Below are 144179 nucleotides of genomic sequence, written 5' to 3' on the forward strand. Positions count from 1 at the left end.
CTCTCGTTCTTCATATTTGTCTTGATTATTCACCTTTGGTAATGGAACATATAACAGGAGAGGGAAGGTGTGAGTTCACTGCCAGGGAGTGCCTCCCCAGGCAAAATGAAATACAGGTACAAAAATCAAAATCCATGATGGAAGAGAAAACTATCTTTTAATTTTTTTCTTAACTTAAAAACTCAAGGCAAAATAGTTGCCCAGTCCTCTACAGGAGCTCTCCACAGATTAAGCGTTGTGAAGCCCTCATCTTGGGAGTAGCGGGAGGAGGCATCAGAGCTGAATTTCCATGCTACATAGACATGCACACATTTAATCTGGTTGTGGTTTTCTTAATATGCAAAGATCCTAAAGTCAGCTCTGATTCGACTCATCAGTTCCAGCTAATTTTCAAGCTAAGGGCTCTAATAAGCAGACTCAAGAGCATCTGGGCAAATTTAGCTCCAACCAATTTGCCTCTAGAACATCCTTTGAATATATTTGCATAGTCTGTGTTCACAAAGCTACATAAAACACGCCTTGCCAGCTGCTGGCTGGGCCTCTCAGCCTGGCATGCTGCTGTCGCTGCTGAATATCCACTAAAGCCTTGACAAAGTGCTTACAGTCATTCACCTTTTCTTTAGTTGATATTAAGTGTACTCCTGTATAATGGTGTGCGACAAGTATCTGGAATAACGATGATTTAACCACTGGACAGGCAGCGAGCAGGCAGGGGGCTCATTGCCCCACGTCACTGTGCCGCAGCCTTGACCTAATGATAGGATATCTGAGAGTAGGAATGTAGAGCAATCGCTACCACCTGGACTTGGCTTTCCCACCGCAGCCCAGTGCCAAATTTGATAGTCTCTTTGGTGATCCAGGCACATGCCCATTAAGACAAGTTTATTTTAAAGAGGTCAGGTAGCAGCTGATGGGCGGTGGGAATCTTTTAGCATTCCCAAAACAGGCCACATCTGAATGAACAATCTACAAATGCAAACGTCAACAGATGTATTGGCAACACCCTGTGCTAGAGTCTTTGTGAACTTTGAGTACTTGCTGTTTGGTGCCTAATTATAGTCCCTATAGCAGCTCATTACTTACAGCACGTTGGGATCCAGGGATCCTGGTCAGATTCGGAGTCCCTTTGTGCCAGGTGCGGCACAAACACAAATGCCAGCTCTGGTAGATCGTGCAAGCCAAGGCCCTGCAAACTCTTACCCGTGTGCTGAACTTTCTGTACAGCTGTGACTTCACTCGGTTCAGTCTGATCTGTGCAGATATGCAGTTCTATTGTGTTCTCGTTCATTATCTATCTAACACCTATTGAACTCTCTGCAACTGCTTAAAAGCATAAAGTAAATCATGCGCATAAATGTTTGTAGAATGTGGGGCTTAATAAGGACCAGCAGCAATATAGGCAGAGGAAAGTTTGAGAGAGAGCGAAGATAAAAGTAACCATAAAGGGAACTTGTGATTACATAGACTAGCTACATACATAATTTGTGGGCTTCGCGGTTTGGGAATTCTGTTTGTTTGCTTAATGTAAATGAGCAAGACAAATTAAAGAATCTCTGCCACCTACTGAAGCCAAGAACTGAAATGTTGTAGGCCTCACCCAGTGCATTTATAAGTCCTTCCTTGTTCAGCAAAACACTTGGCCACGTTTTGCACTCTAAGAGGAGAATACCAAATAGCGTTTTTTCTGCAAGAACTGGGGGCCGCTTGCCTGCAGAGTGCAAACCCAAATAAACACGCTGTCCCCCAAATACTCCTGCACAACGAACATAAGGAGGGAGGACTCCTGTGAGGTTTGGGGATGTTTTTTCTTTCAATATTTGTGAACTCTTTTCTGCGTTACTTGACTAGCTCTAACCAAAAGCCACCTTTGGGAATGTTCTGTATTCAGAGTCTAATTTAGATGTACCCAATTTAGATGCAAGTTCTCACCATGCATCACTTTCAGAACAAGTTTCTTTGTAAGCTGTTGACAGAAAATGTTTATAGTCCTATTATACTCGAGTAAAAAATGCGAACTGAGTAATGGATGTAATATCTTTTCCTTCGGTTTACTGGAGTTTATTTCCCTGTTGTGCAAAGTTTTGTCCAGATTTTTTAAACAAATTCACTTTGTCTTGACTCATGCTTTTTATTCTCTATGAACAGTTTAACAAGCTGAAGTTTGGAGAGTTTGCAGAGTGCATCTGTTTTGGAGTGACAATATTTCCAGGGAACCAGGATTCCTAAAACCAATTACGTTAATCAGTAATATGTTGTAACTCCTCTGCTTTGGGAACACTGAGATAACAGGTCACCTTTAACTTACTGACACACTTTGAATTTTGACTACTGAATACTTGCAACAATCTACACATTGAGCATCAGCTATTTGTAGCACTCGGCAAACAGAATAAAAAAGGTGAAACTCTGAATGATTTTTATCAGCTCTCTGCAGGTCTAAAAGTCTTATTTAACAAAGAGTTTCTATACTTGCTGAAGTTAAGCATACACTGAAGATAAGCATAAGCCTGAAAGCTTTGCTGAATTCATACTCCGTTAGGTATGTTTTTACAGTTTTTGCTTAATCTGGGTCACAGCTAACAGCTGAGTAGTGATACCGAGTGTAACAACCAGGACTCCAGGGAGGGTGTGGATGCTATTTTTGACCCACTTAAATTGATTGCTATTCAAGTTTTGTGTCAGTTACAACATGTTACAAAGATACTGAGACTCTACAAACAGGCCCAAATTATCTTCTTGATTTAATGACACCTCGCTTTCTTATAGGCCTCCAGAGCCCTTTAGCTTTTTACCTTGCCTGGTGGCTTTCTTTTCACCCCAGCATGCCAAGTCGGCTGATCTCATTGAATATTGATATGTGAAAGGAACAAGCCTTCCCTTTATTTAACGTGGGTCTTGTTTGCTCTTCCTGGCATTGGATCATTATTACGTCTGCAGGGAGGGTTAGCTTTTAATCTACGTGTTATTGTAACATGTCTCCATCAAGATAGAGGCATGCCCCAGCAGGACAAGGTGCTGTGAAAGTTCAGGTTGTTGCTGTTAGCTTCCAGCAAAGGAAATTATTTTTCAGCCACCCATGTTGAATTGCCAGTGGCCAACACGGAAACCTTTTGTCGAACAAAAGCTACTGGACCATTGATATTTACAACGCCTAAGATGCCGCCCAGCCAGACCAGCAAATCAAAGGCCGAATCTTGAATTTGCTACTGAAGGCTTGATTTTGTTAAGCTTGACTTGCCTAAGAAATCTTCTGTCGTTATATTAATCCTATTGATTTGAACATGAACCCAATCCTTTTCCTACTGAAATTCCCCCTGAATAGAGTGAGGAGAAGCCAAAACTTGTGGATTACTCCAGTGAAAGAATATGCTATGAGCGGGCATTACGGGCTTTGAGAAGAACAGAACAGAACACTGTACACGATTATAAATCACGGGATCATGCTCTTAAACCAAACACAGGATCCTTACAAGCTTTCCTCTGAAATGAGTGGGAGGGAGGCTGTCAAGGCTAAGTCAATGCAACGCACCTTCGCCATAACTTTGGTTGACGGTTCTCCCAGCATACCTGCCTGTGGACAAACCACACTTTCCGAAGGCTTTTATGACCTTCACATACTGACCTTGCTCTTTCCAACAAAAGCAAATGAAGCTCCCAGCTCACGAGGAAAGACACTTAGAATATGACAACCTGCTGACACACATGATAAAAGTGTTTTTTTCAACTCAAAATAGCCAGAATACCCCTATGAAATATTCTTTCTCACACAACATGCTGTTTTCTCATTATGCGTGTTGACATTTTTCAGACTGACCTCAGCTAGATATTTTGTTCCGGAGTCCCCATTTAGTGGAACATTTAAACAATAACACTTTGAAGCATGCTCAGTCTCTCTTTTGAAGTCCATTCAGGCTCTGCCCTAGGGTCAGCAGGCGCATTCCAGCAATGATGCACGGACCATCTGCTGTACAAGTTTAAATCCCACTGGTCCTATACCTAGAGGTACTAACATGTTGCATAACTCGCACTGAAAAACAGCCTGTCAGTTCAAACAGGGTTTGGATTTATTCCTATAGTTCTCTTATCCTCCCACTGGAGGGCCTGTGCACAGTAACCTTTGAGTGTGGTTTCTGGGGACTACAAATTAATGAGATAAATTATAAGAAATGACATTAAGTTCTTGCATTCAAAACCTTTATTTTGCTTTGCCCACCTACACCCTGGTTCTGTGATTCCCAGAGCTCACTGTCTGGCATCTCACTTAGGTGCCTTCTTATTCCAGACTTTTCACTTAGGTGGGCTCTGGCTAAGTTACCCTAAATAGAGGTCCATGACTTAGTGTCAATTGCTGAACAAAGGAAAACCAGGACGGTATGATATGAAGGGTGAGTTTTCCAAGACAATGTCAATGATTCAGACGACCAGTGACCGTTTACTTGGGTAGGAATCTAGCATCAAAAACGTGACAAAAATCTCTGCCAAAATATGTCTTTGTCTATATATTTTATCCATTGTGCTTTAATGTTGACTAGTCATTATTAAACTTAACAATGCATTGGCTAAGGTTAATGTATTTCAGACCCAAGCACTGTTGGTCTTATTGCTGCTATGTAAACATAGAGGAAGGAGTGGTCCCTGCCCTTGGGAGTTTAAAATCTAAACTTGGACAATACACTTCAAACATATGGTATATCCTGCAGGCTGAATTACCAAACTTCAATCAGCATTAGCCTTAACAATTAATTTATGTTGCACATATGTTCTCTATTTGGGGGCATTAGCCCTGATGGGCCCCTTGAAGGAAATGTGAGTGTATGTACAAGCTGACCTTTTAATGATGGCAGAAGGACACAGCAACAAGCAGGAGGCAGCCAGTTGAGACCTGTGGGTTGGAGCATGGCACGAGGGTAAGCATGGCAGAGGGACATAAACAGGGTACAAAAGAGGGAGATTTGGAAGTCTTGTAGCATAAGCAATGGAGAACAGCCGTAGCGGAGCAAGTTTTTCAAAGCCGCTCTAGCACTAGTTGAGCACCAAAATAAGTGGGCACGTTTCCACTTTAGAGTATCTGTCACTTATTTAGATGCCTCCTTGGAAACTGAGCTCTCCGGAAAATCTGTCCTCAACGGTGGGTGCTGAGCACTAGACAATCTGGCCTGTTCGTTTTCTCAGTATGTGGTTCATCTGTTCTAAGGAACAAGTCCTTCTGGAAACGTAAAAAAAAAAGGCAGAAAGAAGTGTTGGATACAGAAAAGCACGCAAGCTGCCTCGTGGGCTAATGATCAAGAAAGGCAGAACAAGCAAAATTTCATAAACCAGATGAAGTCAAATGTCTAGCCGCCAGGACCCCTTACAAACATTGCAGTAGTCCAGGAAAGATGGTGGACATGGGTTAAAGCACTGAGAAGGAGTCAGAAGATATGAATTGGCTGATTTGCTTCCTCTCCCTGCTCAAAATGTTCTTATCTGTCCAAAAAAAGCAGTGAAACAGGAATATATGCCCCACTACCCTACAGGAGAAAATGGTAAACATTCGTTAGGATCAAAATATGGCCTCAGATGGAAGAAGCAGCCCATGGGGTTGAAGCGAGATCCTCTGAGGTTTTCTGCCTCCACAAAACAGAGTTGAAAACAGCACAACAGAGCATGAAGGGACACAAAGCTGAAAAGCATAATGGACATGCTCCCATGTACGCAGAAATCCAGTCCCCAGCTGTGGAGGGACATAAATCCCCCGTTCGTTAGCCATGCCTCACGATGGAATGTGATGCAGCACTAGTGGTGGCCAGTCAACCTTTTAGTTAGACCTCCTTAGACCTTGCTGTCACCTCTGATCCCTGTGAACCAAAGCCGTTGCCTTTTGCATAATGCACCTCTCTCTCTGCGTCACCTCCAAACTTGTCCTTGAGTGTCCCTGGTGGGATCCTGTAAGAGGATTGGGTGGGCCAGGAGGGAGCAACTCCATTGTTTGAGCACAAAAAGCTGCGTTCATTAGTAGGCAGGCATCTTAGAACCAGTCATGGAAAAAAAAGAGTGGATTTGCCATTAAATCGGATATTCTTGGGGGTTTTCCTCAGCACAACTCCCTCTTTTAAGCTAACAGAAGCAATTGAGAGACCTGCCCAGTAATTCTTGAGTTCCAGTCCCAGCTCTGACATTAACTCTGAAGCCAATATAATCCTCTTGTTCCCTACAATAAGGCCTCAATCCTCCACTGCCATAAATCTTCCTAACTCCTTTCACATAACCCCATTTGAAGATTTGGTTCAGAAATTAGGGCACCACGGGGTGCAGTCCTGCAGAAATACCCAGGAAAATCTGGTCCCCAGAGAAGCCTACACTCCAAAAGAGCAAGACGTGTACTTGTGAGCTGTTCTCATGACATTTTAGGCCCACAGAGCCGTTACCTCCTGACAGGACATGTTCCTCTGAGATCCAGGCTTACGAGTGATGGATATCTCTCAGGATAATTAACTGTCTTCAGTTGCTGCTGCCAGAGAAGGGAGGGAGCTTTGCAGTGCCCACTGCACAGCCATAGATTAACTCTACGGAGGAGCTGCCAGAGACTTGCTTGGTTCTTGATCCAGTCCAAAGGGGCCAGGTCAGGAGTTGGTAATTACCCAAAATTTAAACAAGGTTCCTAGTTCACAACCATTGCCATTTTCTAGTTACATTTGCCCTCCTCTTGGTAAACAGCAAACATTTTCTTGGAAGCAGTCTCATTTCTTATGCCAGTGGCAAAATAAACCCCAGTTCATCATGGATGTGTCCTTTCCAAAGAATTACCACAAAAATGTCTGAAACCCTATAAAGGCTGTTAATGACTCTAAATCTCCATAGGGCTTTTTTCCCCCTTCCTCTTCCCTCTTTTTTTCCTTGCTCTGACGAGCTGGTGAGTTGGGAATGGTTTAAAATACCACAATAGCCATGGCAGCACATCAAGAAAGAAAAAGGAACAGGGTTTTGAAATACTTTGTGTAAGGCTCCAAGCACTTGAGTTGGTGCTTAACTGACTGGACTTTACCACACAGCAGTCAGATGATCTCTGCAGCTTTGGGAAATAGGAGAAACTCTGGAGAAGGGTGGGGGGGAAACGGTCTCTGCCACATTGGTCTTTATTGTCTTATGGATTTTATCACAGTATTGTTCTTTATTTCCTGCTATTTATAGGCTCTCATGTTTTGTGCTGCTTTCATGTTTGTGTTATCTGCCTTCCCACGACATGTTTCACCCCAGTCCTTGCCTACAGCTGGATCCATAAAGACGAGACCAATGGTTTTGAATGGCACATCAGGGCTCATCTTATTTCTCTGGGCGATGCATGCAAACTGCCCTTTTCTGAAGCACTAAGCAACCCAAGATGGGCGATTTAAACGATGGTGGTTGCTCTGCACACTCTTGCATAAAGGCACCGAGGAGTTTGCCACTGGGCTTTTGGGTATCAAGTGATGACATTCTTTAAGAGCCCCAGTCAGTGATGCTGGGGCTGCTTCCTCTGAAGTCCATGCTTTACGACGGATTTAAACCATCAGCCCATCAGTGCATGACTTGATGATAACCACTTTGGAAACTTCACCTGAATTATTTTATAACTCTCGTCTTTGTGCAAAGTCCTGCAGAAAGGATGTGCTACAGGGGCTATTCTTGTCCTAATTCCCCATGATTCAGGGATGTAACTCCACTTACCTGAACTAGCAAAAGTGAAGTTAGTTCTGGTATGAAACAAATGATGAGGTTTGTAAAAGTCAGGTACCTGCCCTGGTAAACTTACTGCCTAAAAGGTGGCTCCAATAGGCCGTGGGGCTAGAAATAAAAATGGGAGAGGTGCAAAATAACACTGAAATCACTGAAGTCAGTGATTTAATCCTATCAGCATTCTTGTACCTCACCCCACAGCAGTTTCCAGGCAGCCAAAACACCAACTCCAGGCACAAAGCAGAAACCAGGCTGCTGGTTAGGTGGGCTGGAACTGCGGGATTTACCCCCAACAACGGTCCCTTTGCTGCACTTAGCGAGTGACAGCCAGCCTCTCACACTGTCCACAGCTTGCATCACTTCTCCTGGTGTACAGAGCAGCCTGCCTTGGAAGCGACCACACAGCTCAATGCCAGTAACAACAGGGAAAAACCCTTCACCTAAACAGAGGAACAGCAAGCCCTGCTTTGGGACCCTTTCACAATACCTATCCAGCAGCAGCGCCTGCTATGGGCTGCTGGAGAATTACAAAGAAAATGAAACACTTGCTTAGAGATGAAGCCAGGCTTGGCCAGCTTTTGCTTATGGGATTTTTGGGCAAGTTACTCTCACTGTTTTACCTGTGAGTGCGTGCGAAAGGGCCGCAGAACATCCTTCTTCAGTGCTGCAGAGCAGCATAAAGGCACCTGTTTGTCAATGAGAGTCATTCTGTTTTGCCTCAAATTGTGCCTATTCTGGGAACATCCCTTGAAAAAAGAAGCAGAATTTTTCTGTAAACAGTGTGAAGTGCAGCTTTCTTATTCAGACAGTTTGACTCTTATTCAGACAGTTTGACACAGGTTTCTGTAGTTATCCTTCACTCCCTATAGCAGCCAGACTGAAAGAGGAGACATGATGGAAATAGAAAGCATCTATGATGCACCAGACTAAGCAAAAATAAAGCGCAGTGCAAGGAGAATTAAGAGGTGGCAAAACGCATGCTCACGTTGGTGAGTCCCGGGATTCTTTCTAAGATGATGCTAAGAAGCAAATTAATGTCAAGCCATGAACATCGCTAAAGCAAATGCCTTGTCTCCCAGGCACCAGTGAGTCCCAAAAGCTGCCATTTAAAATTTTTAGTGGCCATTACAGTGAAATCATCCATTTTATCATATGCAAACAATGTGGGGAAAGCTATGTGGCAATCCTTTTTCAGGGTGGGAGAAAAAAATTCGCCACTAGGAACTCCACCACACTGGAAAGCAAAGACTGGACCAACTCTCATCCCATCCGAGATACAATTAAAAGTGTGAAACCAAAGATTTCCAGCAGAGACTGCTGCAGAGGCTTAAAAGATAGTGGCTCTGGAGCAACCCCTCTAAAAACATAGCCCCAGCCCTTCCAAAAAGTGCCGAGTGCCTTGGTGTCCATGGGGATCAGCATGGACGGGGGGTGTCACCTCTCCCAAGCCCAGCAGTTACATTCTCCTTCTGTCCTTTGTTTCAGCTGGTGAAAATCCGACTGTTTTCAGCTCGGTGTCTGGTACGAGCCAACTCCTGTTTATCTCCTGAGACGCGCTTTTCAGTGTGTCATCAGATGCCCTCTCGGCCACCATCTCAGGCACATTGACAGGTTGCGGTAGTTTTCCAGTCAGATTCTGAAATGGTTATTCACACTTTTACCACGGCAAGATTAGATTATTGTGATTCTTTACTGGCTGGCTTCCCAAAGCGGGCTCTGCACAAACTCCAGATGGTGTGAAATGTGGCTGGCAGGATTCGAGTTAAGAAGGGACAGTATCATCCATTCTGTTAAAACCTCTACCTTGGCAACTGGTTAGACAGCAAATTGATTTCAAAACTGTCCTTTTTCCCTCTGTGCACAGCTGAGGTCAGGTCTCTGTCAGCAATCTTATGATTCGTTATGGTTCGGAGTACGTTACCCGGGCTCACACTACCTGGTAAATAATTCTCTGAGGAGTGATTTCAAGGAGGTGAGGGTAGTTTAAACCTGATTTCCATCTGCTTGTTCTCCTCTAAAGCCTGTGCAAAAGCTGGGCGGGATACCGCAATTACACCCTTTGCAAACATTAGACGAGGGTGTCAGGGAGCGACAGGCTCTCCTGCTCTTACTGCACCAAAACTGCACCTGAAGAACGCCCCCTCCACCAGCAACTGCCTCCAGGCATAGGGCAGCAAACACGGCCCTCCCCGGGCACAGCTGGGGAGCAATGGAGATGCCAGCCTGATCCCCCAGAGACAGCCATCGAAATGCAGCACATCCCTGAAGCTCTTCTAAATTGCAGATGGCTAACCTCATCCCTTCTAACCCCAGTGCGAGCCACCAAGGGGACACCCGGACAGCGTCCAGGCTCCCCGCTCCTGCTTTTAGCACTGCGGGGCCTGATCAGAAAACACAGACCGCTGGTACGTGTTCTTATGTGCCATCTTTCACTTGTGTAAACAGTAGCTACAAAAACAATTGATAGGATAATAACTGGCTTCATACAGACCAGTACAAATAAAACCTTCCGGTGTTTTGGGCTTTTGTCTTCCTAGAACTTTCTTTTTCTGGAAGAGCACAATACGAAAAGTGTATTCCTTCGTATTTGATTTGTTTTTATGTTGAGCCGAAGAGTTAAGACCTTCCCTGATTTAGCTCATGGTGGCTAAATTCCTACAGTCTTTTCGTGCAAGTGAAAAGTCTTGGGCAGGCTGTAATGAGAGTCTAGTAAAGAGCGATCATTTAGCTTGTTTTTATTAACTGCTATTTGTAAAGCAATATGTGATTTGCTGTGTAAGAGGGAGAAAGGCTGGGGACAGCTTTTGCTGTGCAGTGGAATGGCATGGCAAACACGGCGTGCTCTGAGCTGTTTACCTTCCCCGTCACTTCTGCAGGGACCCTGTGACCTGCCACTCATGGACGTGGATATAAAAGCTCACGCTGTTTTGGTTGGGTTTTTTTTTTTTTGTTAGTGTGAGACAGCTGACACAGACTGTTTGCTTTGGAAAAACAACCAAACCCTTTTGTTTTGCATGAAGGGGGTGAAAAAACCCTGTATATAAAGAATTGCACTGACTCTGCAAACAGCTACTGCATAAGGAAGAGAGAGTGGCGGTCAGCTCTGGGGTCACGCTGACTGTCATTTTAAACCGACAGTGCCACTGTCATTTTAGAAATTCAGAAGCCTGGGGAAGCTGTTGAAGACACAAAGTATTTTCCCATATGGATAAAAATACGTTATTAAGAAAAAATAGCAGTGTGAGAGAACAGGCAAAGGCAGGATGGTTTACCTGAAATCATGAGAATTTGGAGTTCAGATAAAATGAGATACAGGTTGGTCTCTGATCCTTGAGTTTAGCTGATCTGCATTTGCCCTGGGAGCGGGAAGTATACAGAGACTTTTTGTATCACTTTTATACATCCACCATGTCATGCTGGACCAGTTGTCTGGCCATCTCAACACAGGAGAGCCAGCAGGAATGGCTTCAGGATTACCACAGCTTGTACCACCCTGAGAACAGCATCCAGGGCAGGAGTTACTGCAGTCTAAAACCAGCACTTTAATACCCACCTGCCTCAGTGCTACCTTGGGCATGATGCCACCAGTGAGAGGTGCTGACACACACCCATCAGTCACAGGTATCCATCCATCCCATTCACAAGTTTCCCCAAACCAGGAGGCCACTCAGCTGCTGAGTGAAGGTGCCAGCCCATCTCCCACCAGTACTGAGAGTACAGCCTTAGCATTAATCTGGAATGAAAACGCTACTAATTTTACAAAGGATGTTTTGATTTCTCACCACCTCATTTTAAAGACAAATTTTATCAGTATTTGTTCAGCTGAATCACTTCACCAGTGGGTAAGCTTGAGGTGTCTCTATATAGGCATCTAGAGCTACTTTAAAAGCTTGCGATCACCTAAGACGCCTGCATGGGGCTGGCAGGTAAAATGCAGGACCTACAGGAGACCCATATCCTCTTTTAGGGACAGATGGAGCTCATGTGGGACACATGGAGGCACTGTAGTATATCACAGTATCTTATATAGTACCAGATGCATATGGGTAGGCAACTCGACTGCCTCCTGTGTGAATCAACCAGATGTTTGCAGAGAATCTGCTCCCAGCTTCTTTTGCTGCTGAAAACTGAGCCACGAATGCATTTTGTGCATTTCAGAAAACTGTCCAACAGGAGTGCTGGGAAAGGTAATGCCTGCTTATTTTATGTAGAAAATCACAGACAGCCTATTTGTATCTCTGCACATGGGCCTTATTGTAGTGGGAGGTCACTAGAAAGGCCTCCATGACTCCAGCTACCATGACCTTGAGCAGCTGAGCAACCTGAGCCATGATCTGCTCAAGTTTCCAGGCACCCAAACATCAATCCATTCAGCACATGCATGTGATGGTGATAACCATCTGATGGGCCACATGATAGAGAGGAGAATCAGACAGCAAACCTCACCCCACAGTGTGTCACATAGCCCACCAGCCCAAACACGTGCCATTTCAAGCCAAGTTCTTTACCAGATGAAAGGAAGGCTCTCTTGATCAGATAAACAGCATAATGAGTGCTGTGGCCCTCAGCTGTGAGCATTAATGCTCAATATGCCAGGCTTAAGCTGCAAGCATGTAATCTCCTGTCGCTGTGTAGCTTTCAGGCATCCTTCCATGTTCTTAATTCTCCTGATAAATTTGGAGAGATTTGTTTCCAAAGAACACATTTTCCAGCAATTCATAACATAAAACATCACACATTATGAACTCTATCTACCCAACAACAACCAAGAGTGAAAGAGCTCAGATATCCCTATAAAGCCGCTTTTGAATAGCTGGGGAAAAGCACATTAAAAAGTTGCATGCTATATTCTCTATATACCACCACTGTGACCGTAAGTGTAAATGACTACTCCAACCTCAGGTTATTTGCAAACCTAGCTGAAGAGCAAGTAGAAAAATAAATAGATCATGAGCATTCATACAGAGCCTTTAATTAGAGAGAAGAACGTGGCTGTCTGCGTAGGAAGGCCATATCTTCACATGGTGCAAATCAATGCAGCTCCATTACGGAATTACATCAGTTTGTGCCAATGAGGATTCGGTCCAGGTATGCATATGAGGATGTCTGCCTTTACCATGGAAACACAACACCTAAGCGAGGGACCACACGAGCAGCTTAACAGCAACTGTATTAATACTTGACAGGGCAGGAAAGAAAAATGAAAACAATTGATTTAATTGAAACTACGGGGGGTGTGTAAGTAGGGCAGAATGCACAGTAATTACCTGAGTTGGAGTTGAGCCAGAACACCAACACCAACGCTCCTGCTCTATGGGACTGCAAAGGAGCCTAAGTAAACAGGATTTTGGTTTTCCATCTTTGGCTAAAATGGTTGTTTTCACAGAAACAGAGAACTGTGTAAAAAGACATGGTGCATGCTCAAGTCTGGGGAATGAAGCGGGGCTGCAAGCTGAGGAGCTGAATTTCTACCCACACTTGCAACGAATTGCAAAGAGAGGTGGCATTCCCTGGGAGAAATGCTTCCTGCCTGGATGGCGGATCTGTGCACGGGCACAGCTTTGTCCAGCTACGGAAGGGAAACGCCAGGTTACTGCAAATGAAATCAAGGGTCTGTTTACCGGAGTGTTAACATGAACCTTCTGGATATCCTCAGGCTAGAGGTGCTACCAACTCCCAGCTCCCTCTCCCGCAGCTCTGCAGGACCCCTGTCCCCAACCACATCTGCCTCGCTCACCTCCCTGCAGTCCACTTGCCACGTGCCCACCCCTACACCTTCCTCACAGCCATCACCAGCAGCCCCCGGGCCCTGCTCCTCGCTCCCCACCGCATGCCTCTCCACTGCAAAGAGAGGCAAACCTGCATGGAAGGCTGTCCAGAGACCAGTTCCTAGAAAGGTCACTTCCCACATTGCGGTGGATTCCCAGCCATGGGGCGCATGAGAAGCATGAAGACAATAGTTAAAAGCAAAATGAGGCTCCACTGGTAGCACGGGTGGGGATAACCTGGCCTGGTGTGACCTAGGAGTCAACCTGAAGTATCAGTTGAGAAGCAGCTATAGCGTCTACAGGAAAGACTAGATGAAGTCCTGGAGGAACAAAGGTCCTTTTCTGAGGAAAAGCCGATGGGCGATGGCTTACCCAGCGATCCCCATTTGTGGTCCAACAAGCATGTCTTGGTCATACCACAGAGGAACAACTTCAAGCATCTGCCCCATCATCAGTCACTGCTTCATGACTGTACCAGCTCTGCCACCAAGTAGGAGCTGCAGCCAGCTGCCAAGCCGGCATTACAGAGCTACAAGTCCTGCACGCTACCAACACACACGTCTGAACCTGTGACCCATAGGTTCTGCAGACCATCACAAATCCCCTGAGACATACAGTTCCCCACAGCCTTGCAGGTTGTTTTTAGTTAGACAAATTCAAATGGCTGCCACAAAAGCTTAATCTCTTTCCAGCCACACTCACGCTGAGTGTCAATAGGAAAAAGTCCCATGAATACGCTTGATAATTACAGAGCCGTGGCTGTAGCAAAGAACAAAGTATAATGCAGGCTTGAATACTCAGGAAATTGACTGCTGATATGTTTCCATTCATTGTTTTGTTCTCTGTTCTCAGTGTTATATTAAAATCTCCTACTAAGAATGAGCTTTCTTGTTTAATGGAACTTGTCAGTTAAAGGAAATCTGCTCAAGCTGTTTGATCTATTCTTTAAAATAATATTAATTGCAAATTCAGCACACGTCCCTATCTTAGTTAGCAAATCGTTTGAAAACTAAAGCTGATATTTTTCAAACTTTATTTGTTACCCACAAAAACTCATGGCCCATCACTTTCTAACTCTAAGGCATTCACCATCACTTTGCTCTGCCTATTCAGTCCTGGGTATTCATTAGATATGTTGATCGATCGCACCAGTCACCTGACGTTGTTTTCCTGACTCTATTAATGAAAAGCGGTAGTAGTGAATAGCTAATAGTAAACACGGCGTGAATCTCTGGTCATGAGAAAATTCATGAAACTTTGCCGTTTGTGAGCATTTTCATAACATCCTGACAACCATATCGACTTATTCAAGTGTGACCTCACATCTATAGGAAATCACTCTCAGTGCTTCTGTCTGCCTCTCCATTAATGGAACTAGCTGTCTATTTTGATTCCATGCGACTCGTAATTAAATACTGAATTTGCATGTTTGCTATTCATTCTGATTCCCAGCATGTGCGCTCACAATAACAAATCTTAACTTCAGGCTCTGAAGCTGATGTACAGCTGAATCTGGATTTCTGAAGTCCTACAGTTTCACTTGGTTCCTTGCAGACATAAAAGAACCATTTAGAAAAATCAGAGGCAGTGGCCAGTTTAGACTCTGTGTAAGTCTGTTGGATTATTTCAATTTGCTGGTTCTGAACCTTCAGCAAAAATCTGCAAAAATGGGTTGCATTGGGTGGCTCAGAGAAACAATATTTCTTTTGTGAATGTCTTCCTGCTTCCAATTATATCAGAATGACGGAAGAAAGGGGAAATAGCTGATTCCAGGGTTCGTATAATTAGATATAATACACACTATCATCATCAGTACTCGATGTTTTTCTTTAGGCAATCTCAAAGACTTTTGGAAATGCTCAGAAACCACTGTTCATGTCAGCATGATCACAAGCGCCGTCACTTTTAGGAATCTGACTTTACAGACAGAAGCAGTGGTGTGAGCCCCCTCCCCAAGAGGCAGCAACAGGTCCGCACGCAGACCCTGAGCATCCTCCTTTCCCCTCCATCTCAACAACTCTGGCAGGCACCGGGAGATGCCTCTCTTCCCTGGTGACAGCAGGTTTGATGATACTTGTGCTCATTCATGTAATTTGCTTTACCTTGGCCTTGCTAAAAACATTGCCCCAGTGCTGCACACCTCCACCAGTCCTGCAACACTGTTTGCTGACACAGAACAGCTGACTGTGAATTAGGGGCAGCGAGACACCCCTACAAAGGTACCTTAATGACGGGACGTGTCTCAGCCACGACTGTTCGTGCTGTCGGGGGAGCCTGAGCTCCCTGCCTACGTACCATTTCCGGACAGGTACTGTCCTCTGCTCCATCTCCCCCGCCTCTGACTAATTCAGGCGGCTCAAGTCGCAGGGAATTCCTCTAAAATAAAACCATTCCTCCCCCGCCCTGATCCTTTCTTAAAACAAGGGCAGAATTGTTCAAAACAACCCAAGGAAAGAAATCCAAATAGGAGGTGACCTCCTTCCAACCCTCGGCACTGGGGGCCGAGGTGTGGCCCCCCGCAAGCTCCCAGGGTCATTCCAGCACCTTTGTCTCATTCCCTCCTGGAGCAACGCCCTCCCGCGCCGCCTCCCACGCAGCCCGTGTTTTCCTGCGGCCCATGAAGAGCCCTCTGTTCCCCCGCGTGAGTCATGCCCGCGGGCTGCGGGCCGGTGACATCAGCTCCTCTGCAGCCCTCGGCGGGGCCGAGCACGCCGGCTGCCCCTCGGCATTTGTTTGGAGCTTTGTGCCAAGTATAACGGCCGGGACTGTTCGTCGGGGAGAGCGAGGAGCCGAGAGCGCGGCTCGGCACAGGCCGACGGCTGCAGCAAGCGACCTGTTGTGGGGGATGCCATCTGGCGAGTCGGCGGAGGAGCAGCCACAGCACCCCTGTTTTTCACACCTACTAGCCGGCAACCCCTCTCCCCGCATCCCTGGAGTGGTGCTGCACGCTAAAGCCTTGCCGGCTGTGCTACCTGCGCCAGCCACCCTGGGACACTGGCACACGCTGCAAACACCTCTTTCTTTGGCGGTGTTGGCACTTCATCTGAGACGAGGACAGAGAGGGTGCGGCTGGTTTTCAAGACTGCTTTAAGGCTACAATAAGAGCTCTTTATGGGTGTAAAATTACCATTCTGCAATACTGGCAAACCATTCTCTTTTCCAGGAAAGCTGCTTTGTAGTACCGCAGGAAAGTCATCCCTCCGGTGTTGCAAGCTACACCAGCAGCAGAGCAGTCCTGTAGCTCTGACTAGAGGCTACTACAGGTGTTTCGGTCAAGGGACTGAATGACTTTATGACCCTGATGGATGCAGAAGTCAGCTCAAGAGTGCTCAGCTGTGCAAACAAAATGTTGCCACCTCAGTGATAAGAGGGGAGGGTGCCCATGCCAGGGCAGAGGAGGGGAGAGGGAAGGATGCAGCAGATAATGACGACTCAGGGAGACCGCACCAGCTCTGGGCTTGCCGTTTTGAAGAGATAGGCACCCCACGTGCTTCAAGCCAATCCCCTTTCCTCCGTGGCAGGAGCAGCCAGCCTGGTTTGCCAGGGCTTTGCTATAAGCAAAATGTGTAATGAAGCATTTTTGTATCCGTTTGCTTCTGCTAGTGTTGCTGGAGATTAGAGCCATCCCAGAGTGGTTTGCTCACCTATGGACTTGGTTTAAGCTACACCAGCAAAGCCCTCTCCACGTCTAGTGGGGAAGGGTGCTGGGTGAGCTCCCCCAGTCTAACATTGCTTTAAAACATCAGTAAGGCAATTACACAGAGAGGCACAAACCAAACTTCTCCATTCCAGTGCGAGGCGAGTTCTGCTTTTGCTCTGAATCATTGATCTGAGCTCACTATTTCGGTCCTGTTTGAGGGTTAGACTACAACCCTGACCTGCAGTTCTGCTTTAGATTTGACTGAACCTCCATGATAAGGTCAAATACATTTATGAGATTCCAGCACAAGAGGTAGGAAACACCTGATGGCTGCTATTGCTTTCTGAGGCCTTTTTTGTCCATGAGACTTCAGTACCCTGCACCCAAGTCCTTCCCCCAGTTTGTCCTCCAACCCTGGCGAAGACACGCTCTGTACCCAAACAACATCCCTTTTTTTTTTCCTTCTGGAGGCACAGCAGCTGTTCTGTTTTGCTGCTGAATGCAGCAATGTTTTACTGGCTACGGTTTACTGATTTGCAGATTTTGGTGGCAACACTGTCACAGAGTTCCCACCATCAGCCCCTGCCAGCATTTCCCTTCTGCCACACAACACTTGGGCCTTTCAGCTGGGCCAACGCAGTTGTTCCGGGGGGCCATGCTGATCGGAGGACTGATGTAGTCGAAATAATTGCAAAAACAAAACAAAAAAAAGGAAGAAACCAAAATCCTTCCTATTTTACAGGGCATTTTGTTCACGATTTTGAACCCCCATTAGTTCCCGATGCAGCTTGTTGCAGAGTCACACAAGGAGTTATTTGGGCACAACTGGGAGAGGGCTGTGCTGGAGGAAAACGGTGGGAAAAAAGTCTGGGATGGGAATACCTCAAGGTAGTATTTCCACTAAAGCTTTCTTGTCCTCTAACCATGGCCAGGGTTTCTTATCTCGGGCTGACATTATCCACGAGATCACCATAACTTTCAGTAAACAGCCAATTCATTTCACAATTTATACATCGTTACACATCCCCCACATACCAGAGAATTAGCTCTACAGACTGCTTTAGGACCTTAAAAGGATCCTTAGGCTTCAGTTTTCATTTTTAAATGAATACAAGCATTCAACCAAACTGTGGACTATTAAAGCAAGACACCACTTTGGTGATAAACAAAATATTTTCCTAATAATCCACCTAATTGTCCCATTCATGGACCTGTGCCTTTGGAATGGGACATGCTCTGGGATTCCAAATAACACAAATAACAACAACAATAACAACAGCACATTCCATTTTACTGAACAAAACAGTGATATACCAAAAGGCTCATGATACATTATCACCGTCTGTGCAGGAGTGTGGGTGGGAAGCAGGAGGCTGCAAGAAGAGACAGATAGAACGTCTCCTACATGCGACTTTTTCCTCTGTGCTGCTACTTGACTTTTGCTCAAGAATTGCAGCAAATATATTAACACATGCATGAAAAATGAGCTGAGGTAATTCCATCTATGAGCATGTGATTGGTCCCACTGCCACAAATGTTTTCCCTCTAGGTCCGTATCTGAATCTCACATAGACTGACTCACGCTGCAGCCGCGTACGTCACTACTACCCGGCAGCGTCAGACTGTCATTTGTTTCCTTTTGGAACGGGATGTTCTATAATAGCTCCAACTCCCACTCAACAGTTTATGAAATTGCAGTTCTTTCACATACCTCCTTTGTTCCTGAGAAGCAAGGAGTTTGCAATTTGTTTCTAAGGTGCTAAAACAGGAGCAGAGAGTGTCCTGAGCTCAGGGATGCCTCACCTGAAACTCTAATGGGATGCGTCTTTCAATAGGATGGAGATGTGATGGTTCTCAGTGTGCTGTAGAGTTCGTTCTTCAGGGAGACAAAATGAGGCACAGTGCAGCACTGTTGCTTCCAGGGTTACTGCTTGAAGTACAGCCCCACATCTCATTCACAAGGCTCCTTCTCCCGCAGCCAGGGAGAGACTGCCACGTAAATGGAAGCTGAAGCTCTGGACATGCTGATGGAGCCATCAAAGCAGAACCAGCTGTGCTTCAGAGTGCCTCACCATGATGGTCAAATATGCAACGCTTGCTTTTCAGGACTGGTTAGCTTGATCCTCTGCTCCTAAAACGCTAATCTACATCTGTGTCTTAGTCTGGATCAGGAGTGCGCTTCCGAAGTGAATCCCTGACTTACTGGGCTTCGGTTCATACTGTGGCACAGTGTCAGAGCTCAGTCTATAGGACTAAGCTAGTGCTGGTCTCAGGTTAAAAACCCCAAGCGTCAACAGTATAGACATGGAGTCCTCAGCACCAACCGGTTTGTTCTGCTGGTTTGGTGCTCCTGTTACACCAAACTACCAGCTACTACTGCTTGCCACTTGCCTTTTGGAGCCAAAAGTCCCGGAGTTGTTGGATCCCAGCACACAATTGCAAAAGGAGGAATGTGACGTGGTTCCAGGGGTGCAGCAGAAGGGAGGAGGCTACAGTCCCCCAGGGATCCCTGCCCATGGAAAGACCAAGTTCATCAGGATACACTCGTAATGCTGCCAAGTTTCCTGCTGGGAACTGACAGGCAGCTGATACAAAAGGACAGAACCAAGGGAGCGGAGAGCCAAAGAACGAAAGGGTGCAAAAGATGATGGCATTTCTCCTGCTTACTTCTGGGATGCTGCTATGATTCAAGGCAGGCTAAAATGGATTTGTCTTCACGCTGGGTGCACAGTAAAATGGCTGCATTGCTATGCAGAATCCAGTGTCCCCTGCTCCAACTGCTGCTCCCCTATTTATCGAAGAGCTTTAACCGAGTGCAGATCTTAAATTACTTCCTACAGATGCAGCCATTCCTAACAAGGAGGTCAATGCCAGCTTCAAGTGTGGTAAAACCAGTATTCCTAGCATTCTTCAGAAAAAAATTATCACTTATTATCTGCTACTTGGAATAAAATGGGAAGCTTAAAGATGATCTGGAGAGAATTTGGAAAAGCAAGGCTTCTATTTGCAAACTGCGCATAGCCTTTCTCTGAGAAACAGAAAAGTTCCTGAGGCTAGTCTCTGCAAGAGGATGCTCTAAGAGTCTCGGAAGACGTTTATTCTGACCTCCTGGACCTTCGTCCAATATACATTCATTGGGGTTAAATAAATAAGCATTAACAAACCCAAAGCTCCAGACCTTCCGCTGTCCTGCATTGAGCCAAGACCTTAAGTAAAGAGGCTTAAGTCACATTTATATTTCCTTTGACCTAAAGACCAAGCACAGCTCAGTCCATCCGAATTATTGAGTGAAAAGACCTTTATGGCTGCACTACCTTGCATTCAGCTGCCCAAGAAATCTTTAGAAACCACTGCAAAGGCAGATCATCACAGCCTGGCGTTCCCTGCTCGCTGCAGACACCTTCACATGCAGCACAGGCTGGGGAGAGCAATCAGCACCCCAGCCCCGACTTATTTTCATGACAGCCCTCAGGAATCCTCCTGGCACTGTCCGGCCAGCTATAGGTAATGCTGCACTGCAGGAATAACATTGCTCAGGCTCTCAGTGCCGGCCCTCAAGCTTTGGCAGCCGTCAGGACAAAAGACAATCTATAAATGCAAGTCATTATAATCTTACAGACATCACCTATACCTTTACCTGGACTTACCTGGATTGATGTGGAGGGCAGTGTTTCTCCTGACATTCAAAACGAACGTGCGCACTAAAGAATACGAGGCTTCTTGTACACAGGGTATTGTTCTGGATTTCGTATTTCTTCGGGGTTGTCTTGGCAACGAAGAGGGTTTGCCGCTAGAGGTGTGTGAAACACTGGGCAACAAAAAGCAAAACGACTCCCACTTGTTTCATTCCATCACCCAGTTAAACCAGACTCTTTATCAACCTGCTGGGATGTTATTAGTGTGCTGTGTGTCAGGAAGGGCAGCGCTAATCAGCACCGACTCCTCTGCCCCCCCGAAACACTGTGATTTTGAAAATAGCAAAAAATGGTATCTTTCACTGGGAAATGATGTCTATCCAGACACGCTGACCCGCTCCGTTCACTTTCTCCCTTCAACTACCTCTTTCAGGAGTAGTTCCCTGGAAGGCAATGGAACCGATTATGGATGGTTTTAAGTAAAACTAGTTTGTTGTTTTTTTTTTTAGTTTCAATTATGGAAATTTTAAGTGACTTCAGTGAAGTCAATGGGATTATTGTGGACTGATTCCAATATAACCGAGTTTGCCAATTTGCCTCGATGTGAGTGAGTCTTTCCTACGTGAAGAGAAGAGATGCTGGAGAGCTAAGGCTACACCTGGTCAGCAAGTGAGTGGAAATGCCCCACTTGCCCTTCTGGCTCAGCTCCTTCCACGGGCAACAGACCTTTATTTGCTGGGGATGAGGTCCAGGGATTATTCTGGAAAGTTTTTAAAGCATCTTTGGAGGCAGTGTCACATCGCTTATTCATGTCATTTGCCTTTATTTTAGTTACTGAAGGCATTAAAAAAATTAACCCAAACAGCTGTTCAGATTCCTCTATTTTTTATGTAGCAAAAGGAAAAAAAATCTGAACAGCTGTGTCAGTAAAACACAAGCCAGGTGGCCTCCCTAAGGCAAAGTTTGTATGAAATCTATAAGATAATGTTTTTATTATATGAGTTATTGTATTTCTTTCTTATTACTTTGCTCTTGTGGATTCTTAAAGAGGTATTGGCCACTTATTTCTTATCTTCATCCCCTTCCCTCAGTGTTTGAGCTGTACCATAACTCAACACAGATGTTACAGTGATTCAGCCATCAAGGGTGAAAATCGCCCTTTCAGCACAATCCTCCTGAATCTATTTTGAGGACTTGAATGGGATTTAAGGCTGGGTAAGAAAAAATTTTAAGTTCTGGCCTTTCTACATGGAGAAACTCAGGCTGTGGCACCAAATGTCTCCCTAGGGATGTACAAGGGACTGCCCACGAAATGCTGGCAGAGGGAATTTCTTTTCCGTGTTGTGTAACTAAGTCACCTGAGATGCACAGTTTTGTTCCAGTTCCTTGACAAGGTAGCTGGATCGTCCTCAGGCAGAGGCTAATGACTCATGATTACACAATAGCCTGAAAGAACAGTTGTTTTGTACTCCAATGTGTGAAACATTGGGGATTTCTAAGCTGCTAGGCAAATTCTCAGCCGGGTGGCGCTGAAATCTATATAGCCAGATGGATTTACACCACAGTTGCCCCACTGCTGTCATCTCGGAGCATATCCCTGCTGACAAAGGCTCATGAAGAACTCCCCCTACTGAGGTTTTGAATTCCTCAACCAGCCTCCCATTATGCATGGAGCAAATTTTAGCCTTCAAAGCTCTGGTGCTCCTTCCGTGCACTCGTTATCACGGTCTCGCCATGAGAGGCTTCCAGCCGCCTGCTCCGAGCCCCATCTTTCATGGCACCACACTCCATCTGTGCTCCAGGCCATCACACCACGGCCCAAACCCTAAGCCCTGTCCAGCCACTCAGTGCTCACCTGCTACGTCCCTTCCATATAAACCCTCCTAAGAGCGTGCTTCTATTGCTGTGAGGGAGGTTGCTGATTTATGGATATATTTTCCATAAATTGCTTATTGATATTCTCCCTTGGATTATGAATTCTGTAGAACAAAGTGAAAGCACTGAAGTATCTGAAAATCGCCAGCCACATCACAGGTGTTACAGGAAATCATTTTCACAACAAGAACAGCAATGATAATTGTAGTAATAATTAAATCATTTGTTGCTGTTATTATTCCTTCTCCAATTCCTACAATATTTGACAAATTCCAAACAATTCCTGAGCCTGAATAAAACTTTTCAGGTGACACAGAGTGCAAAGAAAAAGAAAACAGTTTTATGTTACTACGAACACATATATAGCTAGTATTGTTACATATTATTATATAGTGATTTTATATCAAATTATTTTGCTGAACTTTCTAATTTTTAAAGTTGCTTTTCAGCTTAGAGCATAATGATAGTATGTAGCTAAATACCTGAAATTTGTTTATATATCAGTAGGATTTTTTTCTTTTTTTTTTTTTTTTTGGCTCGGGAAAGAAAATATCTAAAAATGTCGTACATAAGAAGGACCATCTTCCAGGGGAAAACGCAGCAGAATCATCACTGAGTCTAAAGGAGAATTTCATTCTCCTCTAAATCATTCCCTTTTGGTACGTTTTCTTCATATTTAGTAGCTGGATGCAATTCCCTCTATATGTACTAAGCCTCTGTTATTACAATTCCAGCATGATATATGTTTATTTGGAGTCTAACAAGATCATGAATCAGGAAATAGCACTGCACTTCATATTATGTATTTATTTATTGTGTTAGGATGAAATTTACCTGGGTCCAGAGAACAAAATTAGGCTGTTACAGCCCTTGGTTTCATATAAGTTATTTTCCTCTTGATGCCTATGCCCTGTGGACAGAAATTTATTTCACCGGTACTGAACGAGAATTCTCCTGTTCTCTCACTGCCTCTAGGTATGATTTCTATACTTTTCCTCCTGCTTCCAATTTTGTATCCATTACTCGAATGCTTGAAAACATGAAATATAATACCAACAATCACAGGGCGAGAAAGTCTGCAGTGTGTAGGGAATATTTTTTGTTCCTATTCAATCCTTTTGTAATTAAAGAAATCCTACTCAGTAATTTGATGTCTTCAGTGACATTATCATACCTCTGATCTTAACTTTTTAGCTGAATTTTAGGGGCTGGTTGGCCATTAGAAAAAAGGACTATTTTGCAGACATTTTATGGGATGCAGATTTGGAAGGTCTCAGTTCGTCTCTGAAGTATGTCACACACTGAGCAATGAAAGACGACTTTAAATGGAATGTGTACTAATAAATGTAAATATGAAAGTGGAAAATTACATCACAGAATATAAGAGAGCTCAATGTATTTAATAATACAACAGTAATTATCTTTAATAATACTAAAAATATCAGTGAAAAACATTACGAGAACTTTGTTAAGTGTCCGAACGTGTTCTGATTGCTGTATTTGATAACTTTGCAAGAACTTAGGCCTCAAAGACTTGGAGTCTCCATGAGATTAGATAGTATTTGTACACCAAATGTAGGAGAGAAGTTAAATGAACAAATGGCAAATTTATCTCACATAGAAGAGTTATAAAATCATTAAGCAAGTAAAAGTTTATTCAGTTAATTGGCTAAGGCCCAGCAAGGATTTCACAACACTATCAGCAGGGTGTTGAAATATTAAAAAAAAAAAAAACAACCCAGCAACCAAATGCTCAGTTTCAGAGAAGCACTCTCATTTCAGAAACACTCTCTTAAGTATTTCTTAGATAAGGAGCTGTTTATCAGCATGTGTGTATGTTCTTCCTGGAATCAAGGTCCATGCAAGTTTTTTCATGTACACCAACGTTCTCTTGGTGTTTTGTGATTTCTCATCACTCAAGCACCAGGAACACAGGAAAAGTGGAAGTAACAAGCATATACAATTACGAAGAGGTATGACATATAAATATTATTTATATTTACTTAGTAATTTGAGCTAAGATAGAGAGAATCAGAGTGTAATGAGTTAACCAACAATAACTTCTGTCGTTTTTTCATGTGCACAGAGAAAAAAATCTCTTAAGAACATGGATGGATAGGAGTATGTCAAAGTAGGAGCACAAGGAAAGGGAGCTCATGCAACTGCTGATACAATAGAAAATTGGAAATCTCTGAAATAAAACATAAACAAAATTGAAGTGTAACCTATGTAAAGACAATGAAAGATGTGCTCTGCACGTCCAGTAAAAGCCCGGTGTAATTGTATTGATCATGTAGCATCCTTTGAAACAGAATGTTTCTGAATTTCTGCTCCGTGATATATCTTTTCTTAGGAATAGTCTGTTCATCTAGGAAATATTTCACCCTACCTTCCAGCACACACAGAAGTTTAAAAACAACGTAAATGTAAATACTTGCTGATGCCAAACACTTTATTTGCCAAGAAGAAATGATGCATTTTGTATCAGGATTACCAAGATTAATTTTTGTATTGTCTCTGGCAATTCTTTAACAAAAACACCTCCTGATGAAACGCAACGTGTAACTCTCAGGTTTTGTATGTTCAGGGAAACTTCTCTCAACAGCTGGCTTACAAATGTTCATACAAAACAAGCTGCACTGTAACCTGCTTTTAATCTAACTGCCAGATACTACAGAGGTAATGCCTTGGGAGATGGCACCAGGTTTTTGAAGAAGGAGCTACCCAGTGATAAAGATCTTATGGAAAACCAGAACTATTTAACAAAACCAATCAATGATTATACCCCAAATTCTCTTAGAAGAAGGGAAACATCTCGCCATCGTAACGTAAGGCAACCATCACCCAGTAAGAACTCAGGCCAAGCCTCAAGTGGTGCATCACAGCATGAATTATATTATGAGGTCGCTTGGTGCAACTGCGCAGATTGACTGATCACAAACATGCCTGCAACTTCTGTATCCATGTCTGCTCTCTTGCTTAGTAAAAGAAATCAACCCCCATAAAAAAGCAACCACTTATATATCTATATTTGTATACGTAGATACATCAATATTCAAAACCGTCTACTATAAGTTCAAAGATTAGTTCTGGGAACAAACCAGACATCATCACAACACAAAACCAAGAAGAAATAAAGGGGAATAGATGAAAAGAAGGGATAGCTGACAAATAGTAAAGAAATAATGAGAAAATATTTGTGAATATGTTGGATCATTACCAGATGGATCTTCCCTTGCATCCAATTTTAGTCACTTTTGAGAATAGCCATGTGACTAAAAATTTGCTCATGGCTGTCATTCTCAAAAAAAACCACTCTATGTGCAAGATTCAGCCCTGGAAATCAAATGAGCAGAAGTATTATGCACCGTTTGAACCTTGTTGAATCCTGCCGTAACAAAACTTTTTGATTAGAAGTAACTTTCACTGACTTTGAGTAATGCGGCAGACTCTCCTTCCAACAACCAAATGATACTTTTCTGAGTCAAATGTAGTTCATAAGGCTTAAGTCATTAAGCACGACTGAGCTGACCAATCATGCCACGCAAACACGGACTCATCACCACTAAGTGATGTCAAAAAATAACCACATCAAGACAACCAAAAGCTTAAAATTTGCAACAGCACAGAGACTGAAAAAATTCAGTTTCTACACAAGCAATTTGTCAAAAGAAAAAATACTAAACTTGACAAAGAAATTCTTTTGCTGAAAATTACATGCTCGGTTATACGATTACATTGCTGGTGTTTCCCTGCTCTTCTTCTTCTTCCTCCTGAGTTTCTATCTAGGAAATATTTCCAGAACTTGCTGGTTCAGTTACCTCTTTCAAAGTCTTGGCATTCAGAGGTTCCAGCAACAAAGCCTTATTATTATAAATACTTCAGCTATAACATTTCTAAGGAAATTAGACTGAGTATCATCTTCTCCTGCTGACTCTCAGCTAGCAATTTTAAATCCGCTACTATGGGAGAAGGCTCTGAGGTCAAAAAGCTAATTTTTTATTTCATTAAAAGCAAAAGAGAAAAATTAGGATAAAAATTCCAAAGCCTGGGAAGGGAAGTCAGGGAAACAACAAGACAAGAAATGATGAAAACCAGCACTACATCGATGACTCTGGAAAATCCCAAGTCAAAGTACATCATAAATTTTGTTTTGGTACAACAAGATGATAAACAGTATACTTAGGTTGCATAGACTTTTTAAAAGTTTTTTTTTAATCTTTCTCATTCATCCTCGCACTTGAATAACAGCCTATTCCTGAGCTTACAGTCATGCAAATCCTCCTCGCTCACGCATAAACTTACATTGGCTTCCAGAAGATTACTTTTTGAGCACAGACATCACCCCTGAACATTACCTTCTGGCCTTCAAACTTGTCACATAATATCTAGTATTTAGATATGAGCTGCTATCTAGACACGAGCACAGTTTTGACGTGACCGAGGTATTTCATCACCTCACAGAAGCACATGCAATGAGTCAGCGGTAGCACATGTGAGAGATGCTCTGTCACTCTCTCTTGCACTCAGCGTTGCTTTACAGAATGACACAGTATCAAAGATAACATCCAGCCTCTGGAACAAGCAAATCACAGGCTAACTAATACAGAACATATTAAAGCCAAACGTAATTTTCCCTGCACCCCCAGAGAATTGTAACCAACACTAAAGAAAATGCGGAATGAAATCTTGCCGAGTCCTGTGTGGAGCCCCGTTGCAAACCAGCAGTGGTGTAAGATTTGTCTGGAGTTTGAATTCAGCCCTCTGCATTGTTCTGAGAGCTCACCATTAAAAGAAGAATAAATGTTAGCAGTAAAAAGTCCAAGAGGATGAAATCTGAAAGCCTAGTCTAAAGATCTGCAAGGGGTCTCATAAATATATAGTAAACACCCTCACTGATGGATTCCCCAGAGAAGAAAAATTCTACATTACCCACAAAGCACATTTTTTACAAACCGCTTCTTTCTGTCTGGATACAAAAAAGTGAAGCAGAGCATTTAACATATAAATTGTAAAATTCAACGATTAAACCAAGGAAAACAACCAATATTAGAGCTGATCAGCAAAATCATATCTCCTTTCATATAGTTTCTTTTTATTCTTATAATTTGTTGATGAACCAGCAAATGAGACTCCAACTGTCAGTCCTGTTAGATATCATGGATTTGGGTGCACAAAGATAAATTAAACAGTATGGGCTCGAAGCATGTCAACACTACAGGGAACTGCTGTGGGTTTTGCCACCCAATGTGTTGGTAAGGGATTAGGGTGTTTGCTGGCGATGTGTACCGTGGTGCCCTAAGCTTTGAAGAATGCAGTAAGTCCTGGCAATTTTTGTTAGCTCAAGTCCCTCATACATGGGCCGTATGTGACCAAGAGTAGCTTCTCATGAAGAACACAGCAGAAAGTCGAGCGTGCTCTGCCAAAAAGCCCCCGGGAAGCAGGGTTTGTTGGCACATCCCTACCTTCAAGCAAGCAGCCAGCGGGGGTGCATCTTAGAGTTATTCAGCTCCAGGCAAAAATGGCATAGGGCTCTTCTAAGGCAGACTCTGAAAGCAAAATTACAGAGGATATGATTGGTAAATACAAAAAAGGAAGACAGGAGAAACACATACCAAAGAATATACACAGACAGAACGGGAATTTCACTCTGTTACCAACAGCATTCACACATATAGAGATACACACATATAGATTCCGTTTCTCCTCCTGGCATTCAGCCTGGGTGGTGAAGCAGCCGATGCTCAAGGCTACAGTGGTCCATCCTTCTTCCAGCTGGTCAGATACCAGCTGAGGGACCCCGTAAGCAGCGCATAGCTCTGGCAACAGGGACTTGCAAGTCGAGATGCCTGCCTGCACAGAGGTGCTGAAGGAGGCCTTTAGCTGCTGAAATTCCTACTGCCCTCACATCTACTCCTTGTCCTCCCCTAGGCCACAGCAGAAAAGGACATGGGTGAAATACAGCTAGCCTGGTCATGGACTACCTCTTGGGGTCCATCATGTTAAGACTCTATATTCTGGAGCTGAAGTGAGATAATATTTCAGAAAAGAAAACATGCAGTTAAGAGAAAAAAATCTGGCATCAAACACGTAGAACAGCTAAAGAAAAAGAAGTGACAACAAACAAGCTCTGCAGTCAGGGAAAGGGTAAAATCTTGGCCCTACTGAAGTCAATGGGATGTTTGCCAGAAAGCTGTAGGCAGCTTGTTTTATCCAGGATTTTTAATTAGTGATTAAACGATTCAATGACAAGTTGGCTGTTTTAAGAAGGAAAAAATCGTAGAATAGCTCCAGCATGCCTCTCCCTGCCCTGCCTACCCCTTGGGAGGTACAGATCATACACAGCTTTTTATGGGAGACTTGACAGGTATTTCATTGGACCTTAGTTGAAAATCTGTAGTTTCCCAGGCCCTGCCTCCTTCCCCAGTTTGGGGATGAAGATAGGAAACACCTGCTAATGACACCAGAGACATAGCAAACAGCAAAAGTCAAGCATCAGCAGAAAGCACACTGGAAGCCTGGCCTCTCTAGTGCAGACACAGTCTATCTGATGGCGGATAGCATATATGAAGAAATAGGATGTTGCATTCATTTAATTGACATACATTTGAATGGATTTGAATTATTCTGGAGTGACATACCCACAAATAAATATCTCGCCACCTTAAGGCGTAAGTCACTTTGTTAAAAGCCCCACGACCCAAATGATCTATTCACACCGCACACTTCTCTTATTCTGCCTGATTTTTCTGCTTTTCTCAGTCTCCTTCTGCTTTCCCTCTCCAAAGTACATTGGTTTCTATAGAAACAAAACGCGTCATCGGAATGGACAGAACTTGGTGACATCCCCAAGTGCAGAGAGAAAATGCAATTTAAATAAGCATTTTGCAATTTCTAACATGAGCTGAGGAAGGCGACGGGCGATTATGCTGCGCACGTGTGTGTACATGTGTTTGCGTGGGCGGCCGCCCATGTGCGCACGCACTCCCTCTCGCCACGCGATTTACACGCATGCAACACCACCGCCTTCCCGGGACAGCACTCAGCAGAATCTGTCCCATCCTATTCTGTTTTAATATAGCTGAAAATTGCTTTGACAGCTGAATAGCTGCTTTGTTTATAACTCGTTCTTAGCTGACTCTGCTGCATTATGTAGCTTTATAAAGAGATTACTTTGTCAAGAACTGAACATATATGGTCTGAGCATTAACAATTCAGCACGACGAACTGCATTCATTTTATATGACGTACGGGGCTGCAATCTTGCTGCCTTTAATGCGTCTGCTTTTTTTTGTGGGTTTCGTTTTCTGATCCTAAGTGTTTTTTAAATTTTCTTGGGGTCTTTGGGATTATTTTCTTTACCCTTTCCTAGGCAGATCCAGAGAATTTTCAATATGTCAAATCTCAATATGTTGTATCCTGCCCTAAATGCTGTACTGAACCAAGTTTTTGGCTGTGTATAACAGGAGATCATCATTATCCAGTTAGCTAATTATCCACCTGCAAATATCCTATTCCTGCCCTAAGTTGCTGCAGTTTTGTTAGTATTTGAATTAGTATTTCAACACGGTGGTGTCCCAGCAGAGGCTTAGAAAATGGACCCCACTATAGGGAACACCATATGGAACATATACAGCTTCTTACCTTGTCCCTTCATGCCCAGCCCTAAAAGCAGTCCTAAGTAGGCAGATCTCCGTCTGCATGACTTCAGTTCAGCTGCACGCGAGCCAGTCCCTTGTCTTTACAAAGCCTTATCAAAAATTTTAAAGCAAAACCAGCCTGCACAGCATTACTGGCTCTGTCAGGGCCTTGCACCGAACGCGCTTTGCAGGCGCTGCTGGCTATCGCCTTTAATGGTGCTTGAGTTGACTGTACTGAGGTGTCTCTTATCACTGTTGCAGTTTCTACTTCTAGCTCTGGCTTCTTTAGAAATTACATTATTTCAGATTCACTTTATGCCCTGCCCAGAGGCACAACATAAACTCGGGGCATTTTTCTCTGGTTTCTCCTGGCTTTTTGCTCTCTCCCTCCCTCAATTTTTTAAATAAACACCATTAATTCTGGTTGGTAGATGATATGGTCCAGCATAAAGATGACTAAGAACATTAACTGTCCTAATGGCAAAATTGTTATTGACTTTGTAGTAGGCATTACATTGATCTTTTGTGGACTAGAGACCGAGAGCTTTCCTTAGAGACATCACTGGCGGCTTTTCTTGTGTGGGACACAGAGCTGGGCCTTGAAGCATCTTGCAGTTCAACAGTTTTTGCTCAGCCCATGAACTGGCAGAACTCCAATTTACGCTACGCCCTGCATTTTGCACTCAGTGGTATTTTCCCACTTCTGAAAATACCAACCTTCTCTAAAAACAAAGGGGAAGTTTGTCAGACAGACAAATCCCTCCTTATCTCTTAGTCGTAACCATGCACTTCAGATGATTTAAAGAGCTTTGTACATATTTACCTTAAAAAAAAAAAAAAAAGAGACAATAAAAAGACTTCTTTGCAAATCACTGAAAACAGAAGGCACAGAAAGATTCCTCACAACCTTATTTGCTCCCACTCATACTCCTAATGTGCACATATTTCACAAGAGTTGGCACGCTATGTGCTAATTTGTTGAATATATATATTTTTTAAATTCACCATCTGTGTGGAAGTTCTTTGTACTAGAAACTAGTATCTTGACTAATGAATTCCTCATCTTCCATCCCTTCGGCAAACGGACTGTTGTCTATCACTGACAAAAAAAATGCCACTGACCATGCAACATTCAGGTAAATGATGAAAGGCCGCAGAGGCGGTTTAGAAACAATTATTCTTGTTGTACTGGGAATTTTCAGATTTAGCAAGAAGTCATGAGATCTTGAGAGAGTCAGTAAATTTCCATAGACGGTTTCTGTTCTTCACCCCCCCTTGTGGCAAACCTGGCTGAACCACCAAACATGTCTCAATCGGTCTGCAACCTGCTCCGCCGCAGGAGCCCGCGGAAAATCCCAGGCCAGCAGACAACAGCTGTATCGGGTTATGGTTGGTGCCAATAAAGGCAGCAGTGATTTGCACTGTCACTGGTTGCGTGCATTGGTGGGAGAGGGTTAAAGTCAACAGGATGAAATGCACCAAAAGCATTATGCAAAAAAGAGCATGAGAGAGAGAAAAGGATTGTCATGGTTTGCAGAGGAGATGTAAATAATTTCCAAGATCGGAGGGCCTCGATACAGAGAGAAAATGAGAAGTAGAGAGGGGAAGGAAGGTGCGTCATCAACTCGCAGCATAATCTTTCTGGATCAAATAATACAGCTTTGCGTATGCTAAGTGTGCTTCGCACTTTCCTTCAGGGAGAGCTCCATATTGTTAATATCTTAGATGCTGGATTTCCATGTTCATATATCTTCTCATTTCAATGCTGCTGGCACCTAGAAATCTGAATTTAAGTCTCCAAAACCATCTAAAATCCCTGGCTCCCACTCTAGTCTTAGTTGTTCCCTGCCAGTGTATGAACGTGACTATCCTTCTAGAAGGTAATAGTCAATAACGAGCTAAATACGTCCCACCTAGAGGGGCATCCATTGGTCACTGAGTCTCAGACCACAATCATATAAGAAAACACGAGAGCTTATTAAAGGCCACTTTTCCAAAAAGCACCTTAAATTTTGGGCTCTGACAATGGGTCAGTGCATAACTCCTTTTTGACTAAAGGTATGTAACTCAGATTAGGTGCATCAATTTGGAGAAACACAAACGTTTTGAGCACAATATCAGTCAAGAAATGATGAATAAAATTCAGAGGAACGTTCTGCAATTTAAGGAGGCAAGTAACAATACAGCAGAATCAGGCAAATCCAGCCATCAGTGAAATGATGAATTAACTCCATGGGGCGTTACGGTCTTTTTGTGTTTTCTCTTCGGGACTGTGTCAGGGAATACATTAGACAGTGGACTCCAGGCTCGTGCCCATTCTGACTCCCCACTGGCTCACCAAGGCTCAGATGGTTGACGTGCATCAAGCTCCTCACGGACATGAGAATACATTTACCCAGAAAGGACATCTTGTACATTCTAGTTTCCAGAAAGGTGACTAAAAATGCAAGGGCTCATGCTATTAGCAGATGGATACGTTGCTTGTTCAGAGTGCTTTCAGCCTTTCATACTTCTTGGAAAAGTAGGCGTGGTGGAAGCAGAACCACAGGCCCAGTTCTCAGTGCCCATACACTGATAAAGATAACTGGGTGAGCATATAATTGGGATTAGCAGGTCAGACCACTATGGATCAAAGTGTTTAAGACTGCACCTGCAGAGCTGAATAACTCAAGGAAGTCCAGGGCTATTTCAAATGGATCTTTACTGTCAATGACAAATTTTTCATAAGGATTGGCAAACTTTGTCTATGGATCTCAGCCAAACAGTTTCTAAAAGAAACTTTGGAAATTCTGGAAAACAGAAAGAATCACCCCAAAGGAGCTCTGATGTGGTTTCCTTTGATGAGAAGGGAAAGGAGTAAGTGCAAGAATTTCCTCATTCTCTCGTCTCGGAGGCAGCGTGATTTTGCGCAACTGCAACAGCCTGCCTCAGCCATCCACGGGGCGTTTCAACCTCTCCCTCAGCAGGGCAAAAGTCCACCTGAAAAAGAAGTGATGGAGAAGGAATCCCTGCCAGCCGCTGCCCTAGCCTGAACGCTGCGAGGCTTTTCCAGTCCTGCTCCGTAAACAGGAATTGCCTTTGGACCCGTAAAAAACATGTGCTATATCATTCTGGAATGGCGTTAATCTCTCTGTCGTTGAGGTCAAAACAAACTTTCTATTATAAGCTCTGTAAAACACACCTTCTTCCCAGCCACTCACTTGCAAGGAACAAAATCCAGTTGGCCAAAATGGTCTGTGTGTAACAGGACACTGGAGCAGGCGCTTGAGGCAACGTGGGTGAGGCATTTTGGAGCTGTGAGACCTCCGAGCGGGAGGGCGAGCCCTCGGTGAGGCAATACTGGCTCAGTGCCCCAGTCAAGGAACCAAAAGAGACAGTTTTCTCTTTGCTTCCTTGCAAAGGACAACAGTCTATTCATGGATGATACCAGCTGGACAAGACCACTGCCTCACCTCCCACCCAAGATCCAGCAGGGCCTTGCCACAGTGCTCCCCAGCAGCAACCATGCTCCTTGCCTGCCCCTGCCATGCTTTCATCTCCCCTAGCACCTTTGCAACAGTCCTTTTTCATCCATCTCGATAGCACTTACGACAGCTAGAGCCTTGGTAAGATTGGGCCTTGTGGTTGCAGATGACAACATCCCAATCTTGGAGTCATGTTGGCTGAGCAATGATTGACATGTCCCAAAGCATGAACACTGATACCCAGGGCGTGGTAAACTGGGGGTTAGTTGAGGACCCTCCGCTCCTCTTTCTTGAACACATTTTCTGTGTTTTTTTCTAGGGGTCCAGAGTGCACATTGGCTTTGCTGATAAACTTATCAGTAGCAGAGCGAAACATCCGTTTCATTTGTACTGTTTACACAGAGCCTGTTTCTCCAGTTGGTAAGTTGGGATTGAGCGAACACGGTGACCCTGTGTTTTCTTCCTTCCGCCATGAACATTGCTCCTAGCGATGTGCGTTACACATCAGAAGATGGGGGAGTGATGCTGCGTCAGGAGCCAGCCCTTCCCCACTCCTATCCAGGAGGTCTTCACTGCCCTGCTGGAGGTCTTCTACCCCTATGCATCATTCCCAGCCCCAACCCAACCCCTAGAGATGAGGAAAGGCTGTGGCACAGTATGTGGACGCCGATTACATCTCCAAACAGGAGGAACACACAATCGGTGGGATCCGCCTGCTTTCTAGCCCTTTTGTGCTCAGGGGCAGAAATACAAATAAGCCTCAATGTCTTTTTCCTGCTTATATGAACTGAGATCCGTTTTTCAATAGCAGGCCCTCGCAGATAAGTATTCTCTTTGCTTGCTATTTATTTTTTGGGAGGGAAGGCCTTTCACTGGCTCCCATGACACTCCCCTCCCACACTCAGGAGGTGCAATGGGGTGGCAGGTAGAGCTGTGATTCAGGGATGCTCCTACACCCGCGGGAAGCTGGTGTTGCCATGCCAACCCCGCGTAGCCTGTGCACAGGCAGCCCAAGGCACAACAGGCTGCTACAGGGTCTGTGCTTTTGCAAATATAGTCCCAGGACCCTCCAGAGGAGGATTTGGTTAAGGCTTTGTGCCATGACTGTAGGACAGATGATGGTGTCCCTGTGCATTCTCAGCTCAGCTGCTCATCTCGCCCCAATCTGGCCCATTTGCTTGGGCTGCCTCAGAGAGAACAGGACCATAAACTTTATGAGTGAGTTTTCTTCCTAAATGAATTACATAACACGACCATTGCTAATAGCTTGTGTTGTTTCAGAAGGGCCACAGAGACAGAAGCGGGTAGGAATGGCAACAATCCTCTCAACAAGCCCAGGCACCCCTGGCAGCAGCCGCACCCACCCTTCACCCGCTCAGCATGTAACGTCATGCGCCGCGCGAGACAGCAACCCGGAGCCCATCTAAAGCAGAACACACAGGACATGAACAATTACCTTTCCTCTGCTTAAACTCACCAAAGGGGACATTTTAAAAAACTGTTCTTTCCGAAAAGCACAAAGTGACAAATCCAGCCCTGCAGACAGCTCATAGGATGAAGACTCGGGTTTGAACTTCATTGTCTTATTGCACTTGGAGAATTCCCTGGGTAATTTCCTGGGTATTTTCTAGTTACTTCCTTATTGCTCCCTGAGTAAACTAGGTCAAAGTACTTATCTTGTCTAAACCTCAGTTTGTCAATATATAAAATGAAGGCGATGGGACAAGTTGTCCCCTGCTTTTCCTGCATGGAGTTCAACCTTATGCAAAGGCCATGCAATGCCCCTCTCCTTCGTTAGAGCCAGGAAGGCCTTTGAAATCCCCAAATTCACAACAGCTGAGAAGTGCTGCATGTTGCCATAGGCAGCTTAAGAGGAGCACATGTGATATGTGACCAACTAGACTGATTAAAAAAGATGTGCTCGGGGTTGGGTAGGTTTTTCTCTCTAAGGGCAAAAAAGAAGGTGCATCATATATAATTGTTTTTTCTCGATCAGCTCGCCATCTCAAGTAAGAATATCTTTACAAATCACAATATCTGAAATCTCAAGAAGCACTATAGGAACAAAGAAATTCCACCGCACACTGTCCGGCTCCTGAGAGTTCCCTCCTGAGATACTGCAGTACATCCCAACCTGGTTGGCTGCCACTCTACACACACAGTTTGTTCACCTGTGCCATCCTTCTCAATCAAAAGCTGAGCATTTAAAACCACTGTAACGTTTGGGGGTGCTGGGGCATGTATAGAGGGATCTGATAAAGGGAAAGGTGCTGCAAACAGACAATGCAGACACGCAGAGGTTGCCAAGTGTCTTTGAGTCTGAATTGATACACATGGCTATCAGGTTTTCCTTAGCAAAAAGGGGTAGTCTACAGCACCATAGATAGGAAATAGGAAGTTTTTTGAAGAAGGAAGGCATTTTTTTAATAAGATGTCTGCCAGCAACAATGTTATATTGCATTGTTAACACGCAGGGTAAAATATACCAACTAACAGCACCCATGACACGAGGCTGTTCTTTACAGAGTTTCTATATTTCAGTGTCTGCATTAAATATGGCAATAAACCTGGACCAATTTCAGTGTATGTTACACTGCATCAGCACTCTCATACTATCTATAGCTTCCCATCCTTTCTCATATAATAAAAGCCAGCAATCTGGACAGATTTTTTACTTGACTGACTCCTTACTCCTTTAGTTTTGCAGAATTTGGGGGTAATTTTGTCATCAGGTCTTTAAAAACGTACCCCAGTCTTTTCAGGGGCAGAGATAACCACATTAAAAGTTGTAACTTAGCAAGACCACCACAGGGAGACAGAGGAGGAAAGCTGTTGTCATGGCAGTATTGCCAGGACTGTTGTTTCCTTCAGCATCTTTTGGCTGCTTTCCACTCTCGAAGTGCCCCTTGCCTGGCTCCTCCTTCTCAGTTGTCCCACGTATGTGCTACATATCTTCTGTTTCACGGTCCTGCACGGGCTGCCTCCATTTTATGGTATCCTCACAAGTCATTACTATGACTTACGTAGCCAGGCTTGGTACACAGGTTCGGTAGTGCAAGTCCTTTGAACTGCATTCCTCAAGTCCACTTTTCATCCCCTCATGAGATTGGTACTGAATAAAGGCCAAGTGGAAAATCCCAGTATGAAATGCACTCCTGTGGCTGACATTCACATAATGGCTATGTGCAGAAAAGGTTTGGTAAGAGACCTCACCGTATACTGGACTATGTGAATTGTTTGTGTTTAGTCTAGTTTGAATGATTTCTGGTATCTCAGGGTCAAAGTCTCACTTTTCATAGGTAAACATTTTAGAGGACTCATATATTAGTGACACATCGCTAGCCAGAATCAGAACTAGTTCTGCTTAGGCAGTTTCCTTGGACAGAAAAACATTCAACCAGTGACTCTGAGATACGAACTGGCTCCAGGCCTTAAAATGATGAACATTTGCTACACTGCCTAGCCATAGCAATTATACAGCTGAGGTTGGGGATTCAGGACAACAAAGCTACCTGAAGATATTAGGAAGGTCCCTCACCACCTGTTAAGAAAAAAACCCCAGCTATTTTTTGACAGTTTTAAAGCTTCTTTGCTTGCTACAGTATAATAAAAGAAAGTGTCATCGTGATGGCTGTAGTCATCTGATGATAATGACCTACGGCCACACCAGGTCCTTTAATGCACATGTGTGCCTTGAGCTGCACTGAACAGAGCCTATAGATGCATGCATCCAGGAGCACCCCTGCACATACGGTCCCCAGAGGGGTTTTGCAAACTGCTCATATGAACTGTTGCATTAAATTACATTTAGCTTGAGCGATCGGCAGCTCATCGGTTGACATCTGGCTCTGATTCTCAATACTTAGAAGCATCTGACATAAAGAAAGCCCTTAGAGAAGGCACAGGGAAAGAAATCACTGTGCTAATTAAGCTATGCAAAGTGTCTTGGAGAAGAGTGCTCCACTTCAAAGATAGCCTGACATTTCTAACCCATTACAAGTAGCAGCAGAAAAATTTCAGGAATTTAATGTGGAGTGTTTAATCGAGACATAGAGGAAAACAAATCAGTAGAATTTAAAATCGATTTCTCCCTTACAGCTAAAACATGTCAGTTTGGAAGACTTAGTAAATATTCTTGGCCACTAATGTGTCTTTATTTTGATTACACAGGAGGTAAATCATACTCATAAACGTGGTGGAAAACCACACTGGCCTGGCGCATTTATGAATTCTTTGCTCACAGTGCAAACGTAAATGCAATAGTCCTATTGCCATACCCTGCTTAGCACTTAAATACCATTTTTCTAATTTATTTCCATCATTTGAACTTAAGGGCACAGAGGAATGTTTTGAATTTTATGTATTATAAATATTTCTTTCTGAGAGTGAACTTGTAAAAATGCAGCCCATTTAATAATACAGTAAGCATCTTTCACATCTAAAAAACCTAACTTCTACAGTATCCTCATGGGAAACATATATTGGTTTATCCATTTTAAAAACATGCTTAAACTGAGGCCTGAAAAAAACAGAAAGTGACTTATCAAGGTCAAAATGCATGTTAGGTACAGAGCTGAGGAGAGAAATCCTGATTCAGATTCCTAGTTGTCTGCTCTACCAGGTATTCCTGGTATTCCTTTCCTTGCCTACATTCAGGAACAAATTATGTGCATGTCCCGTTCAAATAAAAGGTGTTGAATGGGAGACACCTCTTCTTCCTAGGATGATTTGGAGCCCTCCAGAAGATTTTGTAGTTGTTCTGCATATGAAAATATGTGAATTATTACCTAAATTGGGTAATAATTTCACCTGTGGACAAAATTCAAGCCTTTTGCATTGTAAATAGCTCTCATTTTTAATTTGCCCTGTAATCTGCTACCTGCTACCTGTGTCTTCATCCAGATTCACCACGTCACTGAAGAGAACCTGTCAGAGTCTCTCTTTTTATAGCTATAAAGATGAGCTCAGAGCACAGCCCAAGCTCTGAATATTTGGGAATTCGGATTTTAGTTCACATTCATCACAAATGTCAAACTGGGATAGCCCTTCTGTACTTCTCCATGTTGCTGAAGATTAATTTAATTGGTTGTGATTAATACAGGAGGGTCACAACTAATAAAAGTCCTTTCCATTCAGGTGTTTTTATTCAGTGTCTGGAAGAAGACACGAATACTTGGATCTAGTCTCTCTTGACACATTTCTCAGTTTTTCCTGTTAGTGGGAACACAGAGGACTGGATATGCAATCTCCTAACACTCTGGTTTGTGCTTCCAGATATATTTAATCCATATACCAGGGCAACAGCTTGCTACTACTACTAGCTGAAAGAATTACAGTGGAAGTGACTGATTAACCTGAGAAGAATCAGAATAAAGACAGCCTACAGTTACAGCATTTTCTCCCTCTGATCTCCTAACCAGAGCAGTATCCTGCAGAGAGGGAAGTCCAGATCCCACTGAATGGAAGAAAGTTGACTGGAAAAGGCAGCAGCATCCCTTTGATGGCAGAGCCAAGGAGGAAAACGGTTTAACTCTTCCATTGCAAAGTTTCCACTGGACCAAAAACAAAGCAAGCATTCAGTTTGGTTAAGCTTGAGACTGGCTTTGTAAATACTTATCTGGGCCTCCTATTCTTTCTCCAGTTCTAGACACTGCATGCTGCACCCTCGTGCCTTCACTCCTGTCCTGCGGCCATGCAGCCTGGCTTGGGGAAATCTGTGCTCCGACTCGTGCTGCTCTGCATTTCCTAATGGTCTCATGTGCTAGCCTAAGCTGCCTTATAGGGTAATAAGCTATTTGCAGGTTTAATATGATAAGGAACAAGAAAAAAAATATTTCTGTTGTTTTATTTACATAAAGAGCAATGTAACTGGCTCTCCCTGTCTCAGTCTTGAGCTATTAATAAAGTCCATGTGAGGAATATACAAATTTACACCACGTGTGGAACCTGTCAACATAACTAGTCTCTAGCTAGAATACTTTCCATGCTGTGTATCTCCATATAGCCCATCGTTCTGGGACATGTGACCCAGAAATGTGTCATCAGGACACATGTAGTCACTGGACTGATGAAAGGAATTCAAGGGAAACAGAAGGAACTATGCTGCCTCTTCCAACTTCCACTCAGCTTGTTGCTACTGCTCTCTGAAAAAGTTAGCTAGACATGGAAAAGTTGTCGTCGTCCCAAACTTGGCCCTGCTTTTACCTTTCATACAACAGGCTTTTATGCAATGCCATATTTTTCCAGAGATTATTAAGAAAAAGGAACTAAAAATCCACAGATGTCAGTTTTTAAAAACAAATAATCACTCCCATGCAATGGCTGAAAGGCAAACTTGTACCTAAAAACTTGCAACTGGCATCACTGACATTTTTCATTGTCCAATCAAAATGTTAAAAATAAAAATAAACAGAGCCCACAAAGAGAAAAATACACTGGATTTTAACATTCTTTCACAATTCATAACCAAAGCTGCGGTCAGCAACATAGAGCGAGAAAGACGTTTGGTTATAAGTCATGACTTTAATCAGTCTCACTGGCGTCTCATGGAAACCTTCCAAATTAAATGGATGTCCAAATTAGAGACATTCAGACTAAAGATGAAACATCACAAATAAGCTCTTTTGTCTAGAATAAATAGAACCAAAACAGTCAAAAGCTCAGGAAGATAACTGATACAACATTGTTCCCTTGGGCATCTTTGTTAGTGATTAACCCAGTGTGTTTTAAATGCCTAAAACAATGAAACTAGTGGACAAGCTATTCTAGTCCTCTGGGCATGAACTGTCCTCCTAATCTCTGCTCACCAGGTCTCCCCACAGCCACATCCTTCTAACGCCCCGCTTCTTCCTTCCAGCCTCCAGCTGGTGACTCACTCTGTTTAATCAGTGCAGCCATCAGGATATTCACCTACCAAATCAGCGCAACCCTTGATCTCGCTGCCGTGACCTCTGCCGTGCCTATTCCCAACTTTTGTTTATTACTTTCACTCGTTGCGCCAAATCTAAACTTAGACTGTCCGCACTTCGGGGCAAAGCTCTCCTCATGCGTGGCACCGAAGCCCCCCCCGTCGCACCGTCTCTGCACACCTTACGTAAGCGCCTTAGCTGCCCAAAGGGATGAAGGAAAGAAAGGACCACAGTCCTCAGGCTTGACTGGGTTTGAAATCAAGGGTGAAACTTCCACTGGCATCAACAGTGCTGGATCAGTCAGAAAGGGACTGATCTGGAAGGGTCTGCATGTTCTCTATGGTGAGGGATTTCATCTTGCAGATTAAAGTCCTAAAGCCAACAAACCATTTTAATGAGAACCGTGAAACTCCTCCAGCAACACTTGCTAGAAGGTTACCTGTCATGGAAGACACACAGCACTAAGGACTCTTGAGATGTACGGGTCACCAGAGGGTATTTTATCTTTCTCTCTATATTTTCTGCAGAAAGAATAAAGGAGACGAAAGATAAAAAGTGAGATTATGTCACAGCAGAGGAATGTCTCTACTTACAGGAAGATAAGCCTTTCCACCGAAGTCAAGTAATCTTCAAAAGATGACTATGAGCTGCGTTGCCAGTACAGAGTTTTGTACTGTCTCTTCACTTCCTCATCAATGTTATCCTTGCATTTTATATAAAAAACTACATTATATAGCTCAGCTGATCTTAAGATCCCCTCCAAGTCCAGTCACTAACTAGAATGAGGAAGAAGATCAATGTAAGTGGCAGGACTTTTGATTATGTCAGACTGACAAAGGACACTTTAACAAAGAAAACAGCCAAATCATGCCTTGGACATAGCATTTGATTATCCATGGATGGATTATCTGGGCCATGGATTGGCCCACTCCATCTTGCCTTGACTACATCACAGCCAGGACACAGACTCACACCTGCTGGCAGTTTCCTGGTGCCTAAGGTTATCCCTGTGCTCCAAGGAGATGCACTTACCACATTTTAAAAGATGAACACACTGAATAGTCACTGTCTCACTGGCACGTGTTTTGTATTAGCTGTGGGTAATGTCCCCCCTCCCTCTCCCTGCCCTTCTTCATTATCTGGATAACTGGCTGCAGACCTTCTCTAAAGGAGTGGTTTTGGTAGTCATCACAGGGTGTATTATAAAAGAAGGAGCTCAACTGTACTAGTATCTGAATTATAGGAACAGAAAGGCCTCATCACGCAAAGTTTCTGCCTTCCAGACCCCCGTATTTCAGATCCCGTTCTGCATCCTGCAGTCAATGCTGACACTTCTACACAGGCCAGGCTCCCTCCTCTGCAGAGTTCATCAGCCCAAGGTTTGTCTGGAGGAAATCCGCACTTCAAACATGGATTTTGGTGAAGTTTGATGATGCAGAAATATATCAAAGCAGCAGCCTGCAGAAAAGCAGGGTATAGGCAGCAATGACCTCAAGTTCTCTTTGCAAAAGTCCTGTTGCAAAGGTGCCCTATTTGTATTTATGTTGATAAGCAACAGAAGGGCTCCAGGGTGCTAAGGCACTTTTTGGGCTCTATAGCAGCAGGAACTCCTTGCTCAGTGGGGTGGAGCTGTGAGCCTCAGGCTAAAAAAACTGGCTGGTCACTATCCAGACCACAAAGATTTCAAAACATATGGTACCCATGGGCTGGATCTACCCACTTGCAACACATTGCTTTCTCCCTATGCCATCTACTCCCTTCCAAAAACCCCACAATTGCTTTTATTGTGACTTAGCTCAGCTCCCTTCTCTGAAGGGAAAACACTCGGCACTTTTGGACCATATCTGATGTAATAATTCTGTTCACAGTTTCCGAACTCCCCTTTAACCATAACCCAAGGAGTAAGCAAAGGGATAAATCACACTGAACTCCACACTGCATTCATAGGTATTCAGAGAGAAAGAGCACACGCACCTCAGGACGCAAGACCTGACTCAGAGGTACCTAGGAAGAGTCAGATGAGGCACCAGGAACATCTCAGACCTGGGGAATTAACCTGTTTCATTGGAGCCGAACAAGGACCTCAGCCCATGCAGACAATATTAACAACAAAAGCATATTTTTGCATTATTTATCCAACAGTATATATCAAATTATTTCAGGATCTCTCTTCTTAGCTATACTATCCTCTACAGGAGATGGAAGAAGCAAGGCTTGTAGTCATTTGGGAATAACAGGAGGTGAAGAGTTGGTAGAAAATGCACATCTGAGAGTTATTAGCTAACAGTAGACCCTTCCTTTCCTAGATCCTACTTTCCTGATTCTGATAAAGTTATTCCTTCTGTTACACTGTTATTTGCCTGAGATTTGCTTATTTACTTAGCTATCAACAGTCAGGCACACAAGGGGTTGTACTTTCCTTTCTACTAGGTACAGTCACTGTGAGCTTCCAAAGAAAAGTCCCCCCTGTATCAGCCACTGCACATTCAGTTTGGGACTGTGACTTCTCTGAAATATCTAGTGATATAAATTCTTGGAACAAAGAGGGAAGGAGCCTTATGCCATACATATGGTAGCATGGCTACACAGAGATAATACATGTCAGCTTCAGGAGACTTGTAACAGCAAGTTTTTTTTTTTCATTGCTTTCATCATCTAAATGTCTATATATGGGGTGTTACTGGAAATCATGTGACTTCCTGAAGTTCAGCTTTGCCTGCTTGTAAACATGTGTAAGAATTTCACGTTCTGATTGCTGGAAACTAAAAGTGAGGTACTTCTCAGTAAAGTTTTGCTCTACAAAAAATTCATGTTCATGAAAATAATTTTCTTAACTTATCTAATCTTCTAAAATGGCAACATTCAGCCATAATCTTCCTTTATAAAGCTTGGATGCACTGACATGAAGGTATGAAATTTCATAAATTTCATAATTTATGGTGACATTGTCATCAACAACAAAAAATACCTAAATGAAAAGATAATAATTAACTGCACTCAGCTGCATTGTCTCTAAGAATTTCAGCATGCTCAGAGTGTGGGAGAACTGACTCATTCTTTATGAGGAGAATGCAGTATAAATCCTGCTAATTATTTGTGCTGAGAGTGGTATCTACAATTCATTTATTATATGAGAGTTACAGGGCTCTGGTACTTTTTCAGTGAAGTGGCATTAATATTGCAGCTGGCTATGCTACAGGCACTCTGCAAGATCTTGAGAAATCATGTTTCAGATTGGGTGGAAATACTTTAAATATACTTTTGTTCAACATATTTCAGTATTTCTTCTTTGAACATACTCCCTCGTCAAATGAAACAATCTCAGCAACTCCAGCAGGACAAAAAAGAAAGCCTTAGCTGCAGCTGGAATTCAGAAATAGATATTATGCAGTACCAAGAAGTATTGTGCGTCATTAAAGGGTTCTTTGAAGGAGTGCAGGACTGGAAGTTACTCCCCTGCCATTTATCAATCCCCTATTATTAAAGGCCACATTCCAGAATAATTTTCTGAACCAGATAACAGGTTGTTAATTGGTAGTCAATATTATATAAAATTAGAAACAAGGGAATAACAATGCAACAGAATCCATGACACACGTTAGACCCCACCTAGACCATTTCACAGATGGTCTCTATGTTGAGAATACTGTCCATGCCTGGATCTGCCATGAGTCTGCCCAGTTCCACCACTGGACCAGCTACAGCAAAAAAAATCTATACTTAGCAGTATGTGTTTGTATAAACTAAGAAAAGATGGCAATATACGGGGAAGAGGAAAAGAGAAGGGAGATGAGGAAAGCAACAAATGAGATGACGCAAATTACATGAAGCTTGAAAGAACTTGTCAGGGCCTTATCCTGCTATAGATCAGTTGCTGTAGTTAGCTGCATTGCTCCATCTTTCCGATAAACTAAAATGAATCCCACTTAATTTCAGTGCCATTCATATCCAGACTTAGTGCGTGTCTGGCTGTCTCTAGGATATACATTAGGAAACGAATGGAAAGCACCCGATAGCATCAGTCAGATAAGATGGCTGATGTTCTCTCCACAGCCCAAAATGTTGCAGAAATACAAAATAATATTTTGGGCTGGGATGACTCAGAAATCAGCATCAACTTGCCGACTTGGAAGGCCCCAAGATGTTTGCTTCAAATAGTATCTTGGTAACAAATTCGTATGTCACATACACAAATCCATACATAATGAGATTAAAGGTCACAGCTCCTTAGGAGAAGCCCTGTTAATACGGAAATACAAAAAAAGGTCTGCTGTCTACAAACAGACAACTTACGCTCCAGAGGCACTTCATTTAAGTGAATTGATCTGTTTCTACAGCTATGCTCTGTAAAAGCCTGTAGCAAGAAGAGCCCCCTGTTAATTTTTTTTTTATGTTTTTTAATCTGTCATTTTTATCATGCCTGGCTTTCAGCTGGGAGCATTACAGTTTGGGTAAAGGACTTATTCTGAAGACTTACAGATTTTTCATAGGCTGAAAACGGGGCATTTTTTTTGTCCATGAGAAGTTCCCTTTAGTATCTAGGAGTTCCATTAGGAGGGTAGGAATGAGTCCTTACATTATGTATCGACAACCAACGTGTGAACCTGATAACAATTTATTTTAAGGGTGCCATCACAGAGATGAGCTCTATAATCAGCAATAACAGGAAGAATTAAGAATGGGAATAATTAGACGGCACGTGAGAATCAAAAATTCCTGTGAGTCCTCTAGAAAAATTTCCCTGCAAAAGAGGATGCCATATACCTTGTGATGTTTACAGATAGTATCAAGGAAAAAACCAAACAAATCTACTAACAGAAGTACATTGGAGATAAAGCATACCTAAAGAGATGGACTGGTCAGCTATAGGCTAGATTATCACTGTACTAAAGCTAACAATCACTTGAGTCATGGCACAAGCTGGCCATAAATATCCGGTAACATGTCCCTAGACCCTTTCTTTACCTTGCATGGTCCCTAGTTGCATGTGAAAACTATGACAATTTCAAGCATCGTGATGAGATCTGTACTTTTTTCCATGGGTTATTTTGCAGATTGGAAAAAGGTATTTGGGGAAATGTTTGGGAAATTAAAGTCACATGCTTTGGTGTGAAAAACTAGCCTGCCTGAAATGATATATTTTGAGCTCAGCATTAAACAGAAGTTACCAGTTTCTTTAAAGAAAACACAGTATGCTTTGGAAGTTAAAACAAACTTCCACACGATTGGAGCAGAAACCTCATACTTGATTTCTGTGCATTTGACATGAAATACAGAAACCTCTGATTTAGAGTTCAGCTCATTTCAATGGATTCCAAATAGCCTTAAGGGCTATAGCTCCAAAACTAAAGGTAATTATGAAAATAAAACCTCAAATTTCTCAAACAAACCAAAGGCTTGGTTTAAACCCCGAAAAGAAACTTGTGGAGACTGGTCCAGACTGGGTCACTAGAACTGGAGATAAGGGCTGGTTCTGCACCTATCCGGTCTCGTCTGAAGCATGCCTATAACTTTATATGTGAATGATCTCTTATAGCTTCATTAAAATTATTTCTGCACTTAAGAGATATGCTCATAAAAGTCTTACCTACAAATTCAGCCTGGAGCATCCTGCAAAATTAGGTGCCCTCAAGAGCAAAGCTCCCAGGGCCCTTGACACAGAGGCCTAAAGATTAGGCATCACTTGCTTGACCAACTAGCTGCTATTTGAAGTTGTATAGGCTTGGCATAAATTCATTTAGTCATAAAAAGGCTCACAAAGTCTTTATCTTGCTAGAAACAAGCAACAGTAGAGAGTTTCCTTGCTCAGAAGTCCCTAAGTCTGCCCCACCAGTGGGTTTAAGGCTCAAAAGACCCTACCTCTACTTGCTCTCAGGGTCTCGCTCATGACACTGTCTCCTGGCTTCCACTCTCTCGAGCACCTATGGCTCTGGGTCAATACTTTAGTCCCTGTAATAGTAATTAGGGCAACCAGGCAACTTGGTTTCACCTTGTTCTGTAGCCTAGTACCTCCAAGCGCTGGCTCACAGCACCTGGCTCAGCACTGGGGCAGGACCAGTCCCTCCATCTTTGAGCCTGAAAGAGAGCACTCAGGAAACCCACTGCCTGCAGCTGGCTGCAAAAACCTCCCTGTCCACGAATACCTCTCAACATAACACTATTAAATAAATACCACACAATAGCATTGACTTTACCTCTGCGTTCTACCTAGCACGTAGCCACAGCTAGGTATTGCACCACAGGGACCTAATGTTTGCTTTTCAGCGATGGTCTGTGTTGGCTTATCAACCTTCAGGCCCATTTCCCACCCCTGACTTGAACCTGTGCTATTGCTATACTCCTTCCTAATTGCCCAAAATCTATTGCTTGTCTCCTCCATGCCCCGGGATTGTTCAAGATATCCATTTCATGGTGCTGATGCTCCTCTTGTACTGACACTAGTTTGGTATTATAAAAGCCCACCTGACTTACCGGCGTTCTGTTTATTTTCTGTGATTTCCAGAGGAGAGTTCAGCAGGTGTCCACAAACCTCAGAGGCTTGGCTACAAGGAGACTTGTACTGCAGACACCCTGGCACGGGAGGGGTGACAGCAATCTGATGCTCACAAGGTGGTTCTGCGGGGCTTTTCCGAGAAATACAGCTCCCATCAGCAACTGAGGCACTGTGAGTCCCTGGTCTGGCTGAACATTTACACCACTAACAACTGCTTATTACTGCTGACATGAAAAATCTCCAATATTTAACATTTAGAGACCTTTACCAAACATTCCTAGAACTTAAAAACTTTTTCTTAATAACGATACAAATTTATTTCTTAATAAAGATACAAAATTAATAGTGTAAGCTACACTAATTTTCTGGTCTGCTTATATTTTCTACTTTTTTCATAGAATGAGTATTATAAAATAAACCACCGAAGTTCCAAATAACAGCGGTTGACTCTTAGCACACATAAATTCAGGGCCTAGCTTTGGTAGCTTTTGAAACACAAGGACAGTAGAGGAGGCCATTTGGAGACTCACTCAAAGACAACTATCTTATTTCTGCATATACATTAGCTGTACAGACCTTACTCTGGCCACACATTAATTCCACCAAAACCTAGGTTAGCTTCCACACTAAGGTATCCGGCTCAGCACCAGGGGCTTCTCACAGAGGAGAAGCACAAGCATGTCCCTTGAACCTCTTGGGAGACGAATTTGACCTTCCAAGTTAGACTCTAAAGCTTCACTACAACCTTAAAAAGCCTCTATCTCTTCCCATCGATACTGTTGAAACTTATTTTTGCGTGGCAGATCCTGTTTCCCACAGACCTGCCTCTCCTCCCCTTCTCTTTGTCCCACATCCTTCCCTCCAGAGCTTTCCTTGCTCCCATCGCCCTAATCATCTTGGGCTCATTTCCAGAGATCTACTTTTAAAAATTCAGCAGCATGCTATAATCCGGCTAGGCTTGTCAGCTTTAAAACTCGCTCAAGTTACTGTTTCCGAGGCAGGAGAGGGGAAAAAGAATATTCCAACGGGACCCCCTTGACGTGACCATTCATCTGTCTACATCAGCAGTTCCCAAGCTTTTCAGCTCGCAACCTCATTTCCAGGCTCGTGACCTCTCTTCCATCAGTGCTCCTCGGGGTCGCGACCCTAACTTCGGAAACTTCTCATCTGGATCAGTCAAAAGTGACGCCTCAAGAATAATTTTCCAGTCGGTGCCATATTTGTTTATGCTCCTGAATGGCATGATTACCCTGAAGTTCAGGTTCAAACTTGTCTGTCTGCTTGTTTGTAAGTCTGGAAAGAATTTCTGGGTGTCACTCAGCCTGCAGATAGTGAACTCTGTAACTTTTGACTGTTCTGGTTAGAGTCAATCATATCCCAAGTGACCTGGTATGGCATTAAGCACTTGGCTTAATGTTCAGCTGTACCTGGATGAAGCAGGTATTTTGCTTCTCTGCAGCGTCTGGAAATATCATTGTTTTCTCTACCTGCATGTCATGATCATTCAGATATAACAATTACTATACCCAAATCACTTCTTATACAGTAACATGGTTTCATCTACCACACCGTGCATCCTCATTGCCTCATACACGCATGCTATTGCATGAACTCTAAAAACCACTTTTCTTCACATCAGTTTGTCTTTCTCTTTACGGTCATTGAGAATGTATGGTTAGTGAAAATTTTAATATTCAAATTTCTAACTCTGCTTTGTCATCTTTGCTCACTGGTAAAAGCGTTGAGGAAAAAAAAACAATGACGAAGTGGTTTGAACAGATCTTGAAAACACTACTAAAGATGCTAAACTTTCAGGACATTTGCAGCTTGGATGTACTACAGCTAGTCCTGCTTTGGAATTTCCCTGGAATTAAAATAATTGGGAATTTTTCAACTATCTGTTTCTCCTATTTTCACATCATATCCCTGCTCAGTCTGTGTCTCTCTACAGAGGTGGTTCCACTACTGCATTAAAGGCCAGTTCCTTTAGCTTTGCTGCCCACAGAATCTCTGTCACCCGGTACTCTCTTACTCTAAGCCTAAAGCAGTTGTTTGACTTTCTATTTGACCTCAGTGTATTTCAATGTTACTGTTTTTCAATTTAAACAGCCAAGAGATATCTGCCTAGACATACCAGGCTGGAATTCGGGGAATGTAAAGTGGAAGCTTAGCAGTAGTGGCAGCACCTGGGAGCAGCCAGCCTTCATACCTGCCTTTGGAAAACACAGAATATAAGTCTCAAGTCTAAGGGGAACCAGTTAATATGAGTGTATAAAAGGACCTACTACCATCCATGCAGTTGAGGGGATCAAGTTACTGAAGACCAGTAGAGGAGACAGAAAGACATTTGGGGTCTGTGTCTTTGCACCACTCGGGCACGTGTGAGTACACGAGGCAGTCAGGTACAACCCCTTTTTGCAATTATTCAGTCTCCATATGAGGTTTAAGCATCTGACTTTAGTTGCTGCCAATAAAAGAGATTAGGCTGAAAACGTTTCAGCATGAAAGGTAACCACTGAAGCCAACATCAGGGCTTCTCTTTCCCTCAAATATGAGGGCAAAGCCCCACGCTGGCAGTGCAGGTCCACAAACAAGGAAAACGAAGTCACGCTTTGTTAGAATGAAACTTGGTGAGCGCCAGAACACATCATCAGCAAGGAGAAGTTCCTGTTTGAGCCTGTAACGATTTGCATGAGACCATCACTTGTTTGCTACCGTACACAGCATTTTCAGAAGGGTTGCCGATCTCTACTGAATTGCAAATGGTTTTCTCTTTCTTCCTGTCTTTTGTTGACACACTGTGCTTATAAGAGTGCACCAAGGTCAGGTTTGCCTTCCGCCTTCCCCTGTGCCATTATGAAATGGAAAACTGGTGAAGATGTCAAAGTGATCAGGCTTGAGAAGCTGGTGTGGTTATTGCTTCAGAGTTGAGCATACCCTGAAAAATCTCTGCCCGAGACTTCTCCAATTTCAACCAAGGAGTTCAGATGGACAGGAGATTTCAGGTTTCTGGAGTTTTGTCTGGTTATGGTTGGATTTTGCCTTTAAAAAAAAAAAAATTGTATTTGCTTCAGCTAGGATAGAATTAAAAATTTTGCCAGAGAGGATGGAGCATTGGACAGATCCCAAATCTGCAGATACTAATCCAACCTCATGGTCAGAAAATGTGCGTCTCCATAGATAATGTTCTACATAAAGGAAAAATGGTACTGTTAAATGGAAAAAGAGATACTAAAATCAAAATAATCTTATTCATTCTGGTAATGCACATTAAAGAAGGATTGGTAGTCCCCAACTCTGCATAAACTAGATGGAGTTTAGTAAAAAAAAAAAAAAAAGCAGGTGCACAACTGCAAAGATTTTGACCCGTATAGGAGATAAACCTTCCTTTTGAAGAAAAGGCCCACTATATCAAAGGTTCGTGGCTGAAAAATCAATTGCATCATAGCCATTGTAGCAACACAGCGCCTGTATAATCAGGTTAGACTCCCACTTGACAGTGGTGTATTGAAGCACACTTTGAAGTGCATATTCGATATCTGGATGAAGTTCTCACGTACAGGTGCAACATTTGTAAAATGTCCAAGAAAATACAAAGGGGCCTTTTAAGAAAGAGACTCCCCCAGCTTGGAATAGAGGTTCTTCTCTTGAAGATTACAAGACCCTTCAGCTAATGTTTGGGCTCTTCCTGCTGATCCAAAGAAACCAAACAGCATGTGGAAGTGTTGAAAAGCGGCAGATTCAATCTCGTCAAAGATACATTCAGGATTTTTTTCTAGTAGCAAGGTCATATGCTTTATTGATCCACTAGAATATGACACTAGCAAATATTTTTTAGAAAAGGTGGATGTCAAAGAATAAGGGAGTAGAATTCAGCTTGATCTCCATCATTGCTTTCAAAGACACATATTATCATAGTGGTTCATGTTAAATATCCACAGGTCTCTCCTACCACTGCCAGCGCAGACAAGACTCCAGCAGATATCTTCAAGGTAAGCGTTTTAGACTTCAGGGTACCAGAAGGCCTACCCTAAACAAGAATAATTTGGGGAAGGGTGGGAAGGTATGTAAAGATGAAAATGCTTTTGAAAAAAAAAGAAACCTTGCATGCAATCACACAGCAGCTGCAAAGCAAAGGATGAAGAGAAAGTCTAAAGTGAACTCTGCTGGCCACTCTGACAGCCCTCCCAGAGGAATGACAGTTGAGCTGGCACGTCTTGGTAAGGCTCCCACTGCCAAGGACTGTACATAAAATGATGCTAAGGGACCCATTCTGCTCAATTTATTACAGGAAAGATAATCATGTTTGTTCATTTTACTGGTATATCAGTTCTGAATCTGTGCCCATTAACTATATAAACTACATAGAGGGAAAAAACAGCTGGTAAAAGAATCTTGCAAAGTGGCAAGAGAATTCACTAAAAATCTGTAATTCTGCGTAAGAATGACTGTCAGAAAGTTCACGGGGCCTCCTGTGTGATCCTGTACCTGTCAAAGGGAAAGGATCTAGACAAAATAAGATCTTATTTCTGAAACTGAAAAATCCATGTAGTCCTTGAAAGGAGGGGATGAATGAACTCTTTGAAATAACAAGGATGCAAAAGGAATAATTCACCACAGTTGGTTACTTCTTGCCTTTCATTGGCATATTATTCCCTAAATCAGCCCAGCAGAAAACAGAGACACATGGAAAACGAGTGCAACTAGGCATCAACATGAGAGCAGCAAGTCTTACTCCAATTCTCAAAGTAAGAAGCTTAACTATATTATGTGATGATAACAGATCGCATCTGAGACACCAAGTCTTCAATCCCAAAGATAGAAACATTTTATCCACATCTGGGAAATGCCTATGATCCTACAAACTTGGAGACTGATGAAATTAAGACAACTTTCTTTGAAGGTGCTGAAAGGCACGAATGCCAAAACAAGACCAGGGAACCTGAAACCAGTAGTGCACAAGACTGTATGAATCAACAGAACAGCCCAGTGATTCTGGGGTCAAGCAGCCAGGGGGAAAAAAAAAAATGACCAAAGGCCATGGGTATTTGAACCTGTATCTGAACACGTTTACATTCAGCGTAGCATTATCCATGTGTCATGCACAAAAGCAGAACATATTTCTGTGCGCTACCCTTGAGGAACGCTGCAATATTGCCTTATGACATGCTACTCACTCACGAGATGGGCACTTCTCTAAATTAAGTGCTTTCTAACACCAGATAGTCTTTCAGACTTGCTTTTTTAAATAGCTTGCTGTCCAGTGACTTGGAGTCACATGCTTGTGCCATTGATCATTCAGAGAGTATTTCACAAATTCTTTGGGAAAATACTCAGACTTGCCTAGATAAATAACAGAGCTATGCCTGTCACAGAAATGCCTTTCTTTGCCTGGAACAAACTGAAGACAGGGGGAGATGTTTCCACAGTCAGCACCAGAGCTAAGACTAAGGAGTGAAAGGTGCTCACCTGTAAGTTTGAACTCCAAGGCTACTGCTAACAAGCAGAACAACCAGAATAAATGGTCAGTGGATTGACACAAAGAGAAACATTTACAACGTGAGGGTGCAGAATTGGAAAGGAAGGCTGGGATTATATCTGGCCAGCTCCTGTTGTTTCAAGAAATGCATCTCTGCAGAATAAGCAACAGAGACTGGTCAGGGGACGCAGATTGACCATGCAGACAGCGACAGGCACAGCCAGAGCTAAACCCAAGAGGGTGGCAGAGACTGCTGGGTGGGCCAGCCACCTCTCGGGAAGAGCAGCGGGGACTCCCCTTGCCCCTGGCTAGTGCCGGGCTATGCATGGTGGGTGTGAAAGGAGCTCACAGCAACAAGATGTGAGTGAGCTGCACTGGTGTGCCTTTAGATCTTGTGCTTTATTAATTTCCAGATTTATGTGTCACTGGTCTGGGAGCATCAGTGTATCTGTGGAAAGGCAGTTCCCTGTTCCCAGCTATCCTAGTTGCATATGCATAGTAAGGACAGAAAGGGGGGCATAGTAGTTTTAGAGGAACAAAGTGATTTTCGGATCCTTGCAGGTCTCTTCCTTTTCTCTGGCATGAACTAGAGCACCTTGAAGCCAGCTCTAAGATGTGCTGTTTCCCAGTGTCCGCAATGGGCTCCGCGCTGCAGTGCATTTCAGTATGGCCCATTTGCAGTGTCCCCGTGCAACGTTTCATGAGCTGGAAGGAGTATACAAAATGGGTTGTTCTTGCCTCTCCTGCCCCCTTTTTCTACAGCCCCTGAGAGCTGCCAGAACAGCATATAAGAGACTAAGTGCAAGTAGGAGTCAAGTCCTGCCCAAGAGCAAGTGAGAAGTTTGTCAAATAAACTGGCTGGTAAAGGTGACTGGATTTAAATGTAAATCTTACAAGACGGATCATCCTCAGAAGGAAACTACATGCCTTCAGTTATGTCTGAGATCACCACAGACTTCAAGCAAATACTCCAAAAGGCCCCAGGAATTCACTAGTACGAACGAAAGCTGCTCCGCTGAATCCTGCAATCCACTGCACAGCAAGTTGCCACAGAACTAAACCCCAAAATGCTTCGGCAGGGCTGACCACGCAGCCGTCTGCTGCGTACCACCGAGGCCCGGCAGCCTTCATCTCCTCCACCTCAGGCATCACTGCGTAGGTGGCCTGACACATTCTCTTAGGTGTACCTGATGGACTTAAAAGAGGATTTAGGCACCTAGAATTAGGCCTCAAAACTGCACTAAGTTATAGGGCACAGGGAAACGGTGCAAACAGCCCTTCTCCTTGCTATCCAAATTGAGAGAGGATGCAATGGAGGGCAGCGAGTTCTAATGCATAACCAGAAGCTTCTGTAAAATTCCTTGCGGAAACAAGAGATCTATTTTATTTATCACAAATTTGCTAAGCAAGGTTAATACCCTGGCATTGACGCTGCCTTGTATGCCCTTAGTAATACTACCATGCTTTGTCCCCTTAAGATTTTACAGCAGAAGAGGTAACATGCGGTCGATAACCCATTATAAACAGGTACTTTTCTTCTTCTCCCCCTCCCCGTTATAGCAGGGAAGATAACACTCCAGCCAGAGAACTTGTTTCCAATGTCAGCCTGTAACCAGCTTATGCCTGAAGAAAAAGAGACTGATCAGCCATTGTGGTCTTTATCCTGGCAGTTGAATAGCCTGTGTGAATATCAACATTATCATAAATCACTCAATTGCTGAAAGTCATTTTACCCTCAGAAGGAGCTGAATAGCAACCATTTCTAAATCCTTATGTACCTCCATTTACAGCAGCTGAGCTGTAGGAGTATATAGACCTATTTTTCAGCTAGCACAATAATCAAGCCGTTCCTCATTTAAAAGTGAATTCATTTGCCTTGGTATTAGTCCCAAATGATAGTTCCAGAAATTGATACGTAATCTCCAACTAAAACTAAGATTAAGCTGAGACTGCCAAACTCCTTTATTCCTCAAAACATATTTAAAGTCCCCAGCCAGATTCTGATCTTGGTGTGAATCTGAACATAATGTATTAAATCTAAAAGTCACCGCTTTAAACTGGTCTTTCTCAGTAGCCCCAGTGTAGCCATAAAGATCAGAATCTGTCCTTAATATCTCTGCACGCTGGTACTGTGCAGAACTAGCTCCAGACTATTTATAGCTCACACTATATATATACACTGCAGCTTCCAAAAGCATATTTTATCTTTTGGGAGGACAATGCTTTCAGAAATGTAATAAAAGGCAAAGTTTTGTTAAAAAAAAAATCTGCTCAAACCCTTAACCTGGAAGAGTGGCCCCATGCTGCCAATCAGATAATAAGCTTAATTCTTACATCACGCTTTATTTGTAGCTCACTGTGTAGTTAATGGTCGCAGCTTATCTAACAGGAGCAATGCGAAACCAGAGTTTTAGAACAATAGAAACAAGGCTGTCACCAGCAGGCTGCCAATGAATCATGTCCCCGCAGTCAAGTTCTCCCAGAAGGTCATTTGTAACAGAAATACATCTCTGCCTGGAGCTGGTAAAATGCTGAAAAGTGTTTCTCAGTTTTACCCTAATAAAATATTGAGCAGATCAATTACCAGAACAACTTCACCTGGTTGTATTTTTAAGTTTTGTTGATTGCAAGACTTAATAGTAAAGGTTACCAAGTGAGCAGGCCTGCTTCCTTCTGTGTCTGGGATTCTAGAGGTGGGTTTACCTTCACCCTAAATTCAAGTAAAAACAAGCTTTTACAAACCTTAAGACAAAAGTGATTTACCATTCTCTTTCATGTTTTCAAAAAAAGAAAAAATTATTTTTAAACACTAAGTAACTTTCTTCCATACCATTCAGAACTGAAACCCTGAAACCACTGAAAGACAGTGAGCTCTGTAAAAAGGATTTGCCAAGAAACAGAAAGCAGCACTAATGCTTTCTCTTTTATGTCCAGAGAGATATGCAGAAAAAGGACAAGGAAGTAAAAAAAAAAAAACCACCACACCACATACTACCTGTGTCATAAATATGGAAGCTGCTTTTGCTCATACATAATTATTTTAAAGTAACTGCTCTGTCTGCAGCTTAAAGAGAAAAAATCTCTTCTGCTGCACTTGCAAAAGAGCACCAGATTTTCTGCAAGAGGGGAAAGAACAGATGATGGGGGGAGCTATTCTTTTAAGACGAATATCATTGGCACAAACAGCTGGCAGTTGGTGGCGTATTATTTATATGTGCAGTTGCTCATGTTTTTTAACAGATAAGAAAGCAATATCTCATTTGCAATTCAGGTGAGGAACATGAGTGGCTCTACAGCGCCACCAGCCCCTGGGCCATGTTTCTTATCGCATCAGAAACATCTGTCACGGTGCAAATGAATTCATTATAAAAGCACATCAAATATGCAGTTTCAGGATGAGACAGCAGTCTGCAAAGAAACCAGCAAACCAGCCTCCGCCTATAAAAGATGGGACGGTCTGTCCCATATTCACCAGTTGGGAGGAGGGCAAGCACTGGGACGAGTAACAGGGAAAAAAAGAGAGAAACCTTGGAAATGTCATGATTATAAATTATCCCTTCTCTAGGAGTTGACTGTGACTGGGCTTGCTCACGAGGGTCTGGCGGGTCACACGCTGAGCGTGCAGACACGCTGCGAAACGATTATCACATCACTCCATGCCGAGTCCTCCGGGCTGCAAACAGACCTGCCTGTAATCCTGGCCTTTGTAGACCAGAGGACTTTACTTGATGAAATACCAATAGGCTGGGGTAGGAAGGATACGTGGGGAGGTGGCCAGCGTGGGGGTTACCGTCAGAAGTGCACTTGCGGGGGCTCCATGCTTAGAGGTGGAAATGAATCCATTTTAAGGGCAGCTGACGACGAGGAGCTTCCACTTCCAGGGAAGGCAAGGTGCGTCTTTGATCTGTGCTGAGAAGAAAAACGGGATGCGCTGGAAACCACTCACACACCCGTGTTCATCCCTGCTGTAACGCTGCACCTGGCACAAATTTAGAATGTAACGATTTGTAATATGGGCCATGTTTGTCTCTGGTGGTGTTCTCCAGGGCCGGGTCTAATACCGCTGTGAGTATGACGACGTTTTTGTGCTCCTCTTCAGCAGGAACGAAGACGGCTCAAGGTGATTTCAGAATCCCTTATGCCTAGAAGAGGCCCAGAAATGCCTCTGTAGCTCTGGAAGCAGGTGGGTGGATTGAGACCCCCACACTGAGTGACCACATCCTGCTGTGCCTTCGGGCTTTTGCTAACAAACGCAAGAGAAAAAACGACCGTGTCTTTTGCCCTTGCTGAGGCCCTCTGAACTTCAGCTGACGCACAGGGGAAAACTACGGACGGGCCCTGGGCTGGACTCTTACTTCTTCAGTCCGTGCCCAGCTGCCAGGCACACGCTGCCTTTTCTGTCCCAGCAAAGACCCTTTTGGTGAGCCTATATGGCTGCTGCTGCAGTGTGGATGAAATGCGAAGTGTGAAACGTCCTCGTTTTCCCCCCAAGGAGTACTAGAACCAGGCATGCAGCTTAAGAAAAATAGAGGAAAATACCTATTTTAACTTTGCTTCTAATCACAAAACATATATTCTTAAATACGCATACATCAGCAGAAACAGCGGGTAAGGGCTCCCATTCTAAAACAAACAGAAACATGCACTTTGAGCCCTCATATGAAATGGCAGTAAAAGCCCAACCCAATAATTATTTTCCTTGATTTTCAGCCAGACGAGGCACAAGACAAATAAGTCATCAAGGACAAATAAAAGGAGGTTCATTCATCGCATTCAGGGCTGGAATCTTTAATGGTCACCAAATGAACTAAGATAACTAAGTAACCATTGTAAATATTAATCTTTAAAGGAAAACAATACTCCCAACAACAGGAAGCCTGATAAGACATTGGATGTTGCCATCAGTGTTATGGAGTCTCTCTAATTTCCTTAGTTTTTTCTTATGCCTGTAGAGGGATCAGGAAGGGGAACATATGGTATCTCTCAAAGGAAGTAAATTAACATTATTAATAGCTAATGTGGGAGAGGTGAAACCGTGATTGTTTGTGGTGGTTGTTATTGTGCTTTTGTTGGGGGGGGGGGAAGCCTGCCTGCTAGTGAGTTTAAGCACTCAAGCCAAATTCAAAATCTTGTATTTATAAACAGAGATCTGATAACAGCTGCCTAAACATCCATGATGCTTTGCCAGCGCACGCACGTCGAGCTGATCTGAAGGGAGTGTATCTTGGGGTTTGTCCCAGGAGTTAGCTAGCGCAGACGGTCCCTGTTCCCGAGTAACTCCTCATGTGGACCCTCACATTCTTCTTTGCATTAGTTTAGTATGAAGCAGAAGGAACGAGGATGGGTAGATGTGCACTTCTGAGGAACAAAAGCTGTCCTCTGGCAGCCACTGAGGCAGCTGATCAAGGGACAGTTGAGGAGGTGGGTTCTGGCAGGCAGTGGTCACTGACGTAGGACATCTACTTTCAAGCGCACAGCGATGGCACCAGCAGGTTTCTGAGGACTGCGCAGCGGTGTGGTATGTAAATGGCAGAACTATTTTGCAGGAAGCGATGATAAAGTGCTGTATTAGGATAGATTGAACTGGTGACCTGGAAGGGTATCTGGGAATCCTTGCAATTTCCCTGCACTAAGAGAAGAATTTACCTTTCTTAGGCCTCTGCTTTCATCTCTCTCCCAAATACTTACAAGACAGTATTTATTTACTCTAAACAACATTGACACTTACAGAACATATGTTATAAGCTGTGGCTACTCAAAAGGGCGGGATCCTGATCCCAGCCTCAGCTCCGTTTGTCCCAGAGCACCTGAAAGCATAAAATGCATTCCCTGTTTCTTCAAGAGATCCTATACTTCCTACTCTCTTCCCAATCATGAAAGCCCGAGGCAATTCCTAGCTGGCCTGACAGAGGTGGACTTCATGACACCTTTCATGCTGAGGCAATCTACAAAATAAATTTGGCAGATCTTAGTACAAACGAGAGGACTTGATGAAAATTATCCAGTGAGCTTGGTAGATATAAGCAAGTTTTGGGGAAATTGTTCAATAAACTCTTTAGAAAGAAAACAGTGGATTTTGGTATAATTAACTCACAGGATCTTAATAAAAATTGAGTAGCCTGGTAAGAAAACCTCATGCTTCAGGGCACGTGGTGATTGCTTTATAGAGACAAAGGAATTCCCTCTGCCCTTGAAAGCTTATACTTCAACTGCAAGTTGACAGCTGGATTTTGGTTTCTAGGCCTGAAGAGGACAACCTGAATATCCTAAGACAATACAGACGTTAGTTAGACAGGTGCAACTGCTCTGTAAGGAAACCATTTCCCTACCATACAACTCTACTTGAAGAGATAACTCAGGAAACTCTGATTAAGTTTGTGTCTTAAACTTGGTCTAAAATACCTCTTCCCGGGTGATGATGGGATATTTTATTTCTTAAGAAACTCATCACACGTTGACCAAAAAGTTCATGAAAGGCTGACAGAGCTGTGCATTGTTTGCTGGCGCTGTGGAGTTACATGACAAGGATAAATTGTTCTCTGTGCTGAAGCCCGGGTGGTTTATAACGTTGTGAAGTTTTCCACACTGCCAATTTTAGGGCCCTTTAATATTTCAAGTTATGTAAACTTATAATAAAACTGTTCCTCCTTGGCTCTGAAGAATGGGACTTTATGCTCAATCAGGACAGGGCTGAATTCCAGGCACGAAAGGGAGGATGCTTGCATGATGGCTTAGGAGAGGACGTTTCCAAAACATCTATAGCAATATGAGAAGACAGCTGTTTAGCCAGGACAGTTCTACAATCAGGTGAGACACTACCTCAAAGAAATTAAATGCATTAAGCCTGACTCTTTAGTGACTGAAATACCTTCTGAGAAAGGTAACAAATCTGCATTTCTTCATAATCTTAACTACCAATAGGATGACATCACCCTGACGATTACAATTAATTTCACTGTGGTCACACATTTGCTTCTTGCTGCCTGTCCTCATCTTCCATCCACATCAGGCACCAAGTGTGGTTGGTTGGTGGCGGCAGATGAAAACAGTTCTACTCTAAAACCACCACAACTTCAAAAAGAAAAGCAAGTTACAGTGCACTCCCAGGGAGTTACAACACCAAGTCCAAAAGTTTAGAGATCTCAGCAGACAGGTAAGGCCCTGTCTTACCCTGATATCAGTGGGGTCTTGGAGGGTGCGAGTGCGTGGCAGCTGGAGAGCATGAGCAGCACTGGGCCATGCAAAGGACACACACACATGGTTAACCCCTGCACAAAGCTATTGCTCACTTCTGACCCATTTTCTATCCTTATCATGTAATTAATCACACTTTGTGAGAGCTTCATGGAAGAAGTGAGTTGTCTGGGGGTGGCTGTGATTGCTCAGTTGTAACTTGGACTCTCCACCCAGGCAGGGGAGTATGGGGAAATACAGCACTCCCTCCCTCCCCACTCACCCCCCAGGACCTTGGGCCAGGGTGCAGGAGCCATCCCTCTTCCCCCGTGGCACACGAGAGCGAAGGGCAGACTTGGCTTCTGCCCTGCTCTTGACCGGAGCAGCAGCACTCGGAGCAGGACGTCAGGTGACGGTAACAGGTTATTTGTGGTACAGCTCAGCAACTTGATTACTAATCTCTGGAAACGAGGGGGAAGCCGAGGAGGGATTTTGGCCCCATGGGCAAACGCTGCCTCCCAGGGCCACCCCAGGGCAGCGTGCCTCCAGGGCACTCCTCCCGCACCCCAAGCCAGGGCATGCCTGTAACTGCCAAGGGACAACTTATAGGACAAATATTGAGGATAATTAAGGATAATCTCTGCTTTAGGTGTCTAACAAAGAAGGTCAAGTACTCTCTTTCCTTGTCAGATGTGATGAAGTTAGGCAGCTCCCATTAATAGCAGGTACTTGTTTCTCAGAACAAATAATAATAAAACCCCCTATCCAGAGCCTAAAGGTTTCCTAGATTTAATCTTCTCAAAACTCAGACAAGATCATTACAGTGAGTTCTGCCTCTAAAGAGCCGTAACAGTGAATTGCATTACCAGCACCAATCTCCTGCCGGTATACGTTTTCCTTACTGTACCCACACTAGCAAATACAGAGAGGTGCTGTAATATTTATGTCCTGAGCTCAGACAATAACATCCTTTCAAACAACTTGGCAGGTCAGGGTAGATTAGATAGTCACATGAAAGCAAAGGAGGAATCTGCCCCAGCAACTTCTGCTATTTTTTTGTGGTCTGCTGATTTCATAATATTTGGTCATAAGATGTTGTTTTCGATATTCGCTTATTATCATGACGGGCTTCTTCCTAAATAGCCTGTGGGTTACAGACATTTGCATCGCCGGCAAAGCGGAGAAGCTGGGACTAGCCCATTCCTGCTCTTGAAAGATCCCACTACTCCTCACCCAAGGGGACTTGAGAGGGCGTGTGTTGCATGATCTCTTCTGTCTATGGATGCGACAGCTGACACAGGAGGAGGTCTGGTAAAACAGCATGTTCCAGCCTTTGTTTCACAATCCTTGTGCACCTAAAAGCCCAATTTCCAAGAAATCAGAGCAACAACAGTTCCCATCCCTGTAAAGAAGGGATATTCCTTGGAAACATCTGTCTTGTGCCAGAAGCAGGATGCTGAAGGTAAAGGACCAGCAGCCAGAGGAGGCCAGCTGGCCTGTGGTCAAGCCAAGACTGTGCTCAGGCAAGAGGCAAGTTCAGTGATTTCTGTGGAAAGGTTGATTCAAAACATAGGAAAAACATATGGCAACAGACACCAGGATCACGGTTACAGTCAAGCCAATTGTAGCACTCATGGCCTAGCAATCCCCTTTATCATCCCTTCATGTGTCTACCTCTCCTTTTACATCTAGGCATGTTGCTGCAGTACTTGAGAAGCTTCAGCAACATTTTTAACATATCAGCCTAACTATATTTTAATTAAGCTTATGGGATTGAGAGTAGCATTTGATCCTCAAGGCTGTGTACAGCAATTGAGCTTTTACAAATAACCATGCCCACATAATTATGAAAATAAGGAACTGAAAGAGGCCTTTCCATGCAGTCCAGATAACTCTTCAGATCTACCTACTCCATAATGTTAAACAAACATATGTTATTTTATCTCTGTACTGCTCTGTGCTTTCATGATCCTTTGAAAGCTCAAAGATAAACAAGAGTCCCCTGAAATGACCTGTCTACACTCAAGAACAGGCAAGAGAAAAACCCTCGCAGCGTTAGGCCAGTCAAACTGTCCATGGCTGCAAGAAACTTCTCCCTAAAGCAGGTTCGCCCCCATCTACCCTCTTCATGTGACACTTCAGCTCAGACAGACTAGCCCTAGTTTCCTTATCATATGTTTTCATTAAGCTCCAGACAGTTTTATAAATGGATGTACCAATACAAGCACCAAGGTCTGGCCGCTGTCAGGTTAACAGATTAAATGGGCTATTGATCCAGCCTGGCACCTGCCACCTTCCCCGATGGCCTTACAGGCTGGTACAGACAGACAGCACTGAGCAGAAATGGCATCCAGCTCCAAACTCCTCTTTACCTGGGGGAAGGGAGGAGGGAAGGAGTCTGGATCTCTGGTTTAGTCCTCTCTAGCGAAGTCAGGCTTAGCGATGTACAGGGCCTAGAGCGTGCATAGGCGGAGCAAACCGAGAAGCTAAGGGGTAAGCTCACCATTGCACTAGATACAACAGCAAGGCCATCGCATACAAAGCGGAGAGAACAGTGACACCACCTCTATTTGTGATAGCACAAACTGTCTCTGCTTTGTGATGCTTACTTTTTTTTTTTTAATACAAGCCAGACAGCGTTCCTCAGCTCTAGCTCAGCTGATCTTGTCGCCCATGACAGAGTTCTGCAGAATGGCGGGTGGTGAGTTCACAAGGATGCTCCTACCAACGAACAGCATCTCACAAGTAAAGCCCAAGGAGCAAAGCTGACTTGCTACGTACTAGTCTTCAGGTTTGTGGTCTTTGTTTTGGTGGATGGTGGGGCTCCCTGGAACTGGAGATGATCCATGACATAATGCTAGCCAAGAGCCCCAATCAAAGCCTCACCAGCATCACATTAAAAGCCTCTACAATTCATCTCATTTTGCTGGCTCACAGAGCACAATGACAGGGCAGGGGGCTGGCACTATTTTTAAACTCTAGGACGCTGATCTGAAGCTTGCCAGATTTACACTCCAGCTTTTAAATTCAACTTGATGAGCACTGAGCCTTCACGCCAACTGTGCCTCATGGAATAGATGCTTGTGTTCAACAGGCTGCTGTGCCAGGCTCACCTCCATTCTGTATCTCCCAGATACAACTGGGGTGCAACTTAAACCTGCAAGCCAAAAGGCAGAGAAAGACAAGCTCTGACACCCTGTCCCCCTCTCAGGAGCCCACTTCAGCTCTGTTTAACAATGAATTCTGTATTCAGGCAATAAAAGACACTTGAGCTAGAAAGCAAAAGAGTAGGGCTAATTTACTTCTGTCCTGGTTTCAGCTGGGATAGAGTTAATTTTCTTCCTAGTAGCTGATATAGTGCTGTGTTTTGGATTTAGGATGAGAATAATGTTGATAGCAACAACTAAAACATCAGTGTGTTAAGTAGTGCTTACACTAGTCAAGCGAGAAGCTGGGAGGGGGCACAGCCAGGACAGCTGACCCAAACTGGCCAAAGGGGTATTCCATACCATATGACGTCATGCTCGGTATATAAACTGGGGGAGTTGGCTGGGGGGCAGCTACCGCTGCTTGGGAACTGGCTGGGTATCGGTTGGCAGGTGGTGAGCAATTGCATTGTGCATCACTTATTTTGTATATTCTTTTATCATCATCATCATCATTTTCCCTTCCTTTTCCATCCTATTAAACTCTCTTTATCTCACCCCATGATTTTTACTTTTTTTTTTTCTCTCCCCCATCCCACAGGGGAAATGAGCGAGCGGCTGTGGGGTGTTTAGCTTCCTACCGGATTAAACCACAATAACTTCTAAACAGTACCACTCAAGGGCTTCTGACTTGCAGTTAGCCCTATTGTTTGGCCAGTAATAGTTATAGATCCCCCCAGTACACATACAGACCTTTCAACTCCTAGACCTTAAAAGAACTACTTATAAAAATATAGATACCATCATATTACTTTACAGATTGGAAAACACAGGCTTGAGAAAAGCATCATTTAACTTGTCCAGAATCTCATGATAGTAGAGCCCAGAATCACACATACAGCTCTCCATTCTCTAACTAATGCCCGACTGTCTGCATAATTTTCAATCTGGCTCTGCTGAAATCTTTTGTTGTGACAAGAATCTAAATGCTTTATATCACTTTTGACTTATAAACTATGAGATCACATTAGTAAGATGCAAAACTATTAGCAATGCATGCAAATTTAAAGTTTTCTCAAAGCAGAATGGAAATGTTTTAGCGTGAAACTGTAAAGATAGGGTGGGCTTACCCAGAAAGAAAAAAGCACTTTGTATTCAACATAAGGATAGATTCAGCTTGACAATGGATCTTTCAAGTCTGACTTTTGCTCTTCACCTCATATCCATGATGAACCAGATTAAGTACTTAGTGTTGCACCTCTTCCTTACAGGGCACTAGAGATAGCTAATAACCCAATGCCAGTGACAAAGCACGCTCGTACAAATAAGTCAGGTGGCTAAGCCTGCAAAAACCACGTGCACCTACTTGGAAGCACTACTGGAAAATTTGGCTTCTACCATGTTTCATGGCTGTGATTTTTAAAAAGGGGCTAAGAGCTGAACACCCAGTGAACATCAATGCACAAGGAACTGCTGACTGCATTTTCTGAAGTCCTTAGAAAATACTAGCCTACAATTAATTTAAAATACCAGCCAAGAAGAATAGTTCAATCTGTAATACAATCACGTAGTTATATTAATTAATGATAACTTTATACCATTAATCCCAGACTGACAGGGACAGTGCAGTATACACAGTAGCCTAGAAATGCATTGGGTGCAATACGGCCACATGGCACAAGTGCATTCTTACCATAGGTGCCTTATGCACAAAGCTGCATCAGGCCTGGTGCTCTTTGAATACTCTCTCAGCACTATCGCATTTGTAATTTTGGGTTGGAGCCCAAATCCATAAAGAGAAAGTCAGACTGATCTCTGTTATTCTATCCTGAGCCCAGCTTGACTTCATTAACTATCAGAACAAGGTCATGCTCTGTTAAGTTTGTACTTTCACATCCCTTAGTAACTTTGAATCATCCTAGCTGTCAATGCACTGACATTTATGGTCTTCTACTACCTCTCCTTTGTTTATGTTCAAAGTTCATTCATTGCCTTCTTCCATTAGGGCTCTGTAAAACATTCTGTGCCCTAGTACCTCCTGCTACCTTCTTCTTACTCGAACCATCGAAAGTTTTTATCTGTCACGGAAGAAGAGGTAGTTTCCATGGAAACTCTAAAGAACAGGCTAAGTTAACGAGGCATAAAATGAAGGCAGTGTCCTCAAGCTCACCCATTTTGAAAATCTAGGTCAGCACTGTTTTGCTTAAAACATTCCACTCTTCTAAAACCATGTTCACTTGACTGTTAAAGATGTAATAAAAAAAGAGTCTCTAGCATACCCCAAACTTAGCATGTTTGATATAATACCGTATATTCATGTGAATAAACCATTCTTACAATTTGTCCCAGCCTGTTTTCCCTGTTCAGTTTCCTTGGATAACCAATAGGCATTTAGTTTTATCATCCAGTTACTTATCTTCACCAAACATTTACTCTGGCCATCATAATCTGACTTGCAGGTAGTGTTCGAGTAACCTGCTATGATCTCACCAAGGGCAGGAGGTATTAGCTATGTCATCCATTATAATCTCATTTAGAAGATCTACAGGAATGAAAGGACTGTGCACATGGAAGTCAAATTCAATCTCAACTTGAACAACACACGGGCAGAAGCCAAGGAATGAAACCAATGCCGAAATTCTGAAATTGAGTTTCCTTACAGTTGATGCTGACTGATCTCACCAACCACAAGTAGCAAACGCTGATCTGTTGAAGTGTAATGGACCATGCTACAGTAAATTAATTAATTGCATTCAGTGGGTTTCCTTAGTGAGAATCACAGTTCCTCTCAGGAGAAGAAACAGCCATACCAAGTGTTAGTGCTAAAATATGCTGTCAAGTATGTCAGGTTATAGAAGGCAGCCTCAAAAAAACTGCTGTGGAGGGAAATAACACTGATGATTTGCTAGTTATTTCCTCTGCTAATTGAAAGCAGATGTAATCAGTTGCAGTCAAATACCTTTTGAGATGCAACTATTTCACCACCAAAGATACCCAAGTTTTCAGGCATATCTCAATTTGATCTCCACTATTTATCTCTATAACTTATGCTGACCGAGGGCCTTCAGTGCTTTAGATAGCTGATTGATGACCTGGTCCCGTTAAAAGGTAAGGTCCCATATAACGGGGAGCTTTGGTTTTTCTGTCCACAGTTGATGATGATGGGATTTCAGCTGTTGATGACATGCAAGAAACAAAGGTTAAGAAAATACCCATAACCTTATGACTTCCTGAGAAAGCAAGGTGCACACGATGACAGCTTGCAAAAACAATCTGCTGTCCTAGTAAAAACCTATTGCAATCCATACTATGTTCCTTGTATTATTAAATATCAAATCTGAAGTAAACCAAGCATTTTTCTGGCCGATGCCATTTCCCCTGCCTAAACCCCTACATAATGTATTAGTTTAGGAGTGATGTATAGCCAGGATACTTTGAACAACTTATCTGAAGCAGAACAGCAGTCCCCAAAACACTTTGGTGTAATCCAATTACACTAATTAAAATAATTATTTTCACTTAGCTTGTTACTGAACTGCTTGCTTGGCACATCTAGAGTCAGAACATACAAAGGTCAGGTGTAGCCTCTCCAAAATCTAGGGAGGACAAGAAAAAGGAGTGTTGCAGGATACAAGTCTCTAGATGTTGTTGGTGGTTTGGTTTTGCTCAAGTATGTAAGTTAACAACAGGCAGGTGGAGAGCCTCTGACTTGTTTCATCTTGTCTACACACATCATGCTTTCCCCCTCAGCTCTTACTCCACTCCTCAGTTGTGCTGCAAACTGAATTCCCAGCCTGGGAAGTTTTCTCCAATGGTAAGTTAGGAAACAAGACGTGCTGAAACCTTACAATTTCTCTGCAAATGGGTACTTTGTGCTGCTGATTCTAGAATAAGAATCATAAGGTAGACAGCTTGCCCTCTAAATTTGCAATTGAAGCGTCTGCTACTCATGCCTACATCTTTTGCAGAATCTCTGGAGGAAAAAGCAATCCATTTTAGAGAAGAAACAAATAGAGACATAACTGTCAAACTTATTTTCTATTTTTTCAATGAGCCTAAAGGAAAGTTTTCTTCAACTCACTCCATATTGCCAGTATAGCTTTGTCTCCACCACTTCACAATTTTCTAGCATGCCTGTCTGCTGCCAAATCCTTCCCTTGACACAACCACAGAATAAAAAAAATCCTTTGCTTCCCTCACTTGAACCTCCAACAAGCCACAGTGGCTTTCTTAACTACAGCCTTCTACAAAGAAGCACAGAAAGCAGTCCTCAGTCATTCCCACTGGACAACCATACAAAACTGATTTAAATTTTTTCCTTGTATCAGCACTGTAGACCTCTAATATTACCTTGAATAATGCCTCTAACTGGCTACCTCAGCAAGCCCCTAGGTCTTTCAACGGGCCACCTTTGTCTTCCCCACACAAGACAGCAAGTAATTTTTCTCCTTTGCTAACCTGGGACCATGGGATCGCTGCCTCACCATCTGCATTTGCCCAAAGCAGGCGTAACCAAAACTGGTGTTTTGGAGTTCCCAAAACATCAGTGACTTTGGTATAGCAGATACTGCTGTAAAGAAATCTGGTGGCTACAGAAACTGGGGCGTCAGGGTTTTTCTCACATGACCTCATGTTCTCACTCACTGCTCTCATCTATATCAAAAGGACAAGGCCACAATGCACATACTATCACTATTTCCCTGTGCCTTGGATTTTTATATTCTACTGACACCTGAGTCTTTATGCTGCGCTTGTGAGATAACCTCATGTGCCTCCCAATGACTGCAGTAAGTGTTATCTGTCAGGGTATGTGTCTTCATTCACAAAACATATGCCCAGACTTCCAGATGAAAAACAGATGAGCTTGGATTAACTACTGTTTTAACTGTTGGGTGAAGTTGAAGAAGTTAAAAGCATAACACAGCAAAACAAAGTAATACAGTCATCAGTCAGCTCTCTGATTATGATGATGATGGGGAGAAAAAAAATTAGCCTATTCAGTAGATCAATAGATCTACTGATCTATCTGGGGAGAACATAAATAATGGAACATATGCCAAGCACATGTGGATAGAAGGCACAGTAATCCATCTCTGAATGGCACCTGCTGATTTGCTGAACATATAAAATATGCCCTTGCAATCTATTGATTGTCATGGAATTGGATCAAAACACCGATCTCTTAGCACTGGCAGTACTCTGGCCAGGGCCCAAAAGACCAAAATATACGACAAATCGCAGCTAAGAATCTTTCAGGTTCCATCTCTTCTGTCATTCTCATTCAGAGGGTTTTCAGTGCATTCATTTATGTTGCTCCAGAACCTCTGGGTTATCTTTAATCGAGGCTTATGCTTTGATGACAAACTGCATTCCATCATTCAGATGTCCTACTTCTATCCCAGGAATGCGGCTAGATTAGAGTTTGCGTTATCCCAGGGAGATTGTGAGATGCTAATCCATTCTTGTGTTACATCTTGGCTGGGCTCCTCACACTCTTTGCTGACAGCTTTAACAGGCAGGGCTATGAATTTATTGCAGCTTAATCCAAATTTATCTGCAAAAGATGCCACCTGAGACTAAACATTCGTGTATCGTTTCGTGTGGCTTTAGATCCCATCAACACACTCCCCAGGAAAGAAGTGTATTGATATTAACAATTTCTCTGTTAATGCTTATTGCCGTTCATTTGTCTGATCCTCTGCATAGGCATACATTGCTCCAGGCTCATCCTATCACTTTGCTCCTCGTGGACTGATTTAATGATCTGAATGAGAGTAGAGAGCATACTAATTAAATTCAGATATTGAATCTAAATCAGGAAATGCTGCAAACACCAAGGAAGGCAGGGAAAACACAATTCAAAAGGAGTTCATAAACCTAGGGACTAAATGGAAAAGCCTGTGAGATCTGTGAGAATGCAAACAGAAATGTTTGTGAAAAGGGAAATAACACAAAAGACACTTTCATAGCAGAATCACTGCAAAATGTTAATGTTAAATGGACTGTAGAAAGTAAATGAGATCAAAGCTTGTAGAAAAATATGACATTAATGAAAACAACACATGGCTAAAGAAACTGGAAGTTTCCTTGATCAGAGGCAGGACACATCTCTATATTCAATTTACTCCCAGAATGCTATGGGCCAGAAATACAGCCAAAAAAGCCAAAGGGTGAGAGGAAAACCAAAAGTGATTTATAAGGATAGATATAAAGGACTAAATGCGAGTGGCACAGCCAGATGGATGGGGGAGGAGTAGAAAGGTCAGCAAGAACTTGCTAAGAAAACTACCATGGAAGAGAGGAATTTGCAAAAGCTCAAGGGGTTCAGCTGGGAAAAAAAAAAAATGGAGTCAAGCTTTGAAGAAAAGGAGGGTCTAGGGTTAAGGTCCAGAAAATGATGAAGTCTAGAAACCTGTTGGCCTGAAACATACTCCCCAGGGAAGTAAAACTGATGGCTAATATAAGTCAGGAATGGACTAAAGGGCAATAAAAAAAAAATTACTGTATTTTTTGTGCATAAAATTGCTAACTTTTTAAGCACCAAGGGGCAAATCCTCAGCTGAACTAGACCACTGCAGCTTCACTAAAGCCTGTGCCAGTTTATACCAGCCAAGGTCTGGCATACCTATCATAACTCATACGCCGAGTTACAAACTGTAATTTACCCTGCCTCCACCCAGCAGAGTTCCCTTGCCCTTTGTATTTGTTACTCAACACATGTTTAGGAATACAGGGCTGGAAGGACCTTCTGGATTGTCTATCCTGTCTTTTGCTATTACAGTGAGCAATACCCACTCCAGCTGACAAACTATAAAATGACCTTGATTGCTTGCTCCCACTGCTCTTTGTAAAAAAGACCCCTCTATACCTCACATCAGAGGCATTTTATGCCTAAAATGACTAAATGTAGTTTAAAGGCTCCCTCTTTCCTTTGCTAACAAGGTTCTCTTACTCTGGCATTTACCTCTCCATAATGAAAGAGGGGTAAATGCCACCTCTAATTACACCTGATAAATTGGAGAGAAGGTGAATTTTCCGAGAGAACTAAAGATGTTACTGTATGGCTTCTTCATGATCATTTCCATAGGTGATGCTTTGAACTAGTCAATACTCATATGGCCCCAGAATGGCCATGATTGCCAGGACCAGTCACAACAATATTTTCTTTACTTTTTTCAGAAAGTCAACAGTATTGAGTGGCTGGAGATACCAGACTGAAACCCTGATCCAGGTGAAGTCATCATCAGTTCTGCCACTGGCAATGATTTTGTTGCATCTACATGCCTCAAATGCTTGCACCATCTGCCATTGCTCCTCTGCACCAAAAATCCCGCCCCCACCTGAGGTTCACACCAGCAAAGAGCTGTTGTCCCTCCCCATTCCAGCCTTCCCACATAATTTCTGAAGGCAAAAATGAACAACCTTTCACCAGGCCAGAATACCATCCTCCATATTCAGTGGTGCCTAATTTGCCCTGGGTCATCGCCAATAGGTTTTTCACAGGGTTAATGATTTTGGGAACCTCCAAAAAGCATTAGCACAGAGAGAGCAATGCAGAACTAAGTTCATGCCAGTGGGAGTCAGAAGCCTCATGAGACTGGCCTGACCACAGCTGTCCCAGGAAAAGGGCATTCACCCCCACTCCAGAGAAGGGGAAGAAAAAAAAAATCAGACCCTAGCTTATGAAAGGTAACAGAAATTTAATTAGAAGAGACATTTTACTTTATATGCAAAGAATTGCATGGACCAGTAAAAATCTTTATATGGCAGGGCAGAAGTTGACTGTCGTTAAAACCGGGGAGCAAATTCACCCTTTGAGGCTGCATCCTACAACGTATGAGGAAATAAAAAGGCCTATTGAAAACCATTTTCCTTGCCAGGTTCTTCAGTGACCCAGTTTCAATGAGATTATCAAAACAGGTATTTCACAAGATACTAGAAATCCAACAGATTTATGGGGAATGATAACAACAGGTCAATTGATACATCTGGAAAAGCAAACAAGCTTTCAAATGAGCCCTTCAACTCTGAAGCAGAAGCCACTAACAACACTAAGCAGAGGCTAGGGAAGTCGCTCCAAGCTTACATTTATGCTTAGAAATCCACCTCTTTGAAAGGCCTGTAGTCATTTTCTTTTGTAGGGCAACTTTCTGCTCGTTTCAAGGCCCAAGCAGCATCACACACTTTCTTCCGCACTGGCTTCTCCTTCCCCCCCTCTTCTAAAAGGTCAAATCATTGTGAAGAATAGAGTTCAGGCTTTACTGTTCCTGTCCAACAGCTGAAGATAGGAGAAGCCAAACAGGAGAAGGTTGCTGTGTTATGAGATGTAGATTAGAGAGGAAAACCAGCATCCTTTATCAGGTCATGCAAGTTAAATAGGAAGGAACTGGCTCACGATACTTAATATGCTGCATGTCCACAAATGCCTTGCAAATATTAACTAATCCTCACAAAACCCTTGGGAGATAGGTTAATATAAACCATTTATACGTATGCAACAGTGAGAGTGTCCAGAGCCTGCCTGTGTGTTTTGTTAGTGATTCAGAAACTGAAGTAGTTCAGTCAAATACATCTTCTAATGCTCTCCAGCCCATCTGGCTTCAGTGTCAGCAGAAAACACGAACAATATCACGTTGAAGGTTCAAGCATGGCCCAGCCCTGTCAGACAAGCTGGGACCTAGAATTTCATGGAAATCTGTGCTGGGATTATGGGAGGAGTGCAGTTTTAAAGGATTGGGATGAGAAGCTAAGAAAGAGGCTGGCCATTTCAGCTCAGCTTTGGAAATTTTGGGGTTGGTCCAGGTGTGACTCAGTAAAATTTGGGTGTGTGGCATTCACATTCACACAGACACCAAAGAAATTCTCCATTTAGAGAATTCTCATCACCAAGACTGACAGGCTAAAAGGCATTTTCCCATGAAAGGCATGTCCTCCTTGTGTGTCTAATCCAGGAATTTAATACAGCACTTCAATAACTAAATTTACACCCTTATGTTCTGTCTCCTCAGCTTTATTTAATTTCCCTGATTACTAAAGAATGAATTGCACTCCTTATTTAATCTGGTGAGCACAGAGAAATGGCTTTTTTCTTCCTTTTTGATAGAAAAGGCTTTCATTGGCAACAAGAACCTGGCCAGATTTATCCTATTATCCTGCCTGAACTATGAGACTGAGAAGAAGTTTAGCCTCCCACCCTATGAAATCCAGTCTCTTGTGGCTAGGAGTGAAGTGGGGCAGCTGTGACAGCGGGGACGGTCCAGTGCAGAACTAAAGGAGTCCTCAGCCGGCTGAGATAAAACTAAAAAATTGATCTATGCTTGACTTTTAGCTGACAATTCAAATACTTTAAAAGAAGTTACCTTAGCAAGGGAAATGATTGCTCAAAGCAAGGGAGGCACATCTAGCAATTTGATATGGAGATGGGATTCAGGATTCCCAGGGTCTGTTCCCAGCCTTGCCACTGGCCTCCTGCATAACTACGGGCTAGCAATCATTCAACATCTTCTCCCTCAGTTTGTTCTTCTTTATAGGGTGTTATAGTACTTAAACGCAGGACTTCAGAGGATGTGTTCCGACAATTCATTATGTGGGGTGCAACAAACCAGCTTGCTGCTTTGACATTATAGGCTGAATAGTGACTGAATTACTCCGTGCCTTGGTTTTCCACTGACATAAAGAGAATATTGCTTTGAGATCTTGGATGGAAAAGAGATGCAAACACAAAAGTGCTACTCTTCTATTGAGAGGAAGAGACAGGTTAAATTCTACCCTTTGGTTCCCCACTCCATTGGGATTGGCATGAAAACATAAAGATGACAGGCTGGGCCCCATTCTATTAAGATTTAAATTTAGCAAGGAACTGGAAAATTACTGGGAGCCTTATGTCTAACCTCTGCCTCAGTTAGCAGCAAATATGCATAATTCTTGTCCCATAGCTAAATTTGAGTGAATTATCAAATGCCAGGCCAATAAAAGAACTGTCCAATGCAAACCTTATCTGCCCTAGATGCACGTATCTGCTTACAATATCCTTTGTTAGTTAAACAAAACAGAATCATTGTTGCTAAGAAGTTAATATTGTTTAAGATTCACTGGCTAACACACAGAAGACTTTCCCCCAGGAACTCAGGAAATTCCTTTTCTGTTCTCCTAGTTTCTTCTCCCTTTTTTTCTTTCCTTCTGACTTGGCTAAGGCTGAAGCTTTCTTGAGGTGAACTTGCTTGCGAGGTGATATGAACTTTGAGGCAGGCAAACATTTCAGTTGATACAGTGAAGGGTAAATAGCCGTTCAGATCAGAACAAACAATTTGAAGAGCAGAATATAACTAAAGTAATTCCCCAAGCATTAAACAGGAGCCTATTTGCTCTATCTCCCACCAGCTCATCTTTTTCTTGATTATTTCCCTAACCTGCTTGTAGCCTTTTAAACCTGTGTTGCCAGTGCCCAAAATGCCTTCGTTCAAACAGTGAGTTACTGCGGAATAAAACTAACCATAGCATTCCAATGCTGCTATGAATAAACACCCTGCAATGCTTTCTGTGATGTATTTTTTAATTTGATCATCTTTTCCAGTGCTGGGACAGTACATGACACAAACATCCACATAGAAATGAAAATAAAAAGAAACACTTCATTACCAGAGCAATATCAGTCAAGATGCCAGATGTAAAACATGTCCCCAGCAGAAGGATATCGCTACGCTGCGGGAGCAGAGCGCTGCTAATGTCCGTCTGGTGATATCAAAGCTGCACTTCGTATCGATCTGCTAAAACCACCCCACCCTCTCCCTACATTTCCATGCCCAGCAGCATTATAAGGCCTACCATTAAAAATACGCTTTCGTCAGGATAACTTCAGCTGCCCTGTAGGTGTCTGCCAACAGAACTTGCCCACCCGAGAGGTTACCACTTCATGTCTGACTGACGTAGCGTACACCAGCAGAAATCCAGAGTCAACTGGTTTGTAAGCTGTGATGGCCCTCCAGGACCCTTGGCTGCAGCTATCTTGCAGAAAGCTATGCAGGGTAAATAAGGTCACGGCAAACTCCGCGCCACAGTAACCAGACATCCCGAGCACCTCTACACGAGGCTGCAGCCTGCAGCATTGGCAGGCACAGATGCGTTGAAGGTATGTAGGTGAGACATACTTACAAAACCCAAGAACATCTTTCTGCTTTCACAAAGACAGCATTGATAAGGGTCACTTTTACAGCATGCGCTTTCCTATCAGAGGTAAACATCTCAAATATTTGGCTTTCACTGACTACCAGTTTTTGTATTCTAAGGATTGATGAAAAACATTTTTGACAGTCTGAAAAATGAAGTCTTTCATTTTACACACAAAACAGGTAGAGAATTGGAGGCAGCATGATCTAGGGATCAGTCCAAGAGTCCATAATAGACCTTTAAAGGGTTTAATTCCAACAGGCTGGCAGCGAGAAACCCCTTAAGCCATGAGCAGTCCTTATAACCATATAAACAGCAAACTCCTCTTCAGCAAGTGCAAGGGGACTGAAATCCAACTAAAACTTGTGGCCCATGCACAAATTCACTCTGAATTTCTGATGGCATCAAGTAGGCCTCAATCAGGATAACGTACAGACCTAAATGTATAACATAGCCAAGCAGCGACAGGTAAAGTGGGCTGTCTCTCTGCACTGAATGTATTTGACATCATTCAAGGCAGAGAGGTATGAGATATGCCCCAGCATAGTAGAAATGACTGTCAAAATTAAAATATGATCATCAAATGTGTTGACTGAGTTTGTCTTGCAAAGGAACTTTAAAGTCTGGCTGTCTGGGGGCTCCTGAAATAGCATTTCATAGAGATTTACAAAAAACTGCAATAAAGTAGTCAGTGAAGATGCATCATTGCCCCATACTGGGCAGAATTAGAATCTTTCACTGCACGTCATCAACCACTACAGGAAAAAAACTCATGGTGACTCATTCTGGCTGAGGTGGATCTGCAGCTTCAGAGCACGAGGAATTCATCTACTGCACAGCTCTGTCCACTGTGAAATCACACATGGCTGTGATACACAGCACAGACCAATTCTGAGACTCCCACATGACTGAATTTTTTTTTTGTTTTAAGTGTACCAACACTGAAAAAGTTTCAAGAGCTAGATGAAGAACATGTTCCTTTTCAGATCAAGGAAGATCAGTCAACAACATCAGATTAAATGAAACATTAAGTGGAACAGTTCCAAGCCCAAGAAAAGTGATGCCAAGATTAAAAAGAGTATCTCATTCTCAGAAATACCTCCAGACCCCTCCACAGCTAGATACAATCACAGAGCAGAACATAACTAAAAAGATTCAAAGCAGCCACACACACACACACAAAAAAAAAAAAGAGAACAGTGCCCTAGATCTAAATTGCAGAAGGACTATTCCCTCCTGCCTTTAAAACATTTCATAATCTGCAAATCTGCATTCCTGATCGATTGGGATATCCTTTTTCAAAGCTGCAGAGCACTTACACTCTCTGGAACCAGAAATCAAGATAAACCTCGCAGGAACTAAGGACTGTCACAAAGCTCCCACTGCCTGATCCAAAACATAACTCTTCCAGCAGCTTGCACAGCCATAAGCACAGAGGATTATAGAAATACGCATCACGTGCACACATCTAAAAGCTTACGATGACAGGACACTTCATGGCACAGACAACCCATCCCCACAAGGAGCACAAAGGGAGAGCGGCTGATACGCGACAGACAGACGTTCATCGTGTCACATCACTGCAAGGCACAGTCCTACACTGGTGCTTGGGGCAGAGGGAATGGCCAAGCAGGATCAGATAGGAGGTTTCCAACTCCCAGTCCGGGGTGGTACATACTTCCATGCACCCATCACAAACCCAGACCAGGAGTCTTCCTTTACAAATCCCTTTCTGCCTTACTTCATCTGGTGCTGCACTCCTCCACCTCTGCTCTGCATGCAGGTTCATCTGCCATGGACCCTTCGATGCACATCTAGTCTAGCTCTACAATAGCTCCTGTAAGTTCCCCTTGTCTTCCACCTTAGTTTATATAAGCTTCTACCTACCTACTATTTTAGATTATACATAGCAACATGATCAGGAAAACAGAAACAACAAGTTTGGGGATGATTCCCCCCCTCCCCTCTTTGTTTGGTTTTCTGGAACTACTTCATCCCAAACATTTGTAAATAGTGCCTGGAGTTACATTCCAGGTTCCAGCAGTAAACACTAAACTAGCTAATATATATAGAAGGATCCCCGTTCTTCCAGTGTATCCAGGCAACCTTGCAATACAAAGTTAAAGCACAGCTATTTGTTCAAAAAGTGTTTTCACAGCTATTTCCTCTTCCCTCCCCCCCCCCAACTTTTTCCACTAGGCACTACTTGTATTTATCATCTGGAGATTCTGTTCCCTTTTTCCTTTTTAAAGCCTTTATAACAGCTCATTTTAAGAGCAGCAAAGCACGGACATTTAGCTTATAATAAAGTTTGATTTAGTTTACGAAGAATGAAAGAAGAAGAGCAAAAGTTTCACGAGAGCACCTGAATATAACTCCTTCGTAACATGCCACGGTAACTCTGGAAACAAGATCATTTCCAAATGCTAAGGAAACCAGGATGCTGTAGGAAGACAAAAACATCTACACAAACACTAAAGCAAGCTGAAAAGGTGGTTTACTATATCCTACCTAATACTAGTTGAAGTTTTCAGAATAAAACAAGTTTCCTCAGAGAACTGAGGTCAGGCTGAACTAAAATTTTTCCAAAGGAAAATATCAATTTTATTAAATTTTTATTAAATTGAGAGCGCTTTGGAGTAAAGCCAACATCTCAATAGGAAGTGTTTTTCATTTCAAAATGTCAATTCAAAATGAAAACTGTTACTTTGACATATTGGGCACCTTTATTTTGCTAGGCAATGTTGACATTTTATATTGACATTTCTGATTTGAAAACCTCTTCAGAATATTTTTCTGCTCTGTGGCTCAAAATTTCAACTTTTGCTTCCTATTCTGATTAGAAACCATTTTTCCTACCATTAAAGCTTTCTGCTGGGCTAAAGTAGTCTCTTTGCTGAACATTCCCTGCTCTCAGTGCCATTCTTTTTCTCATGAAGTGCTCTACAGTACGTAGTTGAAATTTTTTTATCTGAATAACAGTCTATTAAATACTGCTCATTCTAAGAAAATATGGAAGTGTTTATTGTTTTCAGCCTTTGAGGTGAGGGTAGAGGGAGAAATAAGAAAAAAAGCTCTGAAGATGCAACAACAGATTTTGGCAATAGCATTCTCGTGCCATTTTTTGCAAAGCAGCCTTAGTGTTTTCCAGCTATCGTCGTGTGTCCACCAAGCTAAACAGTGGGTAACGCCAAAGTTACGAAATCAACCCTTACTTCCTCTACAGAAGCAAAACCCACTTCCTAAATAATAGTTTTTGCCTTTACGGAATCTGCAGATCTGGGGTCACGTAGACGAACTAGGAAAACCAGCCTGACATGAGGAAGAGTTGGAAATGAATTTGCCACATTTATTAAGTACAGAGTAGTTTGCACATCTCAAGTGTCCAGAATGAACTCCCATTGCCTTTTCCAGGCAACTCAGCTTCCAGCAAAGTGTCTTTTTCAGAGTGTTTTGTTCCTCAATTTGCCAAAAAGGAAGCAATGGGTGCAAGGGCAGATGCTGATTTAGTAAACACACAGACTCCTATTGGGCAAGTTGCTTTTCCTGAAGTTGTTTATGCTGAGAGCTGACTTCGAGAAGCTGAGGTCAGCAAGGGAATATAGTTTATGGTTTGGCCTCAGAGTTGCTATGTAATTTGTCTTCCAAGTCATGGTGTTCAGAGGAAACTATCTTCACAGTCACAGCATTTTTCCTCACTTCAGTACTAAATCTTGGCTTGTTCTTGAACAGGTGAAGATCTTAGATGATTACTTACGGCTTGAGCCCATAGGGTGATATCCAAGAACAAAGGCAGCAGGTAAGGCCCACGACAAATTTCTTCTTATTTTGAAGAATTCCTTAATTCTAGCAGCTTCACTAAAGAACATGGTGGATTCCGCTAAGATTGATGGGACTGGTGAAACAAAACTGTTCAGTGATTTTTCATTTGTCAGTGGTACCTCATAAAAATTAACCCCTAGATCTTTGATGCTGCATTGTAACTATCTAGTTCCAATGGTAACACAAGGAAAACATCACTAATTTCTTAAGTTCTGTTGTGAAGTACCAGGCAAATAAAACAGTGGTACAGCTAATAATGATACAAGAAAGATGCTGTTATAACGCATCAATTTTCAGGGTCCTGATTACAGCAATAATAAAATGCTAAAAGAGCAATAAGAACAACCATAATCATGTGTAGACCCCATTTTCCTATTATTTCCCAATTAAAAAAAAAAGAATATAACCTAAATAAAGCAAAGCATTTCTAACAAATAAGTTTCCAAAAGTCTCTGAAAGATGTCAATGGCTGTTCAGCCATATTTCCTATTTCATTGCTGTCATACATCAAGGGAAACAGTGGTAAAAAGGAACAATGTTCTCATGGTTGTAAAACACAGGTCTGAGACAGAAAGTCAACAGCCCTGTCCATGCTTCCGGTGCAACTTCTACACAGTACTTTCTCTTTGTTTTGATTTCTTTTTTTCCTCTTAAACAAAAATAGTCATACTGAACAAACTAACCAAAATGGAAGGGAAACAGTTCAAAAGGTGCTTTTAAACCACTTTTCCATCTCAACTGGACAGCATGACAGAAATTCATAGTATTACTTCCAGCAATAAGGCTGGGTGAGTACAGACTGCCTTGCGTGCTTCCAGGCACATCAGGATGGCAAGGAATATTGGTTTTGCTGGTGATGAGCTTTTGACTCGATAGGATCAGGGCTGAAATATTTGCCACCTTCCTTCTAATGTAAGGTAGTTGCTCAAGCTTTGGGCACACACAAACATCACCTCCCTTAAGCTTTGTGTAAACAAATGTCTTGGCAGGAGCTCACATTTCTGGATTACCTCTGCACATAAATATGACTTCATTTCCTTAAGAGCAAAAAGCAGATAGATGGGGATCGGAGCTTGTTTGGTGATTAACTCTGCCTTGTCCCCCTCTCACGCCCCCAGAAGTTGGATATAAAATAATTCAGACACACATCCAAAATAATAGCTTGGAGGGGCAAGCTTTTCCAAAAGGAAATGGAGATTCATCACCAAAGAAATATGGGGTTCTGTTGTGGGACAGGGCAGTGTGTTATCATGCTCTTCCAGTTATCTGAGCTCAGCAAGTATCACTGTCCTACGCCCCAGGAGTCACACTGCATCACCCAGATGGGCAAGGGAGGGCAGATCCACCATGTAGGCTACGGGTATCATTCCTCCTTTCCCCACAGGCAGACACTTCAGTATCCAAAAACCTTTTCCAGCAGTGGTGCCAGGTACTACTCTGGAGCCAAGTGTCTCCCCATTCTTCAACACCCCTTTCCACAGACAGCCTAGCCTGGTTTCTGAAAATAAGATCTGGTCCTCAAGCAAGGGCTTGTTCCAAAGCCCCGTGAAATAATGGATGACCTTCAATTATTTTGGGCCATACCTACCACAGGCAGCCAACTGGAAATGAAACCCTGAAGACACAGAAAAGCCCTGCATCTAGCAAGAGTGAAAGGGTGGGAAAAGTGATACAGAGTTTCTGGCAGAGGGACTGACTCCTTCCCCACTCTGATTTTTACAGCTGTTGCTGTTAGATGCTCCTAGGAGGGTGTCAACTTCCAGTCATGGAAAAACAACTGCTGCTATTGTAGGATGATGGTGAAATCAAAGCCCTCCAACTCCTGAAATCAAGAGTAAAATCCACAGACCACTTGTAAATCAAGGAGACAAACAAAAGGGGCAACCACTTAAAACAGATGGACCAGATCTGCAGTGTGACTTGGATACCACCATGTCAATTTATACCATGTGAGGGATCCATCCTGCGTATTTTAAAGCAGCAAACTTTGACTAGAGTAGGCTGGCCTTAATCATGAAAACGTTCCCCTTAGGGAATGGCTGTCACCCAAAAGAGAATTAACAGAGCACAGCCACTGTTAGCAGGAGAATGGAGGCCAAATGCTTTTCTGGCCAGCCCCTGTGGAAGGGGTGCGACGTCAGAAGTGAGAAAGAAGTCTCCTTGCTAGCTCTACCAGCACTCCAGCAGGACTCCAACAGGTTGCAGAGGTACTTTTCCTCCAGACAGGACTGGATATGCTCCTTCAAAACACATACTTGGCAGACAGAAGAAAACTTGGAGAGGAAGCAAGAGAGACTCAGAGAGTTGAAACTCGGACTAGGCACTGTCTTTGCACACTCAGCCAGCAATCTGGAACTAACTTATCTGCTAGGAAAATGTAATTGCTGTCATCAGCAATCCTCATTATATACTTCAACTGCCCCAAACTACCACGTAATTGCATATTCCTTCCTTCCTTTCACATACCAAGTAGCTAGCAGGTGCACACCCACCCAGCTTTACCCATGTGAAATAACAGCACAATTCCCCCAACAACAATCACTCCCTTTTCACCAAATCTTGTCTCCAGGATTCTCAGGTGTACATAATATATACCCTCAATGGTGACATAAGCTTTTCCCCCCCTCCTCCATTAAAACCCATGTAGGATCCAGCAGTGTGGTTTGAGAGAGACAAGGCAAACGTGCAAGACAAATAGGGACATCTTGCCAACTGCAGAGCACTCTGGATCAAGGCATGAGATTCATCCAAGGCACAACTTTGTTGCCTTCATTTGGATTATGCAAAGAATAGATTTGGCCTGGAGACCAGGATATAAGCTGGATATCAGTAATTAGAGCTGGTATGAACTATTGCAATGGCTGGCATCTCTCTCTCCTTGGCTCTTTGCTGCCCAGCAGCCTAGTTCAATTCATCACTGTAATAAATAATGAAACTTCAATTCTTAGCAATAGTTTATCCTGCCCAAAATACCACATTCCTACCCTGTGGCAAACCTGGAAAGAGTCTAGAAATAGGCAATGAAAATGTGAGAGAGATTTCTACACACAAAGGCATGAAGGAAAGCCCTTCCAGGTGAAGACAAATCACAGGGGACTTGACAGAGCTATACAGACTAGACAACTGCATAGGGAAAACTGGCAATGTCACATACCCATGGGGGGAGCAAGAGCAATCGAAGTCTTTACTTATACCACAAGCATTTAGCTGCAGTCAAAAATAAAATTATCTTCCTCTTCTCCAAAACCACAAGTTAGACACATGGATAATAATTCAGAAATAAGCAATAGATGTTGGAAAAATTTAGAAAAGGCCATAAAGTTTGGGCACTTTAGACCCTATGCATAAGAACTTGATTTAGAAAGAAAATTCCACCTTTAGCCTGGTTATTCTACTATCATCTACAAGATTTCTTGGGTCTGTCTCAAAAAATTTGTGCTTTGGAGAAGGGATGCTGGTCTTCTGGTCACTAGCCTGTCTTGTTTAGGACTTACTGTGCTCCACTCCCATGCTTCATTGGTTGGATGTAGAGGGAAGGTGGGTCCAGAAGTTCAATAAAATGAAATCTGCAGCTAAAGCATCTGAAAATTCAGGCATATTCTGACGGGGGACTGATTGAAGCACACTTTAACCCAAGTCCTCAGTTAAGCAAAGATGCCTACTGACTTTTATGGGATTTGAATAAAGCCCTTTATGCGACTGCTTCAACTAGATTTTCCACTCATTCAACAGTACTCTACTCCATCGCATTGTATAGTTACATTTCAGCTCCAAGAATTGCTGTTTATCACACTTAAGCAGCTTTCAAAATGTTCCAGACTTCAGCAATTAGAGGCTTTCCTGTGATGAGACCTGGAATTTATTCTGCTCCTTCTTGTTAAAACCCTAAACCAGTTCTTCTGGTATCTTAAAAGATTGAAGACCTCCTTGCTTCTTCTCATCAGATGCACAGGGTTATTTCAGCCATAACAGGAAAAAAATTCAACAAAATTGCTTCAAGAACCACAGTACCTATAAAAACGCTACATATTAACTTATAACTTTGGTCTTCATTCTAGTTTTAAGCAAAACTGAATCTGCCTCTTGCAAGCACTGGCCTCCTCGAAAACCAGATCTAGTTCAAGGATCCCCAAACTCTACCATTTCCAGGAGGGGGGAAAAAAAACCCGAACAACACTGGGAGTATTTTAAAACATGAGCATTTGTAAAAGAAAGAGGGAATGGGTAAGGCAAACCTCCTGACTGGAAGATAAAAAAAGCAGGCCATACCTTGGCTTGGTTGTCCCATTTGACATGCACTGTAACACAGGGGAACGGTTAAGTTCAAGTTGGAACAAATTTCCTCTGGAACACCTCCCTTGAGGAGGGAGATGAGCTGCCACCTGCTCAGCCCCCACAAGGAGAGCAGTTGGCGTGCTGAGGCCTGGCACGCTCCTGGCAGACGTGGCGGTAGCAGTGCACATCAGAAGTGAAGCACTGAGTATGCTCTTGCCAGCAGCAGCCTGCTGAGAAGGGACGTCCAGGAAGGATGTCCTCACCACAAGGTCCTTGGTGCTTTTGCCTTCCTCAGCCCACAGAGCCAGCAGTCACTGGCAGACCAAGGGTGTGCTCCAGATGCTTCCAGGTGGAGACCATCCACTGCAGACAGGCCAAGCAGGAGCCCCAGGGCCTTTGGTTTGTGTAAGCCCTCCAGCAATTCCCAGGAGCTATGTAAGGGATGGCCTGACCATGCATTTGTGGCCTCCTGTTGGGTTCAGTTGGATAGGAAGAACTTCTGACCACAAGCACTTCTAAGGAAAAGCTCTGAGTTATGAACCGGCTCAAATTGCATTTACTGAGGAACCGGGTCCTTTTCCCTCTCCTCATTGTCATTTTTCAGGCAGGCTTCATGCCTGCCTGAAGCCTCCTTAGTCCTTGGAGGATCAGTCAACTTCATAGTTTGCATCAACAGTCTGGGACATTGGCATCAGGCTGTCCATCGGCGTTATGTCCACAGGATATTTGGATAGCACTGACATGAAGTGACTTATGGCAGGTTTCAGACGAAAAGAATGTTTCTGAACACGTCAACTTCTGTTTCCAAAACATTTTTGGCTCAAGTGGTAAAGCTCTCTGGAAAATACTGTTTATGCTGGCGTTGTATAAGTAAATCATGATGCTACTCTCTAGCAAGAGCAGAGGCCAAGGATCCCACTGTCATTACGAAAATGCACCTACTCTGTTTTATTAATGTTGATCAAGTACATATCAAGGTCTGCAAAACATCTTCAGTAGTTTAGGACCAGAGTTCATGAGGAACCCATCATCTCCTTATGACTAAGTAAGGAAGATACTTTGAAGAGATACTTAGCAGAGATCCATTTCTAGCAAGACTCAACAGTTCTGTGGTCATCACCCTGGGATTCCTTTCTCTGCTTAACATAAACAAGAGCAGGCAGAGGACATCTGTCCAACTCATGTTGCGCACACACTGCAGGAGTAAAACATAGGTGTTTGAAAAGCTTAGCTTCTACTCTAGTAGAGCCACATCACCTGATGTGGTTACTTGGGTTTGCAGTTTCTTTTCTGGGGGAGTGCCAAGAGGTCCCAAGGCCTTATACTTTATCAGCACCGTACCTGCCAACAGCTGAAATTCAGCTTGCCTGGCACCTTTCAATACATGTAAGCCACAAACCCCTTCTTTTTTTTCACTTCCCGCTGACCATGGAAGGCCATGCATGGGTCTCTGCATACATGGGCATGTGTGTGACTGCGCATGTGAGTGTGTGTGTGTGTGCACACGCATCTGTGTGACCAATGCCCTCTAGAGGGAATCACTGTCCCAGCAAGACAGTTGTTCTGAAGCCAAGGGTGCCAGAACTGGGTACTGCTGGCCACAGCTGCTGAGACGACTCTTATCATTGACGTTCTCAGCTAAAAGCCTACTGAGAAAGGTATTCCATGAAAAAAAATGTTAAAAGTGGGTTGGGGTTTAGAAAAAAAAATCCAGGAAGTGCCATTCTCTGGCAATTACTAAGGGCTCCCTTGGAGGATATTTGACATAGCTGACTGCATGGTGTACGAGTTTCCTCCCCGACACTGTGCTGAATACTGGGGCCAGGGAGGCAGAAAAGATGAATTGGAAGCTAATCCTCACTTGATGAGGCCTTTGCAACAAAGGGCTAGTTTAAGTGCACCAACTGCTTAAGGTCCTTTCCTACCAGCAGAGCATCTTTAAAGAAGCTGGTCCATCACTCAGGATGTGTCTGCATTTGGGGGAACATGTATCAGCTGGCCAAAGAGATGAGGAAACACTGAGTGAAACTTAAGTGAACTCATTTCCTCTACCAATGGACCCCTTTCAGCCAGGTGAGAGCAGGCACACTTGTAGAAAAGAGATAAATGCTTTTGGTGTTGCCATCCTTCTCTGCCAATCCAAGTGGCATATATAACATACCTCTCTCCAGGTATTTCTGAACACTAGTTAAGGAGAGGGAGCCTTCATCTGATTTGGCCTTTCTGAAAGTGTCCGCATAGGGAACTTTCTCTCCAAATGCAACCTTGATCTAACCTTTCTATATGACTTTGATCTATAGACACTGACATGAACACAGCTTTCAACAGGGAGCTGTCATTTTGGAGGAAGGACCCAATGGAATGAGTATATTTATATCTCAAACACTTTGTAAAGCTGTTACATACAGTACAGTCTATTCTCTTCCATTGCATATGTATAAATAGTCTCCTCTATTGAGTCAGTTGAGCTTATACCTCGGTGCCTGCTCCAAACTCAGAAGCTCACTCAGTGTGTCTGCTTGTGCCTATCAACTGCTTTAGGTACACGAGTTTCTGCTGTCACACATGCTTTAAATCCCTACACCACAGATCCACCAAGGAGCCTCCAAGACTCCTTTAAAACCTAAAAAGCAGGTGCTTGCCTGAAAATCCCACCTGTAAAACCTCATATGCCAGAGACTGTGAAAACATCCTGAGTTGGGCCTGCCACAAAAACCCCAGCTAAGGGGACAACAGTCAGAGCACTGACTGGCTTCTGTTCTTATTTCAGCCAGTAATTTTGTGGTCAGGAGCATATTACAGGATGTGGGAAAGCAGAATTCATCCCTGGGCTTCCCAGTTTAGGGCCAGGGCTTGATTCCAGCTTTCCAGTGTCTGTGCGTATACTTGGCATAGTACAGCCTAGCTCCTGCTGCAAACCCAGCCCTTCTGGTACCAACCGACAGAAAACACTGAAGTATCTTCCTTGGCTTTCTAGTCCATTCTATTTATGGCTGTCAACACACGATCCTTTTTATTTAGTGCACACTTTACTAGCTCCTAAAGACCAGTATCCCTGTTGAGGTAGAATCTATAGTCCTGCAAGTTGAGAGGGATTCAAGAGTCTAATGCACTCAGAAGACGTTTACTTTAATCAGTAAGACAAAAGGTCTCCCGGCTGATGAACATCCCACTCACCCCAGCCTTTTGCTGAGATTGAGAAAAGCTGTACCAAGGAGTTGGTCCAAGGGTGATGCTAGCTTAGAGATGGAAGATTGGCTCATAGAGCGTTTATCCTCCCTCTAAACCCTGCACAGTATTTACCTGCTCTCCAATGCTTTGTGCAGTCTGGCTTTCAATGTCTCGAGCATTGAAGCTCCTTGAGTTTAGACAGACCAACAAGCCAGCAATTACAAAACACTTTGCCAAAATCCAGCTTACATACTGCTTTTGCTTCATTTTTATCATCTTGCTGCTCTTGTTCAAATTGTTTATCCCTCAAGAATTTTTTTTTTCTCTCTTTTTTCTCCTCAGAGTGGGACTTGGATTCCCAATGACTACTGGACCTTAGCTTAGCATTTGGGAAACTTAACAGAAAAATCACCCAATAATGTTTTACACTTATCAGTAAAACTTCTAATGCTTAATTTCAGTCATTCTTTAAAAAAAGTGCAAGAAATGATCTTTCCAAACCTCTGGCCAAGTCTGCTGGCCAGATTTATTTATACATGATCCCAAAATCCTGAAATCATAATAGTTCCAGGAAAAGAGAAAAAAGGAAGAGAAATGCACTTTATGGGATCTTTGGTTGGTTAAGTCCACATCTATTTCTGCTCCATATCCAAAGCCAATCTGAGCTCCCTGACCACCATCATACTCCATTTATTAGACTTGTTTATGTAATTTCTAAAAATAGAGAGGAACTATATTTTTGTTACATTAGAACATGAGTTTTTCTTAAAGACTGGGATGTTAAGGAAAGAAGCCACTAGGGGAAAAGGTAGGAAAAAGTTAAGAACATTTCCTTCAGCCAGCTTCTAAAACACACTGTGCATTTCCTCTCTGCATGAGTTGGAGAACAGTTTTTGAAAACCGTTGTTTCTCACACACTTTCATCTCATGGCTGGTTTCAGAGACAAGTATTCACAGCTGCATGAAACAAAGTGAGAATCTGCTATTTGCAATTATTATTCTTTTCTTGATCTATAAGAATCTTGAGTGCTTACGTACGGCTCCTTTTGTCCTTTCAGTCCCATTCCTGTCACCAGCCTGCTGGCTTTGTGCTGGGCTGCCCCCATCTCGCCCGTAGGACTTCCCTGCCGCCCCCCCGATACAAAGCTGGCAGGCAACCACATCCCTACCATTCGCTCTTGCAGAGGGGTCCTGAAGAGTTTGCAGTTATAGCCAAGTCACTCTGCTCTCTTCAGCTATCTCAGTCAGCTACATGGACACTATTAGCAACCCAGAGTCTACAGCACTAAGATCCATTGGTACCAAAATTGCTTCCCTTTTCCCACTCCTCTATTCGCTGGACACAACAAACCACCTGTAATTATGTTTGCTTTAAATCTAAGCAGAACTAAACATTTCACATGTTTTCCTACCAAGGTACTCTGTATTTAGGAATATACATGGCAGTTTCCCTCCTGAGGATTTTTAAGAGCTTTGAAAACATAATTAAGCTTCATCATTGCTGAAGCTGGTAAATGTTGGAACATCTTTTTTCAAGATGTGCAAGCTGAGATTCATCAACTGGTTCAAGATTATACATTTCCATGGCACCGGTGAGAGCCCCTGAGCGTAGAGCCTCATTTCTGCTGCCTGTGAGCCAGACGGCACTTATGAACAGCCCCACTTTCCTCCCTGCCTCTCTCCCAAGCAGGGCTCAGTGAAAAATATCATCTTACTTTCCTGGCCTTGTCTCTCTCGCATCTGTAGACACCACAAATTATACCTATCAACCCTTGGAAATACAAGTTACTCCTGTTTCCGAAACATGTTTTTTTCCTGATGACTGGGGCTGTCAGTGATGTCCCCTGCTGTGTATTATGTGCAAGTGGGAGGTTTGGCCATGTCAGACACCAGCTGCCATGTCCTGACCCCTTGCTCATGCAGAACAGGCCCTTGCCATTGCACCAAGAGAAGGCAAGGCACCAAACAGTGTTCACAATAGTATCCGAATTTGGCCCTGAATTAGTGCCAAACACCCGAGACCTGAACATGAATGGACTCACCTCAAGGACCACTCACATCTTGAAGTCAGCTATGCTTCCCATAATAAATATGAACTCACAGGTCCTCCAGCAGGTCAGATCAGGTATCCATATAATAGTAACAAGTAGCACTAAGATGAATTACCTTGCTCCTTAAACACACATCTCCCAGTAAGAAACTATGCCGCCTCATGCAACGCTAGGAACAGAATTAACATCCCAGCAGTGTGTTCCGAATGTGGTACTTACAGACAGGAAGGGTAAAAATCCACCACTAACACTAGGCAAAATTCCTATGCCTTGTTTGCCCCACAGATCACTTATCTGTGTAAGACCAGCCTTCATGCTCTTCATACTATTCCCACTCACCCAGGAGTCCTGAAGGCTGTGTGATGGGAGCACAGAACTGGACTAGGTGAAACAGCCTGACTTACTCCAGCATACAATAGCTTCTTCTTCTCATCTGGGTAATTTATCCTATCTTCCACCTAAAGCACCTCCAGGACCCTACAAGTGCACACGTGCAAGAGAATAAAGGTATCTGTCATGAAATCTGCAGGCACAGCATTTACTGAGTGGGACGTGAACAATCGCCAGACAACACTAGAGACCTTTATTTGCCTTCTGGAGAAGTACCTTCCGAGTGCCAGCAGAAGGGCACATAGTTGATCTAAGTTTGCCAGGTCAGTTTTTAGCACAAGCTGCTCCCATTTGCCTCCTTCTCCCCTGTTCAGCCCGTCTTCCCTTCCTGGCACGCAGCAGCCTTGAGAGGAAAGTTACCGTGCCCAGGAAGGGCTTGGCACTGCACTAATGTACATTGACAGTGTGTTTTCTTCCCTGGCGTCCGTCCATGCACAAATCCCCTTTCTGAGTCACTCCCAGTGAGAAAACTGACACCGGCGTTCTGCTCTGTTGAAATGGTAAGGCTGAGAGAGCAAACATAAAAGGAGCTGCCTATCAGAAGGGGCCGGGGATGAGCCGATGTCTGGAAGCATTGGAGGCGAGGGGAGGGAATTCCTATAAATGCAGTGTAACACTGGTAAGGGGAAAAAAAAAAAAGCGGTAAAGAATGTTGGAAAAATACCACTTGGCAAAGTAGATGATACACACTTCCATCAGTGACCTATAGCAAAAGTCAAGCCTCACAGGCCAGATTCTCACTTTCTACTTTTCCTCTTACTATTTTTATTGCCATAACATCTCTTGCAGACATCAGGGCCAGTTTTGCCCTGCTCTGTACAAGTGTGGCAGATGCCATCTTGGCAAGTACCAGGGTTGAAACAGGGACCAGCAGAGCAATAAAAGCAGGATTCTCTGCAGCATGAGCTGGAAAGCCAGGCCAGCCAGCTGGGAGCTATAACAGACCAATATCCTCTGCAGATCGGGCACAGATGTGGACATTAACCACAGGCTAGTGTGTTACACAAACACATCATGTGGACAAACCATGCCTCGAATGCTTACAGCCTAAACAGGCAGAGAGGAAGAACAGGACAAGCAAAAGATCGCTAGCGAAGGCGAGAAACCAGTCTCTAGTTTTCTCGAGAGTGAAATCAGAGCATGGGAGTTAATCTAGATCTCTCAATTACTACAGAAGAGTCATTCACAAAACAGCACTTCTTCTAACAGAGTCTTTGTATTTGTATATGCAGGATCCAGAAATGGAGAGGAACCTGCGGTGACGTTTTCTCAGTAACCTAGTTCCCCTTGGGCTGCTTGGCCAGAGTTATTGAAGTTATTAGTTACTTTCCACTGAAATGAAACAGGTGGAGGGGAATAAGTCAAAGGCTTGCTTGGCTAAAGGTAACCTGTCTTCTGGCTTGGAAAAAAAGCAGAACAAATGTCAGCAGGGCTCCATTCAAGCACTCCAATGACTAAGTCCTCTCGGAAACCTTTAGACGCAGCCTTTAATACATGTCTCTGAAGGCAGAAACATGGCAGTGCATATGAGTCATAGGTCACCGTGCAAAGCCACCTCACTTCAAGCCAGTTACTAATAACAGGAGCATCTCAGGAGTGTTTGGGACCATTTACAGAATCACCAGCTGGCAATTCCTTCCCAACCTTTCCTCACAGCAAAGGCATAAAAAGCAAATATATAACCACATAACTGATTACACTTACTGCATACTTGAAAGCAATCCTATGCTCCAGGCTGCTAAAAGTTAGGTTGAAGAGCAGATTCCTGTTTTCAAAGCCCTCTCTGACCAGGTAGTAATTAGATGCTACAAACAGAGGGTCCTTGGCTATGTCTGTAAGCCATTTCTCTCAGCCCCTCCTCCAACTCCTATAGCCCCCAAAGTTGCTTCTAGCAGCCCCAGTTGCTTTTCATTCTCTAGAGATGCCTTGTTTCCTCCTCACCCTACTCCAACAACTCCTGAGTCTCCTCTTCTGCATATCACCGATATTTGACCAGTGTTGGATGTGTCAGCAGTAGCACACTTACATTCTTCTAAGAGGATGGACAGAGGCATTGATACCATAGAAGCATTAACACAGGCTATAGCAGCAAGCAGGAGGAACAGCTGCCTGAGGAATCATCACAACCTCCTACAGCGCTTGTACCATCAACTAGTTACTTGATAAACATGTAATTGTTGAGGTGCTTGAAACCACGGCTGTACTAAAACATTACAGAGTCTGGATGCATTCCTCTTTCTTCCCTTTCAGATGTTCCAAATCAAGAGGTGCCTCACTTTTAAGACTTAAAATACACTCTGAAAAACTTGGATTTCAACATATGTAGCCATCCAAAGTTATTGCATTAGAGATGGAGGAAAAAAATACTAGCATATTACACCCTTGCAAAGAGAAAACGCAGATGAACTAAACTATTTCCATTACTGCGCAGTGTTGCGTGCTATACGCCAAACAATATACAATCCATACACCAAGCTATATATGATCTCATACACAATAAACCAGGCTGACCACAGGATTAAGTATAATTTGGTGCTTTTGGGCAGATACTCCAGTCCACACAATTCTGAGAAGCAGTAATCAGTGGGATAAGTAAAAATATGAGCCGACATTGAATGACTTCAAACACCCAGGAATAGCACAGGAGACTAAACCTTTATCATGTGGCAGCCACCGTGGAATGGGATGTATAAATAAAACTAAGTGAAAATGGAGATTGCTCACAAGGCATAAACTCAGCAGAGCTCAGCATCTCCCAAGATCAGGTCTCATACTGGGCATTGGTGATATGACCATTAATATCACTAGTAGCTGTCCCCAAAGCAGTCAGCCTCATCCTGTGTCCTGACACAATTTCATGACAAGAGCATCTCCCCTTGTGCACATTCATGCTCGTGTTTAAATGCATCTGTACAGCACAAGTGTGCAGCACCAGCTCACACAGGCCCTCACAACCAGTTTGTTAATAGTTGCACCCACAGAAGTTCTTTTGGAAGGGGAATGAAGCAGAAAGAGTCAGCACTCGCCTAATCAGGATTAGCCAAAACTACTCAGTCTATATAAAAAGTGCAAGAGGAAAGCATGCTTCTGATGCATAGTAAAGAGCCTTCTATATCCAAGCTACATAAAGGAGTCACCAGTTGCTCCTAGAAGCAGAGTTGGGGTGCAGAAAGATGAAGTTGGAGTTATCTCCAAATCTTATGGCTGAGGACCCTCACTGAGCTCTGCACTGTGTGGATATTTTCTTGGCTTCCCCTCCTTCCCCCAGCATACACAGACCAGCTTAGACTACTCTATGATTGCTCTAGGACAAAGCCTTTGGTTTTTCCAAAGCATGGCTTCAGACTTAAGAGATGTATATATGCACATGTGTATATCTGTACATAAATGCCTATATATGTGTGCACACAAACACACCTGCACATACACAGACACAATGCTCAGGACTGGTCCTGTTGAGTCAATGCAGAAACACCACTAGAGTCAGGTCAGCACTTCTGCAAAGCCCCAACCATGGACTGGGGCACAGATGGACTGAGATGAATCAGCACAGATACAATTTTTTCACCACCTGAGGATCTACCACTAAGTGCCTCTTTGTGCTCATTTAAAACAAACCGAAAAGACAAGTTACAACTCCTAGAAAAAAAGACATCACAATCACCTCCTCATGCTAACAGCAGTGCTAGGTGCTGGAGTGATATCACTACCCTTGAACTTATCCTTGCATGAGTCATCTCCGAGATTGTTGAAGCTGACAGGTTGTTTAAAATCACTGCCCATGAATTACATTCAAAGGGAGCTTTAAAATATTTTCTAATTATTTTTGCTTCCAATCCACCGAATATTGTTAATCAGGAGCTATTTCCAAAACATGCTGTATTGTAGCAACGCTATACTCCACAGGAGATGCACCAATTGGGTTGGACACCTTCCAGCTTAAACTGTCAGATGACCAAGCTGTTCTCATTCTTAGAATAAGGTGCTCTTTATGTGCAGGGAATTTATATTTTCTCTTTATTTATGCAAAAGCCAAAGACGAATGCATGGCTGTGGGGAAATGAAGCTGCCTAGCTTGGTTTTGCATTTTGATGTCCATTGACTACCAGAGATATAGTTAAGACTTACTTTTCTTCGTTTGTTCCTCGGTTCATTTCCCAGGGTGTTATTTCTTCATGCTGCACATAAAGACCTGGCCTGCACTCTGCCCAGGGGGGCATGACAACATGCAACACTCAGTCCCTTCCTGTGAGTGCAGCAGGAGCAAATTGGAAGCAATTTTGCAGCTCCAAAGCCTTGGGATCCAGCTCTAAGTCTTGCATCGACTGTGAGGCTTGGCTAGCACTGTGTGATACATGGCAGTTTCTGTTCGCAGAGATTTCACACTTCTCCTGGTTTTCCTCTACTTTGCATTCCTCATTTTTTTTTTTATATCCAAAGCTCAGTATGGGGGAGAACACGAATACAACACAGAACAAACCTCAGTGCTTCAAACACAGAGTTATCTGAAAGTATCCCAGCAAGTGCAAAAATCAGAACAGGTTCTAAAGAAAAAAAAAACAATTTCAAATTTCTCTAAAAAATGACTCTTCTCTTTGGAAGGTTTCTGAGCTTCAGAATCCTTTTCATAACCTCCCTAATTTAGAATTGGTAAAACACATGATGTTATCCATGTTTCATTGTTTTGAAGTTTCATCCTAAAAAATGTTGGGAAATGCTTTGAAAAAAGCTTCACCATACATTGCTAGTTTACATTAGAATTGTTATCAATGTGTAGAGACTGTATATAAATAAATAGATCAAAAGTACTCATTAAAATACTTTCAGTAAAAATGGCACAAGATTAATTTACTCCAAGATGTTTTAAAATAGTTTATTTTCTAAACCTCCAAACTGCCTTTACCAAAATAAAATCTTTAAAATTAACCTTGCCTCAGAAGCTTTGAAAACTTATATTAAGAATTTGAAGTCCTAAGTTTCCTTTTTAAAAGTAGTAATACTTCTGTTAGTTAACTAACCCATCAAGCAGCAGCTCTGAATCTGATTAAAATAGGTCCAAGACACTAAGCGTACTCTTAGATCTGGCTTCTTCCAGAGCTCAGTTTTCCCTCCATAGCCATGCATATTTTCCTGATCACCGAAGTAGGTGCAAGGATCTGCAGTTCACCAAAAAAATTCACATCTCGATCCTGAAGATCGTGAACTGTTCCAATCTGGAGTGTTTGTTCAGTCTTACAACTATTTTTATTGATTTAAAGAGTGTTTTCACACTGCCTCTCCTCCCAGGCATGTTTAAACAAGCAGCAGCATGCAGTGCCAGAACTCAACAGAAACACGTTCTATAGACAAGTAAACAAAATACCCAATGGCTTTAGCTACCCACACCATGAAGGGATTTTGAGCAAGTCACTTCAAATTATGTTTCAGTCTCTGGACACAAAGCAGAGTTGGTTTAGAGTTCTTCAGCTGTGTTTTGGGTTGTGTTTTTTTTTATAGTTTTGTTTTTTAAGCCATTGGCTGGCCCACACTCCCCAAAGATGCGGTCTATTCATTCTGTTCCAGCTTAAAGACTCAAACGGGACTTGATTTCAGCAAGAACTGCATGGTATGTAATGTGGTTATAATTTAGCCTGAAAGCACATGGACTCATCTCTACCATGCGTGGCTTGTGTTCCCTGTGACTGCAGGCTAGACAGCCAGCCATCTGAACAACCAGTCTAGACGGACTGGTTTTGATAGGCCTTAATTAACCACATCGCTGGTTGGAGAAGCTGTGTCGCAGAAGAGGAAGTGGGAATCGCAGCCCTAGGGATGGCGATCGGTCCAGTCACACTGTAGTCAGGTTAAAAAAGAAAACTCAAAGAAAAAAGCAGCTTTCTCTGAGAGCCAAAGTTAGTCTTCACCATAAATCTATTGGCAGTGGCACAGAGCGACATACCACCTCTCCCCACGTGGAGCCGAGGCCAGCCCGCAGGAAGCAGCCGCCTCCGCGGCAGGACCAGCAGCTGGCTCCGGCTGCCATGTTTATCCGCCCCTGGTTCACTCCAGCAGTAAATTTCCTGTTGTGCGACAGTGCAGGCAGGAGGGAGGAGAGTGACCCACATGTGGCTCTAGCAGAGATCACAGCTTTGTCAGCAAGAGCTGAAAATACCAGCTAGCTGGCACTGCTTCAGAGCTACGGCACTGCCTCCCTGCTTTGCCCTTTCCTCCACAATCACCTTTCCCGAGTCATACATCAGCAGAAGGCACTCCACCGTATCCATCCATAAACTTTTCCTGGAAGACTAGCACATCTTGACCTGGGATCGGCTATGTCCCCCATCACCGGCATTTCTACTTGCTTTTCTTTGGTTTTAGAATGATCCTTTCAAAATTTCTTTTCTTAAAAACGGATTCCGAGTCTTGAAATGACCCTGTCGGAGTCCACCATCTTCTGCATCACCAGCACCCCAGACAGCATGAAGCACATGCAGGCCATAGTGTGTAACCTGCAAGGAACATGACTGCAGCTTTCCCAGCAATAGCTGCAAGCTACTTCTAGCAGTTCACTTCTTATAACCCAGCGCAAGAGCCAACGGGAGACTTCATTTCACTACCCGCCAGCCCAGCTGATGAACTAGCTCTACTCTATCAGAACCGTGATTCTGGGCTCCCCCAGGCTGAAGGTCTCGGCTGCTGCTGAATCCGCTCTAGAACAGCAATTGCAATCTCAGCTCCACAGTGGAACATGCTGGCAAGGAAGGAGATGAAACTACGACAACCTGTACCTAGTTCCCCTGCACTATTGGCAACACCACAATAGGCTGCTGTGGACACATCTCCACTGCTTCTGTCAAAATTTTTGCTAGCAGGCACTGCCTGGAGGACCTTTCCCCCCAGCCCCTTTCATTCTTTTCTCTGTGGTCCCTTCTCCCTCCTGCAGGAATATTTACTGTTTTGACATCAATTTGCACCAAGAGCCAGGAGGCATCTGACAGCATTTTGTGAGTGACAGACAGCACATCCTTCTCATCTGGTCCCTATTTTGTGAAACACAACTCTCTTCATTTGAAGCAGACCACAAGTTCAGCATTTAGAGCCTAAGCACCACGTTAGACGGGAACATTAGGATCTTCTGCTGTGTAAGATTTTGGCATTTCCTCACTCTTATGGTTAAGAACCGTTGACATCATAAATAAAACCTAGAACTGAGGTTCAAGATGTTTATTATGCTGAAGAAGAGAATTGCACGATGTGGGAAGTTTCCAATACAAATAATTATGACCATAATTTTGAGCCAGGGCCACACTGTGTTCCATATTTCCAATTTGGACTTGGGTAGATTTTGTTATATGACAGCATGTCCATCAAAACCCACTGCACTAGTCACAGCAGTTATATTGAGAGGACTCACATTAAGTGTACTGGATTCAGAGTCCATGAGTGTCACTGGAGATGACACGATAGAGGAAAAGGTGATATAGTACCATGACAGAACATCTGAGGAGCTGGGCAATCATTAAAGGAGGACAGAGATGACTGGAAAATAAAAAGTCACTGAAGGATAGCATTTCAGTGGGCTTTCCCTGCACCTCCCCAAGCTTTTTTGGCATTTTTCAAGCAGCACCAAAACATATTAAAATTATTTTGGAAGGTATTACTACTTTAATAGTTTCTTTATGGCCAAAACCAACAACATATTTGCCTTCTTCCTAAGGCGTTTGCACTTCATCACTGCGCTGACACTTTTCAGATGAACTGGCTTTTTATTGTGGAGCTATTCTAGGGCACACAGTATTTTGTTGACTAACAGTTGCTGCACACAGAGGTTTATTACTGTAGGGTTGCTCATAAGTACCTGGTTTTAAAAAAAAGCAGGTGGGTTATATTTTTGAAGGGAGGTAAAAATATTATTAGAACTTGGAAGTTCAAAATAAGCCACATTAAGAGTGGTTTGAATATGAGCACCAGGTATTTACTTTTAGGGCCCACAGTTATTTCACTGTGGCACTTTTATTCCAGCCAGTAGGTAGGAAAACAAAGTATTTGGAGCCTAACTAACCTTCAGCATGTCTCTAAAGGAAAGCAATAGACTGAGACGAAATGCCAGATTTGAGGTCTTTTGTAAAGAGTGCCATTTAAGCCCTCCTCCCTAGTCTACAAACTCTTGCCTCCATCTGCCTAAAAGTACAAAACTTACTCAGGTTTAATGGTGCCACTCAGAGTAGTAAAGTTGCATGGTGTTCAAGTTTCAAATCTTGCAAAGACTTTTAATGATGTGTTTCACTTCCACCTGAAAATGACCACAGCTGGGCAAATAGCTAAGTTTTTTGCCATCCATCATCTTTTCTCTTGTAATATTACAGTTAGTGACCAAATCAGCAACTGTCTAACCTCACAACTCTGCAGTTCTCTGTGGTAAAACCCCTGGATCAAAGGTCCAAACAGGCCATACACACCATCTGCTACATCCAGTTAAGAGAACATTTTAAATTTAATTAGTGGTGCATACTGCATTATCCCACTTGCTCACAAGTCCCAGTAACCCCATGTGCAAATTAAGCATGTAATTGCACTAAGCCTGCATCACACTGCTCTCTGCAGAGAAAGGAGTGTTTCACAAAGCTAAGGGCATAGTGGAAATGGATGAGTTGTGGAGCCTGCTGGGAGTCCTTCTCCTACCTTTACCACCACCCATCTCTAACAAGCTGACTGAGCATACCTCTGTTTTACATTTAAAACCAAAGCTCACGACTCTCCTGCTCCCCAAAATAAGAGAAAGTGACCCCGTTTGTGTCTGGGGACCCAAGTGTTTGCTTATTTTGCTGCAGGTATTTTACTTATTTCACTCCCCAGGAAGTAGATACAGAAAACATCAACCAAGCCATCTGCCTACCTCTCATAGTCCAGCAAACAAGACACTCCCCAGAGGCACAAGAGCAGCAACACAGGAGCCTGACCACTTCTTTCTACAGAAATAACTGCAGCAAAGGAAGCAACTCTAACCTTCTGCCACACCATCCTGCCAGCACACCTGAACTTTAGCCTTCAAGGTTTCCCTCATCCCTGGCCATTCTGCCGAGGCTGCCAATAAGGGCAACAATTAGTGTCAGTTATGATGGGAGGATCTGTGGTGCTGACATATGACCCCACGGAAACTGGACTATGCCCAACATTTCTATTTCTACAGGCCATTAAACAGCTGTCAAAGAGTGTTGACCTATAATTCCTCCCATCCCATCCAAATTCCAAGTTGGTGACAAAATGTGAAAGGCTCTAGGTACCCGCAGTCACCCACGTGTCTAGGACAACTAGGACAAGGAACAGTCTAATCCACAGTGCTGCCTGTTCAATGGCCAAAAGGATTTTACAGCCAAAGATAAACACACCTCTCCAGTTTCCAGCCAGCTGCAGCTCAAGGGCAGGCAGTCTTCTCTCCCGCTTTATACTATGAGGAAGGAACTGGTTGTTCTTCAGGAAAGATGTCAAAGATCCAGCTGCCACCAAAACAGATCGATCACCTTTGATTCTGGCAGAAATCTCCCCTATCAATGGCGTGTTTACATGGCTTTCCATCCCCTGAATATCAGCCTGTCCCAGCAAATTCTTCCAGGCTGGGTGGTACTGTCATTTTAATGTTGATATTCATAAATAAAAAGAAAAAAAAATCTGCAGTCATTTGGCAGTGATAAAATGCCTTTTAGATCATGGGTTTCAGCAGCAATTTCTTCCCCAGCAAAATTCAAGTAGACACTCTAAAATTGAAGGTACAGCGTCTTAAGTAACTCTCTTCATCTCCCACAAAATTTTTTTTCATTTATTTGTTTACACCCAGCCCTCTTTCCTTTTCCCATTTCCACATCTTTTCTTCCCCCCACTCCTTCCATTCCCACCCTTCACTATCCATACATATGATATGTATGTATTGAGGAGGACCATGGTATCATCCAACATGCAGATAAAGTAAGACCTGCTCTCAGAGCACACATTAAGCCTGAAATTTGCACAAAAAACTCATCTCAAACTCTCCCTTTAAACCACTACTAATTGTGCCCTATTCCCTTTACTTCTCATCTCCCCACCTCTGCCACACGTAATAGGTGTTCCCCATGGGGTGGATACAGCAGTGGCTGCGACAGAGCTCCTCACTGAGCTGGGAGATGAAAGCCTGTTATGTGTTTTTTATTTATGTCCTGTAAAATGCAACGTGTGGAGTTACACATGAGAGACCCTGTAGACAAGCTGAGGGCCAGTTGCTTTATACAGCATGGAAAGTTTCTGTTTCTTGGAACAGACAGGTCAGCTTGGAAGGAAGTCAGCCCTCAAGGTCTTTCTCTCTCTTTGGGGCTCATCTGAAACACCAGCTAACCCAGGGAGCACTGCCCAGGAGTGAGGAAAGCCAAACAAACAAACAGATCAGTGCAAGGCACAGCCTCAGCTGCGGCAATGTTTCCATTTCTTGACTGGCCAGGCACTCAGAGGTGGGGTTGTGTCGTCAGACCGCTAGTATTTCCTCAACTGAGAGGGTCAGCAGTCTGGAGATTTCTGCTAACGAGATGCACAGCTGGGACTGGCAAGCAGCAGTTGTCCCAGGGTTAACAGATGCCTGTGTGCCTCTCCTGACAGACTTGGGAAACCAAGGAGAGAAAACCTGAGAACTGTTCCAGAATTAGATCAGGTGGCCCCAAGCCAGCTTCCCAGCACTGGGTGCCCAGAGGACAGGGGGAGAGGCTCAGATGCGAGTTTCACACTGATGGGCAGGTCCAGCACCAGTGAGGGTGAAGAGGAAAGTTCATTTGCACCTCTGCTCCCCTTTCCAGCTTGCCTCTTGCACCAGCTGAGCCTACTCTTTCTGCTTTGTTTCCCCTCCTACACCCAGAGCAGTGATCTGCCTTTCCTCCCCCTCAGCTCCCCATACCTGGTTCAGCTCCAAGCTGTCACTCAAAAGGATGACACTTCTGAAAAACGTCCAGATGCTTCAGCTATTTCTATTCTGCCTGGCATAAGGTGAATATCTGAGTCAGCTGGCTGTGCTCTGTCAGGTCATCTACAGCCAGCATCCTGCCCCTCAAAAACACCCACCTAATTTTGGAAACACCAGTCCTAACTTCAGTGCTCCTGATGAGAAGCAGAAAAACACACTCTGCTTAATCCCAGCTGCAGAAAAGGATCCAGAGAAAGGAAGATGCCTGAACAGGAAAAAAATACTAGCTCCTGCTCACTTAAAACATTTTATGTAGTTGGTATGGGAGGAAGACAGAAACCTCTTGCCAAACACATTATCTTGGCATAATTATTCCTCTCTCCTCCTCCCTCCGCCAAGCTAACCTCCCTCTGAATCAGGCCATAAGGAAGGAATGGAGCCAGACAGGACTTCTACACATCTTGGCTCAACATACTGCAAGTGTAAGCTGTCAGGCAGCACTGTAACAGCAGAAACGTGTTACTGAATAGTATGGGAATATTAATAAGCAAGAGATGAACACTAACATCTGTCACAAAGAATCCATCAGAACCACAAGAAGAATAAGAAAGGAAGAAGAGAAGAAAACAAACTAATCTGCTGTTCAGGGCAGTACTCCCTCGTTCCAGAGGGAACAAAGTTACCCCAGGCCAAAAGCGTCAGCATCACAGTGGTCATTTGAAATGACTAGTGAGGCTGAGACTTGCAAAATTGGTTTAACTCTGCTCCCACTGACATCAAGAGTGAGATATAGATAGATTTCAGTGGAAACAGATATAAATCAACATGAAGCACTTTTGAAATGCTTACTTTCATATCCCAACCCCAAAAGCAATAAAAAAACCAACCCCAAAACCCAGCTCATCTCATTTCCATGCCACAGGATTAGCTCTACCTTTGTCATAGAATCATAGAACGGTTTGTGTTGGAAGAGACCTTAAAGATCATCTAGTCCAACCCCCCTGCCCTGGGCAGGGACACCTTCCACTACACCAGGTTGCTCAAAGCCCCATCCAACCTGGCCTTGAACATTTCCAGGGATAGGGCATCCACAACTTCTCCGGGCAACCTGTTCCAGTGCCTCACCACCTTCATAATGAAGCATTTCTTCCTTATATCTAATGTAAATCTACCCGCTTTCAGTTTAAAGCCATTACCCCTTGTCCTGTCACTACATGCCCTTGTAAAAAGTCCCTCTCCAGCTTTCTTGTAGGCCCCCATCAGGTACTGGAAGGCTGCTAGAAGGTCTCCTTATCAGCACTTTTCCAATTGCCCTTAGAGCTTTGCAATGCTGGAGGTTTTGCGCGCTCCCAAGCGGTCTGCCCCAGGACTTCACTGCCTTGAAATCCCTCAAAACCTCTCCTCCAGCAACATAAACCCATTCCTTCTTGTCCAGTTTGTCACAAAACATAAACAGTTTGTTCCCTCTCTTTTTGCAAGGATTTCAGTAGGAAGTTTTTTTTAGTATCTGAAGGCTATAAAGGCTGTGATAAGTTATCACTAAAACAACTATGTGCAGCAATACTATGGTCTCACATTAGTATCTCCTAGAAAGCAACAAAATACAAACAGCAATGAATTGAAACCTGAACGTCAGACCACAACGCCTTCGATGCTCACACATAAGAAAGCTGCTGTGGAGTGCAATAGTAAGAAACAATTTTTAGATGCCTCACCATGACCATCAACAACACCCCAGTTACTAGGCTATTAGTCTCTTTTACTTACTAGTGACATACAGTCAGCTACCAGGCTCTGCTCAGACTCTGAAACATCTTTCTCTTATAAGACATAGCTTGTAGTTGCCCCTTTTCTAATAAAAAAATAATAATGATAAAAAACCATAGCAAATTCTCAGTATCACTCACCCTTCACAACACAGCCACCACTCGTTTAGTGGTGTATCTGCCTTCGAGCCAAGTCTACAAATGAAAAGTTCCCAGCCTTGATAGGAGAAACAGAAGCTTTCCTGGGCAGGGCCTTTTAGAACTGCACCTCATCAGGTTAACGAGGCTGCCAAGGTGTCTGTCTCCGGGGCTGATTAGGTGTGCTCTGACCTTTCCCCAGAAGTACTGTGTGGACTGCAGAGATGGATTTCAGTACACCTCTTCATCCCCAACTAACTGTTCTGTGGGGCTTTGTGGTTTATAATTACAGCTGAAACCAGAAGGAGACTGTATGCTATTTCCAGTTTGATTGTGGATCTTCTGGTGGAAAAGCACTGTGTATTTCTAATCCTTGAAACCCTGGCTTTAACTCTGAATCAGCTGTGAACACTGGTTCTTTGTATTTTTCTAATTAGTATTATCACCTGTCTTTTATTGGCATGTCAAACAGATGTTGCCTGCCATTGAAAGTGGCTCCTGCTTTGTAGTTTCATCAAAGTAGTCAGGAAAGCCTGCCCTGTATTAGCTAGGGAAAAGTCAGGAAGAAACTCAGACCTTATGGTCTAAGCATAGTGCTGGGCATGAAGTACCACTATGCTCTTCATCACGTGCTGTTAAGGCATCACTTTGGTGTCACTGAGAAAATCAGCTAATGTCTCTGCACCTTCTCCTCATGAAGATCATCTTCTCCATATTGAAAATAAAGCCATTGCCTTCAGTTATCCATCCCTGCAGGAGGTGGAGGAGGAATCATGTTTGCACAGTGCTTTGTAAACCTATGTTTTTAAGAATTATCTGCTGGCACCAAAGTCAGAAGCCATAAGTCATTCAACACCCTCCAACTAGGAAATTAGATTCTATTGACGTCCCTGGGAATGTTCTCTCTGGCTTGAAGCTGTTCTTATTTAGGTATCATCGTAAGTGTGTCTTGTAGCCAGTATTGTTTTGTGGCCAATACTATTGCTATAGCTCTATAAATCTGCAGACACTCTGCAGTAGGAGTGTAGTGCCAAAAAAATGCAGGGTCCCCTGCTCTGTTTCCAGTTTGGGAACACACGCTGGAGCAATCCAGCTAGACAGATGTGGCATACTGAACACCTGACAAAGCCACTCAGTAACTGGAGAGGGACGTCTGCACGTCTCTCAACTGAAATGATTTTTCCTGCTCAAATATTACAGCAAACGAGTGAAAAATAAACAGGAGACATTGCATATTAGTATTCCTAGGACCTATACCCAGAAAAGGTACAGTTGGCAGTCACTGGGGGTGTCTATGTCAGTCTTTCTTTTCTCCCCTGCCAAAACCAGCTATCAGTCTTACTTTCCTTCATAGTATAAAGAGGGTAGCAGCATGCTGGAAGACTGCTTACTGCAGGAAAAGCGGCCCCTTTACAGAAAAGAACGAGAGAACAAGGAACATCAATCCAAGCTGATGGGCCCAAAGGGGACTTCGCAGCGCTGCAAGAGCCACCCTCCCATCTGTGCAACAACTGCAGCAGAGAGCTGGGAACCCCGGGGATGCTCTTTCTTGGCACCCTCCCAGGTTCTCAGCTGGCTGTTCTGCTCCCGCTTGGTGTGAATGAGAGAAACTCTGGCTTCAGATGCTATCCTGCCTCTTTCCAAAACCCCGCAGTCTGGCAGGAAGGGAGGTGCTTTAGCAAGGGGAACTCAAATTTATTCAGTGCAACTCAGCCTGCTGAGGAGGACAGCTCTTGTAGAGCAGGTGGCAGCATCACAGTGATAGGAATACCTATAATAGCTCTGCAGCAGTAATTAGCATTATGCCAAAACCCATAATGTGGCACCTCCTAGGTCTGTCCTCTCCATTAACCAGCGCTGCCACCCACAGCAGTCACTGCACCCATTCTACCACCCACTGTGGTCCAGCTCCAGTATCGCTACCAGGCGAGCAAGTTTGTGCCTGTCATAACCTGCGACCATCCTGCCTTCTCCAGCACACCATCTGCCAGGCAGGACAGTGTTCCTCCCCCAGGTCAGGCATTAACTGTCCACTGGATAGTGGCAGTCCTGTCCTTGGAGCCCCTACCTGCTTGAGAAGACGGAAAGGGAAGAGGATGGAGCGTTGCCAGAGCTGTACTGATGCCAACTCTCCCTGTCATGTGCTGTCGCCATGGGGTTTTGCCCTTCGGCTGGCTCTTAAATGACTGCTCAGCTGGAGCGGGCTACTGTCTGGCCTTGCAGTTCACAGCGCAGGAGGGAATCTGAAGAAAGCGGCTGTTCCGCTGCTGAGATGGGGACAGTGGGTTGTTATTATTTATATTGTGGTGCTGCCTAATACGTTCTGGGTGCTTTCCAAAGGCAGAGAGAAACACGGGCCCTACCCTGGAGAGCCGTGTATAATTGAAAGAGCAGTCAGTGCATTATCCAAGCTGCGGGCTCTACGAACAAGCCATTCCTCCCATTCAGAGAATTGTTTGAGGCTGAAGGGAGTGCCGGGGATCAGGCAGACCACCCCAGCTACTGCCACGGACTGGGATTTATTTAATCTTCCCAGAGTGACGGCTGGAAGCTTAGAAGAGATTCCACAGTGTCCCCTGATAGTTTGTTCCAATCGCTGTAACTCTTCTTGGAATTATGATTTTTTTTCCTAATATTTATACTAAATGTTCCCTGCTGCAGCCTCAAGCCATAACAGCATTTTCTGTCATTTTACTAATGAGAGTATTTGATGCGTGCTCTCCCTCAGAACATCCCTTAATGTATCTGAGCACAGCCAGCCTGTCTCCTCCGCAGTACGAACCAGCCCAGGGCTCCCAGCATTTCCTCACAGGCCACAGCACTTTCGTGGGTCAGCGCGCAGCTCCAGTCAGCTTGCCTGTCTTCATCTCAGCTTGTACAAATGAACATTAAACACAGGAATCTCTTTCTCTGCCTTTCTTAATACATACCACATGGCCAATGCTCTCAACGCCTGCAGCGTTCAGGCCCTCTGAGCTCTTTGCAAACCATCATTTAGGGGGCTTCACAACCGTTGACACAATGTAGGACTCTTGAGTTGTAATTGAACTCTTTTGTTACAGAAGCAGAGAGATTAAGTGGGGTTTCATAAGGTGTTTCGGCAAAATAGTGGCGGGACTAAGAATGTGATCCAGAAGTGCTGTGCGTGGAACTTAGGCAACACTCCCTCCATTCCATTGCACACATTTCTATACGTGCAGCTGAAGAAACATACCGATGTGATGTCCTGCTCACATAGTCCTGGCAAATCAAACTCTTACACAAAGCCAAATAATCTCTGAAGCAGATTCATGTGGTTATTCATGAACCACACAAAAGATATTTTCTTTCAATTTCTCCTTTTCTTTTGTAGATAACTGGTAAAAGCATATATGTTGTGGTCTCAGCTGTGAAAAGCAGATTAATTATTTATTGCAAGTCTTCCTGGGCAAAGCCTCTCAGAACCATTTTCTAATCTCTGGTGCCGCAGCTGAAGCTCCTGGCAAAGGAACTCAATTTCTGGGAGCATTGTGTAGCTATGCAAGGCCTTTTATTGCGCTCTGGGTACCCAGAATCCTAATCCCCTCTGAAAATGTTGGTCATCATCAGCAAACAACTGGTTAAAGTGTGCAGCAGCAGCCCGAGTCCTCTGCTCTGGATACAGCTACAAAATTGTGATTTTACCAGGAGGAGTCATGAATGGCAAAGACTAGATGGATGAAACCAAGACTGCACTTGCTGGTGATTTATCTTGATAGACATAAATCTATGAGGAAAGAAAAAAAGAAAGGAGGAAAAAAAAAAAGAAAAGAAGAGAATCCAGGACGCAAGATCTATAAAGAAGGATGTTTTACAGAGTTTGCTATGAGGTTTCGCGTGGCCTCCCTTAATCCTGACTCAGAGAATGCATGAATATTCCTGGCTCGAGGAGGACTGAATTATGTTGCGTAATGTTATTATCTCTGAATTTGCTCTCTGAAATGCATGCATGGGCTTCATTGATGTTCTACCCTTGCTACAGTGTTTAGTACTCATACAAAAAAGTATTTGCTTTTGTCAGTTTTACCTGTCTTCTCTTGGGGTCCTGAATCACATCTTAGGCAAGCTTATAGGCATGCGAGCAGGAATAATCAGTGACTTTAATTGGCCATTAGGCTTAAGTATTTAGGAATAGCAGTCAATTAATAATCAAGATCTAGAGGATATTCCCTCGATTTATTTCCAGAGCCTGCCTTGAAATTCCCCATGCATTTAGGTCTTGCAGAGTAGCCTAATGGTTAGAGAAGCATAACTGGTATCATAAAGACTGATATTTCTTCTCAGCTTAGTACCAACGTGTCCATGTAAACATTTTATATCGCACTTGGCTGAGCACCCAAGATGAATTGCATTCTGGTCTTGCTGTTCTTCAGCTACAGAAGCAGGTTAACGTATCACAAGGCTGCTGGGAGGCTTTGCCAGCCACTGTGCACATCATCATTTGCAAATCTAAGTGTTTATACCGTGCAGTGTTTCATAAACAAAACTAGACTTCAGCACATAATCCCAAATAACCGGGTTGACCTGAAAGAGACTCAAAGCCTTTAAAGCGGGGCAGCAAGCTACTTTGTGACCAGCCACAATGATAACCATGACCATCATGATGACACTGATCAAAGGACAAATGGAAGAGGCAACTATGGGCACTCACTGAATATCCACTCTGAGGATGGGGAGGTAAGGAACTGCACTGCTCATGGAGCCTTGCAGGGACCATATGTGCTGCATCATGGCAGGACTCTCAATACGCCAAGGCAAATCAGACAGGCTGTGCAGTCAGCGCAACCAGCGGAGCCAATGCAAGCTTTCCACTTTGGAAGAGGAAAGGACGCTGGGGTTTGGGTAGCCCCAGGACCAAGAGGTTGCAGCTGCCTCACTGCCATTTGCTCTGGGTTAAAGCTGACAGCTGCAAAAACATTCCATGAACTTGCTGTTCTTTGTGGGGTTTGTCACTCAAAGCCAGCGTTTGGCTGGACTCGGAGGAAATCACAGATGCTCTGTTTCCAGCACAGGGAGCAAAATGAAAAGCCACAGCTAGAACAGCTGCTTCCTTCAGCCTCCCTGACCCCTCGGGTGGAGACCAAAGCAAGTTGCTTCCCCTGTTATACTCACTGGCTCGGAGGGCAGCCCTCACAATGCTGTTAATTCTTAGTAGGGAGGAGGACCTCCTGGGGGACCTCAGGTAAAGTTGGTGGAAATCCAAAAATCAAAAAAGTGAGGTTTCAGCGATTGTTTTTGTTCTGCACAAGAATGAAATGGGATGTGTAAATCTTCCCTGGAAAATGAGTTTATCCTTTGCTGAGAAGAGGAATCCCAGGTGAGTGCCTTCATGGCTGGGCAGAGACTCAAGATGTTGGGGCTTTTCCGAATCAGGCTTAGCATTATTCTTTCAATTTCTCACAAGGAAGATGTCCCAATGGTTCAAAGCAGGGAGTGCCCACCCCACTGTGGTGTCCAATGCTGGGGGCTCTTCTCTTCCCTCCTCCCCTCCAGCTTGCAAATGAGAAACTTTCCCAACAGCATGTTAGCTGAAACTCCCCTGGGAGAGTTGGTGGAAGAACGTTGACAAATACTTAATGTGTGACTGGGCAGAGATGGAAAATGAGCACTGAGGTGTTCTGATGGGAGCACGTTTAGAAAGAGCATTGGGTATCTCAGGTACTTTCAGATCAAATGAGAAAGCAAGGTTTAACTGCTTCCTTATGTTAGGTGGCCGCTCACTGAGGGCAGCGGGCTCAGAAGTGAGCCTTCAGTTCACTAAAATTCTTGTTCAGCTGCTTAGATCCTTAGTGGGTTATCTGAGAGCATGCAAACAAGTTGGAATAGGATGGGAATGAAACCCGGATTCCCTGTGTCCCAGGGCTCTATTTACCAGATTGTCATTCCACACAGACGCATTGCATGTGACTCATATGTACAATGTCAGAAGTGAACCAACACACCCCAGTAACTGGAGGAATGTTTCCAGACCCGCTGTGACCCAAAGTTCCTCAGAATTTCAGTCTCCCTAGGAGGAGAGGCAAGGATAGACAATGTGGACAACTGGCCAGGAACAGTCCTCACGCATCGGAGAAAACCCTTTCATAAAATGATCAAATGCCACCTCAGAAATAGATGATTTACTCCTCCTGTATAGTCACTCCAGAACTGCACTCTTCTGAAAGCTTGAAAACTTCTCTGATTCCTGGGCTAAACGTATATTTTCAGTGGAATATAACAATATTTTTGGCCAGTTCATGCCCTTCTATTTCTGTGCCAAAGCTGATCTTCAACTTGTGTATCCCCTCTTGGCCTCATCTTCTTAGGCATAATAAGAAAAGGTTATTTTAACATTTTAAATGATAGCTTCTCTACAAGGACCAGCCTAATAGACCACTTAATTCCCATTTGATTTCCTGTTTCTCCTCTGCATTGACAATTTATCCCAGCTTTGTGTTATCACCAGATTTCACTGGGATACTTTTAGACATGTTATTCATGAAGCTATTAAGATAGGTATCAAGCTTTTCTTTGAAGAATTGTACTGGTAACTTCCCTCCATCCTTTTTTAACATTACTCTCTGTTACCTCCCCTCTAGCCTGCTCCTTTTGCATTTTTTCACTCTTGTGGTAATCCCTAACCTCTCCAGCTCTGCTAAAAATTCCCCATCATGACCCTACACCTTTATTGTTTCACTCAAGTCTAGACAGATGTGATCTATCACATCTCCTTTGTCTAGATCAGTTATCTTATCAAAGAAAACCATAAGGTTAGTCAGGTGTGATTTATCCTTCGTAAACACTTGTATTTTATCCCATTTTTCCATTACTTCCTTGTCTTTAATTATTGTTTCCTTAAAAAATTGTTCTGATAGTCCTATATGCTATTGTGGTCTGACTGATAGGTTTATAATTTTCCAGATTGCTTCCTCCCTCCATCTTAAGTATAGGTACTACATTTTCTACTCTCTAATCATATAGTACTGCCTTTAACTTGATGGATTAATTAAAATATTTTCTAACAAACTTGCAGTTTCATGTACCAGATCTGTTAAAATTTGAGAGTGAAGACTATTTGGTTCCCCAACACAGGTCAGTTAAGCACCCCGTGTTTTCCTTCCCATTGGCCACCCTGCATTTTTTCCATATTTAGTATCTTTAAAAGGTACCTATTACAGTTTGGGTCATCTCCAGACCGTAAGTTCTAGTGACCCCCATCAAACCTCATGCACACGTAGATTGTGTCAGGCATCCACTTAAAAAAAAAAAGGTGGGGTACACCCACCATTTTCTGCATCAAATTTTTGTTACTGTGTCTGCAAATCTTTGACTCGCCTCTCTTCCTCAGCTGCCACCCTTGTATTTTCTTCCTCCTCTCTGCCTTTAAAATAAGAGGGAGAAAAAATTCATTGTGTCTCCAACAAACTTCCTTTGCTGACTGTTGGCTCATATGTGCTGAGCTCACTCAAAACAGCTTGTATCAAGAGAGAACAGAATAACTCCTAGAGCAAGCAGGAGAAACTGATTCTGATTATTCACTTTGAAAGAAATATTCTGGCTGCTGGCAATGTCTTCCCAGAACGCTTCTGGACTGTCTATAGGCGATTCATTTTTAGCTCTTTAAGTGCAAACCAGTGTTGTATTAGATGACTATTTGATTTCAGCTATATGTGTAGTAACGTCCAGAAAGGGTCCTAAAGTGAGACGTGCAAATCATACAGATAAGCTCGATCTCCCTGTTTTAATTCCAGCTACAGGATCTTTGAGAACACCCTGTCCCTTTCCCTACTTAGAAACCTTATTAGTAAGTGGCCTCTGCTCAGTTCAGATGGGTTTGTTGCCAGATGTCTCTACAGGCAAGATTGCTTGTTAACCTCATTCTAATAATAAATATGAACACTGCTTTCACAATACCTTTCAGCATGGGAATTCAAAGTGTTTTAAATATGTTGAGCATTTTAACAGCCATGAAGAACAAATTTTGTAAATTCTGTTTTAACCTTATAACAGCAGATGAAAATTAACACTGGGAAGAGTATAAATATAATGGGATAGCTTTGCCTTTCCAATGGATGAAAACCTACATAAGATCTTAGGACAAACCTCATCTTTAATAGCCTTTTTCAAGCTCATGGTGATGCTACTGAGATCCCTTTCAGCCAACAAAGATGGCTTCCAGAGAGCAGTTTGTATAAATGTGCTCTGTGCAACCACTGAATAGCATGTCTCCACCAAAACAAGGGAAAGCATTCCCTTGGACTTTATTATAGTAGTTCCATTGCTTTCCTGCTAGGTTTTACTTAACGTACAGTGAATCCATTAAATTGGTGTTTGCTCCTCAGGTATGTCCAGAGCTTCAGAGAAGATCAAGAATAGGAGGTCATCCTGTGTAACAGTCGTCTTGCTCGCTGCCAGGCTTTTCTCCAGGTAACCATCCTACCAGCAGTGCTGCCCTGCTCCTGTAGTGATCTGGCTCTGAGTTCATCTGCCCTCAACATCCTTATGTAGTGAAGGCTCGGCTTCTTCAGATTTTTCTTATCCTAAAGAAAATGTGATGGGAGTGCCTCGGGACCCTCATGGCCCTCCTAAGTACTTGTGCTGCCTGTGCGTCATAGGTTATCTAGGTGCTGCCAGTAGCAGTACTACTCCATCTCCAAAGGAGATGTTCTGCATCTGGAGCTGAGTGATCCATGGGATCATGCAAAGCGCCTGTGCCTAGCACATTCTGGTGAAGGAAAGACTTTTTTCCAAGCAAGGCGTGATGGCTCAAATCAACCAGCCAACTTCTCCCTGCTGGAGGACAATGTGTGAACAAGGGGCAATCCAACATCCATGATACTAGAAGCTTTTCACACTGATCTAACACTTTGGAAACACCGCAAGTTGTTTTTTGGGTGCCACAGCATTTCGTATCAGTGAACTGCCCTTCCTGCAGAAGGGAAGAAGGTCAGAGCCCTAACCCATGCTGTCAGCTGCAGGACTCCCAAATCTGCTTGGGCTCCTGGATGCACTGCTGGGAGTGTGGAAGCTCTGGGAGCCCCAGTTCAGCATGGCAGAGTTACCTGGGAGCTGCAGACCCTCAGTGCCTGCCCAACTTTCTGCCAGTCATACTAGCAGCCAGGCACAGATCCAGGGGAATTTAGCCTGTATTTCAGTGGGAATTCATCCATTTAGATGAAACAGAGTTTGTTTGTTTTCAGTTAATCAGTACTTTCTGATGAAGAAAACATTTTGTCAGAGAATTCCCAGCAAACTTTACCCATGATTCACTTTCTAGATTTCAGCAGTGAAACTCAAAATCAGCTCCAATGCCCTCTCCCACCTCCGCACACAAAACTCTTTAACAGCCTTTGCCTCTGCGAAGGCCCCCTCAGGGCACGCTGACCTTGCTGCAGTTCAGTGGCACTGGAGAACACAGCACCCATGGAGAGAGGGCATGCTTTGAAATTTGGTTGTGGTTTAGCTTCTCTAGCTCATTCCCTCACTTTTTCTTCTTCAGCATTTATTACAAAGCCCCAAATCATTCTTTTCTCTTCCGTCTCCCTCCAGAAGTACACTGGCATGGCTGGGCTACTCTTTTCTGAGATAGCAAATTGGCTGGAGACCTCGAAAGTTGAAAAGTTTTGGCAGCTGCCACCGTTTTGTCACCAGATTCTAAAATCTACTGGTTTTCATATAGCCCCAGCAACCAGACCGATGTGATAAATACAAATTTTCACTTTCTTTGACTTTTTTTCCCTCATGGTAGGAGGAAAAAGATGCAATAATTGAATGGCAAAAATGAGAGAAAAGAAAAACAAAAGAACTCCAGGTCCTGAGCCTCCTAGTCTAAAGAAGCAGGGCTTGCAAAGGTCTCAAAGACAAGAACTTCTTACACAGTTTGTGCAAATAAGCAGATGGTGAGGGATAGATACCCTGTTAGTTCTCTCTGAGGGGAAGCTGTGGCAGGATTCAAACCATATTAGACATGAGAGAATCCACACTGATACTCAGCCACAGGTGCAAATCCACCAGGCTCTGTTAGTTCTTGTGCTTATGGAAACACTTGTTTTCCACTTCATTATTTTGAACTCAGTCTTCCCATGTTAAGGAAGGTGGATTCTCAATGTTTTAAACAGAGTCAGCAGTAGAGACGGTGAGAGCTCACTTTCTTTTTACAATGGCAGATTGCTGAATTGTTTAATAAGCAAAGATTTTTGCTCAGCTGTTTATAAGATGCTTAACAAAGGGAGATGTTAATACAAATAGAAAATATAAACTGAATATAATTCACTTCCTCTCTTGGGGCTTGTGGTTTTCTCTACCTAGAGGTTCTCTAGCTGTCCTCAGTCTTTCATGAAATATAAGGTAGGCAGGGAATGAGCTGCTAGTATATACTTAAAAAACAAAAAAACAATATACTTGTGGCTTTTTTTCACTCCATAAAGAAGGAAAGGAAGAAGACTCTGGAGCCTGTTTTTTTCTTTAACGCCATCCTATGGAAATACACACCAGCCCTTGTCAGAGCAGACCCCTTGCTTTACACTAGGCAAAGATTTGGTGCTGTGTGTTTTGCCCTTTGAGTGTGGGAAAACACCATGGGGGGAAAAAAAGTGCTAGTGCTTTTCATTTCTTGCATTAATCCTCTCAGCCTGCAGAGTTATCATTATCATTCAAATAAAATGATAACAAACCCAGCCATCTGCTTAAAAAGCCCAGGCTGGTCATAAATCCACTGGTCCCTTAGATTTAAAAGAGGGGAAAATGCTTAGAAGCAAAAAGGCTCTTATGCAATGCCAGCCCCCTCCCTGGGAGTGCTGAAACCTTTAATCACCTAAGGAGGGGGAGACGCACCGAGGCCAGGGAGCCCCGTGTCAATATTATTCCTCTTACATAACATCCTGCTTTATTTGCTGATTGAATGGGCTTTTTTTTTTTTTTAAACTGAACTTGTCCCTTGGATGCCAAAAGAGCTTAGTGGTAAATTACAACCCTCCCCAAAAGAAAACCAAACCTCACCCACAAGCAAAAACAAAACACCATCACAGATTGAGATTCACTATCTAAAAATAAACAATCATTAACAACAAATAATCCAGCAAAGGAGGTACAGCAAGCAATGGGCACCTTGCTGACACAGAAAATTAGGGCTAGTCTGGCAGGACAGAAAGACCGAGCTCCCCCTCTCTCCCACAAACCTGAATCACCTGCTACATATTTTCTTTACTCTCCTGCAGGGAAAATGTTTTATTGATAAGGCCTCTCCTAGGCTTGTGATTACCTCCCCAGGGCTGAGCGAGATTTGAAGCTGGTCAGCTTGACATCATGTCTAGACAGTCTCTTTCGTTGGCAAACACTCAGTGCACCTGAGAACAGACCAATGAGTCCAATAATGTGCAAAACGGGGCAGGAGGAACTTTTAGGGGCATGTTGGATACAACGAGGAGATTGCACAGAGGTGCATACCACAAGAAGTCCTCTTACATGGGTGCACGCACAGCTCTGCCCACTCCTGTCCAGGTACCCAGCTTTGCACAGTTTGGCATAATTAAAGCACTCTCCATGTTTCCTGCAAGCAGACACGCAAGCACAGCCACGCACGCAGCAACAAAGCTGCCCTTGATGCATACGCACACCCGTAGCGCCAGCGGGGCACCTACCCCCCACATCTCCCTGTAGCCCCACCGCGGTGACTTGGCAGGGGTGACTTACATCGTGCTAGTGCGTGCCGTGCGGGGACACCACATGGCACCTCCAGCTCTCTGCCGTGTGCCCGTTGCTTCGGTAGCTGAACTATTAGGGAAATCCTTCTGCAGTTTATAACCTGATGCTTTAAGGCAAACAAACTCAGAACCAGTTTTCCTTCAAACACAGCAGCTTTGGACTAGTTCCCCACAGCTGGAAGGGGAAGGCACCATATCTGCCTTCCAGTGAAGACTGCAGTCCCTTTTACAGCAGATCCCTGGGGTCTGTGATACACACGTGTAGGTGCCCTCTCACTGTACACGCTTGCATGCAAACAACCACATATTTGCATATGAAAACAGACCTACATCCCTTGCCCTGCCCTCTTCCAGGGTAAGCGCACCCGCAAGCACCAGTGCTTGGTCCATCAGCCCAGCACACAGGTCTCTCTTCAATCTCTATTCTCCGGCATTCATGTGCAAAAGGAAAGGGTGAAGATCTTGAGATTCCCCCAGGACAGCCAGGCACTACGACTGCCCTTGTCATCTTTTAGGCTCACATGATAAAGCTGCTGTCTGCAGACCAAGCCCATGCCAACTGAATTGTTGTCTAGGCCAACCAACACCCACAGGGCCCAATCCCTTTTGTGCTCTCCCTCTTTGAACTGGGTAGAAATCATCTCAGTGAAAACCTCTGGTATTTTTAGGCCAGAGCAGAGCTGCCTGAATGGCTCATGGCTGGTTCCCTGCTTGCCCTTGGGAACGGGGCATGCAGAAGGCAGGGAGGAAAAGGCATGGTCACAGCCCGCTGTTTTGCAGCCGTCCTCAGCTGCCTGGGTACCACAGAAAGCCTGCAGGCAGTTTATTCCAGAAATAATATAGGCCTGAAGAAACTCTACATATAGGAGGAGTTCAAAGGTTGCTCAGAGCCTCCTTAGCAGAAGAGCCCCTTCTTGCTAAGAAGTGGGACCGAAGACCTGAGAACAGCTTCCCTCTGGTCCTGGTTAGCAGCTGGCTGCCGCAGCCGAACATCCATCACGCAGCGAAATGCGATAATTGTATTGATCTGTGCTCCCCAAACCTGCCAACTGTGGCCGATGCCCACTGTTAGCAAATCCGACCCTCATTATCTGCTCTCCACCCTCGTCTTTCCAAGGCGCCGAGCACTGTAGTGCGCAATTAAGCACCCGCCATCAAGTTGCTTCTAGGCCGATTTGTCATCGCCAGCATTTGTTTGGGAATGTTTGTTGGGAAGCACATGGTGGCAGGGTCAGTGGATGTTGTTGAGGTTTTTCCTCTTGTGCCTGGGGGCCAGAAAGCTTTGTGCATTTCTCAGTATGTTAAACTCAATTAAAAAAAAATAAAAAAAAAACAACATCAGGATAACTTAAAGCAGATGTGAACACAACAAGCCTGAGACCCTTCTGAGCACAAACACGGCCATTTTGTTGCAATTCCAAAAGGCTTTTCTGGCAAGCCTCCCCTCCATGTCCTACATTCTTTCATTCCAAGGAAGACAAACAATTCAGACTTGAGCAGCAAGGCACGTTTTTCAAATAAACAGGTTCCCTCAAACAATTTTTGCCTTCGTGTCACCCCAATACACGCATTCCTCTCTTAAAGGATCTTCTGGGATGATCTAAATGAGAATTTGTGTCACACCTTTCATTTAAGGTGTTCAAAGCACCACACTCAGCCTGTGTGAGCCTGTCACACGGAAGTGTTTTCACCTCCATATCCCAACACAGTATCTTCATGACCTGAAGTTGCAGACAGAATCTGTGGCATCTGTTGGATGCTAAAACCAGAAATCCTGTGGAGCCTTTCACTGCTGGAAGAGGAACATGGCTGGAATGTGAAGGGGACTAATTGCTGGTGACTGGGGACCCATCCTCTGAAAAGCAGGTTGCTTGATCGTTTCTGCTCATCACCACCAGGTCTGCAGTTTTTAAGAACAGGTAAACCCTATTTTACCTTACAGGTCTGTCAATGGCTCAAACACAGGGCCACTTTTGAACAGAAGTACAGCCTATAAAGCATTACCCGATTCACTTGTTACCTTGATTTCATCTCTCTCATTTTTCCCTGTGTCCCTCAGTCTGGCAGCTGCCTTGACTGAAGTCACTCATTCCTTCCTTCTAGCTCCTAAGTTTCATGCTTACTTTGCCAGCTACTTTGGACTCTGGCTTTGATTTCTCTGACTAATTCCTGGACTCTGCTCCAGTCCTGCTCATGTGCTCTCTATAGATCCGCATTGCTCCACCTGTCTCTTGATGGAAAAACAATGCCAAGTCTGGGAGGGTTTTATTATTTCAAAGTTTTGTTTCATGATATGTTTTCCATATTCTCCTCCGTGAGAAAGAACAGAAGTTGTCTCTGGAGAACATCAGGAGGTAGGTGGAGACAATTCCAAAATCTACACCTGGCATTTAAGACTGTTTCTCCTGGACCTTCCGCATACGACGAAACAAAACTGAGGCAGACTCAGCTTACAGCTCTAGCCTTCTACCCAGGGAAAGCAAATATTCAGTACTGGCAATAGGAGATAGTAAATAATAAATAGTAGATAATAAAATGGATTGTTTTACACAAAATAAATAAGGAGAGATTAAAACAAAGAAGGAATGCCTTCTGCAATGTGGGCACAGAGGAATGGCTTGAGGACCAACAGGATGTCAGTCCACAGGTGAACACCTTCAATCCATACCACTTTCTCCCCGATACAACAGCTTCATCACAGGTTTCAAAGCTGGACTAAGCAGGGTGCTGTTCACTTAGTGGGACACGGGTGCAGATGTGATGGTTGATGTAACTGGATCCTAGCAACTCCAGTGGAAGGGGTGAAGCAAGAGAAGGAGAAATGAGATGGCCTTCACAGCCCACCTCTTACAGGAGGTGGGTTGTTGCACCCTCTAAGAATAGAAATGTCTGCTTTACCCTCCTAATAGGATTTTCATATTCCTCATGAGCTTAACATGGGAAAATATGTACAAAAAATAAATTGATCATTCCAAATCATGATGATGAAAAATCTCTAAATCTCCCAAATCTCTCTAAATCCCTTTATAGGATTCTGTATTTCTCACAGTAAGTTCCTTCGGTTAATTCTGCCACTGAGTTAAGGTACCCAGAGGAGAAATAAAAAAGCTGTGCTTGAAAAACATTTTTTTTTGACTGCTGGACTTCACAGGGCCTGAAAAACCAAGGGACAGGCACCCCACATCAAGGACAGCTGCATAAACTTCCTGAGCACAAGAAATTAATCATAATAAAAGGCTTTTAATTTTTTTTTAATACAGTTAGGTACCAAAGATAAAACGGTTATTTCCCAGAATTGTTCCTGTTTGGCACAGCTCCTGATTGCTTAGATGAAGAACTTTTATTATCGAGCTTTTCATAACCTCTACCCTCAAAATCTGGGGAATGTCTTACATGGAAAATACAGAACGCACTAAAATTGCAAGCATTCCTGGCTTTTGCATTCCCTCACACCAATATTCCTTCCTCCTCTTCAGCAACTCACCCCAGGGCCATGCAGGCAGCTATGTCTGAAGGCTGCTTCCAAGCTGACTTTTGGCTAGTAGGAACGATTCTGAAAGTTGGATGAGACTGAACCGAGCAAAGTAAATCACTACATAAGCCTACCCATATTTGCCTCTACTTGCATAAGATGGTAAATTGTGTGCTTAAGGGTTTCAGGCTTTTCCCATATTGATTGATGTTTCAGATATTCCTGCTTACAGTGCTCGAAAGCTGTTTGCTGCCAATATTGCTTATGTGTTGCTCTCTAGATGGTTCTACAACACAAACCCATAGCTCCATTCTGCTGCATGAATGGATAGGAAATAAGAGCTCAGTGCTTGTTGTCTGGAGCCAGCTCCACAAAGTGACTTAGGAATGACAGTCTAAACCTGAGCAGACTAGTGTCCACGCACACCAGGCTCCAACTGAACCTGGTGCACAGGAGGTAGGAGGAGGCAGAGGAGAAATGCCCTCCTGCTGCCTAAATACAGTATGAACACAAACACTGCAGTCACTTTACACCTGTATTCACCCTGAATCTTCAAGCAACGGGGAAATGAAACTAAACTGAGAATCAGGCAGAAGCAAGTCCTGCCCTGGTCAGGCTGGGGCATGGGGGCAGGGGCCGGGCAGCACAGCTGGGACCTCATCAGGTGACATTGGAGCAGACATCACAGCCGCTGGTCCTGAGGCAGGAGGGACGGGGGAAGCTGCCTCCATCCCCATCTGCCAGAGCTGTGTCCAGTCCCATGCTGTAATTGCATTAGTATTATTTCATCGTGTACTAACACTGATTCTAACTGCTAGCTCGTCCCATAGGCAGAAAATAAATTTTAGGGACATGCTTGATCTGTAATGAACTTTAGCATCAAAACCAAACATAAAGCTATTAAGTGCAGGAGAGGAAACTGATATCTGGGGATGGAGGAAGAATTGCGGCTCAGTTCTACAGAGCATTCACTCAGAGGAATAGTTCCCGTGAAATTATCATGCAAATCTGGAGGCTTTTCAGCAATTTCAGCTAAATCCTTCAGGCTTGTGCACCCAGAGAGGTTAATTTAGTTTCAAGCAGTATGGATTAAAAGCAGAACAGTTATTCCTGATTAATTCCCTCTGTGGTCGCTCCTATTTCGGGATAAAAATGCCTAACTCTGAACCAATGCAACTCATCCCCAACCTGCTTTAAGTTCATTATGAGTCAGTCAGTCTTTTCCAACTAACAGTGTTCATAGAGACAGTCGGTTGGGAATGGTCAGGAATTGCTTCACAGGCAGTCAAACCTTTACTAGGTCAGAGAAAACACCTCAAATGAGGTATATTTACTAGATCATACTCAGATATCAATTGTATCATTAACAAGTTCAGGATAATTCTGTTTTCCTCCATGAACCAACTTTTGATCTAACCCACTGTAACCACGACAAGAGTCTGACCACTGACTCTAGAGGAAGTTTTTCCAAGAACTGGAGGAAAAAAGCATTATCAGACCTTCAGCAATGATTCAAGGGGAGTCATTTGCACAGGAAAGGGTGAGAGGACTGAGTCTTTATTTCCATGTAACTAGTTTAATAATTTGTGATTCAGAAGGAAAGTTTCAGAGGAGGGAAAGCATTGAAGGTCTTGAGTTGCTATTTATTTATTTTTTAGCTAGAATTTATGTTTAATCTGTTATAACAAGCAATGAAATGTTTTATGAACTACTTCTGATGCTGATGCAAACAGTGATAAATCCAAACACTTCACCAGTCAGGAGACTAAAAGTGCAGACATACCTTGAATGTTGAAGAGAGCATTAAAGCATAGCCAAGGACAGCCAAAGCTGGAGGTAAGATATCAACAAACTACCTGTGAGTTCATGGGATGCTCTGGGGCTTACACATGGAAATATATAGAAACTGGCCACTGGGCTGCAGAGCTCCCAGAGAAAGCATTGCTGCCACATCTGCCTTCTGCTCGGGAGTAAAGGCTGCATGGGCTACGTGCAAATTTTCTATAAATGATCACCTTCCCCCTGCAGAATACAGCCACCTCCAAAAGGAAGCATGGAAACTCCTTGAATGCTTACAGCAACATGCCAGGGCAGGCTAAGACAGAAAGTAAAGGACAATTATCTAGGATGGAATATCTGGTCCTGTAGCAACTCATTCAGACGAACTCCAGTAAAACATCTCCCTCCTCCTGCCCTGCAGGCAGAACTTTTGCTTACCAAATTCACACCCCCCTCTCATCACAAACTCTTTCCGTCACCAGGGTTTGGTATTGGGACCAGTGCTGTTCAACGTCTTTGTCAGTGACATGGACAGTGCGATTGAGTGCACCCTCAGCAAGTTTGCCAACGACACCGAGCTGTGTGGTGCAGCCGACACGCTGGAGGGAAGGAATGCCATCCAGAAAGACCTTGACAGGCTTGAGAGGTGGGCCCGTGCAAACCTCATGAATTTCAACAAGGCCAAGTGCAAGGTCCTTGGTCAGGGGCAATCCCAAGCGAAAATACAGGCTGGGTAGAGAATGGATTGAGAGCAGCCCTGAGGAGAAGGACTTGGGCGTGTTGGATGATGAGCTCAACATGTCCCAGCAATGTGCGCTTGCAGCCCAGAAAGCTAACCGTATCCTGGGCTGCATCGAAAGAAGCGTGACCAGCAGGTCGAGGGAGGTGATTCTCCCCCTCGACTTCGCTCTGGTGAGACCCCACCTGGAGTACTGCGTCCAGCTCTGGGGCCCCCAACATAAGAAGAACACGGACCTGTTGGAGTGAGTCCAGAGGAGGCCACGAAGATGGTCAGAGGGCTGTAGCACCTCTCCTGTGAAGACAGGCTGAGAGAGTTGGGGTTGTTCAGCCTGGAGAAGAGAAGGCTCCAGCGAGACATTATAGCAGCCTTCCAGTACCTGATGGGGGCCTACAAGAAAGCTGGAGAGGGACTTTTTACAAGGGCATGTAGTGATAGGACAAGGGGTAATGGCTTTAAACTGAAAGCGGGTAGATTTACATTAGATATAAGGAAGAAATGCTTCATTATGAAGGTGGTGAGGCACTGGAACAGGTTGCCCAGAGAAGTTGTGGATGCCCCATCCCTGAAAATGTTCCAGGTTAGATGGGGCTTTGAGCAACCTGGTGTAGTGGAAGGTGTCCCTGCCCAGGGCAGGGGGGTTGGACTAGATGATCTTTAAGGTCTCTTCCAACCCAAACCATTCTATGATTCTATGATTCTATGAAAACCACACCTTGTCAAACTGAGTTCAGAGAGGCTAATCCTAAAAACTACCTTTAGAAATCTCTGTGTAGTGGATGAAGAAAGGAGGAATTAATTACCTGACTAAAAAAAGTGAGCAGTAATAAGGGAATCTTAAAAAGCTGGAAGTTTTAGCTCAAAGCACCTTTCAAGTTTCTGCTGTCACTCTCAGACTGGCTTGCTGCTATGTCCTACAAGACTTTGGGATTGTTAATAATACACATCAATTTACAGATCTCTCAGATCAGGCAGATTAGACTAATAGATAGATCGAGTAATTTGAAAAATAAAATTAGGATCTTTGGGTGGTAGACACCATATAAACATCAGTCCCAACAGTCACTGTTATTTACTGCTTGTGAAGCACAGCAGGGTACACAAAATAGGGCAAGAGGAGGTCCGTCACCAGGATACAAATGGACAGAGATGCCAAGCTATAAATATGCTGATATATTTTTACATTTGTTGTGGCAAAGTCAGGATGGTCGTTGTGATGCTGGGACGTTGCTGGGGCTGTTTTCTAATTATAATTAGATTCTGTTACTTTTCCAGTGTCATTATCAGAGACACAGTCATGTGTGCTTGCTTTTAAATGCTACTGGCCCTACTAATTATTCTGGGCACAAGGGAACTCCACAGGCAGAGGAGAAATCATTCCAGTCCCAGGAGCGCCTCCTTCCGCTGTCAGATGGTGGGTACCGCTCTCTGTCTGATACCATCACGGTCCATAGCAGGGACGTGCTGGAAGATGCTGTGACTGGTTTTCCAACGCCAATTGCAGCAAGCACCCCTCCAGCAGCACACCTCAGGGGGTGCTGGCGGTCTCTCCACAGGTGCTCTTGCCTTGCCCTTGCTGCTTGCCCTCACATGCTGGTGCCCTCATGTCTGTAGGCTTTTTTGCACCTGTGGATTCAGAGGCAGGATTTGAAAGCAAATGTACTGGAACATTTTCAGAATCCAAAAATAAACGACACCTGTCATTATAAAATGACTTGCTGAAGCAGCCACGCTTGAACGTCCGTGCCTCGTCAGAGCGCCTGATGTTGAAAGGGCTTCTCGTTGTTGTTGCTTGCGGTACCCTTGCTCTGCATTCCACAAGTGCCACTATGGGAACCTTCCCAAACAAACTGCAAGGAGCTGTGCCCAGGAAAAACAGGACCCTGGGCTTTGTGGGCAAAGCTGATATACAGGAAGATTCCAGCTGAAAGCACTAGAGGACTTACTGGAGCAGTTCCTCATGTACAAAGCCACAGGAAAGTGGAATTAAATGATTGGACTTGACAGCTAGGGAGAACTACGCTGTCTCTGTTTAATCTTCCTTGTAGGATAACACAACCAAGACAAGGGCAGGAAACAGCCTATCACACTAATACAAGACTTCGGGACTTTTTTTTTTTTAATTGTATGCTAGCAAAAGCATTTCTGACATTAAGCAAATAGTAGGAAGAAAAAGGAGATAGTTCTGTACAAATGTCAAACACTCCCAGAAGCCTCGGCCATACGGCCCTGGGCACGGCTCTGCCTGATCAGGTTTGATCGATGATCAGGTACCTTAGTGTGCACTTCATCTCCTTGATTCCAAGCAGGAGATTCCAGATGCTGCGTCTGAGCCATTCCCAGGATGCCTCCCGCGCTGTGCAATAGCCTCTGCAACTGAAATGTAAAGACTCGTGGTGCGTCAGACCTTGCAAACTTCACTGTATTCATAGAGATGTATCTTTAGCGCTGATGCATTCCTTTATGTTTGTGTCTGTCTGAATGAATTGTTGGAGCTTCAGAGGGAAAAAGCCTTCAAGATCATCCACAGTATTGCTTTTATCAACAGGCTCTTCTTTACACGGTCTCTGTGTGTCAGAGGAAGAACTGACTGACTTTCATAACAAGTATTTATGGTTTTACCTAGTTACACTGGCTTTCTGTCCAGAAAACAAGGTATTAGTGTCCAGTGCATGTCTTCCTTTGCTCAGCATCAAGCCCTGAGTTCTATTTTCCTTTTTATCAATAGCTCTTTCCCTTCCTGATGATGATGATAGCTCCTTCCCTTTCAAACATTTGTAGATATTTTTAAAGTCATCTTTTAATCATCTCGTAGAGCTAGGCCACGTATACTTAGCTCCATTAACCTTATTTTATTTAGCAGGTATACTGCAAGGCAAGATGCTCCCATCAAATAACCCTTCACCTTCCCCGCTCTTTCTGAACATCAATTACCCTCAATCCAAGGGACCAGTCACCTCTGCAGCCCGGGGTGCTCCACAGGCGCGTGCGGGCCAGGGTGATGGAGAGCATTTCACCCCACTTTACAGCTTGGAAATATAGGGAGACAACCCAAAAGAATCCTTTTTGCTTTTAAGACCACTATAGTCATCCTCTAAAACAGGAAAGCTAATTAGCCTGGCTGCTCTGACAGCATTTTCTCTTGGGAAAAAAAGTTGCACTCCTTCAACATTCAGAACTTTTTAATCCTGGTGCCAAATGCATTTCTCTGAATTAATATTGGTGGAATGAAAAGGCTTTCTTCTCTGCTTCAGCCTTCTCTCCCAGGATAAATCTTTTTGGAATTTGCTTTATATATTGTGATTTTGAATGTTCTTTTAAATGTTAAAAAATGACTGTGTGAGAATGTCGCCTTCTCATTAGCAAAATTTACTACATATTTTCCTCCATTGTTACCAGTACAGTTCCAGCAGTGTTAACAATGGGAACCCTAGAGCAAATGGTCTGGCACCAGCACTTGTCATCTAACTATGGCTAGTCAAAAATGTGTTTGAAAAGTGGTTTTGTGTTTTTTAAATGTGCTTGTTTTGAGTAAGCATTTCCAAATGAATTTTTTTAAAAAAAAAAATTCCAATTTTTAGTTCTATTTTAACCAGGAAGAAATTGGGTGTTTTGTGCTTTTTTTGGGAAAACCTATGGTGATGAGTAAAGAAAGTAGGTACCCCATTACCTGCCTTTCTCTTGACTGGGGGGAGGAAGTTAACAAAAAAAGACCAGGAGGGCATGATTTTCTTCATCAGAATGAAATTAAGCAGTTCTTTTTTAATTCAAAATTTCTAACAAAATGGAAAAAAAATCATAAAACTTCTGATGTCTTTAAAAAATTTATTCTAGTGTATATCCCTTCTCTTTATAACACAGACCAGTGTCAGTATTATATAGCCCATCGTGACAACAGTGTGCAAGCAAGTTTTCAAGTTCCCACGAAGCTTTCAACACTACAGGTAAAGAGAACTCAGCTAGATTCAGCAACAGTACGAAATGTTTAAATAGTGTTTCTAGCACTGGTAGAAGAAGCGTAGCAGCAAATCTCTCTGGTGAGAGCTCTGCGGGAAGTCAGAATGGTCCCCTCTGATATTAAAATTTAGTAATCTACAAAAGCTGCTTCCATTCATTGGAAACTACTGCTACTTTTTTCCCTTTTGCAATTACTTAGATCTCCTTTGTTACCACAAACCTTTGCTGTAACTAAAACACAGCAAAAGCACATGCTCTGAAATCCTTCAGCAATGCCTTCCTATAGCCATGGAAACAGAGTTTTGCATGTCCAGGGCAAGGCAAGGTGGATTTGTTGGGGTTTTTTTCTTGCAATCAGTCACAAAGTCTATTTGCTTCTCATGAATATACAAATCAAGATCCTGGACTGAGGCATTTTTTATTTCAACTCAGACCAAAGATCACACCTGAACTTGACCAGCCTCTCTCACTGACCTGTTTTTTATACTGTTCTCATAATTAATTTAAGTCATCAGCTGTTAATACTTCTGCAAACCTACTGCTTCCTTCCTGGTGTTAGACAAGGCTTCAGAGGACCCAGTTAATACTCATAGCTCTATCCAATTTAAGAAGAGGATTTGGAGCTCAACTAGTTCACTTATTGGCTGCTTCTGAACCTGAGCTGGGACTAAACTGTGTTAGAACCTTCCATTGGGTCAGACCAAAATAACCGAAGATACGTCGGCACACCTGAACAAAAGCTCTGCTCCGCTTCCCATTTCATGCTCTACATTCCCGGTGGTCCTGTGGAAATGCCTGCATTTGTATAAGAACTTACTCACTGACAATGCAGCCCCTTTTTTTTGATGCTGGCATAAAGTGATATTATTAATAGTTTGTGATCTACTGTGCCTTCCATCTGAGGATCTCTCTCAAAGCATTTTAAGAGACTGAATCAATTTTCAAAACACTCCTGTGTAATACTATCCCCATTTTACTGGAAGGAAAACTAAGGCAGTGGGAGACAATCTTCCCAAGGGTTCATTGGTAGAGTCAGAAACTGAGCCCTGGTCTCGTGCTCCAAATATAGCCTACGTTCTCATCCCATGGCTGAAAACTGAATGCAGGAGTCCCCCCTTTCAACGCTAAACATACCTTCTGCCTGGTGGTTTATGCTTCCGAAACGGCTGCCTGTTGCCATGGCAACTGCAGTTCAGATCGCTGGACCAGATTTGCTTCAGTTACACCAATGCAAATCATGGGCAAATTCATTTAAATTAATGGAGCTTCTCCAGATTTCCATGAGGGAGGGAGGATGCAGAGCAGAATCAGTCCCTCTGGATTTGATATAAGAAGGTGGTGATCTCTTGAGAGTGGGAAAAAAATTCTTTGATCATTAGAGGGGGGAAAGGATGAAGAATACTTTACCACAAAGGTACAGAAAGTAACTCTGAGAACTTGACTTTACCTAGGGCAACATGGCATTCTCAGACCTACTTCAGACCATTAGAAGTCTACCAGTAGAGTAGACTCGGTAGAAGCTCTTAGAGGTGCCAAACAAGTGTACTGCTTCCTCTTGCACTGAGCAAAGACCAGAGCCATGTTTTACTGCAAGAATAAGGGATGGTGAAGAATGGAATCAGAGTCTACAAAGAGAAGGTGGAAAGGATCAGTTTGTGCTGCTGTTTGCAGGACGGGTCTCACAGGGATGAGGCAGCATGTAGCGAGTCCCCAGGTTGCCTGCCTGTGGCCTTTCCCTGGAGGGGAAGGCAATGCCTGATGGAACAGGAACCTGAATAGACAAACGATTTCTTCAGTGTCTGCCACAACACCACGAGAACCTGGACTGCTGCTGACCAGCGAAATGGAAGAAATGTGGGAGGCAATACATGAAACAGAGAGACTCTTCTAGCAATAGTAACCGTCGTCCCATATCTTCCTCATTACCTTGCAGCAGCTAGGCCAGAGGGCAAAAATCGGGCTGGCACAGCCAGTGTCCCCTCCCAGTCATACACCGCTTTGTGTGCAGTGAGAGATGGAGGCTGGCACTGGGGGAGGAAGAGTATGGTATATTACAGGGAAGGGACATCTCAAAGGCTCGGAGGTTGGTCACCCTGCACTTGCGCTAATGCATGAAGTCTAATTTGAGATGAACTTCTCCTGTGATACTGGAACGCAAACCATCCTGTGTCCAAAGCTGAGTAAGCAGCTACTGTTTCATACAGTTCACACAGGTACTGGAAATATCCTCCTATAAAGCTAAGTCTTTCACATTGGCAGGGGATATACTGTTAAACTTGCTGGACCTCAAACACTTTAAACCACAATTATTTAACTTCATGAATTAATATTCAAACTTCCCAAACTATCAGCCATGCAGATTAGATTGTTGCTGACTACCCAAGAGAAACCCTTTGGATCACTGAGATTCAGAATTCAAAGAAGGTGTTATCACCATGGCAAAACTGATGCAGATTTTCTGAGTGGAGACTCATGAACATCCAAGCAAGAGATGGGAAGCCTACGAGCAGCAAGGTTTGGCACCATCTGCTGTTCTTTATGGCAAAAAATCCTGCAGAGCTTTCAGATCTGTTTAGACATTTACACTGCAAAAACTGTTCTCCTGCTCTGGGGTCAAGGGGCACCTGGCAGTGATTCTGGACAGTGGTAGGACTCAGCACCCAATTTGGAGGACGGCAGCCATTGTTCCAGGGGGACATTGGAAGATCGACCCTTGTGCATGTCAAAGATGCAGCAAAGATTGATTATGAAAAGCAGAGCTGATCAGACTAAACATTGCAGCCTAATAGCATGGTGACCCTGCTAAATGTCCGAAAGCTGGATCTGGGTCATGCACGGTCAGCCAGGCCAAGTTTTGGATACATGTTTCAAAAGCCTCCGTATTTCTTGCAAAACAAACACTATTCTTTTGCCCATGACAAAATAAGAGGTCAACGTTCTAATCATCACATGCTAAACTTTGGATTTGTCCCATCATTTTATCATAAGCCTGACCCGAAGTTCAAGCTTTTAAAGAAATCCCCTCCTACATGTGAACATGAGGTTCAGGCTGAGGGTCCAAGGTGAGCACTTTCCACACCTGCTGCTGGAACTGCTATCAAGCAAAATATGACCAGACATAATACAGAAATTAAGTTTTATGTTGCCAACGTTTCCAGTTTCTTAGCTCCAGTTCTTGGAAAGATATGAATCCAAATTTTCTTTTTTTTTTTTTTTTTAAAAGCAATTTTCCAGTTCACAAGATTGGGGAAAAAGCTTGAAAAAGCAAGTTAAAATTGAGTCGTAAGACTAATAACAAATTGTGCTCTTAAAAAAAAATCAGTGATTTTTATGCCCACTTCATTACATTTGTGAAGGCCCAACAGATAAAGCTTAAATACTTGAGGTTAGTAATACTAGAGATGCCATTACTATGAGACAGCAATATCTATTCATGTAGGATAAGGGCAACAAGCCAACTTCTCCCCTTAACTTAGACCACATTAGTCTCCCACACAATCCCCCTGAAGATTTATACTCGGAGAATGGAGACTCTCCACTGACTCAGGAAATCTCACCGCTCTACATGATTACCATAATTTGAAGGGATAAGATGTTTACAAGGCAAAAATTCTCAGAATTTGAGTTTGCTGCTTTTGTTATAAGTTCAGAAATTAGGCAGTTGTATTAATATTGGAACCATACTTTGTAAATCGCTGCTTGAAAAAGGACATTGCCCCAGTAAAAATGGTATTATTTCTAGGTCTGATGGAAACATCAAAGAATGAGTATTTCCAATTCCAGGTGATCCAAATATGCCCATTTTCTCAGAGATCTTAAAAGAGGAATATTTGAGGATGACAGTCACAAAAGTTTCCAGAATGACCTCCTGCTCCACACACTGTGTTTTATAGATGTAACCCTGCTATACACTATAGGCAGTGGCTCTAGAGTAGTGCAAGTCTTCTGTGTCTAAGAATGGCAATGAAAATCCTTCGGATCTCTGTTTTACCAGTACTTTTTTGAAATAGAAGTATATCATAATACAAGGCAGAGAGTTTACAGGTAGCATCCAAACCACAGTGTCTTCTAATTTTGTCCTCCCAGGCATTTCTGACCATGAGCCTTCACCAGAATACCTTACTGGGCATTGTCCCGCATCCCTCCTGGCTGCCTGTGGAAGCTGGAAACCAATGCAGTCATACCAACCCATTGGACTGAAGTTATAAAAGGAGCTTTGCAAACTCGGAAGATATCAGAAGACAGAGCTATGATCCCTCCGGGAAAAGGCCTTATACCAGTGACTTTACCAATATGGCTCGCTTTTGCCAACTTCGTACTGTTTTTTTACAGTTACTGTTCACTGCCATTTTTCAGACTGGGCACAGATCAGTTACAGTAACACTCTAAGCTCAAAAGGATGGAAGCTGAAAATTCTATGTCAGCTAAACATAGATACAGTTGGGTTTGCATAAATGAACTTTACCTGTAAAAGTCAAAAGCGCATAGCACGTTGTGATATGTAAGTCCCGGATTACCTCTTCTCAGTAAGGAGACAGTTCGACAAAGCAAAAACATCCACAGACAAACCAGGTCCTAATTACATGATTGTGCCAAAACTGAAGAGCCATAAAAAGGGAGCAGCAGTAAATTATCTCAGCTGCTGCATGAAAATAGTAAAAAAAGTATTTGGCTATTATGTTTCCTAGCATGGCTTTCACTTGCTAGAGTTGGTGATTTGCCTGTTTTGCATAGCTTTTTGGCTTTGAGAACTCGAAGTTCTTTTTTTCCCCACAGTGAAAAACCATCCTGTCCTGTTCCCATGGTCCCAACGTGCAAACTGCACCCACCTGCAGAATGGCCATGCCCTGCATCTGCGCCATGCAATGGAGAACCGTGCAGAGATCCCTCAGCTAGCTGAGACCTGACAGGCCAGGTCCACACTATGGTTTAGCACGGTAGAGCTAACTCAGGTGCCATCCAGACATGCCATTAATCTCCTTAGAAGAGAGTCCCTCGTAGCGAAAAATCAGGTTCAGATGAATTAAAGTTAGTCTAACCTGGGTGCTTACAGGGAGGAGGAGGATGCTGTGGAACAGGGATGCTTTGCTGAATTCCACGTGAATTTCCAGTGAGGCCAAAGTTTGGACAAACCCGTTAGTCTCCACAAACCTCTCTTTTCCTACATAAGAAACCAGGGTATAAATGCTCCCTTTCCTCAGAGGGAGGCCACATGGATAAACCCTCTTACACTCTCAACAGGGATCAATTGCCAAAAGTTGTAAAATATGTAAGAAATTCAGTCTCATTCCACAAGCGTTTGGTCTTTATACTAAATTAAACCTAGGAATAAAACATAGAAATTAATGGACAAAAAATAGGGAGTTAAAATCTTAGTGATCAAAATGATGTCAAAACATAAACCTACTAAGGAAGGACCAGCGCTGCCTGTCACACAACAGCTACTCCCTGCACTCTTCCTCTGGTGCTGAGCCTGACCTACTTGATACATGTTCCTGCACTAAGGCCCCAGCACTAAGTATCTCCGACCCCTCAAATCGCATTCCGGACTTATAATTGCAAAGCAGCTGTCAGCCCTGAGCCCTGCCATCGAACCTCCCCATCTGTTCAGCCCATCTAGCATTACAGCAGAGGATAGCATGAAGGCTGAAACTGTATCGTACGTGAAGACAGAACCTGCTGCACTGCCCACAGGGCCAGATGAGATCACTTGCACTTTCATGGTCTTGAAATCTTTCAAGCTTCAGAAGAGTAGTGGTCAGAGACCAGTCAGAAGAGGGGAGAAGGGACACAGGCAGAAGGATCAAATTCTGCAACATGACTCTGGCAGCTGAGTCAAAGAGACAGACATCCTTAGCTTCACTGGGGAGGAGATGTTTGACTTCTGGCAGGGCTAAGAATCATTTGAGAGCCCCTTAGAGGAAAATCTGATACTGTGACTTTCCCCAAACCCTCCCCCTCCACATCTCTTGCTATTAACTCTTTCTATAGCGGTTGACCTTACATAGTCTTAAATCATCTGACCTGAAATGTATACCTTGAGCAAAAGCCTCTCCTGAATTTGTGTGCCATTGCTTAGACAGTTCGTCAATGGGGGAGTACCTGTCTCTGAGTCAAACTAAACAGTGGGCCCTGTCCTATAGTCTTTACCAATAAAATCAGCAAAACTCCAGATGAAAGCTAATCACTTTTCAATCTCAAGAACAACTATGGAGGTGTAGGGGAAGGACTTCAAGATTTGGCTCTGGCTGAATTGCACTAATTCAGTTTCAGGGGAACATACCATATTTTGTTCGGGAGCTGGAAGTGCTTTGACTTGTTATCTTGCCAACGCTTAGTCCGTGAACAATCAGTGTATACAATCCACATCTCCTGACTCCCAGGACTTTTAGATCCTCCCTAACCCCAAACACTAAGCCACTGCAAGCAGTCAGCAGGTGCTAAGAAGATGGGAGGAACAAAGCATGGTGCCATTGCCCTCCCACTGAAACTGAAGAAATGTGCTGTACCACCCACGCCGAGTAACGGTGCAAGCAGCCCTATGCTGAGCTCTGGCAGTCCTTGTGCTGATAGATGTTCATGCTCAGGGCTACCGGGGTCACTTCCCCTACCCTGCCTTCCCAGCTGGGCTCTCCTCCTTTAACCCTGCTGCTTATGCCCCCAAGATCCCCAAATGTTCCCAGCTGATCTTCCTGAGGAGTTTCTGCAGGCTGTGACCTACCCATGAGAAACCCAAACCCGTAAGACAAGCAGATTCTCGCTGACCGGAGCTCCCCATCCCACGCTCAGCACAGCCAGGGTGCTCCATGACCTGCTGTGGCAGCAGTGCTTGGAGCCCCAACCTGTTCCCCTTGGTCCATGTGAGATCACACGTTGCCAGAGTAACTGCCTCCAAGTGCTTCTGCGTGCGAGCCCGATTGTGTGCGCACGCACACGTGCACGTGTGCCCGTGCCTGCGAGCGCCAGGCTCCCACATGGCAGCAGAATGGAGGCAGAAGCTAGCGTCTGACAAATTCATTTTCTGGCAGAGCATGGATGGGGGAAGGGACAAGTGCTCTTTGTCAGCCACAGAGTTACACTGAGTCCCAGCCTGGATAAGCCAAACCTCTTAAAGGCACAAAATGTGTGTGCCGCCAGCAGCAGCTCTGCCTGAACTCCCCTGGACCAGCTGGCACCAGGGCAGCTGTGAGTTCAGCAGCTGAGGCAGAAGGGATGGTGACGCACGGCGCTATATCTGAGATCTGCTTTATCATTTTCTGTTTTAACCTCTGAACCTTTGGGTTCTGATGGCCAGATCCTGAGCTCTGGGCATGCCCTCTCTGCATAGCCCTACAGACACTGGTGCAGCTACTGGTGATGTTTCTCATCAACAGTGGGCTTGAGACATTGCTGACCGGCAAACAGGGATATGTGTCATCACTGCCACCAGATGCAAGCAAACCACACGTGGCCCAAGCTCACTATTCCTCAAAGTCCTCCTTTGAATCCAGAATCTGGAGCCACGTAGTCAGAGATATCAGCCCGGACTTTCTGTCTGGGGCAAAGCAAACTCTCTCTGCAATTTACCTGCAGTACTATGCCAAGGCTGCAGTTTGGTATTTTTATCACTCTGGTACATGTTTCCTCCCTACCTACACACTGGCTTATTCAGAAGCTTTTGCAACCTATCCAGAAAAAATATCCACCACAATAAGAGGATAGTGCCTTCCTGAAACCGTTAAGTTAAGAAGGGTCAACATTTCCCAGGTTACTGGTGGAATCCCACTTCTGACTAAGGAGATCTCTAATCTCAGACTGCTGGAAGGCTGGAGGACATACCGGGCAAAGGATCACTCTGCACCATCTTCTGTCACCACCACTGGCTAGGGCTAGAGGCAGGATTCAGAGCAACATAGATTTTTAGCCTGGCCCAGAAAGCCTGTTTTTATAACAAATAAAGGGATATATTTTACTGCCTGGACAGCTGTTGGCTCCACACATGTCTTCCTATTTCAAAGTGGCAATCAGGAGCAGAGCTGAAAGGGCAACATGTCCTTTACTCTAGATCTCCAGCCAAGTCCACAGGTTCCACTCACAGACAAGCAGGAATGCTCACGTGGACACTCAGGATATCAAAGCATTTGGGCAGCAACACATGTAGTGACACATGACAATTCTGCAGTGTAAGATGTGGTTTGCTAGCATGTGTAGACTGACATCTCCAAAACACGCTAGGAAAAACCAAGCATCAGCCCTTCAGACTAATAGTTTTGAGCACAGCTCTTCAAGGACATAACATGGGGACATAGCATGTCTTCACTTTACAGGACTTTGCTGCCTGTAGCCTGGAAAATGGGATGATGGAGGAATGCCGTGAACTGAACTGCCTCAGTTCAGGGTTGGTAGCAGACCAGTCTCATTCCCATGGTGTGCACTTGCCCTAGTAACCCCTGTTCCCAGCCCTCAGCTGGTGAGTCCACACACATCGTAGTGATGAGCTGGAGAGCCTGCCAGCTCAGGACTTGTGCTCTGGCTGTCTCTGGGTAGTGTGTACAAGCCCGTATGGCCAACTCCAGGAGAAGGGAGCCAGCACGACCCAAATTAAGTGGCCAAGTGGGAGCAGGAGGACCAAGAGCCTGTGTGTCTCTCATCTCAGACACACTTATCCTGGAACAAAGACCAGGTCTGGCTCTAAAGGACACACGGCTCCGGTTCCTGAACAAGCAGAATGGCAGCATGGACTACACTGCTGAAACAGAGCCTGCTACAGGCCAGGCTGGACACTGGGAGAGAGCAATGATCTCATGGTGCCAAGCTTAGTTTGAGGACTAGCACCACACATCCAAAACATGGGTTCTGAAAATATTCCCTGATCCCAGGTACTTAAGCAGAAGAGAGGAAAGCACCTTCTGCCGTCACAAATCAGGGCACAGGGCTCAGTTGGATTGTGCCCAAAGAAGCATGATGGTCACATTTGGTGATGTTCAGAGGACTGCGTCAGTCCACCATAAGCACATAACTCAGGACCACTTAATCAGCTCCTTCCCCAATGATTCCTGAGGGGACAGCCTTTGTTCTGAATGTCTATATTGTATGTCTACAGCAGCCTAACATAGATACAGCGTGTATTGTCTATTGTGCATTCACTCTCCTCTATAAAGGCATATGTAGTCCTCTCACATGGAAAAATATTAGTGAGGAGAAGGCAGTTTGAAATTCTCACCTATCAACAAGTCATGACACAGCCCAGTCTCCAACCGTCTGTACTTGGCTTGCTAACACACAAATAGGAAAAATCTTTCTGTCTTCTTCAATAGGATCTTAACCATCTGGGTTTTTTTTTTTCTCGTAACGACAAGTCTTTTTTGGAAAGTTCCAAGGGTATCTATCTAACCAATCCTTATAAGGCTTTATCACTTTAATATCAGAGATGGCATCTTTCCTAAAGACCAGTAATTGTAATTTTCACCGGTATAAAATACACAGTTTTTAATTGCTCACTTAACAGCAAAGTTTAAACTGACAGTTTTATAATGAACTCTGGAAGCTGAAATTAGATTGCTTGTTCAATAAATATCAAGAGCAACCGACCTATGCCAGAGCAAGATTTCACAATTTTGTATTTTGAATATCAAAAATACATTTTCTTTCCAACTCCCAGAAAAGAAAGGATAGAAAAAGAAGCCTGGAACTGACCTACTTTCATTGCCAAATCAGTCCATTATTGAGCCAAAAGTATTCTATCAAACTTCTTATTGTTCTTAGCAAAGCAATGCCATTTCTATGAATTCAGAATGATTTGTGAAAAGCAACCTCTCGTTTTGTGACCTGCAAATTTCTACACAAGTCTTTCAAACAGTTCCAGAGCACCCAAACTTAGGAAATTGCCCCTGTGAAACAATTTCTATAATCTCCTTGATCTTTCCCACTTCTTAAAGTGATGGTAGTTACAGCTGCAGAATACAAGCTTGCCAAATGTCAGGGTTTTTTTCCCCTTAGTATTTGATAGTTTTTCTAATCCCCAGCTTCTAAATTCATGTGATAAACTGAGAATTTCTGTTTTGGTAAAAAAAGGAAGAAAAGATTTTAGCTCTCTTGATTGCAAAGTGCAGCTTCAAGTTATGAACCCTGGAGGCTACCACACCAGACAATAAACAAAAATAAGTACCAATTCATTATTATTTTTAAAATGTAAATGCAAATCTCACGATTTTTTTGAGCCTTATGCATGATGCTGTGAGTGCGGGGAGTTGCGGTCAATGAAATAAGCTCATTCCCAAACAAGTTTTTTTTACCCTTCCCAAATTATCTCATTTCTGAATTCAAGAGTAACTGTTCACAGGCAGGAACTGATTTTCTGGTGAGATGACAGGGTCTGGGGGAGCAGTCTTAAGTGTCCTTCTTATTGCTGTCTGGGAGAGCACACTCTCCATAGCTGTGCCACTGCAGCTACCGGTCACCACTGCAGCTACCCCTGGCCTTTCATATCAAGTTTGATCCCCAACCTGTGATTACATCTTTCCACCTACTGATGCCAGCTGCAAAGTGGGTCACTGGAGGATCTGAATAGCCATCACATGAGTGATCGTCTTGATAGTAAGGAGGGAGGACTCAGGACAGTCCCCCTTATAGCTAGGAGGAGGAGGAAGCTACCATCAAAACATCATGACACTCAGATAAAGATGAGGAGAAGGGAATGGGATTGGAGGTAGGATCACTTGGGAAGGTATCCATCTCCCCGGAGAAAAGAACCTCAGAAGAACTTGGCTTGACTCTGACCCCAGAGACGCACATCCACAACAAGCTGCACTTAGCCAGATGTCTCACAGATCTCACAGAGATCACCAGCTCTAAAAATTTGTTACATTTAAAAAAAACCACACACAATAATTTTTGCAAAACCTTTCCAACCTGAAGTGTTTCGTGGGTGTCTTGCATATTACTCATTTTTTGGGGGGAAACTTTTCACTCCCCCTTCCCATGTCTAAGGAGTCAGTAAACATCTGACTGTTTCACTGCACAGATCCCCTTTCAGGATCCTGCTCCAGTCGTGGTTAACCCATAAATGCTTTGCTGAAACAAAGAATGCTCCTAGCATCCTTAGCGTTTGACTTCAGAAGTTTGTTTTGCATCCAATCTCCTTGCACATCTGCACAGATAACACAGAAAAATCCTAAATGTAGCTGGATTTTTCTGCAAGAAGCAGAGGGGAAGTAGAGGGTTGTCAAATGACATGTACAAAAAATAGGATGCAGCTTCAGGACACACTATCTTTACAAGAACTAACTTTTTTTTCTTTTTTTTTTTTCCTTTTCTCTTTTAAACCACCCCACACAGAGCACAGCCCCTTTTAAAATCCCAGCAAAAACTTCCAAAAAATTAAAACTGGGCTTGTTGAGACCAGGTCCCAACTTCACAGACTCCTGAAGCGAAATTGTGCTCTGTGTAGGCTGTCAGATGCAGTACATAACAAATTCAGATGTTCAGGACTTACCAGGAACTTAGGACAAATCTGTAGAAATCAGAACTGTCCCAATTAATTGGGATGCCTGCCAACTCTAACATCACATGTTCAGACCAAGCGTGCAGCATAGAATACATTTCTGATGGCCAGATCTCTTAGCAAGTGGTTTAGCATCAAGAAGAAAACCCTCCTGTCCTCTCACTATTTACAGTCTACAGACAGGATATAGAAATCTCTCCAGATCTGCTTGGATAGACAAAAGCAAACTCACACATCACATCATAGGCATTTGTGCAACCCAGTGGTCTGGGATCCTGGAGGAACACAGAGCTCCTGGGAGTGCTGTTAAACAGGCTGAAAATACAAGCTAAGACTGAGAGGACTCCTCATGTAGAGCTACCCTAGTATTAGTGTGGGCAAATGCTAACACCCTTACTTTTGTCCTGAGATATTTGTGAGTAACAACTGACCCCAACAGAAGCTGCAGCTGTGCGCCTGACGACAAAACTGGACTTTTTTTTTCGGCTCAGTATTCCTATTTCTGTGCCAGAGCATTTCCAAAGCACAGTTTTCCATTAAAGTTTCCAGGTTACAATATTTCCATAAATGAATGCATAGCTCAGATAAAGCCCCGAGGGATCATAAGGAACATCTTCTATATCCTTTAAGTACCACAAAATTCTTGTTAATGCCAAGGAGGACGTGTACTGCGTACACCCACAGGCCTGCACCATGGACCTGAAGAAAGACAGTCATGTTCATGCTGTACACGTCTACACCGAAAGCCACGTTTTCAGGCATGTGTGCGCATACGCTCCTTTTGCACTTTCAAGAGTGCAGGATTCCCAGCTCTCCCAGCTGAGTCAGTGCGGCCCTACCACAACTCCGTTACCTGATCCTGCAGCCGTTCTCTTTACCATGGAGCTGCTTGTGTGTGAAAGTTGCAAGCCCAGGCTTCCACCAGGAACTTGCAGTGGGTGTCTTAGGGCAAGAGAAATGTCCTAATTCTCCATGCTAATTGCACACCTGTGATGCCCAAAAAGAGCAGCCAGGCGATAGCTCCATCATGCTGACTGCTTTGCACTCCTTTTTTTAACTTTTTCTTTTTCTCCAAACACATAATTTACCTTGCTTGAGGGAGCCTATTGAGTGTCTATCTGTCTGTAACAAGCTCCTTCTGAGAGCAGCTGGACTGGTACACACTGAATGGAAAGGCAGCCCACCTCCTTTCTGAGAAGAGCAGGCAAAGGAATGGTACTTGCTGGGGACACGGAGTTCAGCTGGGCTCTGGCGTGCGGTGGTGGCATCCGTCCGTCCCACCTCCTCCTCCCTGCGCTGCTTGAACATTCTGTGCTGCTGCTGGCTGCCCGAGATGTCACCATGAATAAGTATAACTGTCAGATTAAATCACTGCCTGGGTGGGATCTGCTGAGCCTACGACACACATTCTGGGCACCTAAGTCAAGCCAGGGAATCTGTCCAAGAAAGAAATCTAACTGGAGCCGCTTCACACAGCAAATCAGCTTTGGGGCTCTAGGATGAAGTATGTCCTGCCCTGTGTCAAGAGGGCTAGAGGGGGTGGGAGGAGGAGACATAGACTCCCTTTGCTGCTAATGCACTGATAGACTAACTGTATTTAAGTCCCCAGAGGCTCAGAGCAGGAGGATGAAGTGACAGCTATTGCTGACAAAGCAGAGCTTTGTCTGGTGGGAGCACAGTGAGCCTGTGGGCTCTAAGCAGTGATGGTCAGAGGCATGGCAAAGGTTTATTGCTGCCACCCAACAGCCAGAAAGGGCCAGGCTTTATCTAGAAGCGTCTCCTGGTGACAGTCCCCACTGCAAGTTCTAGATGCATGCTGGGGAGAAAGGCATGAATTACTTCACCCCACCAAAGCACTCACAGCTGCTGGCACCGTGATGGTGCCATCCGTGCATTCTCTAACCTAGCCTGGGCTCAGGGCATATTCTCCAAAATTGTCCTTCCATGGATTACTGGCAGGCACACAGCATAGAAAGCGCTCATCAGGTCAGTCCTCTTAGCAAAGTAGAAATATCGATCTGCTTTCCTAACAGTTTCTGAAAGGTTTGGCCCAACTTCTCTGCACAGCTCTGTCTCCACCACGACTCCATTTCACCAATGGTTGACCAGAACTGCTCACCCCCTGATGCTCTCCAGACGTTTCAGAAGATCTTAGGGAAAAAAAAAACAGAGTGATAAAAAACATACCTGTTGAGAAGATGAGGAAAGGGAAACAATGTATGGACATTCTCCCTCTCACTTGCAGATTGCTTTCATATGAAAACACAAGCAAACTTCTTCTGTGCCTGCAGTTTAAGCTACAACTACGTCAATTCTAAGTGTACTAATGTCTATAAAATTTTCTGTTGATCTCTTTTCCTCCCACTTTAAATATTTTTCCTGTCACCAAGGGTTTTTGAAAACCACGCTGTACTGGAAGCTGGGTTTCTTACATACCTTTGTCACCTGCCTGTGAGTGGAATGCTAATTTTTGATGAGTATTTACTGCCGCACGATACCTTAGCATGGGGAAAGAGGAGCCCTGCTTGCCCTTGCTCTGACCTTTGGTGACCGTGGCACCAGGCCAAAGACCCACCTCTGAGTGGCTCCATTCGTGGCTGACTGTTTAATCAGGCAAAGCGGCACTAGTTTAAACAAACTTCCCTTGAATGTGCTCACTGAATGCATAGAAATGACCATAACGCTTTATGCTAATATTGTGTCTTTTACCCAATGACATGACAGTGCTTCACAAGGGGGGGACAAATTTGTTTATCTTTATTTTTATGAAGACAAGTGCGGAAAAAGTGAAGTAGAATAAGGTGAAACACTTCTGCATTGGCAGAGACAACGGAGCAGAACCCAAAGGGAAACACTGCTGGTCTCTGGCTCTAACCACTACATGTTATCGCCGAGCTGACAAAAAAATGGATGCTCCCAGACCTAACCTCAAAGCGTGCTGCTCTCTTAGTGAATCTCAACGCTGCCACTGTTCTCTTACTGTCACTGAAATAAAGAGTACAAACAGTACTGTGGCTGTGTCTGTTAGCCTAATCAAAGACCATGAGGTCCTTAATTAGGACAGCTGAAAGGCTACCTGACCTTTAGTCCTCCCTAGCATCCCACAGGAAAGACCTTTCCACTAAGAAGCCGCCTCGTGCTCCCCAAAAGCCACCTAAGAACCCGCCTGCTCCCAGGACTAAGCTCCTGCTCCATCTGGCAGTTGGTGGCTCTCAGAGGTGAGGAATGACAGGTGTCCCTGCGTTTTAGCCACGCTTCTCTGCTTTCTCTGGATTTGGTTCAGCAGCACATGGGGACTCGCCTTTGACACGTTGAGCAGCGATGTTGTAGGTTTCTGTGAGCTGAGCCAAGCCAAGCAGTGTGGTGCTTTTCAATGAAGGAAGGAATGGGAAGAAGTTGATCAGGAATATGGAGAGAAGAGGGCAACAACAAAATAAAGTGGGAGTTCTGAACACAGAGGGAAGGTAAAACTGGGATTAGAAGAAGGAAGAACTACGGACACAAAGAGAAACTGAACACAGATGGCCACATCTGCACTAGGCACAGCACAGATCTCAGGATGGGCTTTGCCAAGCTGTCAGAGTGAAGATCCAATTAAAATGAAAGGCAGAAGGCTGCTGCCTTCAGCGGAACACTGCTCCCTCCCTATGAGATCACTCAACACGCGCCTGATGCTGTCACTGACCCTACATTGTCCCGACAAAGTCATTCTCCACGACACCCTGCAGAGGAACAATCATTTGTAACAGGCTGGGGGGTGGAGGGAAAATGATGGGGCAGGGGAAATATTGGGCCCCACAGTGCGGGACATGAGTAACAACCAGACAACCCAAAGCATCCGACCTCAAAGAGCTGTGCACAGGGGACACTGGGACTGCAATTCTTGCTAGGTTTATAGAAAGGAATGTAAGCTTAATTTGTGGCAGTGAGAAGCCACTAGGGATTTAGGGAAATTAGTAAAAGGAGGTGTTGCTGCGCTACTTTATAGGAACTTGACATGATGTTCAAATGCTGTCTGTTGGGAGCCTGGATTACTTTATTATTATTTTTAATAACTCCAGAGGGCTTTCTTTTGCAAAGGAACTCAAGCTGAGATGGTGGGTTTGTATGTTCACTATTCATTTGGAGGGAGAATTGTTTGATGGATGCTGAAGTTTATGTTTCTTTTGCAATGAGAATTGCTGGAATGTTTTGTGGCCCAGATCTGTGTTCTCATTTTCACCACGCAGTTATGTAAGACTCTGAAATAATAAAATAATGCTGGCTTTTTAAAGGAAAGAAATGGTTGCATGTGCTCTCAGTGTGATGGCCTGCATGTGGTATTCAGTGAACAGCAGAAGTCTGATCTGTAGGGTCCATTCTGATGGGTCTCTGACATCCATCAAGATTCTTTGTTCTACCGCTGGGAAATGAGAAGGAATCTGTGCTTCAGAAGCACAAAGGATTACAGGATTTGTGTGTGTGCTCTAGACTGTATAGATGTGAATTAACATCAAAGTGTAGATCTCTCATTGCTCTGATGTGTGTATTTTGGGGGAAAGAGAAATGGGACATTTCCAGCACTGAGAGGATCTGGTAATTTCTGCTATTCACCTGATTTCCCTTGTATACATTCATTCCCTTTTTTGAACCCAAGGATATTTTATTTTACAGAGGAATGGACGTAAGGTCATTTAAGCTGAAATGAAATATTAGCTTGTCATCTCCTCCAAAGCACTTCATCATGCACAGGACAACTGATTTCTTTATCCCCCAATATTCCTTGAAATGCAGGTGTCCAGTCAATCTCTGATCTCTTGTTTTGCTGATTCCACAACTTCCCTAGGCATCTTGATCCACAGCTAAAATACTCTACATAAAGGTTTACCTAATGTTTAGTTTAAATTACCTTGCTACAGCCTAAGTTGATTTACTTCTGTTCCCTCTTCATTGACTAACAAGCATAATTGATGCTTCATTTTCTTTTCTCAGTAGTAATAGAAAGTTGCATAAACTGTTTCCCAATATACTGTGTTGTAACATGATTGGCTAACTAGGTATTAAAATAAAGAGCAATAAATAATTTAAGATAAAAGGTTAAAATTAATGCACTCCAAAGACTCCAAAATCAAGCAACAGAGGATCAGGAATTCTAAAGGAACTAAATTCTGTTTCTGCCCTTCTTTGAATGCAAATTCAGAGTGACTCCATTAAATACAAAGAGATTTGGGATGAATATTTGCCAGGCTGAGATTCTGAATTACAGTCCCAACCGTTGTACAAAAATACAGAGATAATTTTTTTTTATGAAGCTTTGTTCCTTCAGCAAGCTTCTACTGACTGTAATTGGTCTGTAACTCAGTTAAGCTAAATGAGTAAGTACATCCATGTAACAGAGATGTACCAATCTATAATAGGGATTTGGGAAATAATTTTGTTAAGTCTGTGTAGTTTCTCCGTGTAGAATGACCCTTTGTGTAAATGAGGCCCAGTGGCTCAGAGTACATGGGAGGAAAATCTCCCAGGGTTCTCACATGCAGTATCCACCAAATACATCCCCAGGGAAAGCAGATTTGCTGCTGCTTTCCCATACACAAGAAGCAAGAATCAGCTCAAAGCTGATCAAAGCAAGAATAAGCTGCTGCTGCTCCAAGATCTTGGGAGGACACATCTAAAACTAAGGCATCTATAATAATAGGGGGTTCTGCTTTTATGTTGCTTCCAACCATGCTGTGAACATCCCCAAGATACTTTGCCAACACGGCTGTGATGAAATGCAACAGATAAGATTTCCTCTGCCCTTTTAAGAGAAAGTTTGAAAGCCCAGGGAGCTCTGCTGGAAGATAATGGGACACAGGCTGTCCATTTACTCCAAGGATCAAGATTAATGATAGGCAGATGATTAATTCAAACAACGATAAAAAATTCCACTGAATTGTTACAAGATTTTATAAATTGGCTTTTCCGCCTTTACAATCTGGAAAATCTGAAAAGATCCATTCTCAGAAGCAATTAAGATCACAATCTGGTCCCTATCTTCAGGTTTCATCAGTTCCCATTCCAAATCTATTTGCACACAAATGCTGGGAAGCCTGAAAGAGAAGCTGTTATATTGTAAATCAATCAGCTATCCTGTAAGACAGGAACCGAAGCCTCTGCTTTTATTAGTAGAAAGAACTGAGTGATTTGCCATGACTCCATGCTTCTTGATATGATTTACTGCTTCTGCTGATCGTTACAGAAAAAAACACAAACCAGTGCGCAGTGCCTTCCTTAAATTTCACATCAACATATATTGAGAACTAGGATGGGCACAAATTGATTTTTGCATCTGAACATCCTTCCAAAGTTGGACCTGCCTTTATACTTCGCAGCACACATCTTCCTGACCCACAAGAGAAATGGGAGACACAGGTTGTGACACAGACCCACAGTGAGGGACAATTTGTGTCAGAGATGTTGATTTCTTCCTTTCAGACAAATAGCTCTTTCTGGACTCTCTGCACAACAATTCTTTATTTTTGCTGTGAACACTTAGAAGAGGGACATTACATTTGCCCAGAATATGGCTAATTTTATACAGAAATTCATGACAAATGAGAAGTAGTTTAGGTCTCTCTCTGATCTGACAGGGGAAAGAACTCGTGAACAAATGGATTGCCATGAAGAAAAGTGCTTCATTCAGAGAGACCAACCATGATTTGGTGAATACAGTGGGACCACACAGAGCTGTCTTTTCAGAAAAGGTTGTACTTTGACTAGCACATCAGTAATGCTTTAGATTATTGTCCTGTTGGTAGCTATTGTATTCATATTAATATAACAAGCACCACTAAATTTTCAAACAGCTTCTTATAGTCATATTATGGAAAGTATTGCTTATAAATTATATAAAATGTGCCTTTAAGAGCATATTCTCAAAACACATAACTGAATCAGTCCACTCATTCACACCTCCTGTTCCCACCTATCTATGGTATTTCTTGGGTGCTGATGACCTTGGCAGATAAAAGCTATTTCTATATACATGATACATAGGAAACACATAAGAATGTTCAGGGTGTCTCACCATAACCTCATCTGCTAAAGACATTACTTAATGCTATCTTCCAAGAATTTGTGCTTACAGGACTCAAGGTGAATCACTTGCCTGGAAATTGTCCTTCTCTTCTTAAAATGGGAATCTTATTTTGGTGCACTCTTATGCTGAGATAGTTTGGCTGGAACTGTGAAATTTAGATTTGAATGCAAACTTCAACTACCTTATAAGTTGAAATCCCAAGGTTTGTAGACAGCCAGGATGACTCGAGCTCAAATTTCCTTAAACTGTGATTATGTTTGGACACAGGGAGAGTAACAGACTTGTGTAATACACCATGAGCTGTTGAAACAAATCTGGATCAAGCATGCCCCACTGGGCCTGCTACAACTGTACCTAGAGGAAGTGAGTAAGAGAACACAATTTCCCTGACATGATGCTTGTTCCCATACCCCCAGTTTGGACTGTTTTGTGCTGAGCTTTGCAGAGTAAAACAGATCGGTAGCTGCCTCAGAGCAGTAGGTGTGAATTCTCTGAATTGATCCACGCACTCCCCATCACAGAGGCAGAGACTGGGGAGCAGGCAGGCCAGAGGAAAAGAAGGCAATGTCCAGTCTTCTACCTGCTCCTCAGCCATCCCAGAGGCCCAGTGAGATCACCAAGTGCTAAAAATCTGCTACATTCCTTTGGGAGCCCAAGCTGAGCCTCCACTGCTTAAGGAACAGGAAAGGTTGGGTATCTTTGCTGCCTCAAATGAAAGCTTACTGACGTTGATCCGTTCTGTGGCTATTGTTTGAGCCCTCTTTCCATCAAATAATTTTCTCATCATAATCTAATGACCTTATTCAGCCTAACAGAGTGGTACTGAAATTCATTTCCCATAGAATCTCACACCCAAACAGTATTGTTACAGGTCTCTCTGGACTTGCACTGAAATAATTTTTCCGTGTAAAGTGACATTGTTGCTTCTCCCTGCAGACTTGCATTGAAACTATTTTCCTGTTATATCTCACATATTATAGTGCTGTTGGTCTCCACAGACCAACTCTCTTTGGAATAGCTTTCCATGGAATTTCACATTTTAAATGCCATAGTCAATAACCTTAGACTAGCACAAAATTGTTCCCCCCTAAAATTTCACATTCAAACAGCATCACTTATTTCCCTCCAGACTTGCATTAAAATCCATTCCCCATTTTAATGACATTGCAAAGGAGATGTTTTAGTTATTGGTGTTACATTATGTTGCAGGCAATTTACAGTTCTGTGACTAGAAATTGCCATTCAGAAGCTTGTGCCATTTATGAGCACCAGTCCAAATGGACAAAATACTGACCCTTACAAAACATTCATAATGATACAGGATGTAGCTTACACAGTAGAGCTGCAACAACTTCACCGACAGCACAGGAATGCCAGACTGTTAACGCCAAATGATCTCATTTTTATGATGCTACAATTTGCTCTCTTTTTTATGTTGTTATTCTCTCAACTTCACTGAAATCCTTTCCCTCACTATGAAGTCTTTGATCCCTCACTCTCCTCTTCTCTCTCCTGTGCTGTATACAAATGGTACTTTCTCCCTTTCTCCCACTACTGTTTTCCATTTCTCTACTGGAATGTAATTTTAAAGACACTTGCTGATGGCCTCCTCATTTGCCTCTTTGGCCTCTTGCCTTTCAAATTAACAGCCTATCCTACAGTACAATCAATTTCTGCCTGCCAAAACTAATGACATGGGTTAAAAACCAAGAACCCTCAGATTTGCTTTGTGCTTGTTTCTTCCCTCCTTCAATCTGCTGTTACCTGAACCATTGAGGAGATTTAATCCCTAGATTTCTCTCTGCAAACTAGGGCCTAGAAACTTCTATTTTTATGAGTCATATGAAAGTAAAAAAATCACATGACTTAAGGGGCTGTGGCTTTAAGAACAACATTAAATATCTCGAGAAGTGCAGCCTGAGGACATAATGAGAAGTGACTATGCAGGGACCATAACTGGCATGGTCAGAAAGTGTCCATCCGTTTCATACCCAACCAGCACATGAAGTATTGGGCCGGCTCCAGTATTGCTACCTCTTACCTACAATTCCATGAAACCCTGGACTTAATAATCCTGTCCTAGTAAAAAAGCCTCAGATTCCTGGAGAGCAGGAAGCAGTAGAATGGGCTTGTTTAAGGCTCGAAATCTGAAATATATGTCAGAGAGGTGAAAAGTCTGATAAAACCTGCTCTTCTTCCCTAGAATCAACAGATTTCTGTCTAGGTGAATAAAACACCTTGGCTGCATCATCTAGCATGTATTTCAGTATGTTACCATGCCCTTAAGGCTAAGTATATTTGGACAGAAAAAATTCCTGTTGATGCACCTGTACAGCTACCACTATGGGTTGTCCCATATCAAGCATACGTCCTGTGAGCATTGAAGCCATGCAACTATTTCATGCAGAATTTCAGTCAGCCTGTTACTGTGTAAATTTCTAAGGGTGATGTTTGGGTCCGTACTCAAACCCTTCTGGATTTGAACGGGATGCCCTCAAATCTATGGCACTGACCTCTTACACTGAAACTATAGGTGCAAGTCCCTCAATCGATAGCTGGTTGTTGTTTGCTGGCAAGCGATCAATTCCACAGGGCAATGAAACACTTTGCCAATATGCTTCATTTTCAGCCAGATGTCCTGATCAGGGTCAGGGTCTTACCATACCTGGCACTCTACAAAGAGGGAGTAAAGCAAAGCCTTTGCCTCAAAGACCCTACTCTTTGTAAGAGTTCAAAAACAAGCTGCAAAAGGGGCTAGGGGCTAAGAGGAGAAGGAAAACACCAATGACTAGAGTGCTCCACCTGCTCAGTGCTCTGTGTGCTCATGAAAATGGGGAAAACACAAATTCAAGCCCTTGCCCTGCCTGAGTCAGGCCTAGGGCTTGTCCCTGGGTCATCCAAGTTAAATATCCTATTATTTTTTTAATCTGTTTCTGACCCAGTCTTTCTATTTGGGAATTTCTATTTTGTATAAATAATTTAATACAAGTTGGGCCAAAACTAGTGAGAGCATGTGCATAGATGTGAGTCCACTGATTTGGCAGCAAAAAGCCAAGCTGAAGTCCCTTTTGCTAATTAGAGAGAGTTGGATTTGAATCCTGGCTCAGTCCCGTTGCAGGTCAGTTCTGTAGCACTTTTGCTACCAGCTAAGTTGGGGTAGGGCTGACTTCCACATCTGCTCCAGCTGATTCTTGGCAAATCAGCATTTCTGGAGGAAAAGTGTATTGTCAGAAAGCTCCTGATGAGTTCCTTAATGATAAGCCTGCATAGCTGGACAGGTTAACTACTGACCAGCTTAATGGCGCCGAGTAACATCATTTTATCTCCAAATGCTACTCAACTTAGCATCATTAGTTGGTTGATTTCTCCCAGGCATCGCAGCAAGAGCACAGC

The 144179-nt window shown here is 43.6% G+C and overlaps 1 protein-coding gene and 2 long non-coding RNA genes across 40 annotated transcripts in view; 2 read left to right on the forward strand and 1 right to left on the reverse strand.

Moving 5' to 3' along the window:
• LOC142086181 (uncharacterized) overlaps positions 1 to 10217 on the forward strand; it is a 29432-nt gene extending 19215 nt beyond the window's left edge. For 2 of the 15 annotated variants that reach the window (XR_012674990.1, XR_012674986.1), the window contains exon 10: positions 1 to 1949. This exon is cut by the window's left edge and continues 1144 nt beyond it. The gene's annotated coding sequence lies outside the window, so the exon portion shown is untranslated. The other 13 variants (XR_012674983.1, XR_012674984.1, XR_012674995.1 and 10 more) reach the window with 12 other exon arrangements.
• A 14152-nt stretch (positions 10218 to 24369) lies between these two features.
• Positions 24370 to 92404, forward strand: LOC142086182 (uncharacterized). Of its 24 annotated transcripts, XR_012675009.1 has the most exons (12): positions 24370 to 24586; positions 34037 to 34137; positions 34999 to 35283; positions 38854 to 39285; positions 41153 to 42004; positions 47128 to 47289; positions 51784 to 52957; positions 53159 to 56594; positions 56697 to 61875; positions 62400 to 62561; positions 77815 to 77881; positions 91953 to 92404. It is a non-coding gene; the product is annotated as an uncharacterized LOC142086182 (long non-coding RNA). The 24 variants fall into 24 exon arrangements; XR_012675008.1 differs by lacking the exons at positions 51784 to 52957; positions 77815 to 77881; positions 91953 to 92404 and having other exon boundaries at positions 24372 to 24586; positions 62400 to 62414; XR_012675013.1 differs by lacking the exons at positions 51784 to 52957; positions 53159 to 56594; positions 77815 to 77881; positions 91953 to 92404 and adding an exon at positions 51060 to 51181 and having other exon boundaries at positions 24377 to 24586; positions 62400 to 62414.
• LOC142086183 (uncharacterized) lies at positions 25896 to 47188 on the reverse strand. The gene is made up of 3 exons (XR_012675021.1): positions 47097 to 47188; positions 40631 to 41146; positions 25896 to 33232 (listed from the first exon to the last, which is right to left on the reverse strand). It is a non-coding gene; the product is annotated as an uncharacterized LOC142086183 (long non-coding RNA).
• Positions 92405 to 144179: the final 51775 nt, after the last annotated feature.

This window comes from Calonectris borealis, chromosome 10 (assembly GCF_964195595.1).
Source record: "Calonectris borealis chromosome 10, bCalBor7.hap1.2, whole genome shotgun sequence".
Classification (NCBI taxonomy): Eukaryota; Metazoa; Chordata; class Aves; order Procellariiformes; family Procellariidae; genus Calonectris; species Calonectris borealis.